Source organism: Haliotis cracherodii, unplaced genomic scaffold, assembly GCF_022045235.1.
Source record: "Haliotis cracherodii isolate W230 unplaced genomic scaffold, xgHalCrac1.p SCAF_6, whole genome shotgun sequence".
NCBI classification, from domain to species: Eukaryota; Metazoa; Mollusca; class Gastropoda; order Lepetellida; family Haliotidae; genus Haliotis; species Haliotis cracherodii.
Window position 1 is genome coordinate 63,577,804 of NW_027266319.1, and position 121,896 is coordinate 63,699,699.

Sequence of the window (121,896 nt, forward strand, 5' to 3'; positions counted from 1 at the left end):
ATAAGCCCTTCGCGCGCAAAGAAAACCTTTGTCATTTGTTTATGTTTTTTGGTTAAAATATTATTTTCATATCACGTCTCTGCGTTGAAATAGTTTTCAGTCAGCGTTTTAACCTTGCCTTCAGCCTTTTGTTGTAAGTGCTTCGTTTCATAAATATTCATGTATTGCCCTCAAACTGACGTTAATGTCGAATCTCTTCCTCCTGTTGGTTGTAATGGCGCGTGAAGAAATACACTTGCATGTTTCCTGTCAAATGAATGTCGAAGTTACACAAAATAGACAAACGGAATTGTTTAAAAGATATGTATTGTAAATGATATATGTGTATGACAATTACAAATAAATAAAGAAGTTTTTTTCTCCATTTTTTCTGTCTTCGTGTATATAATGTTCCATCACTGAGAAGGTGATGAGGTGAAATGGGGTAAAACGTCGTGTGAAGTGATTGCACGTATATAGTGACGCGTGTGTGCGTGTGGTGTGCGTGTGTGTGTGCGCGCGTGTGTGTGTGTGTGTGCACGCGTGCGTGTGAGTGTTTGTCTGCTAGCTCTAGTCCGGACTAATGTCGGTTTATTGTGCTTGTCCACTGAGATGCATTATGCTGATCAGTCTTTGTTTATCCCCTTAATGCCGAGCGCCAGGCAGGGTAACAACAAGTACCATCTTTTAACGTCTTTTGGTATGACGCCCCGGACCGTCCGCTCTCCGGGCAGACGCTTCATCAGTGAGAAGGGTTGCGGTAATGGTTAATGGTATATACACGAGCATCTCATTAATCCGGGTGGGTCGTTTCGAGTTAAATTCCGTGTTAACAATTGGAGGTACCATCATTACAACATCTAATAGACGTTATCAGCAGTTAGCAACCCATGCTTGCCAAAAGAGGCGACTATGCTTGTCGTAGAAGGCGACTAACGGGATCGGGTGGTCAGGCTCGCTGACCAGGTTGATGCATGTCATCGCATCCTAATTGCGTAGATCGATGCTCATGATGTTAATCACTGGATTATCTGGTCCAGACTCGATTATTTACAGATCGCCGTCACATAGCTCAGTGCGGCGTTAAACAAACAAATACAAACATTTAGTATCCGGAAAGCCCGGTTTCGGAATAAATTGGGTCGGTTTAACAAGGTTTGACAAGTGAAATGAAGACTGGTAGAACGTGCCTTTCAGAAAACGTGACCTTATGACCTGCTAACTCTCGAAATAGACATTTTGTACATATGTACCTTAAGATCACAAACTTGATATGTTCGTACGATTGGTTTCTCATCTCAGATGATAGCAACTGCCTGAGGGACAAAGGAAGTACGCTTCCTACACACAGATAGTCATTCCTAACATTTTTGTTGTTGGATCAGTTCATGTCGAATGAAATTTAAAATTTAAATTTTGATTTAAAATTGAATGTTTGTGTATTCATTAATGATTCATTTGTCATCTTGACATTTCGAAGAATAAACAGTTCAAAAGATTTCATTCATTTCGTCTCGTCATTAAATAATGTGGCTATATATTCAGTAGACAGATATAGCAATCACTGGATTGTCTGGTCCAGACTCTATTATTTACAGAACGCTGTCATCTAGCTGGAATATTGTTGAGTGCGGCGTAAAACAACAAAACAAACCAAACAATTCTTCGAGGAAAAACATGCGTATGAGAGGACGGACGCTGAAAAGGGAATAAATATAGAGCTGGGAATGAAATGTGGATGGATGGTTTATTGAATATGTACTTGGGTCTTTGATACCCGTGAAGATTCCGGGGTAGAATAGGTCTTCAGCAACAAATGCTTGCCGTAAAAGGTGACTATGCTTGTCGTAAAAGGCGACTAACGGGATCGGGTGGTCAGGCTCGCTGACTTGGTTGATGCATGTCATCGATCCCAATTGCTTTGATCGATTCTCATGATATTAATCACTGGGTTGTCTTGTCCAGACTCGATTATTTACACACCGCCGTCATGTAGCTGGAATATTGCTGAGTGCGGCGTTAAACAACAAACCAAACCATTCTTCGAGGAAAAACATGGGTATGAGAGGACGGACGCTGAAAGGGGGATTAATATAGAGCTAAGAATGAAATGTGGGTGGATGGTTTATTGAATATGTTCTTGGGTCTTTAAGAAACTTTGTCAGCTTAATGCGTGAGGACAACCCGACGTAACGCAGGTCGGAAACGTTTAAAACTTTGGTGAAACCCTAGCATTAGTCTGTCTTACAGACCCTGATACAAATATATATCAAATACAGCCCATGCAAGTCTATAATGTTTGGCAAGTCTAGATCACTGCAGTATCTGAAAATGAAGAGAGTCACTCGGCTCCTTTTTATTATATTTTTATTAAGATAACTGAAACAACTGTTTTTTTTTATGTTCATTTCAGAGACTAGATGTTAGTCTACCCTAGTATGAACATCAGTATTGAAAGGCGCCGGATCATAATCAGGTCGGTGTCGGACCGAAGACGGGGAAATCAGGATTCAGCAACCCAGCGAACAAAACTGGCCTCTGATCAAGACCTGCATGTGTGAGTGGGTTAGGGTTAACGCCGCTTTAAGCAACATTCAAACAATATGGGGGACATCAGCAATAGGTTCCCATGTACCCATGATGGGGAACCGAACGCTTGCTCCATGACTGAGCTTGTGCTTGCGAACCATGTTCGGTGGACACGAAGACAATCTATGTGTATGAGATTAAGATTTGTTAAGATTATTTTTTATCTCTTTTAATAATCACAAGGCGCCTTTGCTCACGGACGAGGCGTGGTTGACCAGTTCTGAGCCTAACTACGATGGATTGCGTTGATGGAATTGGTTACTAATTCCTTTTTAACATAATTCCCTCCAAGGTCCAAACACTTCTACCAACTTCTGGTGTAAAAGACTTCCGCCACAGCGGAAATGACGTCATCGCCCATTTGCATTATGTTTGGGAGGAGTTGGAACTATGGCGGTGACAAGTCTGGTGAATAGGGAGGCTGCTGAATCAGTTAAAAAGCCATAGTCATGCATAGAAGCCTTGCGTACAAGTGGATTGTGGAACAGCACACCTTCAGTTGTGTAGTCTGTTTAGTCTGACTGACAGTGGTGAACCCAAGAAACATCCATGGTTACAAGTCGCTCAACAAAATCATCTGGGCCTGCTTCAAAACGAGTGAGTGAGTTGGGTTTAACGCCGCTTTTAACATTATTCCAGTCATATCACGGGCGTGTCAGCTTAATGTGGGAGGAAAGCAAGAAGTGATGAAGGTCTCAGACGTTTACCTATTCGGTGGAACCCACGAGCAAGGGTAGGGTGCTGACAAACATAGAAACATAATCGGGGCGAATCGGGATTCGAACCCACAATCATAGGTTTCTGGCGTACCTAAGGGACACAACTTTGCACAGCGAATCGCGGGGCCTTAGACGACTGCCCCCTCTTCAAAACGACGTAACCTGGAGCGTTAATGATCAGGAGTCAGAAGCCATGGAACCAAGCATGCCAAAACCTTTGTCATGTCCAGCTCATTCCTCAGAATTCCAGCTCTCTCATGAGAGATGCACACTGTATCGGATATGTGAGGTGTGGTGAGTCGTCCATCATCTAGAACCATATCGTGTATGCTATCAACATGTTCCTTAGTGGTGGTTGCATCTCCAGCTTCCTTGTCATGCATCATCTTCAAGGCCCCCTCGACTCCCTTGAACGCTGCTCGCCTCTTAGCAGTGGCAGATGAATGAGCATCTTTCCCTGAAGTTGATACCATGTCCGCATAGATGGTTGTGGGAGTTAATCCTTTCTGATGGAAAACTTGATGACAGCGCGGTAGCCAATTATGTCCATTTTTCATCAACTGAAAATACCGAGTCGCTTTGATGTCTGCAGAAATATGCTGTGTGGTTGTCTATTTGGCTCAAATATAGCCTGTGGTGTGAGTGAGTTGGGTTAAACGCCGCTTTTAACAGTATTCCAGTTATATCGCGGCGTGTCAGCTAAATTTGGGAGGAAAGCACGAAGTGATGCCGGTCTCAGACGTTTACCACTTCGGTGAAACCCATGACCACGGGTATGGTGCTGACAAACCTAGTCACATACGAACCGGGATTGAACCCACAATCATAGGTTTCTGGCGTAGTCAAGGGACGCAACTCTGCACAGCGAATCGCGGCGCCTTAGACGACTGGGCCACCTTCCAAGCCCCCCCCCCCCCCCCCCCCCCCCAAAAAAAAAAAATAAAATAAATAAAAAATAAAAATAAATAAAAAATAAATAAATAATAATAATAATTTTTTTACCACACCACCATATTGATAAAAGTGGCGTAAATCCATTTTCACCCAGTCACTCACTCAGAGCTCATGATAAAATGATAAGAATATGAGAAAATGGTGTTTAAATGTAATAAAAATATGCTTTTCAAACATTTGCCGAACATGAGATGTTTATTGACATAATGCATTCATGAAAAACACACACACACACACACACACACACACACACACACACACACACACACACACACACACACACACACACACACACACACACACACACACACACACACACAAACAAACAAACAAACAAACACACACACACACCATACATTTGGCGAAAATACGAAAGAATATTACTCTGTACAGATTTAAGAAAATCAACCCTGTGTTATCATACACATTTGTTAGAAATCTTACGGTAAGTGCGGGTCATACAAAAAAAGCACTGATCATCCAGGTCTGCTAATAACACAATGTCTGTCATCGCCGATAATGCGGCAAGTGTATGTACTGAAGTCACGTTAACAAGGAGTGACGGAGTGAACGGTAAGGCTCCTGGTATCAATATAGCAGTAACGCACAGTTTATCCAGCTTAATTCATCCGTCATTACACATGGACATTGCTAATTAGATCATTAGCGCTGACGCAGCCGATGGTGTGTTTACGTTAGACGAAACACGCCATGTTGACGTTACGCGTTTACGACTGACGTATGTCAGATGGACAATTTCCCTCCTCCCGGTTCCCTTACAGCCTCCCGGGGAGATGAATGTGAGAAAGTTTACTTTAGCCAGTGTAACCCCTCTGGTATTCTTGCCTCGTTTTGTCTGTCACCTAGCCCGTTAATCTCCGGCGGGGAAGTCGCCCGCCGCCGCCAGTGACTCAGGCGGGACGCCACCGACATTCCGCCGTCAAAAGTGACGGCGGGCGTTGTTGTTGCAGAGCTGCCTCTCACCCATGATCCCTGAAGAAGCAAATACTGGAGGGTTGTGGAACGGGAGCCGAGGGTTAGAGAGAGTTTGAAAGATAAGGATAAGCCTCGGGAACATCTCTGGAGGAATTTAATCTGCCGATTGATTGAAGGTAGCGTAAGCAGGGTACTGGAGAGTCACGGAAAACGGCTTCTGCTTGATGGGGGCTGGGGTTGTGATGACGTCATGATGAGCCGTCTTGCTGGGTGTCAGGCTGGCGAAAAGGATTGTCATCCCTGCTGATGCATAGCTACGTTTTCAGCATCTAGGTCAATAAAGTCTATTTTGGAACCGATGTGAAGATAGAGGGCAGTACAATGAGTCTTCAGTCGGGCAAAAACCAAATAGTTTTTGATATGGTGACAGGTCTGGCAGTTATAAATGGTGGCCAGGTGGAGAGAAGCAAGGGCGCCATGACTACCGGTGGGGGAGGCGAGTGTCTACCGGGGAGGGGGGGGGGGGGCGAGATGCAATGAGTACCGTGCACCGGCTACCCCCCTACTGGTGCCTGGGTGGCGGGAGGGGAGAATGAGGGGAGGGCGTGGGGGAACAGTGCACTTTGGATGGGAGGGGAGTGGAGGGGGGTTGGGGGATGGAGGGGGACGGGCTGGTTGTAGTAAGTACCATGCACTAGAGGCATGATTGAGGTACTTGTGACGGGGCAGTTTCATTTTGGGGGGTGGGAGGGGTACCTTTTTTGTTTGGTTCTTGTTGTGTGTAGGTTTTTGGTGTGTGTGTGTGTGTGTGTGTGTGTGTGTGTGTGTGTGTGTGTGTGTGTGTGTGTGTGTGTGTGTGTGTGTGTGTGTGTGTGTGACTATATTTGCGAGAATATGTACACTCATGTGTAAGAGAGCGAGATATTGATTTTCATATTTCTGTCTTACCTGAAATGATGAAAAAACATAATGTTACATTAAAACACTAAAATGCAGTATAACATTTCTTCAATAGCTTAAGAGACAAAAAACAACAACAGAGATACGGGCGTGTTGTTGTCTTTTTCAGTCGACCTCTATGACTAATTTATCGAAAACATCAGACCATATTACAGAATACAAATTTTCGTTGGGGGTGGGGGGGGGGGATACTTAAATAGATTGGTGATCAGATAAATACCTGTTGTAAATAAATGTTTATAAACACGAAAAATGTTTGCAATGAAAGTAGAAATTATACAAATCCATACAGGAATTCTTCAGCATACACCTATGAATAAATTAATACCGACAGAATACCACGATGTGCTATCAGCATATAGCGAAAATCCAGAAAACATCACCTCTTTCCCGAATAAATGCGAGACTGCATATTGATTATGAAAAGGAATGTACTCCGAACTATGAATCGCTTTTCCATACATGTTCAATCCAGCCAATTTAATTCGGAACGATATCGTCCGGATTAAAAGGGTTTCTGTGTTATATTATTTCACAAAGAACACAGCAGCGGGCCATGATTGATGGCTTCGTAAATCAATCCTGGTACTCGCGTCAATCTTTCACATGTATGATAATTTGTCCAGAGCATCTCATTTGTGTCTACCGTATGGTTAGGTTTATTGTTTTATAACTTGTAGACTCGGATCCGAAGTAAATTGTTTCATTGCGTTTCCAAACACAGACAGGTGATGTGTCTCTCTGATGGTATTCCTTAAGTCAATTCACAACAGTGCAACCTTGTTAGTCCGCATCCCGTTAATACGGACACCCCTCGCGGAGATTACTGTCGAGAGTTCTGATAAACATGAAAGTGGAATACCAACCAAAACAGAAACACAGTTTAAGAAACAGTTTAGTCTCTCTTTAGTCTTTCTGTTTTGTGTTTTCTTACTGATTTAAATATTGCATGGATAAATCTTGATAGGTTCTTAAGATCTGTAGCATTTCGACTGGACAATAACCTCTTGAATGTATTCAGATTAGACTATTTATTCTGGTAAGCAATTGGTAAGTATACATGCATGTCTAAACAGAGCCTGGCATCTAAACAGATAATGGGGGGGGGGGGGGGGGGGGGGGCGAACAGGGCAGAACAGTCCGGATTAACGCTGATTGGTTGTTACAAATAAAGAAAATAATTCATTTGGACAAAACGCTGAGGGAATATCGGGAAAAAATATAAACCTAACACGGCAACAAATCTTGCCTTCGTCCGATAATGTGTAAGATTGCTTGTGATTGTACAACACAGGGCAGCTCTTAACAGAAGCTTTTAGAAGTCCATTACGTGTGTACCATTCAATTGTCGTCAAGATCCTTAAGACACTTCATCGTGTAGCGATGTAACAGACAACGATACCACCTTCAAAACACGCGCCTGTCGCCATGTATTACTTATCGTGGGTTCTTGGTTAACAAACACTAGATTGTACATTACCAGATGGGAAACCCCTTTGTCAATACCGTTTCAAGTGGTCCCTAGATTTCTTGATTCGAACGGCAAGAAGGCGTGAGCGTTATCGGGGCGGTGTAATTAACTATCTGCCAGGGATAAACCTAAGTCAATTAATCTGCCCTGCCCACACTCCGTGCTTATTTCCCTCAGAGAAAGTAATGTATCATTAGTGCCTAATTCTTTGTGACGAGTCGTGTCACCAAATATTGGTAGAAACACGATCGACCGACACGGTCACGGTATTAAACTGGTCTTAATTTGTTTCAAGGAATTCTAGAGGCAAATGGCCCTTAAAGAGCCCCAAAAGCACGAATGGCAATATCTAATACTGCCAAAAATGTTTCTCAGGCGCTTAATATTGTCATACAATCGTTCGAAAATCTGTTAACGGCCTGACCGAATATAGACGGCCTGACCGAAATCGGGGCCTAAATTTTAGTCTTGTGAGCACGTGGTCCACGTGAGTGTATTCTGGGGGCAAACAATATAAACACGTGTAGAAAAGATATAAACCAGAATATTTTCTCATCACTGGGTGGGTCACTCGTGAAACTGCCATTATTGTCATAATTGTCATGTTTTTCACTCGATGAGATAGCCATGTTATTTGACACGAAAAGATTTTTTGTGTGTCTTATGATTTCTCTCAAAGCAGTAGTCGTTGGGGCGGATTGAAAGTAGTTTCACCATGAAGAAGTGTTTTATTCAGTTCAAATAATGATTTACAATTTTCAGACAAATTTACTGCACACAGTAACCTACGTTTATAACGAACACGCTTATAACAAACTGACGGATATAACGTACTGTTATTTTGGTCCCGGGCTTTTGCTTTATATGTCTGGTATATATGCTTATATTGAACTACGGTTATAACGAACAAAAAAATAGAGGTCCCTTTCAGTTCGTTATAACCGTAGTTTACTGTAGTTTCATCAGAAAATACATGTGTAAAAATATATGTTTATTCTTCGATCGTTGTTCCGATTTAGTATTTGTTGGTATTGCGAGGAATCTCCGCCTTTTGGTTTTTGATGTAAATAATGCATTTTGTCATTATCTTTATAGGTAGATTATAATCATACGTGATGGTAATCATACCAGCTATCCTGCAATCGTTTAGCTATTGGGAAACCTTACAATCCGGAGAGTCTACTGTCAAATGAAATAAGACATGAACGTTCTGCAATTACAAAGCCATAGATGTTGCTGCAATCTTCTCCTGTCCACATTAACGGGAATCAGATTATCGAGGTTCTTGTAATGAAGTATTCATTTGTGTTATGTAATATTTCACATGGACAGCTGTTTTTGCTTTTCAAATTATGATTTTCCCCGTAAAAGTGACGGAGTTAGTTTAAATGTGTTGCTTTTCAGTATGGTTTAATATAGATTTAATGTTACTCCAAAACTCTTACTGTCAACATTAACGGAAATCGGACAATCCAGAGTTCGCATAATAAAGTATTCAAATGAATAGATTCTATTTCACAGGAACAGCTGTTTCTTTCTTCAAATTATTTGATTTCCAGTAAATGAAACTAAACAAGTTGTGTCTTGACTAATAAAAATAAAAGCTAAAATATAAGTATCCATTTCAGCCATTTCGAAATCAGATACTTTGCAATTTCAACCAAATTGTAATCTGAGCGTCATGTTCCTGTAGAACAAGAGCTGTCAGAAAGTTCTGTCAGCTAAACGAGTGTATTAAGGATATAAACGGATTTCTTTTATAAATGACTGTTTTAAAATAAACATTTATTGCTCATCTGATAGCGAATATGTCGATTTATGCTGTGTTAAATTTATGCATGAAGATAACAAATTGAGTAATGTATAATTTTTCCACAGGAGCCCCATAAATCCAACTGTATGACAATTATAATCTATTGAAGTATAGATTTTCCCTCAACGGGCATATTGCTGCTGTGAAATGTTTTTAATGATTTAATTTTCAATCCTTACGAAATAAACATATAAACATGCTAAAAACAATTGAAGCGTATTTTTTCATACTGCCTGTCATGGTTTATTTAAATCAGATACAAAATAAATCCACAAAAAAAGACATCTAAATTACAGAATCTTAAAGCTGCTTTAAAAACAGAGGTCTATTAATTCGTTTTAAGTAACTTGATTTGAGATGAATGATGTTCAGCTTATTACAAAATCAAGCAATATAATACGGCGAAAGTTAAAAAGGTAGAGCACATGTTACAGTTACCATACCTAATTAGGAGTAATACAAATTGGGCCATGAACCTAGCGTAGCTGTACATATGGTGAGCAGGTAGGGGTTTCAATTTCGCGAAAAAATAAATTATTGAAGCCTAAACTCTCAACGTCGCTGGCACACAACATCAACGGCAACGCGTCAACGTCAACAGCGACGACGGCGATGAATAATGAAATGGGCCGCTCTTTTCCAAATATTCAGCTCCAGTCATAAGATTCCTCTTATCGATTTTTCACTTTTCGTTTTCGGTAGAGAAACATAAATTACTGAAATCTCGATCTGAAATCTTATCAATGTATCTTAATCATTTCAGGAAACAAAGTGGACCCAGTGCCTGCCTTTATTATTTATTGTTACGGCGAAGATGATGTTTTCCTTTCTCGGGGCTGACAAATTGGGGGCGCGAGGGATTGTCTTCTTGGGAAATTAAGCCATAATTTCCACTTTCTTGCTCACGTGAAATCGATAGTATCGCGTCAACAACAAATGTTATATCAGCACAATTGTTCATTGCCCGCCATGTTGTACACAGTATCTCGGGACTATCTTCATTGAACACACCCAACATATTTCCGTATCTCCCATATCTCCACAACGCTCCGTCAATAATGGAAATACTGCATGGTCGTGCACGGTCCAAAACCACACAGAAGCATTGAGTTGCTAGATTCGTCACCTTGGGTCAAAAATGGTATAAGGCTTGGCAAGGCCATTTCTTCTTTGATTCCATGTACGCAATCAGCCTAAACGGAATATGAAATATATTCCATGTCGTGAAATCGTTACATTTGATAAACCACAACTAAATGCACCAAGTTTGCTTCGTAATGTTTTATTCTGAATGGGAAATATATTTTATGATTGCTGTGTTTGTAAATTGTCGCTCTCTGTCAGTGAAATACGTTTAAAATAAACTCGATGTATAATGCACGGTAGATATATTGCTTGATAACTGATAAAAGCAGCTGCAAATTAAACCGTTTTCGGTCCTTTGTCATCTATATATTCAAAGAGATTCCAAAAATGTAATACATTTTCAATTTGGAAAAAAACATAGTTTAGAGCAAATATTTTCCAAACGACATGACGGGGTTTGCCATATTTCATTGCATATTGAATTGGTTTGAAGTATTTGTCAATACCGTTCCGAGTTTAAACTGCTTATGATGGTGACGTCTCATTTGTGGCTGTGGAAAGGCTAATCACTGGCCACAGATGCTTTGGTGTGTGACGTTTACGGGGAGTGAGTGAGTGGCTTTGGTTTAATGCCGCTTTGATGAGTATTGAATGTGGGAGAAACGCACAACGTGAGGCAGGTCTCAGACGTTTCCTCTTCAATGAAACCCAGGAGCACGGGCATGGTGCTGACAAACCAACGATTATAATAAGGGCGGGTCTTGAATTCAAACCAACGGCTGAGGGATTCATAGTGAACTACGTTGAATTACACCACTCACCTCGAGGTTCTGGCTGTCCATAGTTTGTGTGTAGATATAAAGGAGTCGTTTTATTGTGTTGAACGTAGTTTTATTTTATGTTGTACGTCGTTTTATTGTATGTTGTACGTCGTTTTATATGTGTTGAACGTCGTTTTATTTATGTTGAACGTCGTTTTATTTGTGTTGTACGTCGTTTTATTTCATGTTGTACGTCGTTTTATTTGTGTTGTACGTCATTTAATTTGTGTTGAACGTCGTTTTATTTATGTTGTACGTCGTTTTATTTATGTTGTGTGTTTACGTTGTTTTATAAATGCTGTACCCAGTTTTAATTTTAGTGGTACGTTGTTTCATGTAGCATGTGCTCCACGGTGAGGTGAGAAAGCAGTTAATCACATAATGATGTAAATATGAATTTCATTTTTACTTATTAAACAATTGCACCAGATTGCCTGGTATTTTGTACAGTAAACTACGGTTATAACGAACACGCTTATAACGAACTGACGGATATAACGAACTTACTTTTTGGTCCCGACTACTGTATATATACTTGTAACCACGGACCCATATAACCAGGTTATACAAGTCCGTGTTGTAACGAACTACGGTTATAACGAACACGCTTATAACGAACTGACAGATATAACGAACTTACTTTTTGGTATATGTATATGTACTTATAACGAACTACGGTTATAACGAACTAAAATAAGTAGTCCCTTTGAGTTCGTTATAAGCGTAGTTTATATTCAGAGGTATGTTACAAAGGACATATCGTCACCATAGCTTCCGTTCCCCGATTCAGGAAGTCCAACCATTCATCCATCTATCCGTGCTTGTTGAGGACTTGTCATCTGTATCTAATGGTCTGTTTGTCTTTGATTTCACTCTCAAGGAGACCACGTCAGGGCGGTCAGTACGGACAATGGCTTTAACAACCACGGCCTGTCACACGGTGGCCCTGTAGTCAATGAATGAACGGGCGGCATGAACACAACTGGATACTCAAACCAGTCTATCCTTCATGTTCCTTTCTTGAACATCTGTTATAACATCTGAATAACTGTACCTAACTGCATTTGCATGTGTTTGTGACGGGTGCCGCCGTTAGCAGGACAGGCTAACCTGGTATCATCACTATTTAGCAGACCCGTGAAGATTCCAGGGTAGAATAGGTCTTCAGCAACCCACGCTTGCCGTAAAAGGTGACTATGCTTGTCGTAAAAGGGGACTAACGGGATCGGGTGGTCAGGCTCGCTGACTTGATTGATGCATGTCATCGATCCCAATTGCGTGGATCGATGCTTATGATATTAATCACTGGATTGTCTGGTCCAGACTCGATTATTTACAGACCGCCGTCATATAGCTGGAACATTGCTGAGTGCGGCGTTAAACAACAAACCAACAACAACAACTATACAGTAGTGATTCTTAAACACATGCTCATGATGGAGTAAAAAACGTACAATCGACTCATTTTTTTGCAGAGATTTCTTATGAATATGAAAAGGGGTTTGTCGCTTTTATTAAACCAACGAATGATAATTCTGATTACACGCCACCGTGGACATCATAATTCGCGCGACATCAATCTGTCTTCGTGTGGTTTCGATTGAGTGAATAACTATTCTTCACATCAAGGACCTGCCAATATACTGAGAGACATCTTGATGCGGGTGACGGGATGTATTCTTAATCAACTTGTAACACTAACCATTCTGGTTTTTTTATATTTTATTTCCGTTATGAGTAGCACTTCCACAAGGCCTCGACAGAGATTCTGAAGTTTCATTGATTAAAAAGGATGATTTGTGGCATTGTGCCTTTAATCTTAAGTGTTGACAAGGCTTCAAGCTGACCACTTAAGCGGACTTCTGTCTCAAAACGATTCTTTAAAACGATTACGGGTGTGTGCTTTGTTATTCTGATTTAATTCAAATTTGAAAAGTTAGTTAAAAATGCAATTTGAGAAGCTGATTTTTATGCTCACTCACTCACTCACCCACTCACTCACTCATTCACTCACTCACTCACTCACTCACTCACTCAACCACTCACTCAACCACTCACTCACTCAACCACTCACTTACTCAACCACTCACTCACTCAATCACCCACCCGACCATCCAAAAGCCCACCCCATCACTTACTCACTAACTCACTCAGTACCAAACTTATGCAACAACAACAAATGCAGGAACACAGCGACATCCAGTTAATCCTAGTGACATTGCCCGGATTAACAAGTGTCCGGATTGACGAAACATGGGTAAATACTAGTATCGCATTACTTACATCTAAATGTTCCTAACAATTATCGGTTGCAAGACGGGTTTTCAATGTAAACAGTGAGAACGTGTTGCCTTAACGCCGATTTGAACAGTATTTCAGTTATAAATCGGTGTGTCCGTTTAATGTAATACCCAAAGTGATGCAGGTCTAAGACGTTTACCACTTTGGTGGTACCCACGAGCACGGTTATGGTGCTGACAAACCTAGAAACATAATCAGGAGAATCTGGGATACGAACCCATGATCGCTAGTTCCTGGCACGCATAAGGGACGCAACTCTGCATGGCGATCATACAAATACGAAAGTATTCAATAGTTTCACAACATCTAGTCATGTGTATAATATTACATGTCTTCAACATATAGGATGGGGGATCGAGCCCCTCTTGGGACACATGCTTTCTAAAATTTGAAATGATTCAAAACAAAAAAATGAGTTAATTCCAAATGTACACAGCGGACAAAAAAATATCCATTTGTGAAAATTAATTAATCGTTGAAACAATAGAGTGACGTCACTGTGAGTTTTGAATGTGGTTAACATATATTTTGAAAGTTGCTTAAAAACTTGATCTTATGGGACGCAATGAGTCGCAATGGTTCCCTGTCTAATTGACCACAGAGCATAATTTAGTGTAGCTAGTAAACCTCTACTGCTAGTGCTTTTATCCCGCCTTCGCTCCCTGTGATTAAAAGGACCATTTCAAGCCCATTTCTGGTGTCCCCCGCCGTGATATTGCTGGAATATTGCTAAAAGCGGCGTAAAACCATACTCACTTCCACTTCTACGTTCGTAATTCCCATACTCTAACATAAGCTTACGAGAGTCGTAGCGTTAAGATCGTTTTGTGCAAGTAGTCAGCGTGTTATGTCTCGTGAGAGTCAGCACTTTTTTTTATTTTGTCCGGAAGAAAATCGTCATACAAGGTATATATAATCAATCACATGATTGAACAGTTGCATCATGGTCTCTAAAGAATTCGAATACTTGGTCACCTTAAGCCTATGTTAGAGGATGGGAGTCAGATCATGAGGTCGTTTTGTGGAACGGGACCCGATCACTTTTTACGTAAAAATCTCATAACAAACCCATTTACATGCATTTTTCTTAATTACCCGCATTCCGATCGCTCGACTAGGGACATTTCGGTTGCTTTGTGTATTTGTTCAATTTACACCTGTGTTCTTTGGCACCGGGGACTCCTATTTCTCGTGGAATTATAATGCTCCGAATACCTCATTGTATGCAATACCACAGCTAATAGATAACTCATAGGTATGTCTCCATGACGAATAGCTGTAAGGAGTTTATGAATGCCTGTCTGCTAGTACCGACATTCTAGAAAACAACGTTGCAGCAAATTTCATTGAAAATCCAGATTGTTCGAAAAAATCTTCGACTTCATAACACCAAGTTAACATCCAGATGTGGTGGCTCAGGGGTCTGAGACGCCTTGTAACTGTGCAGAGTTGCGTCCCTTAGGTGTTCCAGGATGCTATCATCGTTGTTCGAATCCCACATTCGCCCTGTTTCAAGGTTTGTAAGGACTATGTCCGTGCGCGTAGGTTTTACAAACGTGGTAACCGTCTGAGACCTACATCACTTCAGTATTTCCTCCCGCATAAATCTGACACGCCGTGATATAACTGGAATACTGTTCAAAAGCGGCGTTAAACCAAACTCACTCACTACCAGTTCAGGGAGGAACATACATCGTCAGTGTGCCAACATTTAGATAGATATAAATATAGATACCAATTACTTTAGGGGGCGGTCGGGTAGCCAAGTGGTTAAAGCATTCGCTCGTCCCGCCGAAGACCCGGGTTCGATTCCCGACAAGCGTACAATCTGTGAAGCCCATTTCTGGTGTCCCCCGCAGCGATATTGCTGGAATATTCCTTATTCCAGCGGCGTAAAACCATATTCACTCACTCCCAAATTACTTTAGATGAATAATCAGCTATAGATTATGTTCCACATACAGTTGTCATAACAACGACCTCAAGTTTGGTGCCTTGGTCGACCACTTTCGACATGGAAATGGTAAACATTCAAGAACAATGGAATTCATCGGCTATGATGGCAATGTTAATGTCCCGTATGCCTATACACACACCTGCATCGACCAGGCGGGGGTGAAGTCAATCTATTAACAGCAATGTTTAGCTGATTACTGGTTAACTTCCCAGGGGGATCCGCCACTTCCTACACGGGGGAATGCACAGTCTCAAACCCCGATCTATTTGTATTTCCACATTCGCCAGACTTCCCCAATTCTCAGAGAAAACATTTTCGCGTGGCCGAAACGTAACGGATTATACTGACGGCTGCGGAAGCGCCCAAGGGGTCCCACCCTTTCTGGCCTGGGGCCTGGCGCAACTGAGCGCTGGGCTCTGGCTACGCGATACAGCAATAATATTTGTTTTGAAAATATCCACGAGAGATAGATGTGTTGAACAAACAAAGAGCAGCACCGGCTCGGAGTTTACACTAGCGGAATCGAGGCACCAGTGGGAACCATTGATGTTACGTGAAGAAACGGCCGGGTCGTGCTCCCTCCCCGCGGGTTGTGGCGGCACCGCTCCACATGCCCGACGCCATATAACTGCGGCAGTGACACTACTAGACTGTAGAGCCATGCTTATAGGTGCAATTGCCAGTCGCGGTGATGACCACTTTAGATAACATTGGGAAAATGGGTCATGAGCCATACATTTCAATGAGCATAGTTTGAACATTTAGGAAACGGTGTTGGTAAAGCACAAATGGTCTCATCAGTGGAGAGATTATGGAACAGATATGTGCCAGCAGTCATTCTCATGCAAACATTAAAGGACAAATCTTACCTTGATATTGGTGGGGATGGGGGCCCAGTGCCTACCCCATACCCTCAGATTATGTCGTTTTCCTCACCAATATGCGTATCCAGAAGGGGAGTGCATGGTGCATGCATGTTTGTTTCTTGTTTGCCATACATTTCAGTGAGCACAACTGGTTTGAACATTTAGGAAACAGTGATGGTAAAGCACAAATAGTCTCATCAGTGGAGAGATTATGGAACAGATATGTGCCATCAGCCATTCTCATGCACAAATCTTACCTTGATATTGGCGGGGATGGGGGTCCAGAGCCTACCCCCATACCCCCAGATGTAGAGATCGTTACCCTCACAAAAGGCAGTGCATGGTGCATGCTAGTCTGTCTTACAGACCCTGATACAAATATATATCAAACACAGCCCATGCAAATCTATAATGTTTGGCAAGTCTAAATTACTGCAGTATCAGGATGAAGAGAGTAACTGGGCTCCCTTTTATTATATTTTTATTAAGATAACTGAACAACTGTTTTTTTTGTGTACGATATGTTCATTTCAGAGACTAGATGTTAGTCTAGGTGGATGCATGTTTGTTTGTTTGTTTCTTGTTTAAGTTGCATGCAGCCTTATTCTAGCTATATTACGGCGGCCTGTTAATAATGGATTCTGGACGAGACAACCAATGGTCAATATTGAGAGCATCCTCCACGCTGTCGGGGTTCAATGACAGGGACGTTCAAGTCATTGAGTCTAACCCTCCGAATCATTAAGTTGCCTCTTTCGACAAACCTGGGTTGCTGGGTATTAAGAAAATAAAACAAGGGCCGGTCGGATGGGATTCAGTACACTGTGAGGTATCCATCTTTAGTGGATGAGTGAGTTGGGTTTAACGCCGCTTTTAACAGTATTCCAGTTATATCACGGCGTGTCAGCTTAATGTGGGAGGAAAGCCCGAAGTGATGCAGGTTTCAGAGGTTTACCACTTCGGTGAAACCCAGGAGCACGGGTATGGTGCTGACAAACCTAGAAACATAATCGGGGCGAACCGGGATTCGAACTCAAAATCATAGGTTTCTGGCGTGCCCAAGGGACGCAACTCTGCACAGCGAATCGCGGCGCCTTAGACGACTGGGCCACCCATGTGGTATCTCAGTTTTAACATGAATACCCCACTCAAACACAGTATACCGACTCCGAGCCGACCAGTCCTTGTTTTAGCCCATTAATGCCGAGCGCCGGACAGGGTAACAACAAAACACATCTTTTAACGTCTGTTGGTATGACGCGGCTGGGGATCAAACCCCGGACCTTCCGCTCTCCGGGCGGACGCTCTACCACTAAACCACGGAGGCGTTAAGGGAACAAGGACTTTCTATAATGTTATAATAAAATAGGAAATAGATCTTATATTAGATGGCATCTTCCCGAGGCAAGGGAGTTAACTGACTGTAAAAGCCCAGTTTCCACGTTGAAACCGGACTTTTATAGTCAGTTAACTCCCTTGCCTCGGGAAAATTATTAGATGGAAACTTGACTGGATTGTCAATATATCTCACCCAAACTCACTGTGACTACACACTATAATTAACTGATATATCAGGGGAGATAATCTCGAAAATGTCATTGTTTTCCAGTCCGTAAAGTAACGGCTATATACTACGACTGTCTAGCCAATATTCCATTTGTTATCTACAATGCATTACAAAGTTTTCATTGGCGAACTTGGACATGTATTACATGGTAAGCATATACACGTATACATTTTAACTTATAAAACACACAAATATTTGACAATATTTGACTCCAACTGAACGTATTTCAAATTTCATCTGAATGGATCAAGGATGGATTCTTTATGGAGGTGAACTGGCGGATATAACGAACTGTTTTTGGTCCCGTCATAATGCTCTACATGTGCTTATAGCGAACTACGGATATAACGAACTGAATATAGTGGTCCCTTTGAGTTCGTTATAACCGTAGTTTACTGTAGCTGTTTAAGTAAATTGGAACACAATCCATCATTAAGTTCTAAGTTCTAGTGTGTGTGTGTGTGTGTGTGTGTGTGTGTGTGTGTGTGTGTGTGTGTGTGTAATTCGGGGCGGGGGAGGTGGGAGTGTGTGTGTGGGGTGGGGTGGGGTGGGTGGGCGGGGGGGGGGGGGGGGGGGGGGCGTCTTGACCGCTATCACATACGGCCTTGCTCCCACGTCCCCTTGGTATAACTGAAACACTGTTGAAAGTGGCGTTAAACCAAACTCCCTCGCAAATTACTTAGGAACATCTCTGGATACACGCCTACTGGATAAAATCAACACTAGTCCCACCGATAAAGTACCAAGCACAAAACTAGAGAAAACACATCTCAAAGTATAGTCATAGCAACCCCGTTCAACCGGACATACAGTGACTACATAAACCGGATTAACGAATCATGGATGTGCCATGTTCAATTGTATTTAGGAAATTTCCACAATACCGGTGTGTCACAGTATTCGGATAATTAATGAACAAAACTATTTTCTTATCCCGTGTAATACTAAACCCTTAGCACAAAAAAACTAAGTCGCTCAATACATCAACGAATACACAACAACAAACTAACGGGGCTTCGATTTAATACGAAAACTAATTACTTTCACCCAACAGAAGCTGTCAGAATACATGATCATTTAATTAGAAAATCGAAATCTGATAAAAACGGACACCATCCATACGCAAATGTGCTATGATGTAATGAAAGTGTTTAGCATACATTATCGCGTATCTGACAAGTGTGACACGCCGGTCAGGTGGGTTGAGAACACCGCGTTAATCCTTGGAGCGACTCGGGCAGAGCGGAGCACAGAATCTACCTTCTGGATCAGCTCTGATTGTGTAAGGAGATTTGCATCCTCCCACCCCAGTTGCTGTTTGTTCCGCACCCCCCGGATGGGTGCCACACAGAGAAGACTGATACACTGTGCCACAGATCCCCGACCCACTTGTTCACACCCCCAGGGTAAAGCAGTTTCCCTGCTCACGCCACAACTTCATATCCCAAAACAAAGAGATTAGCCAGCCTCACTTTACGCTTGCCACGGTAATTATGGTGTATTTGATTGAATAATTACGGGGGCGGTAATTCTACTGCGACTGGTGTCACAGGCGCTATAGGTAGTCCAATTGGCCACATCTGTGCAGAGGAAACCTCGCCTGTTCTCGCGCCGTCTCGCTGAGACGAGACTATCATTAACCATTACGAAAAGTGGCGAAAATGACGACTTACAAATTGCCAAGAAGCGCATCTAAGACGCTCGCCCGCCAGCTTGATATCGGGGAAATAATCTTTGCATTAGATATTTGGGTTGTCTTGCCTTTTGACATTTTTGGTAAAGACAGATGTCCAGTATGACGACGCGGAGTGTTTCCTGTACGCCGCTCTGGTTTAAGTTTGATGCTAAAGAAACAAGCGGAGAGGTCAAAGAGCCAGTATGCGTGTCTCCGCTGCAAATACATCCTCGCTTACCTTCATATTAACATTTATCGTGGTGGCGTGCCTCCGATGCTAGTATTCCCACCCCACGCAGACACTCGGTCATTTCCGCGCCCAAGACACTACAGTATATTTTGTTTTCTAATATACAACCTTTGTTTTGAGAATGCCGGGGCGCTGATACGTAATCGTAGGAAACTTTGCTTTTTATAGAGACGCCGAATCTTTACACTTTTATAAGCGACAGATGGAAATGATTGAAGTTTTTTGGCATATCAATAACTATGCTTTATTTCCTACAGTGCGTAATTTGACATAAAAAACATCGTGAATGCACGTGAACGATTTATTATCCAAAAACATTAATATTTTTAACAACTATATATATTCAAGTTGAAGCATAAATACTAACATATATTATATTCAGTGTGATTCATCGTCACATATAATATACAAGTTTCTTCTACTGCTTAAAACAAGAACACTTATAAGCATACGTGCCGTAATTGTTTACAGTGTGCTGTCTATTTCGACTTGTGACTGTCGGTAGAAAGTCCACCATATTGATTGGTACTAGCTTTGGTCAGCATTGTGAGGCTTATTTGTTTAGGGTTTCTAATCTACTTCTATGTATTTAGAGGTTGGTTTTAGCTGTGTTGTTTCTGAAGTGTGAATTGAGTATTTGGAGTATTACAGACAGTAATAAAACCTCTCCTCCTACAGCAGCAGGAGAGTTCCTCAGATTCCAACTACAGCCGACCTCATGATATCTTGGGAACAACAGTGAGTGAGTGAGTTGGGTTTAGCGCCGCGTTTAACAGCATTCCAGTTATATCACGGCGTGTCAGCTTAATGTGGGAGGAAAGCCCGAAGTGATGCAGGTCTCAGACGCTTTCCACTTCGGTGAAACCCACGAGCACGGCAAACCTAGAAACATAATCGGGGCGAACCGGGATTCGAACCCACAATCATAGGTTTCTGGCGTGCCCTAGGGACCCAACTCTGTCACAGCGAATCGCGGCGCCTTAGACGACTGGGGCACCCGTTCCCCCTGGGAACAACAGAAGGACAGCATTAGTTAATGAACGTTAACGTGGCAGCGTTGGAGTAAATTTCCACATTTGCAGATCTTATACAAGTTTATTCTATAAATGACGATATCTAGTTTTATATCTTAGATATTGTGAAGTAGTGAACATTTGTTTTTCAAACTTCTGAAAGCTTTTACATCATTTTCATAGACTCCTTTTAAATTACTGCATATACTGCATAATATGACGTCACATAATATATATTTTTTACCATCGTATATATCGATAATGCCGAACCAGAACTATTCGTTCAAATCAGTTGCAAATTGGGATATTGAGTTATTCTCCACATAACACATGTGTGGAGGTTGAGATTTTACCAACACGTTATATGCGAGAATTTTCCTTTATGAAATCAGAGAGTTTGAGTCATTTTGGGTTTAACGGCGTTTTCAGCAGCATTGATGTCGATTATCGATTTTGTTGCATAGAAATTATGTCTGAAATTTTATACCAGTTAAAAATTCTTCAAAAAAGCAAATAAATTTCAAGCATTCTTAATCACAGCAGCTTGCCGATGAATCCTACGTTTTCAGGTCATCAAATTCCGTTTTAAAAGGCGATTTTATCAAGAAAGGATCGTAAATGTCAATTCCCTCCTAACGTTCCTGATATTCACCACGCTTCGCTGATCATATTTTGCTCCCAATTCTACACTGAAGCAGAATTTATAGCGATTGGGTGAGAGGCGCGGACCTCGGAGAGAACAACCTTGCAGCTATTACGTCCCTTGATGAAGGCGAGCCAATGATTGGTGGCTGAAGAGCTGTATCGCCTCTTCATCGTTATGATGTCTGGGACGTCCAGATCAAAACCAGAGATAATATTGGACACATCTGTACATGGTGCATAAACAAGAGTTTGTGGGGGATCAATTGTCATGCAAGCTACAAGCCACTCATTTCAGCCATCCCGGGCTAACCCTAGCCGGTGCATCAGTGGACTCAATCGCCAAGCTTATCATCAGTATAAGGGTGTCCGGGTTCAAATACAAATTAAAACCGTGAGATATGGAAGATGAATTCGTCTCAGTGTCACTTATCTTCCATTGCAGTCTTAATTGTCACCACAACAAGATGGTCAAACATTTCTCTAGCTAGTCGTTAAACGCACGGCGAGTTATATAGAACGTGAATCCCTAACGAGATGACACGAAGTTTTCATCAGATTGTATCAAACAGAATAATTATATTTCTATGGTTAGAAGCTAAATTAAATGATTTTGAGAATATGTGTGTAAATCAAATCATTTCTAAATTTTTTTTACCTACATTTGAGTTCAGTATTAACTATTCTACGGTTCATAATTTCACTGGTAAACGTGGATTTCCAAATAGGAAATTTCGTGTTTTGAAAATATTTTTTTGACATTTTGAAACTACTTTATGGCCAAAACAGTATATTCTTATTCCACTCTCTGAAATAAATTCCTCTGACACATCACTGTGGTAGTACAATCCCGGGAATTGATATTTGAACTTCTCTAATGCACATAAATGCTCTAATTCTATCTAGAGCTCAGCGTTGATATATGAAAATATAAAGAGAAAGGGTGATCGATAAACCAAGCATCATACTATGTGGCTATCTAGTGTAGGGGGGCACGGGTGGCCCAGTCGTCTAAGGCGCCGCGATTCGCTGTGCAGAGTTGCGTCCCTTGGGCTCCAGAAACCTATGATTGTGGGTTCGAATCCCGGTTCACCCCGATTATGTTTCTAGGTTTGTCAGCACCATACCCGTGCTCGTGGGTTTCACCGAAGTGGTAAACGTCTGAGACCTGCATCACTTCGGGCTTTCGCCCGCATTACCTGACACGCCGTGATTTAACTGGAATACTGTTAAAAGCGGCGTTAAACCCAACCCACTCACTCACTCTAGGGAACTGTGTCAGATGCAAATACATGTACACGTTATTCACAGACACAACATGTAGCAATCACAAGGGAAAACTATCAGTGATACGTTATCAATCTACATTAGTTTAAGGTTTGATTTTGGAAACAATAAGAACTTGTACATTGCTTATCTGAAAGCATCGTTAATCTCAAAGTATCAGAATCCTAAAGTACCGTTAAACTCAATGATTCATGTATCTCAAGTTTTATCCAACACCTGACGAGTGCTACTGGCCTAATATTTGAACGAGCGTGTATCTATGATCCAAACATTTCTTCATTTGTAAACACAGACAGAGCATGCAGTTCGAGCTCTTGTGTTAATTTAATTTTAAATCTCGTTTCATAATTTCAAACTTGTTTTTCTACTTTAACTTTCACGATTCAAAAACAGTTTATATGCCATCTGCTAATGCATGATTCGTTTTAAATTCAGTAATTCAAATTCAGATTTTGTTGTTACCCGCAGATGCGCCCGATCCGACTTTTACAAAATCTGTGACTTTAGTCCGTCAAGGTTTGTGAATGAAACTCACAAAATAACATAAATATCGCCAGCCCTTGGCATGAAAATTGACAATGACGGCCGAGTTGTAATCTTTAAAGTCTTGGGACCAGTTTTGTGATAAATGTAGCAATTCACAAGGGCTACAGATGTGCAGCAGTACTGGATCGGACACTCAGTCGGACGCAGTCATTTGATGAAAAGATATTCAACTCGTACCTTTGGGAATACTCGAACTAACAATATGTGTGCTCTACAACGCTGTACACATGCGTCAGCGAGGGTTAAAAACTATGTCATTAACCAAAACGACTGGTAAAAATCAACGTAAAGCTCTGAGTAAAGTGTTTTCATATATCAACAACCGAATTATATATAATTCGAGTATTTATAAGGCCGAGCTTGTATCATTTTTTCATTTCTTACAAAATATACTGAATAGAAAATTATTCAATATTTTTTAACATATAATTTCAATAAACCTTTATTCTAATTCCACAGTAATTTCAAACTAAGAGTAAGAAAGTTTTGATTCATTTCAATATCCAAACGTTTAACAATTTGTCAAATTTATATAGATTTATAAGATTCGTGATTAGTCAAATGTGAAAGATATTTGTGTATTATAAATTTTGTCAGATAACACACACACACCATTTTTCAATTTAATTATTAAAACGTACATAAGCTAAGAAAAAAATAACAGTGAAATAATAAGTTGTTTGATCATCATTTCCTGTTTGTACGTGTATAATGGTAAAGTGTATATTCTCATAAAGTCAGACATAGCATTAAAAACACACGACATAAACGTTTTATCAATCATTTAAATGGCCAAAATACCTGAAAGAAATTAATTCCCTTTATCGGAAGATCTCCTGGGCATACAAGAAACTGAAAAATATCTTTTTCCCTGCTCTCATGAAAACATGTCCGGGTGAAAGATGTTATCATATACTAAAGCCATTTCAACTTTTCAATTTTACAGAAAACATTTCTCGTATGAACAATTATATTTAATATTTAAAATGATAAAATATGTGATACTGAAACATATTGGAATGTTTTGATAACGAAATGTCTTCAATTATCGTATTTCACAAAAAAAAATTTCAAAAGGAACATTTGAAGCTATATGTTACAACTTACCACGCTCAGTGGTTTATATAATACGAATTCTGTCACATGGAAGGAATTGTGCGATGAAACGAACGAAACGCAGACTAGGAGGATCTCTTCATGTGGTCATGGAGAAACTGGAGTCTTTATATAATGCTGAAACGTTATATTTCGAAAGTTTATAGTTCTGACAAAATCGGATATTTTTTATGTGATCACTTTATTTAACAATATTTGAATCAATTCATCTGATATTCTAATTGGCATCGACACAATACTTCGAGCTTCAAGGTAAATTGTTAATTGAACAGAGGAATTGAAAAAATAGGCACAGAGTTGTTTTACTCAATAAAACAACATTATGCTTGAAATTGACGTGATAATTCAATGACCAATTTCTTATTTAGGAGCGTCTATTTATGAAGCCATCATTCTGTCATGTTTAATAGCAATGTATCATAAATCGTCACTGACACACGCCAATTGTTTATTACACCAACGTTAGCTTAAACTTGACAAGCAACTGCTGCATAGGCATAAACAGTTCTAATTATCCTCCACTGTGCGCAGGCCTAATTACCGCCCTCTGTTGGCCATTTGCACAGCCAATCAAGTGTTGGATTGCTGATTCAAGATGGCGGACTCGAATCATTGCCGTCAGGAGTGATTTCCGGGGGTCATTCGCTTAACTCTCCATGGAAACCTAACCCCCGCGCACCACGGGGCAGTCTCTCCTAAACTTTGGGAAAGTCGGAACAATTAACATATCTTGGTTTGGGCGATTAGATGCGAAATTAAGGGGTATTGGGCCACTTGCTGAGATTGCGCTTCTCCAGCTGTCAATAAAATCATCACATGCACATTACCATCACCAGTGTTTAGTGAGAGCACACTGCGACCGAAAACCAGTTGGTATGGATTGTTCCTCAACAATTAATTGTGTAATTGTTTGATTAGATACTCCATCAGAATTAATCAAATTAGCCATTTGATAACATTTCGAAACGTATACCACAATTTTAGGAAATCGTGACGAAAGGTTATGTACAGTAAAACATATTCTGAAGCATTTTTAGCTGAATAAGGACTTATCTGGAGGGAGGTCCAATTTCAGATCTTGGGATGGCTATTTCTTTCTGCAGAATATGTCACAATGACACATCGTGTCTGTATAATTACGGTCACTATTAACCGTTAAACTGATTTTCATCATTAATTTGAGTTAGCAATTACATAATCACACTTAAAGGGCCTGCCAATTCGACCAAACCCATTGACCGGTAGATTGACATTTAATCCCCAAAATAAAGTGATCTTATTTAAAAAAATATATATCTACAAAATAAAAACAATTAAAAATCCAAATGGAGCCCAGAACTATCCTGAGGCAATCTAGACTTGCCAAATCATTCTAGACTTGAGTTGGAACTCCTTTTTTTGTTTATTTTATAGTCAGAGAGAGCCTTTAACACGCCCTTTACCTGTTCTTACATACTTAGTCTCAAGGAAGATACATTGTAGAGAATGCTTATTCAGATTCTCATCTAAGCAGGTGTGATATGTTTTTTGACTGACAGGATGTTCAGCTATCTTCTTCATCTTCTTCTTCTTGTATCTAGGTTCGTGTGTCCAATGTGGATACAGTGTGGAGTTGTGTCCCTTAGACGTGCCAGTAACCGACGATCAACCAACGCGAATCCCAGTTTCTCCAACTTTCTGTTTCTATATGGTAGTTGACATCCACGACCTGCATCAATTATTATTATTATTACTTTAAGGTTACAATAGAAAATGCAGCAAAGAGGGTTTGGGTGATCCTGGCACAGTCAGTCTGGCTAGACTCATCATCAGCTCAGGGCCCTTGCCCCTTCCACACGCAGCCCAGACAGCGAATGGGACTTCTCCCAGTAAGCGCTGCCAAGTCGAACCCACGGAGAACGTTTTGGAGAATGTGAACACTCCCCAACACTGAAGCCTTCTGCATTACCCAGGTTGTCAGAAGGGCTGTATTCCTGGTAGCAAACCCGGGTACTCTCCCAATGTCAGTCAATAGATTGGGAGGTACCAAACCTAAGGCACCGAGAACAATGGGGAGTTCTTGGGGTGCAAGTGTGACATTTCGAAAGCGAGGTCCGCACATTTGTCATGTTTTTCCTGAATGTTGGCAATCACTTTTGTGTCAAAAGGGTCAGAAAATTCAATGATATAAATGATTTCATTGGGTTTATCAAAAAGGACAAAATCAGGTTTGTTGGCCTGGATACGTCTGAGGCTGTATACGGGCCTATTCCAAAGAATTTTGTATTTGTCATTTTTCATGACGCCCTCTACATATTCCGGGTCGTACCATGGATGGACGGTGATAAAATGACCGAGACACTCCATCATGTCGCTTAAGATACTGTGTTTGTGCCAAATCTGGGCATCCACGGACAATGTGTTGGACAGTCTCATTAAATTCATTACATAATCTACATTTGATATTTACATTTTGATGCAAAATCACACACTGACGGTTGCACACATGCAGTGGTCGTTTCAGATGGCCTCTCCTTGAAAAACTGAGTCTTGGCCGATTTGATATGGCACTTTGCTTGGTTGACACTCATTTCTGTACCTTCCAGCAGTACGGAACCATCAACAAAATCAACACTGACATTGAGATTATGTCCCACATCCTTGGCTCGTTTTAGAAAACTGTGGAATGCCTTGTTTTCATCATGCGTCTAAACATGCTTCAGACAAACAAATGTGTGCAAAAGTGCACAAAACAATTCTATCACGAAGAGCCCCAACTTTAATCAAACCGGTAAATATAATGTTATATCATTCATATTATTGATATTATTATTGATACTATTATTGATATTATTATTGATATTATTATTATTATTGTTGTTGTTGTTGTTGTTGTAGTTGTACATTGTGTTCGTGCCAAGATCTTGTCTCTGGTAAAGTCGCAGGTCGATAAAACGCATCGATTTTAGGAGGTACTATTATATTTGTTTGTTTGTTGTTTAACGCCGCACTCAGCAATATTCCAGCTACATGACGGCGGTCTCTAAGTAATCGAGTCCGGACCAGACAATCCATTGATTGATATCATTAGCATCGATCCACACATTAGGGATACGATGACATGCATCCGGAAAGTCAGAGAGCCTGACCACCTGACCCCGTTTGTCGCCTCTTACGACAAGCATGGGTTGCTGAAGACCTGTTCTAACCCGGATCTTCACGGGTCCCGTTGGTTGTGATACCCTGGGTCACTCGGATCCGTGGATTATTACTCTCAAATTACTCTCACTCACTCAAAGTAATCACTCACTCACTCACTCACTCATTAAAAAATCACCCATGTCACTCACTCACTCTATCAATAATATTCACAATACGTCATAATTCCCGTGATGAGATATAAAGGTTGATAAGCGACGCAATCCAAGGCTTGGCACCAAGGAACAATATTTGAATTGATGAATTGAAAATAATATAGTTTCTCTATCAGTAACACCTTATTTGCATTGCCTGACACCGACACTCGCGGAGAGCATCAGTGGTACGTGACACACCACGTGTGCGTGTGACAGCCATATGTACCACGTTACCTACACCGAAAGCGAATATCCGAGAATGAAACCTGACTCTATTGACATGTCTCACCTGGGTTGTGTGTTTGAAGTGAAACACACATCATTTAGCAGTAGTCACGCCTCGTCACAGGGCGATGCACAGATTTCCTATCTCCCCGTTGTCACTGATAGCACGGCTCTAACAATACACGCTCTCAATATTGTAATAAATAGCTGAAATTATTAACACGATTAATTTGCCTGTAGCCGACACGACCTTCTGACTTTGAAAGCATGGTGTTTTTTCTGACGTGAAGTCGTTCCTATCCCAACCTGAACGCATTATATTAAGAGTGTTGACGTGTTCATGGCGATATTGTCCCTGTCATCAATGGTGTACATTTCAGATGAGATTCCGAGCCACGTGTTAATATCTATCACTCAAATCGCTCAGGTCGGTACAGGTAATCTATGTCATTTAACGGAATTACACTGATTCCTTGCTGCAGGCGATTCTATCAGACACATGACTTATAAAAACACGTGCCTATTATAGTGCCTCCCTCGTTATTCCATACACCTGCGAAGTTGCTTCCATTTAAAATCCTATTTGAACTGCCTTATCAGGTAAACAATTCGTATGATTGATTACAGAAATATATGTATTAAATATAATGCAGTCTCAGTTGGAAGAAATCGGCCATTTTCCCCTAAGGGGACATTGAGTGATGTATTTTGTATGCAGCACTGTAGGATTTGCATAGATAACATTGGAACCAAACAGAAAATATTTTCTTCCCTTCAGAATGGAAAATAATCAAAAAAATGTTTTCGTTCGATCAGCTCATTATAGTGATGGGGAGATGTTTATGTGATTTTTTTATACAAGGATGAGAATGCATTAAAAAAACATTCCGAAACGTTATTCTGATACACATCTTTGAAAACTCAATAATCTTAATCTTAAAAACTCATAAGTTAATTAAAAGAATCTCCACGACATCAGTTTTATATTTGCAAGATTACGTCATGTTTGTTTTTTTATCAAGTGAATGGCAAAAAATATCATCAAAGGCGTGTTATTAAAATGTAATGACATTTGACGCCGTTACTGATTTTATTTTCAAAATACCGATTCTTTTCAAATCCTGATTTCTTTGTTCATCTTAATCGTGGTATTCATGCAGAATATAAAACATTATTAAATAATTCGCAATAGTTTTATTATTCATATTCATGCAGCGTTTTCGCTATATTTATATACAATTTATTTCTACAAATAAAACAATAATTAAAACTTCTTCTTGTTCACCATTCTGTGTATACTTTCATGATTTCATTGGTAACATTTATAAAAAATTCTTATATATAGACGTCCATTTTCATGTTTTTGTTGAATCAATATGCAATCATTTCGGCGAAGAAAAAAACACGTTGGAACCAGGCAATTATGTACTCTTGCCATTACCTATTTAGATGCCAATAGGGTATTGTTCAGACAAAAATGCAACTTTCGTAACAACATTTTTGGAATATTTCCACTCAAATATCAAACAACAGATTTCTTGTTTTAAAATAACTTCCCTCAATATGCTATCTGTGTCCATGTGACAGTACAAATAATAAATATACACATATTTGTGAATTTAAGAGTTAAGAAGTATTCCTGGAAAGAATTCGAGGCAGAATTCTATAACAGATGATGGACTCAATACAAATAACATTGTGGTTGTGATTTCTTCTATGCTCGTGTTTGTAAGGTTATGTTTATTTAAACATTAATTTTCGATTTATATATTCCTATTATGTTAGGGGCGGTCGGGTAGCCTAGTGGTAATATAAAGCGTTAGCTCGTCACGCCGAAGACCCGAGTTCGATTCCCGATTTGGGTACCATGGGTGAAGCCCATTTCTGGTGTCCCCCTGCCGTGATATTGCTGGAATATTGCTACAAGAGGTAAAACCATACTCACACACTCCTATTATGTTATGTTTTATGGCATGTTTTCAATCCTACAATGATGCTCGATTTAATTTGGATTTCCTTGAATCTACATGAGTAAGTTGAGTTTAACGCCGCTTTGAACAGTATCCCAGTCATATCACGACATGTAAGCTTGATGTGGGAGAAAGCCAGGAGTCATGCAGGTCTTAGATGCGTCCGCGTGAACACCACATGTAAATAATTCATGTTATAGAGGAACTTGTTTAAAAAGCTAACATTTACTGTGGAAGGCTAATAACACAATTGGGTAAAACGCCAATTGCCGCTTCTGTTGTTCCTAATTAATGCCGTTAAACGCTTGACTTACAATGACTAGCGATGGTGCAAATCCATCCACCCTTTCAAACGCAATGTTGTTTTTCAAAAAAACTGAGCAGCTGCCGAAGGGGACAATTATCAAAATGGTGATTATACTAATATATTACAAAGGATGAAAAACATTACCGAGGATAAAAATATGAAAATTAGATATCCTGACGGGATGTGTGGTAACAGATTTTATTCAGATGCTATGCAGTGTTAAAATTGAATGTTTCCACATTTTTAAAATACCTGTCGAAATAGTATATTGATGTATATATTGATGAAATATTTTGTGAAGTAAAATAACTTTAACAACACCCTATTGTATTCAGAACATTTTACTTTTATTGATTCTGCAAAACTGTAAACATGATGTCACCGTAAAATATCCCCTGCTGAGTACATCGATGAGTGTCGCGAGTGACAGCTTATTTTATCCCATTGTTCCAGAGTAAAATAACACCCGTGTTATTGTACTTCTAAAACGTCGTAATTTTTACCATGGGATCATGTAAACTGAACTCGGAACTTGGAACCTATACTCAAAACATAAAATACCGCATATGTTGCATCCTGAAACAAAAGCAAAAAACATCAGATGGCGTGTTTGTTGAAATATTGACGGTAATTGAAAGGATTATAATTTAAGCAGTCACGCCTCACGAAGTTTTAAATCAAACAGGCATTGTCCCTACAAATATCCGAGATGTTGAACGTCGGTATTTATTTACCGAGGTTGAACGACTCATTTTTATGTAGTCTGACACTCAGCATATTGTCAGCCTTACAATGAATTGTGGTAACATGTGTTTGACAGACCTCATGATAGCAACGTGCAAGGCCAATTAGATTGCAAGAGAAGAAAAATATTGATGCTATGAAAATACACTGATACAAAATTCACCACTTCGCAGCTTTTATCGCTCTTTGACAACCCCACTGTGATGAATATACATTTGATTATGTAATGCTAAAATTATGTTTCTGAAAAATAAATAGTAGATATCAATATTTGAAAAACATGGTTGATACTTGATACCCAGTATGACGATAATACTGGAAGTCAAACATATGATGAAGCTTGATACGGAAGCTGTGGCTTTCCTGGGTTTTTTTCAGCAATGTTTTGGATACAATGAAAATTCCGTTATCGCTGATATCCTAACGTGTAAGGGTCGAATTTTGATACGTGCATAATGAAACGATATCTATTTTCATTTCCGTTGGAATATCCTGGTATAGCGTTATTGGGTCTGAATGTAGCAAACTGTTCACTGTCAGCAGTTAGCCGCTGTACGTCTACAGTTTGAGCTATTGTACAATGAATAGTATCAGTATCATAGACAATGATTTATTTCTCATGTTACTCTTCAATACCCGCCAATGATATGAAATATAATACTGAGTTTTTACTGAGTGCCATATTTTCGTGTTATTGGTATTTAAAGGATCAGTTTAGATAATGTTAATGACGTAAAAGATTTCGTGTGAATGTGTTGAAGTGAAATGTTAACAATGTTCCTTTGTGTCATTGTGGGTGATGGTAGTCGAGGTTGATAGTGGTGACGATGTACGTTAGTGTCTGTGGGTGGTAGTCGTGGTTGATGGTGGTGACGATGTACGTTAGTGTCTGTGGGCGATGGTGGTCGTGGTTGATGGTGGTGACGATGTACTTTAGTGTCTGTGGGTGATGGTGGTCGTGGTTGATGGTGGTGACGATGTACGTTAGTGTCTGTGGGTGATGGTGGTCGTGGTTGATAGTGGTGACGATGTACGTTAGTGTCTGTGGGTGATGGTGGTCGTGGTTGATGGTGGTGACGATGTACGTTAGTGTCTGTGGGTGGTAGTCGTGGTTGATAGTGGTGACGATGTACGTTAGTGTCTGTGGGTGATGGTGGTCGTGGTTGATGGTGGTGACGATGTACGTTAGTGTCTGTGGGTGATGGTGGTCGTGGTTGATGGTGGTGACGATGTACGTTAGTGTCTGTGGGCGATGGTGGTCGTGGTTGATAGTAGTGACGATGTACGTTAGTGTCTGTGGGCGATGGTGGTCGTGGTTGATAGTAGTGACGATGTACGTTAGTGTCTGTGGGCGATGGTGGTCGTGGTTGATAGTAGTGACGATGTACGTTAGTGTCTGTGGGCGATGGTGGTCGTGGTTGATAGTAGTGACGATGTACGTTAGTGTCTGTGGGCGATGGTGGTCGTGGTTGATAGTGGTGACGATGTACGTTAGTGTCTGTGGTTGATGGTGGTCGAGGTTGATACTGGTGACGATGTACGTTAATGTCTGTGGGTGATGGTAGTCGTGGTTGATAGTGGTGACGATGTACGTTAGTGTCTGTGGGCGATGGTGGTCGTGGTTGATAGTAGTGACGATGTACGTTAGTGTCTGTGGGCGATGGTGGTCGTGGTTGATAGTAGTGACGATGTACGTTAGTGTCTGTGGTTGATGGTGGTCGGGGTTGATAGTGGTGACGATGTACGTTAGTGTCTGTGGGCGATGGTAGTCGTGGTTGATAATGGTGACGATGTACGTTAATGTCTGTGGGTGATGGTGGTCGTGGTTGATGGTGGTGACGATGTACGTTAGTGTCTGTGGGCGATGGTAGTCGTGGTTGATAATGGTGACGATGTACGTTAGTGTCTGTGGGCGATGGTGGTCGTGGTTGATAGTGGTGACGATGTACGTTAGTGTCTGTGGGCGATGGTAGTCGTGGTTGATAATGGTGACGATGTACGTTAGTGTCTGTGGGCGATGGTAGTCGTGGTTGATAGTGGTGACGATGTACGTTAGTGTCTGTGGGTGATGGTGGTCGTGGTTGATAGTGGTGACGATGTACGTTAGTGTCTGTGGGTGATGGTGGTCGTGGTTGATAGAAGTGACGATGTACGTTAGTGTCTGTGGGTGATGGTGGTCGTGGTTGATAGTGGTGACGATGTACGTTAGTGTCTGAAGGTGATGGTGGTCGTGGTTGATAGTGGTGGCGATGTACGTTAGTGTCTCTGGGTGATGGTAGTCGTGGTTGATGGTGGTGACGATGCACGTTAGTGTCTGAAGGTGATGGTGGTCGTGGTTGATTGTAGGGGCGATGTACGTTAGTGTCTGAAGGTGAATTTGACTGCGGATTAAAGGTTGGTGTCTTGTGATGATGTTGTAAGGAAGGGGTGGTTGTGATGTAAGTTATTGATGGCGTCTGGTAGAGGTAATGTAAGGTACTGATGGCGTCTGATGGTAGTTGTTGTAATGCGGTGGTCTGGCGATGGCGATGGTGATGTAAGGTGATGATGACGTGTGGTGATGACGGTGTAAGGTAGTGATGGCGTCTGGTGATGACGGTGTAAGGTAGTGATGGGGTCTGGTGATGACGGTGTAAGGTAGTGATGCGTCTGGTGATGACGATGTAAGGTAGTGATGACGTCTGGTGATTACGATGTAAGGTAATGATGACGTCTGGTGATGACGATGTAAGGTAGTGATGACGTCTGGTGATGACGATGTAAGGTAGTGATGACGTCTGGCGATGACGATGTTAGGTAGTGATGACGTCTGGTGATGACGATGTAAGGTAGTGATGGCGTCTGGTGATGACGATGTAAAGCAGTGATGACGTCTGGTGATGACGATATAAGGTAGTGATGACGTCTGGTGATGACGATGTAAGGTAATGATGGCGTCTGGTGATGACGATGTAAGGTAGTGATGGCCTCTGGTGATGATGTAAGGCAGTGATGACGTCTGGTGATGATGTAAGGCAGTGATGGCGTTGGATGGTGGTAATGAGGGCCATGGCTGTTCCAGGTTATCTCTGATTATGTTGCAAGACATATTTTCATGAAAACCATAATCAGTTTAATGTTTACGGTATCGTTAGATGTACCAGTTGACACCATGAGTTTCTTATCTTACAAGTACAGGCCGTACCTACTTTCATCCATCAACAAATATTTAAAATACACATCATAGTCTAGAATTGAAAACATCAACAATAACACACAAGATATTGTCTTTTATTATCAAATAAAACTTCGAAATAATAAAATATACAACATGAATTGCTATCATTGATAACTTCTACAGAAAATATTAAATCATTTCCGATTCATCTGCATATCAAACTTCCATCCTGGAGACGTGATGTTTATCACGGTCGATTGCTGTCATAATCACACTTCTCACACGCTTTCTCTAATGGGACCCTCCGTTACCGCCTCCATCCCCCTCTTTCTCTACCACTCTGGTTATTTTGAAACTTACCCCACCCGATAATACTTAATTCAGTGTGGTTATCAAGCTATATCACTTGATTGTGTTAGCTGACGCAGATGGACATACGATGTTAATTTCGGAATCATATTTCACTTGTATTGTCAATTTCACCCAACCCGTGTCATATGGTGATGGGTTGAGGAGATAGCTGCACTCCATGGGTCACTCTACAAGTTAGTGTTACACTAAATTGATATTGTATTGTACGAATGTTACCAAAACCCACAAGGGATTGGTTTTGATCAGACAGGGAAGAGCACACGCTCATTAGGACCCCCTTAGAAACGATTGATGTTGTCTATTAACTATCGCATCTGACAGTTTGGGGATACACCAGCAAATTACACGTAGATTCTGAAAGCTCTTTCGTTTATTATGTGCACTCCAAAGTCGAGGTGATTAAAATAAATTCTTGGATCTTTATAACAGAAAGGTTCAAGTTTCGTTGATAACGGAATAGTTTGTATTGTCATTATAAACTTGTATTGCGTTGTTCATGTTGGTTAGGAAATGGTTACAGATTCGTGCTTGTTACGTAAACATGTTGAGATAATCCCCAGCATGCAGGCCATGCATTATGCATGATGTTGAGATGCAGGAAACACCCGTCATTATGTTCAGTTAAGGAAACACCCGCCATCTAAAACACATTATACACGATGTACTTAAAATACATTCATGTTAATAGCATACAATTATTTCAAACAAGGTGATATGATAATAGATAAGAGCTAAGACTAAATACAGTAAACTACGGATATAACGAACTCAAAGGGACAACTAATCATAGTTCGAAATAACCGTAGTTCGTTATAAACATATAAACAGCATAAAAACCGTGCCCCCTACATCTAAAACAAATTATACCCGATGTTCTCACAAAATATATTCATGTTAATAGTATACAATTATTTTGAAACACGGTGATATGATAATAGATAAGATCTAAGACTAAATACAGTAAACTACGGATATAACGAACTCAAAGTGACCACTAATCATAGTTCGTAATAACCGTAGTTCGTTATAAGTATATATACAGCATAAAAACAACAAATGGCAGGGACTAAAAAAATAACTTTGTTATATCGGTCAGTTCGTTATAAGTGTGTTCGTTATAAACGTAGTTTACTGTAGAGCAACTCATTCTATGGTTGTGATTGCATGAAAACAATTTTTAAACTTTTAGTATTTCGAAGAGTTATAGGTGTATTAAGGCACACGTGCATCTCTAAATCCCAATGCCAGAGATGTGTCAATTTAAGTACTGATACCCTCTTTGGCAACACATTTATCTGTATACCAAGTTTGGTGCTTCAATAAATAATCAAAAGATATTTTTTAAAATGTTTCTCAGTTGGATACAGTTTCAACAGGTACACGCAACGTGGCTAGGTGGTTAGACTTATAGATGTAAGTGTACTTGGGGCAGATAACACACTGCTGAGACTCATTAGTTGGTCGCATACCGTCAGAGTATGGTGGAGCAAGCTTTATATTTAGATCATTTCACATAGCTTAGAAATCTAAATCTAAACAAAGGTCTCTTAAACATGTGATAACTTATCCAAAATAGATTATGCTTTCCAAAGTGCTTTAAAAAGTGTCGACTCTTAACTTTAGTGTATGATTTCATGTTTTAACTTTGAAAAAACTTAGATAACATTGAGAATTAATCTATTTTGGGTGATTGTGTAAATAAATATTAGATAAGAGATTTGTTTTTAATAACTTTTGAGCGTATTTCTTCTTTGGGATTATCGGAAGACTTGTCCAAAGATTGAACGCCTAATCGGAACATTAGATTTATGGCTATTGCTGTAATGGTGTAATGCTTTGCAAGATTTATCATCATGAATAACTCATTTTAAATCATCTGTGAGAATATGTCCATCACTGTCTGATTATTTTCATTTCAGCCGGACACCACAGTGACCAGTGGCCAGGCACGAGGTTGAATAACAACGAGCCTGATTCGCATGGCTTTGACAGACCGCGGCCACGAACCAAATTAAAACCATATTTTAAATACTCCACCCGTGACTATTTATATTGTCTCGAGTTGGATGACAACTGTCGGCGATTTGTTCCGACCACAGTGTCTTTGTCTGAGATCGTGTGGGCTTAATCTCTGGTCACTTGAAACTCTCGTTTTTAAATCTCAACACAGAGCCGAGATCAGTTCAAGCATTTTATGACCGCCCGGTCAGTCGGTTCTAACAACAATGATCCCACTCCGGCCCGTACTTAAATCCCCGAATAATAGTGTCCGGCCGGACCAAATCCCCAGTGGGTACAAACGATAGCCTTGACGCCGCCTGCTTACGCCCGCTATTTATCACTTTATAGTCGTATCCACCTGCTACGGAACTTGTTTTATGCGATAGTTTAAAATTTTAGGAAACGGAGTCATAATTCACGTCTTCACAGGCCGAGGGCAGTTACTTACAACTTAACTCCAAAGACTCATTGGACAGGGTTCACTGCAAATTTGGCAAATTTCAGCGGGACTAAAATGAAATAAATTTGAAATAAAATTGGGTGTTTTAAGAAAAAAAATCCTGTTTCGGCATATTAAAATTGTCTTGTGTGGGTTCCTTGATTCGGACCACCCTCTGCTTCACTCGGTCGGAAAGAGAAAAAAGTACGTGTTTTCATGCCCCTCCGTTTCTGGCTGATTTATTTGACAGACATATTGCTTTCACAGACTCGAGCGCCTGGCTTGTTTTTGTAAATACAGTTTCTCTGATTTATATTTGTTTAGTTATATCTGCCCCGGTTAGGGCGTAGAACAATAAACATTGTCTGACCGCGCGAAACGCGAGATTATTCGTGTCGTACTGTCTCCGACGCTAAATAAATTTACAAATTCTTCCAGTTTTTACGGATATATCAGACTCATTATTTAGAAACATTTTCACACAAATGGCACTTTCCCAACACTGCTAGGCTAACTCTGAAATCAAATGTTCGATCAATTTATCTAACAGTTAAATTTATGACCATTTGGGGACTAAGCGTTTGGCGTTTGAATGATGTCTCAAATGTGTCTCAAACCTCGCAGTGTCTCTGCTTTACACCCCCCTCCCCCTCCCCCCCCCCCCACCACCACCATTCCTCAATCCTGAATACTAAACTACTCTTTATTTTTATTTGATAAAAAACAAAACTTTCTTTAAATTGGTAAAAACCTTTATTTTTTGCTTTGTGTGAAATGTTTATAGTTCGTCCGGTATGAGGTTTGTTTGGTTGTTTTTTATACTTTATATTCTTTGTTTGTTTTGCTGTCCGATTTTGTTGTAGCTTGTTATTTTTGTTTTTATTGATGCTTTGTATGCTTTTTGCTTTCCTTCTGTTTTGTTGGTTTATCTTGTTAAAAAATGAATTCTGTGGCGGTGATGGCTATTGTTCAGTCATTTTTGTTATTTTAGTGGACGGGGTCGAGGGGGGTGGGGTTGGGGGGGAGGTCGTTGGCGATGAAAATATACCTATTTCATAAACTTCATGATTTCCAGAGACAACAAATAAGGAAGATTCTTGTCTGCAACCTCACAGAGACATGTTGTAACATTCTCATATAGATGTAAATAATCAACGAATGAAACTACCGAGGGTGGATCACTCTTCATCACTCTTCATCACCCTTCATCATTCTTCATCAATGACATGGATGTACATACCGTATATCTATCATGTGTCAATAGAGGCTTCCTTTGCTGAGGAATATTAATATCTATAGAGTCTACTGACAAGAGGTCCGGACCAGTACAAGCAGCCACACACACACACATACACACACACACACACACACACACACACACACACACACACACACTGTACCTATGATAGGCCACATCTACTAGGTTTTTTAGTTCTTCAGAATCGATGCAATTATCAAATTATCAATGCTCATTCAAACTAATATTTTATTGGTTGTTTTCTGATAAGGAATATAAAACCTTACAAAGTTTCTAGCTTTGTGTCCGTGGCTTCCAAACGCTGCGTGGGTTACAAAATCGAAAATATTTCAAACATCGAAACCAAGTATGAATTAATAATATTTCAATAACATATTAATGTTATAGGCTCTCTAAAACAGTTTAAAATGTCAGTTCCAAAGAAAACAACAATGATCAACCTGGAGGAGCCCTTGATTGAAAAATAGTTAAAAAATAGTTTGCATTTATTATTTTACAATAACATCTTCTCTGCGTATGTTAACAAACAAGCATGATGAATGGTGCTCAGTTGACAAATACTTTAGAATATATCCAATGTGTCGCTTCGAAATACAAGATGAATATCCATGTCATCAACGTCTTTTTGTGATCGTGTTCTTCTTCACTAAAAAGCCACACAAAATCCAGGCTGAAGAGAGATCTATATGTTTTTAAAAGGTGTTTAATTTTTTTCTTTGGAAAAAATTAAACTTTTTAAATATAAATCATACGTTGTGTTGATTGTTGATTGTTGATTGAAATTGAATGAAAAGTATAATTTTATTTTGACTTCATACGTACAAAAAACCCACTTATATCACAATGAACGTCAACAGTAGAATGCAATCTTGTTTTCCAAGTGCACAGATATATATGTGTGTGTGTTGGGGAGGGGGGGGGGGGGGGGATATAACTGTAATTAAACCATTTTACATATTAATGGCCCAGATGTCTTAGTGCGAATGAATATTCTTCATCTTGATATGGAGTCTGGTCAATATTTCTGGTAAACATGGAATACAGCTATGGACATCAACCCTTTTGATGATCGACATTTATAAACACTATTCAGACAGACGGGTTATTTGGTAAACTCGCATCCGTCCGATACTAGAGAAACACAGACGTACAAAAGTTAGCCCGCTGGATACATAAATATACAGTGAAACCCCGATAATCCGGATGGAACCGTTCCCAGAGAAATCAACGAATTAACAAAAATCCGTATTAGCGAGTGAGAGAGAGAGACTGAGAGACAGAGCGAGTGAGAGAGAGATGGAGAGCGAGAGATGGAGAGAGAGAAGATAGGAAAAGTGGAGAGAGAAAAAGAGAGCTAGAGAGAGCGAGAGAGAGAGGCTGATATGAACGTATTGCAAGAGAACGTAGACTTTGTAAGATTTGTAAAACTGATTGTATTGAAAATGAATATCACTTTTATGTGTATGTCCAGTGTATAATGATTTAAGAGCTTGATATCTAAATAACTATTTCTACCACAACCCAAACGGTAAATTTTTTGTCCACACAAAAAGGCTGTCCACTCAACACAATGTCTCCTTCTGCCGCCATATACTGTCTAAAACTCATCCTGATTTGCTGGAATAACAGGGGTATTATAAGCAGAGAGCTATATTTGATTCTTTGTCTTGTTGAAAACAATACAGATATGTCTGTGCTCTAGCAGATCGCGAACGAGAGAAATCTAACACGAGATTCACGAACTCACTGAATCTGGAAATCCCACACCAGGTCCAGTCAATCCTGGTAGTATGTGTCCAGATGCCGAGGTTCTCGGACTAACAGTGTCCGCACTAAAAGGGTTTTACTGTTTGAACAATAAACGCCACACACACAATTACCGATGTCAACAGCCTACTAGCAATAATCTAAAAATCTAAAAGAATCGATTATTACAGCTGATTGTGTGTTTCAATAACGGAACGCATATAAACAACCGTCGTCGTATAATGCTCCTTTCCCTCAAACAATTAACATCCAAATCTTGGTTCAAAGACTCTAAATAATCTCAGCAATAACGGCCTGACATGGGCCCAACCTCGTGTCGATTCGGAACAACCACAATCTATGAACTAAACGTAGTGGTGTACATCAAAGAAAAGCGATATCGAACAAGTCTCCATTCTTTAAGGGACTCCGAAGGCTGACTGGTCCTTTCTTGGCCCAGTGAAAATGCCGGTCTTTATGAAATAATGAATAGAATTTTATCGTGCCATCTTCACAGTAGGGGAGAAATATCGTTCGCTAAAACAATGCCGAACAGGAGGTCGGGCATACGTTGGCTTACAAGGAAATCAGAACAGGAAATGGGTCCAATAACAAAAGATATTTTTTTGTACAGTTAGCCTGTATTTAATCATGTCCATCAAAGTCGACAGATGTGTGGTGATATTTCTCTGACCAAGGACAGAGGTATATGCAGCCTCAATATTATCAATTAAGCTGGATAAAATGAAATATTCTGGCGTCGTATATCTGTGATATAAGCGCGCGCGGTATTTTTTTTGCAAGTGTGTTCTTTCTCAAGATACATCGTGTCTCCTTTAAAACAGAAAGGAGACTAAAGTATTCACGAATTTAAGATCGTTACTATGATTTGACAGATATCTGGGCAGATCTAGACTGGTCTTTGAAAATTTCGAATAAAACTGATCCAGCATTGTTACTAACAACAATAATAAGTAAAATATAGCCAATACATTATATTTGGGAAAAGTAAAATGACGATTTCCTCGACCATTTGATAACTTTATTCTAATGAAGTGTTACAGACGACCCCTTTGGCCACCATGGCTGCCGAATAAAAAACTTCAAAAAGTGCTTTTTTTAAACTCAGATACAGCATCTTTGTCTCTTTCGTTCTTAATACATGCTAGTTATTGTACACACATTCCTATAATTTCATAACAATATCCATCCATATCCTCTTAAACACAACCCGAATAGAGGAATTGTCAAGTTGGCAGCCTGCCTTACTTTAAGTGCTGAGAACACAGTTATATAGATTTCTCATTCAAGCAAGCAGATGAGTTTGTTAAGATAACTGTAAACTGTTTGCGACAAGAGAAGATACCTGGCTCCTGTTCCGTGTGTAAATAGTATTCATCCTGACACATTGTTAATAAAAAATGAAATATAAAGTTAAAGTAGTCTTATTTTGGACTTACTGTCGAAATTATATCTGAAAATTGAATGGGAGCGAGAATGAACATATGGTATCATCATCATCATCATCATCATCGTCGTCGTCGTCGTCGTCGTCGTCATCATCATCATCATCATCGTCGTCGTCGTCGTCGTCATCATCATCATTCATATGGTTCACCATCAAGCACTCTGACTCGTCTATATAATTTAGAATGCATTAATTTCATATTTTCCTTTTTTTTAAAATAAACTTAATTTTAAAACTAAAACATGTTTTTGTTGAATTAGGTGAAAAGAATAGGATGTCAACAGAAACGTGTTCTTCTTTCTTGTCTTTATTACCCCAGCCCAAAAGAGGATAGTTCTTCTCTAAGTATGTTTTTTTAATATTAGGAATAGATAACCAGCGATATTAGTCACAAATACTTATGCATGCATTATTAAGGATAACGGTATAAATATATCATATTTTATAACATTATTATTCAACATAAGATACTGTATACATACATATAGTCGTTCTATCAACATTTTATTTTCGCAATAGTGAATAAGTCAACTCTAAATTGTTTCTGATAATGTTTGAAAAAGATTTTCAATAAAAACAGCATATAAGCCTTTAAGTTTTTTTAAAAAGTAGGCAACATCGTGATAACATTTCACATACAATAGACATACATAGTTATATACAAGGCTACTGAAAGTAATTGCAATCTAATTTCTTCCTATCTAAGATATGAGTTACTGTATGAATACATATTTGAGTGTATTTAACGTCATGTTTTAGCATTATTTTTTCTGTACATATACAGAGCTTTAAGCCAGAAAGAGTTTTTTCCACATGTTTTAAAAAACATAAAACAAGAATACTAATCAATAAAAACTTTGGAACATAGATCGTTCAATTATTAGTATCGCGTATCGCGTATGATTCCCAGGGAGTTGAGAATGTAATTTGCATGCGCATTGATTCTTTGCCGGATCTAAGACTACGTCACATGCTTTAAGTTGCCTTCGTTGTAACTTTGACTATATACTTATTGATGCATCTAAGAATTGTATAGTTAATTAAGGAGCTGTTTATACGATATATAGCGATATTCATATCGGCGACTGTCAAAATGTCGGGAAACAAGGTTCATTCTATCACATGGGTGTGAAACTCATTTTGTGTGTCCCCTCCCTGATATGAATTTTGCCAAAGCGGCGTAAAACTAGACTCACACACTCATGCTATATAGATGCATTGCCAAACATTTTCCAGTATCGCGATACCCGTACCAACATCGTGATACCCGTACCAACATCGAGATACCCGTACCAACATCGAGATACCCGTACCAACATCAAGTTCACTGGTTTATATTAATTTCTGTAATATATACAACATCCTGACGCAAGTTCACTCGGCCATATTAAGCGGTATATGGTTTCGAAAGACAGACCAGATGCCGATGATATATATTGTATGTGTAGGCTGACGACAATAAACAGCCCTGTAATAAACAACGTTTACCGCCTCTCTACACCGTACAATCATTAATATGTTCGCCACGTTATTTAGTATGACGCTCTCTTCACGAATCTTCATCACTTGTAAGGATGTCGTAAGCCAACATTCCCATAAACTGTTTTCTAAATAGCTGAATAGCGCACACGATCTACGGGAATACCACGCTGGGCTTACACGTGTAATACGCTCGGTCTCCACGTGTACGAGATTTGACTAACACGTATACCACTTTCGACCTTAACGTACACTACACTGGACTAACGCCTACACGTACACTACACTCGACTAAGACGTACGCTACACCCGACTAACACGTACACTACATCCGACTACCACGTACACTACACTAGACTAACACGTACACAACACTCGACTAACACGCACACTACACTAGACTAACACCTACACTCGACTCGACTAACACGTACACTACACCCGACTAACGCGTACACTCGACTCGACTAACACGTACACTACATCCGACTAACACGTACACTACATCCAAGTAAAACGTACACTCGACTCGACTAACACGTACACTACATCCGACTAACACGTACACTCGACTCGACTAACACGTACACTACATCCGACTAACACGTACACTCGACTTGGCTAACACGTCCACTACACTCGACTAACAGGTACACTACATCCGACTAACACGTACACTACATCCGACTAACACGTACACTACATCCAAGTAAAACGTACACTCGACTCGACTAACACGTACACTACATCCGACTAACACGTACACTCGACTCGACTAACACGTACACTACATCCGACTAACACGTACACTCGATACGACTAACACGTACACTACATCCGACTAACACGTACACTCGACTTGGCTAACACGTACACTACACCCAACTAACACGTACAATCGACTCGGCTAACACGTCCACTACACTCGACTAACAGGTACACTCGACTCGACTAACACGTACACTCGACTCGGCTAACACGTACACTCGACTCAGCTAACACGTCCACTACATCCGACTAACACGTACACTCGACTCGGCTAACACGTACACTACACCCGACTAACACGTACACTACACCCGACTTACACGTATACTACACTAGACTTACACGTACACTACACCCGACTTACACGCACATTTCACTAGACTTACACGTAAACTACACTAGACTTACACGTACACTACATTCGACTAACACGTACACTTCACCCGACTCACATGTACACTACACTAGACTTACACATACACTACACCCGCCTTACACGCACATTTCACTAGACTTACATGTACACTACACCCGACTAACACGTACGCTACACTAGACTTACATGTAAACTACACTAGACTTACACGTAAACTACACTAGACTTACACGTACACTACACTAGACTTACACGTACACTACACTCGACTAACACGTACACTTCACCCGACTAACACGTACACTACACTCGACTAACACGCACACTACACTAGACTAACACGTACACAACACTCGACTAACACGCACACTACACTAGACTAACACGTACACCACACTCGACTAACACGCACACTACACTAGACTAACACGTACACCACACTCGACTAACACGCACACTACACTAGACTAACATGTACACCACACTCGATTAACATGTACACTATACCCGACTAACAGGTACACTACACTCGACTGACAGTACACTCGACTAACACTACACTCGACTAACACGTACACCCGACTAACACGCACACTACACTAGACTAACATGTACACCACACTCGATTAACATGTACACTATACCCGACTAACAGGTACACTACACTCGACTAACACGTGCACTTCACTCGACTAACGCTACACTCGACTAACACTACACTCGACTAACACGTACACTCGACTAACACGTACACTCGACTAACGCTATGCTCGACTAACACGTACACTCGACTAACACGTGCACTCGACTAACACGTGCACTCGACTAACGCTATGTTCGACTAACACGTACACTCGACTAACACGTACACTCGACTAACACTACAATCGACTAACACGTACAATCGACTTACACGTTGTTATTGCTGATGAATAAACAGTTTTGTAAGTTTTGTATATCACTGAAGTTACAATCTCAGGTCCTTGTATTTCCTGATGTTGATGAGGAGGCAGAGGATGAAAGGCTGTGGAGATGCTGTAACTGTTGTACGGGTTTCTCCATTTTACGCTTGGCTGCCATGAAAATAACACTGATATAACACTTGATGAAAAAAATATTTGCATATGTAAATGTTGGGGTTTTGTTCAAACACGCTTGGATACATACAACCCATCCCACCCCATCCCACCCCACCTCACCCCATACACTCACACCCCTACCCCACCCTCTCCCCTGAATACAAATTACTAAGATTTCATTCTCTGCTCCCCCCTGAATCCCGAGTACTACAGTTAACACAGATCCCAAAGGCACATGTCAGGATTCACTCTACAAAGGCAGCATGTCGACCACAGACGAAACCTTTAGAATACGTTCCTAGGTTTAAAAGAAGGTGCTCCTTGAGGTTAAATGTCTGAAGAAATAAAGAATATATAAACTATATAAACGTAAGTTTCTCACTTTTGCCATTTACAAATACGATACGATGCTACAGAGTCCCGAATGTACCCTCTTCATTTCTTAATTGACCCCCTCCTCCCTCTTCCCGAACCCCACGTACCAAAAGGGGGTTGGCAGTCGAATGCAAAATTTCAGAAAGTTGATCCACTGACCATCTAAAAATATAAATTTTTCGTTAACATTTAAACCAATCTGTTCGAAATGCGGTATGTTGCACAGCGGTCTAAGGGAGCTAACCCATACTACCCGTCACCATTTCTTGCACTGACAACACCCCCATGCAAACGGTCCAAGGGAGATAATCCTTTGCTGCTTGGTATCGATCTGTGCAGCGCGTGGTACACCACTCTGAGCCTTCGAGGTGAAGGTGACGTTTGTCCAACGTGGGCACTGTCATTACATATGCATAACCAATACCCAACGTAGTCCGTAAAGGTTGAGTGAAGATACAATCTCCAACCTTTCTGCTGATGAAGAGAGTATCTTCTCTTTGAGGATAAGAAGATCAAAGCTATAAACACAAATTGCAAATGCCATAGGATTTGTGTATTTATTTCGCCAAATGTGTACGACTTGCCTACAAATTACGCCAAACACATCACACGATCGTCTGTCTCCTAGACGCTGCAGAATATATTACAAAAGGAATCCAACTCAAGTCTAGAATGATTTAGCAAGTCTAGAATACTTCAGCGCTAGGTGAGCACTGTTTTGGGCTCCATTTGAATCATATTGTTTAGTTTGTGGGTATGTGTTTTATATGAGACTAAAATGTTAGTCGAATACCTCGAGTGCGGCGTAGGGCGGGCAGTTAGTGCAATGGTTGTATTATTGTTTTGTTTGTTTGTTGTTTAACGCCGCACAGTAACATGGGGGATTGAATGTTTAATGATTACATTAAAAATAAAAATAAATTTTGACAGTCAATTTGTTTATTGTTTAACGCCGCACGCCCAGCTATATGACGGCGGTCTGTAAATAATCGAGTCGGGAGCAGACAACCCAGTGACATCATGAGCATCAATCCACGCATTTGGGATACGATGACATGCATCAACCAAGTCAGCGAGCCTGACCACCCGATCCCGCTAGTCGCCTCTCACGACAAGCATAGTCGCCTTTTACGGCAAGCATGGGTTGCTGAAAACCTATTCTATCCCGGATCATCACGGGTATATATTTACAGACCGCCAGCATATAGCTAGAATATTGCTGATTGCGGCGTTAAACATCAAACAAACAAACAAACACACAAACTAACCAAACACTGGAAATATTATTCTGAGTGATTTGGGCTTTGAATAGTGTTTATGTTATACTAGTTATGTTTCATGCCGAATCAAATCTCAAGGAGATACATATCTTGGACATTTCTAACAGATTGTTTTCAAGAAGCCACTTCACATTTCTCTGATTTATACTTCCTTATATGGCACAGTTCTCTTATCAAACTTACGCAATGGTTTTAGTCACTAGGATCTCGATCATACAGACATTTGGGGATCTGTCGGGCCGCGACACAGGCAGAAGTCTGATACAGAGGGATATTTCCTTACAGCAACATACCAACGCTTCCGTCAACAGATCTTAAAGGATATATCTTTGCGTGATATATAATCTACAAGCAATAAAGTTACTCACGAGGAAGTTCAAACCTATCAAACGGAAACACAAACCCTGTATACAGAAATACACGATTAAAAGGTGATCTTCGAAGTGGGCCATTAATTTATTATTGTGAGGACGTGTCTCAAGGTTGTTCACGTTAAATGTCAATGAGACAATGATTCGTCACAGCATTCATACCAAGATCGCACAGAAGTTTGTTTGTTTGTTTGTTTGTTTGTTGTTTAACGCCGCACTCAGCAATATTCCAGCTAAATGACTGCGGTCTGTAAATCATCGAGTCTGGACCAGTGATTGACATCATGAGCATTGATCTTATGTCCCTTCTATGTTTCTCCTATTGACCAATCAGATTCCATCTCTCATATCACTTGCATTTTCTTTAAAAAATGCTTTACAATCTATTTTGTAATAAAACGGGTCTTACCCAGCGAAGTGCATCAAAGCACGTGAGCACGCGTTTAGGAAACGGATGTCTTTTTATTGGACAATACATAGACTCGTTAGTCCAGCCAAAATGTAATTCCATAATTGCAGCCTCGTTCGGAAAAGGTGAAACCTGGGCTTTTATAGTCAGTTAACTCCATTGCCTCGGGAAGATGTCTCTTACGACAAGCATAGTCGCCTCTTACGACACGCATGGGTTGCCGAAGACCTATTCTCTCATCGGATCGTCCAAGGTCCGGACAGAATTGCTTTGGACAATTTAGAAGTAGAGTAACGCCGCTCAGAGAGGAAACTGGTCGAAAGAGCAACACCCCACATGGCCAGAGAACCTGTTTTCTCATGTGTGGATGATGAATGAGTTAGTGAGTGAGTATGGTTTCACGCCGCTTTTAGCAATATTCCAGCATTATCACGACGGAGAACACCAGAAATGGGTTTCGCACATTGTACCCATGTAGGGAATCGAACCCGGGTCTTCGGTGTGATGAGCGATCGCTTTAACCACTAGGCTAACCCACCGGCCCGTGTGGAAGATGAGTGTCACGTATGAAGATATTAAAGTTGAGTTAACTGCCTACTATAATACAATGATGGATAATTACGCTGAGCTCCAGGATGCTGAAAAAGTTGGTTTTATGTTGTCAATTAGCCCTGTGATAAGTGGTATAGCTGCCAAAACCTTCCACGTCAGTATAGAACGTAGAAAATCCATCGAATATAATACTCTGTCATTTTTATGTAAGTATAAGTACTATATATATCGTTTCAATGTTTTTTCTAAAGTATGTAAGTTTTATATACGTACAACCTTTATAATAGCTCATTCTATCTTAACTTGATTTTATTGGGTATTCTATGTATGTTTTTTTAATGAGGTGAGACGGAAAATAAATCATCTGTCTGCCTGCCTGCCTGCCTGCCTGCCTCCCTGTCTGCCTGCCTGTCTGTCTGTCTGTCTGTCTGTCTGTCTATCTGTCTGATTTGTCCCAAACCTGATTGTAGTGGACAGAGCGTCTGCCCGGAGAGTGGAAGGTCGGTGGTTCGATTCCCGGCCGCGTCGTAGATATATATACCTACCAAAAGACAGTAGGAGATGGAACGTGTTACTCTGACTGCCGCTCGACATTAAGGGACAAAACAAGTAGAATGAGTCTGAGTTGGGTATCCATGTTAAGTTGTATATCAAGCGGGGGCACGGGTGGCCCAGTCGTCAAAGGCTCCACGATTCGCTGTGCAGATTTGCGTCCCTTGGGCACGCCAGAAACCTGTGATTGTGGGTTCGAATCCCGGTTCGTCCCGATTATGTTTCTAGGTTTGTCAGCACCATACCCGTGCTCGTGGGTTTCACCGAAGTGGTAAACGTCTGAGACCTGCATCACTTCGTGCTTTCCTCCCACATTAAGCTGACATGCCGTGATATGACTGGAATACTGTTAAAAGCGGCGTTAGACCCAACCCACTCACTCACTACCATAACATCAGATACTGATTGAATATATATTAGAAAATAAATCATTCAACCTAAACACTCAAAACGTCAGTATCGTAGGCGGGAAATTGCCTATTGCGACAACTTCATTGATTAAGATACAACATTCATTGACACGTCTCCACTGATACTACAATTGATTTCGTGATTAGCGCGTCATTCCAGCAGTCGTTAAAAGATGGTACTTGTTACCCTCACTTGCGCTCGGCATAGAGGGATAAAACAAGGACTGGTCTGCTCGGCGTCAGTTAAAATTGTATGCATGTTAAACTGTGGCATGGTATCTCATGCCAACACTATAAAATCGGCATAGCCCTGGACACACACACACACACACACACACACACACACACACACACACACGATCGGCCATATAAAGAATGTCGACAAAAGAGTTTCTTTTTTCGCAATTGCTTCTTGATTCAAGAAATAATCGCAACGAAACTAACTAACAAATATCAATTTTTCATTAATATTTAAATCCAGATTCATTGAGCACTGTGTCGCACAGCGGTCTAATGGGAGATAACCCATACTTACCTTCGCCAGTTCGGTTTCGCCCAAGCAATTATTCTTGGTTTCTGTCGTTTGACAACTGCTTACATTAAATAGTACTACATTCCTGACAACTAGTCATTGTCCAAATACAATGTAATGAACTTCTACTGAATCTCACCAGATACACAATGTCATACAGTTGCAATCATTGTTGAACAATAAATCACACTGCCATATATAATAATATGTACAGAGCTTGAAATAACGCTTGTTTAACGCATAGAAATATTTTGCTATAGTCTCTGCACAAAGTCTCAAGTCTCGGGGAGTTGCATGAGAAGAAGCATGAGACATGGTCCCCATCACTTCTACTACGGAGGCTGCCACTGGCCTCGGAAGTGTTACTCCTTCACTACCTACTCCTTGTTACGTATGGGTGTGACCCGTGAAGATCCGGGGTAGAATAAATCTTCAGCAACAAATGCTTGCCGTAAAAGGTGACTATGCTTGTCGTAAGAGGTGACTAACGGGATAAAGTGATCAGGCTCGCTGACTTGGTTGAAGCATGTCATCGTATCCCAATTGCATGGATTGATGCTCATGATGTCAATCACTGGAATGTCTGGTCCAGAGTCGATTATTTACAGACCGCCGTCATGTAGCTGGAATATTGCTGAGTGCGGCGTTAAACAACAAATAAAATAAACAAACTTACGGGTGTATCGCTGGCGAATGATTTTTACCTTTACAGTCGTCGCATGGGCCCCGTGACTCGACTAACATTCCGGTCGTGTCCCCCTTTTCATACCAGCACAAACAGACAGTTTTATATATGATAATGAATTCATTTACAGAAGTACGTACTAAATTCTGATTGGACAATATAAGCAATGAATATTATACAATTTCATTTGAATGGACGTTAATAAATTGACTTTACCTGATTGACATTTATGCTTATCTATCTATAATGAAGTTAAGACTTAACATGAATGACATTGGCATGTCGCTAGGGGAGTCAGCAATCTTTAATAACAAATGATGAAGATGACAAATAACAAATGATGAGAGGCCAAGCTGTGACACTTAATTATCTAAAAGAACTTTTAGTATGTGACGTCAGTTTTTACTTTAGGATATCTGACCCCAACAAGCCCAAATACCAACTAGTGACGTGTATAGCGAACTGAGAAATCTCACTCAGTGTTAAGTGTCACTGACAATTTGCTGTACGCAATCGAAATACATGCAGCGCGGTGACTGGTCAAATTGTTCCTTGCGTAAAAATATCCGCCAACAGCAATCACCTGTACTAAAGTGCTACGCTTATGGTTATTATTATTTTAAATAAACATGGTGAAAGCTGTAACTAAAATAAAACGATATTGGAACATATTATTCTGATAAAATAATAATTTCAGATACAATTTCTACCGACTTTTGCATAAATTCTTATTGAAGTTGTATCATTGGGTACATTTTAACTGAATCACCGGTAGATGCGGGAGGAAACGTGTATAAACGTGTATGTGCATTGTGTTTTGTTTTAGCCAAGATGGCGGACGTTTCCGAGCGAAAACGTATATAACGAACAACGTATATAACGAACTGATTTCTCCAGTCTTTTGTAGTTTGTTATACCCATGTTCTAATGTAGTTGATGGTATTTAGTTGCACAGAGCCTAGTGGTTAAAGCGTTCGCTCGACACGCCGAAGACCTGGGTTCGAATCCCGACATGGGTACAATGTGTGAAGCCCATTTCTGGTGACCCCCGTCGTGATATTGCTGGAATATTGCTAAAAGCGGCGTAAAACCATACTCACTCACTCACTAGTTGCACACAGGTAGTGATCCATGTGCTGTCTATCTCTCGTGTGGATTTCCACAACTGTTTGCGAGATAACCAGGGTTAAATCAGTCTGTTTTGTGAAAGCAGCAGGTTAACCTGAGCAGGTGTTGGCCTCTTGTCCAGGTGGTTGAAAAGGGTAACAATGTAGCAGTGACGCCATTTCCAATGAGTGAGTGAGTGAGTTGGGTTTAACGTCGCTTTTAACAGAATTTCAGTTATATCACGGCGTGTCAGCTTAATGTGGGAGGAAAGCCCGAAGTGATGCAGGTCTCAGACGTTTACCACGAGCACGATATGGTGCTGACAAACCTAAAAACATAATCGGGGCGAACCGGGATTCGAACCCACAATCATAGGTTTCTGGCGTGCCCAAGGGACGCAACGACACCATTTCCAAGTCTTGTTGACAGAATCCAGATCATTATCTTCCTGCATCAATCGTCCCGAAGCAAGAGAGTTAACTGACTGTAAAAGTCCTGTTTCCACCCTTGCCGAACTGGGCCGGAAGTTCTGGGTTCGATCGTAGCACCACCAGTGGTTTTATGGTTTACGTCCCTTCTATGGACCAATCAGATTCCACCTCTGATATCATTTGCTTCAAACAAAATGGCTGCGCCCTGTCAAGACGATCTGATCGATAATCAAAATCTATATTGTAATAAAATGGGTCTTACTTCGCGAAGTGCATAAATCATGCGAGCAACTTGTTTAAAAACAAGAAGTATCTGGAAAATATATGTTGACGCTAAGTTGAGAATACACATGTTTTGCAAATCCAGCAATCGACCGAAATATGCACGGCAGTTTACGAACCGGATGTCGGTTTGTTACGTGATTTTGATTGGACAATTCATAGTCTCGTTGGTCCAGCGAAAATATTACTCCATAATTGCAGCCCATTCGTCATGCACCACTCGCCCCTTTCCGTAACCTGCTTGTCCCGGAATAACACGAGTTGGTCACGAATGAATTGCAGCCTAGTTCGGCTGAAGGTACAAGTCACCGAAGCGGATCCCAACCCAACCCCAGCCCTTTTTTTAAAATCCTTGATCCACCCCTGCGTCGTTGCTACTCTTCCTACCGTCATGACTGGTTTCGGATACACGAGAAGTGACAAATGACAGAACAACGAGAAGCGCGCGTAAAATCTGATTTCTGCCTCGTTTTGCTTGAATATGTATGAGGTCCGCCCAGTGTCGCGTACCATTGTGAAGAAAGGTGTAGCGTGTCTCGTACATGTCCGCGACAAGTACGAGGGCTGGCTGAAAAGTTCTAAGCCTAAGTGGGATATCTCAATCGGATTGAAACAAACTTTTGCCACCAACAAGTACAATCATTTAATGAATCATAGACATTAGAACTGCAACTGTAGTGTTAGTATTGTCTTTGTACCAGACCATCTTGTGAACCTACCCATTGAAATCACCAGAAATGGACAAAACTGGCTATAGGGCAGTCATCAAGTACCTGCAACTGAAAGGGCTACCTCCAACACAGATACATGCTGACATGGTCTCCACTTTAGGGGATGTACCCCTTCCTTTTCCACTGTAAAGAAGTGGGCTGCGGAATTCAAGCGTGGCAGAGAGAGCCTTGACGATGACCCGCGTCCAGGAAGGCCTTCAACAGCAACCATTCCGGAAAACATTACCCGGGTGCATGACATGGTGATGGCTGATCGTATATTACGATGGACATATGCGTGTCCTGTCTCGGCTAACAACGATGCGCTTCAGCGTAGATATAGACAGAGCAGTGGCAATGTTAGCCTTTGACAATGCTTGAGAATTATTTGTTTATTCTTTCTCCATGTAATATATGTCTATATAGGCAAATTATCGAGTCTAAGGATGTATGATTTGGCCATGCTTACCCAGCTCTGACATGTATAGTTGTTTGTAATTAACGACGTGTAGAGAATTCTCGTATAGACTTGTTACACCGATCTCTTAATGTCCTATGAGCAACACGTATGTCCACGGGAGCGTAGTCAATTTTATCGTTATCACATGCGCGTGCAAAACATGCGTGCACCCTCTCTTCCTGTAACAAGCTAAATAGGTTTGCCACAGTTCTATGCACCGCCTGCTTGTCTCAAACACGTTTTGTGTATTGGTTCAACCCATTTATGACAGTTAAAGGTTCTATGAATAAATTAAGATGTGAATAGCACAAGACCACACAAGCCGTGAATTAACTATATTAACAGCTTCGTATCTTGAAAGATTTGTATTCCTAAAATATCGAAAACCTGCTTGCAACAGCGTATATTCCGTTCTTGCACGCAAATAACACAACCCTGTACATCTTGACATATGTACTTGCACACCAATAACACAACAATAACCATCTTGACATTTCTTCTTGTACACCAATAACCCAACATTGTACATCTTCACATCCGTTCTTGTACACCAATGACTCAACGATGGACATCTGGACACCAATAACACACACAACACTGTAAATATTTCTTCTTAAAAAACAATAACACAACCCTGTAACTCTTGACATCAGTTCTTGTACACTAATAGCACAACACTATAATCTGGGCATTCATTCTTGTAACAGTTTAGATATTGATATCCATTCTTGTACACTAATAACACAACCCTGTACATCTTGACATCTGTTCTTGTACACAACAACACAACCCTGTACATCTTGACATCTGTTCTTGTACACTAATAACACAACCCTGTACATCTTGTCATCTGTTCTTGTACACAACAACACAACCCTGTACATCTTGACATCTGTTCTTGTACACAATAACACAACCCTGTACATCTTGACATCTGTTCTTGTACACAACAACACAACCCTGTACATCTTGACATCTGTTCTTGTACACTAATAACACAACCCTGTACATCTTGACATCTGTTCTTGTACACAATAACACAACCCTGTACATCTTGACATCTGTTCTTGTACACAATAACACAACCCTGTACATCTTGACATCTGTTCTTGTACACAATAACACAACCCTGTACATCTTGACATCTGTTCTTGTACACAACAACACAACCCTGTACATCTTGACATCTGTTCTTGTACACAATAACACAACCCTGTACATCTTGACATCTGTTCTTGTACACAACAACACAACCCTGTACATCTTGACATCTGTTCTTGTACACAATAACACAACCCTGTACATCTTGACATCTGTTCTTGTACACAACAACACAACCCTGTACATCTTGACATCTGTTCTTGTACACTAATAACACAACCCTGTACATCTTGACATCTGTTCTTGTACACAACAACACAACCCTGTACATCTTGACATCTGTTCTTGTACACTAATAACACAACCCTGTACATCTTGACATCTGTTCTTGTACACAATAACACAACCCTGTACATCTTGACATCTGTTCTTGTACACAATAACACAACCCTGTACATCTTGACATCTGTTTTTAGTACACTAATAACACAACCCTGTACATCTTGACATCTGTTCTTGTACACAATAACACAACCCTGTACATCTTGACATCTGTTCTTGTACACTAATAACACAACCCTGTACATCTTGACATCTGTTCTTGTACACAATAACACAACCCTGTACATCTTGACATCTGTTCTTGTACACAATAACACAACCCTGTACATCTTGACATCTGTTCTTGTACACAACAACACAACCCTGTACATCTTGACATCTGTTCTTGTACACAATAACACAACCCTGTACATCTTGACATCTGTTCTTGTACACAATAACACAACCCTGTACATCTTGACATCTGTTCTTGTACACTAATAACACAACCCTGTACATCTTGACATGTATTCTTGTACACAATAACACAACCCTGTACATCATGACATCTGTTCTTGTAGACTAATAACACAACCCTGTACATCTTGACATCTGTTCTTGTACACAACAACACAACCCTGTACATCTTGACATCCATTCTTGTACACCAATAACACAACCCTGTACATCTTGACATCCGTTCTTGTACACCAAAAACACAAATTTGTCCATCTTTGCATCTCTTCTTATACAATAATAACACAACCCTGTACATCTTGCGTGTGTTCTTGCTAACCAATAACACAACAATGCACATATTGACATTTCCTCTTGTACACCAATAAAACAACAATGTACATCTTGACATTTCCTCTTATACACCATTAACACAACAGTTTCGATCTTGACATCCATTATTATACACCAATAACACAACACTGTACATCTTGATATCCGTTCTTGTACACCAGTAACTTAACATTGTACATCTTGACATGTATTCTTGTACACCAATAACTTATAATTGTACATCTTGACATATGTACTTGCACACCAATAACACAACAATGCACATCTTGACATTTCTTCTTCTGCTCCAATTACACAATAATTTGTATCTTGACCTCCGTTCTTGTACACCAATAACACAACACTGTACATATTGATATCGTTTCATATACACCAGGGGCGGTCGGGTAGCCTAGTAGCTAAAGCGTTCGCCTGTCACGCCGAAGACCCGGGTTCGATTCCATTTCTGGAACCATGCTTGCCGTGAAAGGCGACTAACGGGATCGGGTTGTCAGGCTCGCTGACTTGGATCGATGCTCATGATATTAATAACTGGATTGTCTGGTCCAGACTCGATTATTTACAGACCGCCGTCATATAGCTGGAATATTGCTGAGTGCGGCGTTAAACAACAAACCAACCAACCAATCTTGCAAGCCAACACAACAGTTTTCATTTTGACCTCCAATTACACAACACTTAACAATGTCATTATATTGGTGTGCGTGGGTCACAATGTCGAGCGGTTTCTGTGCCTCCTTCACACTGCCCATAAACGTATACACTACCCCCTTAAGTAACCACTCACCTATAATGCAGAGGTCGAAGGTCGGCTATGAGTCCTGTATACTGACATCCCAGTTACATTTCTCTAGCTCGCCACAGTTATCTCAAACATCACTCATCACACTCCGTCCCGGTTGGATGAGAGCCTTGCTCTTTACCTCTTTATAAAACTAAGTCTAAAATGCAAATTTGTGATGCAAATTTGTGCTGTGGGACGGTGGGGGTAGTCTTGTGCTTAAAACGTTAGCTCGTCACGCCGAAGGCTTGGGTCCTTCCCCACGTGGGTACAATTTGCGAAGCCCATTTCTGGTGTCCCCCGCAGTGATATTGCCGAAATATTGCTAAAATGGACGTACAAAAACTCACTCTTTCGAGTGAAAACTGTTGTTGTTGTTGTTGTTGTTGTTGTTAACACACATACACTGAGGGGCAAAAGAAAATTGTGTTTTTAATGTAATTGAAAATTGTACGAACCGTGTTAAATTTGATTATGTATATTTAACCATCACTCATTCCTGCAACAGTTCGTAAAATGTAATCTGCAGCTGTGAATCTTATGTAAAAATAAATTGGTTCAATGACGATTGCGGTAAGAAAAGAATTTGCAACCACATGACCCCTACCAATACGGAAGCCTTTTAGGGCCATTTGTTTTTTAAATTTTTTTCGATTCTATCTTGAAATTTCAAGATACTAAGTTGACATTTCAAGGTACAGAAGTTGAAATTTCAAGATACTAAGTTGAAATTTCAAGAAAGTATCGAAACTTTTAAAAAAAAACAAAAGGCCCTAAAAGGCTTCCGTACTACCATGTTTGAAATGTAAATTTGTGCCGAAGATTCTTAGATATCATTCAGCTGTTGTGTATTATGCGAATATCTCTTTTTAATTTTAAAAATCAAATTATTTTTTAAAAATAAAACCATGTAGAAGTTTTCTTTGGGTGCTGACTAAACGCCAGTGTTGTTAATCTTTTGGATATAATATTTTATTTAAGATATTTGCACTTGAGAATCAAACATTATAAAACCAACAGGAAGGTGTAGTTTATTATACGGTTTATAAATCCTCCATTGGTTCACATAACAAACGTCGATTGATTATTAACATATAAGTACTACATATGGATGACATGCAAATTCTACTTTAATTGTCTGGAAAGTGATATCACTAATTCCTTTTTATGTCACTAATTCCATTTATTGATATCTAAAAATACATCGGTTTTACTGATATCTAAAATACATCGGTTTTACTGATATCTAAAAATACATCATTTTTAACAATGTCTAAAAATACATCGGTTTTACTGATATCTAAAAATCGAACTTGAGATATCAATACTTGACTTATTGATTTCAGAGATTAAATAGTATTAAAACGGTACCCATTTTCTTAGACTTGCACAAGTCTCTAAGGTAAAAAATATTAGTTTTAGTCATAATTTCTAGATTATATAAATGACAAGAACAAGTTGCCCCTAAAGGGAACTTGCCTCCTTAGAGTGTACTGTCCGCTTATCTAGACTTGCCTATTATAAGGATCAAATTACTACACACCCATGGACTTATCTTTCAGTACAGCCTAGGAGCAAGTATCTGTGTGTGTATATATATGTGCATTCCATTGACCAAAATGTCTCTCGTTCAACGAGATCGGGAAGCCTATATATTCACTAGACTCGCTGTGTCAACATATACATGTACATTTATTTGCTTGTATGTTTTATCGAAAATAAAGATATGGCGCCTACTCTATTAACAACTAGTCTATTATCACCATAAGGCCATATACTCTTGTCGCCATTCAAACAGAAAAAAACAGTCCTATTTCAACGGAGACTGGATACAGTCTAGAACAGGGTTCGAGAATGTCTATTTTTAGCTTGCCGCTAGATGGCGTTGTGCATTTGTTTCCTCACGTGAGAGTTACTGAGATCCAAAATGGAAGCAGTCGACATGGAACGTCGATTACTTGTTATTGTTTTTGTTTTGATTTGTCTTTGTGTGAATCGTACCTGGTCAGTCCGCGAAAATGAAAATGTTGTTAGTTTTCAATCGTATGCAGTATCCGCAGAGGACGCAGTCAATTCAATATCTAGTAGGGTTAGTTTAGAACGAAGCAAACGAGACGTCTCTGATGATCAGGCGAAATGTTCCAAACAAGAACAGGACTTCCTCTCCTCTTTAAAGACAAACACACATCTTGCAAATAAGGTGAGCATATGAGTATCCTGTAGATGTGTCACTTAGCTGTTCCATCATTCATGTTACCGGTTGTCACAGATCAACTGATTGTAACCAATATACATAAGAAATAGCCTTAGCAGATTGTCCGATACGGCCGCCAAACGGTTGCCAAACGGTTGAACCAGGAAGGTCGTTTAACAGGCCATAAAGTTAGGCCTAACTGAAAATTGTGGATATGGATATGAACATTTCATACTACTGTTAATGGAAGTTGCTAGGTGTTTTCTTGAAAGATGATAATGCCACGTTTGTCAGCATGTAGTGACTAGTGGTTATCAATATTAGCATCTAAAGATGATACAAGTGCAATAATCTTAGACGAAATGTTAAGGCCCATTTCAACTCATCTCACGTCACCTGCATGATGTATTATACTTAACCATTGCTAGTCACGATATGGCTGAAATATTGCTGATGTGACTTAAAACTTAACTCACTCACTCACTCACGTCACCTGCTGTAGGTCTCAAAAGTGTGCCCAATAAAATGTCTGATTGGTTATTATTTTATCGAAGCCTTGGCAAAAGGTATTTAGGTACACATATGAAACAATCTAGTAATGAGTACATCGTAGCTGACAGTAGCTTCATGTTTATACAAACATATACAAGTCAGAAGGAATGCGTTCATAGTCAGAAAGAAATGCGAACATCAGTGACTTGTGTAACCATTGAATTTTAGTTAATTTTTAGGCAATATATCACATGACTAGCCACGGGTCTGGGTAGTCTTTAGGGCACCCAGCTCCTTCTCAGCACCCACTCGAGTACCTGAGTTACCCGTCACAGGCCTATCCTGGGGTACTCTCCTGTAGGACCTGTCCTGTCTTTTGCTGCTGTTTCCCATCATTTGTTCATCATTTGAGGTACATCATGATGTACATAGATAAGTATTCAGCCTTTAGTTCATCTAAATTGTTTTGGTCTTTAGCTAAAAATAAGAATTTAGAGCATTTTTCAGAGTATAAAGATTTGAATGGTTATATTTTGGGTTAAATGTTTCAAACATACTTCTCATGATCTTAGGTCACAGGAACAACATCATAGAAACATCACTGATGTCAACACAAGAAGACAAAATTATACTGAACAGTGTAAGGATCTCCATTTGAGCAGGAAGTCGTATCTCAATCCTTCTCATGCTAAATACATCCAGATCTTTACTAACCACCTCCCTTGGGCACGCCAGAAACCTATGATTGTGGGTTCGAATCCCGGTTCGCCCTGATTATGTTTCTAGGGTTGTCAGCACCATACCCGTGCTCATGGGTTTCACCGAAGTGGTAAACGTCTGAGACCTGCATCACTTCGGGCTTTCCTCCCACATTAAGCTGACACGCCATGATATAACTGGAATACTGTTAAAAGCGGCGTTAAACCTCACTCACTCACTCGCTACTAACCACCTCCAGTACTCTGCTGAGGCAGACATACTTGGTTCCCATTGCTGTCTCTGTCCATGCCAAAAAAATTGAAAGTGCTTTCCTGATCTGCATCATTTTTCGGTAGATTTTCATGTTATGACATAGTGAATTATTAGCTGAGGATGCTCATCTTCCCAAGGCAAGAGTGTCCACTAGCCCATATCAAAGCCTAGTTTCTGCCCTTGTCATTTCAAACCTATTTTTCTTGGCTCGATGGTAGCGTGACCCCATTTAGAACATAAGTTGTGTCCCTTGTGATGAAACCTTGATATCCAATCAGATCGCTGTTCATATTTTGAATGACTTCCTGAAAATGACTACCACGGCAGATGATTTGGTCGATCAGATGACGAAGAGACTTGAGATTTCATCCCTGACAGACAAACAAAATTACAGATTACTACAGTAAACGTTCGTTTTACTGCCACATTCTGCTCTTACATTTACAGAGGCATACATACTATTGAGACTGCACAGTATCTAGTAAACTGTAACACTGCACATCGCAGAAACATGAAATTATCAGATGGTGTTCATTTACAAATGTAAGCTAGTTGTTAAAGCATTCGACCCTGGTTCGAATCCTGACATGGGTACAATGTGTGAAGCCCATTTCTGGTATCCCCTGCCAGGATATTGCTGGAATATTACTAAAAGCGGCGTAAAACCATACTCACTCATTTACAAATAGCACTGCATCTCAGTCCCTGCAAAAGGCATTCAGTAAGTTGCACTTAGGCGAGTTAATTAAAGACTTTGAACCGCTTCAAAAATATTTGTCTCACTTTAGTTTTGGGAGTAATTTCAGAGCAAATTCGTCAGGTGATGGTTCTGGCCATAGCAGCGACAAAGTTTTCAGAACACGGATGTTGATTTTGTAAAAATTTTTTGTTTGAACTATCGATATGGGTGATAGTCCACTCAAGATTGGACCACTTTCTTAATCAGGGATGTATTACTAATACTTTGTGTAATCAATAAAACAACAACTTCTGTAGGCCATAGTCAGTGTAGGCATTTTTCACAGTTGGCAATAGTAGGCTCAGACCTAGCTGATACTTCTAGGCTTTTGGGTGTATGACTATGAAACCTGATCTTGACACCCTCGGTCCACCAACTTAACATACACCTATACTAGTGGTGGGACGATGCATTGATGGATCACACTTTTTAACTACTTGTTACAATTATCGATCACAGTCACACACGAATTAAAAAGTTTCGATTCTTACCTTACGCGTAATCTTTAATAAATGTTACACCAAGCACCAATTACCGTATTCAACATAATAAGCGCCCAGGGCGCTCTCAAAATTGGAGATAGGGGGCTCTTATTAGAATGTTATTTTGGTGAGAGAAAAAACAGAGTTAAAAGATAAATTTCATGCCTGAAATGTTTATATACGAGAGATACATTTTTCCAGAATTTAATTGCCCATAATTAAGGGTGCATATAACACGAGTACGTATTAAACACGATTAGATAAGTGTTGTGTACATTGATCAATCAGAAGAGGTGCTAACTGATATTGTTCACTAGCCAGTATATTAGTAAATATCGCCGTGGGCGCTTATAAGAGCAGGGCGCTTATTACGTCGAATACGGTACTTGTGAAAGTGAGTAGTGAAAATATTTTTATCCATTGCGGCATACTTGACACTGTCAACTTTGAATCGTCAGTGTGCGATATATTTGGCCATTGTCTATTGAAAAGATTGCTCACGCACCACAGATAAGATCACATGTAAGTATCGTGATACATATTGGATCGTGAGCAAGGTATCGTGATATGTATCGGGTTGCACATTTGGTCTATCGATCAGCCCTGACCTATACACACACCTGTATGGTGACTTTTTATGGGTTGTTTCCTGGGTTGATTACATAAGCAATTATCAATCATTGTGATTACCTTGTCATGCTATTTTTGTATTGATTGGCTGTTATATTTTCAATGGAAAATATCTAATTACCAAACAGCAAGCAGACTAGAATGAATAGATGTGAGTCTTAATGATCGTTTATTGGTTGTCATAAAGATGTAGGAAGATGAAACCACTTTCCACTCTGACTTTGAGAAACAACTATAAAAATTTCAGTTCCTGACAAACAGATTGAGACAAATGGATTTTAAGGATATTATGCTTTGTTGCCATGGTAACATCACAAACTTCCTGTCACCTCTCTAATGGTCTATGTAACTAAGCTACCTCCATATTGTTAACATACCTTTTGCATAACATGTGCTCATAGTGTTATTTTTGAAACTGTTTGTATGACCATGATGACACTAAGAACTCCCATCTGCCTTTTGCTATTCTGATGCCACAAATAATTTTTTTCTGTTTCCATGGATACAAATTTGGACTTTCTGGAGCAGAATTCGAAAACTGTAATTTAGGATAGAAACCGTGTTAGTCAGTATACACATTCACCATAAACTAGTTTATTTAAGCATATGGTTGCAATGGGCACAGGTGACCAAGCTGTTTAGGGGGCTGTAACAGCGTTAGAAATTGGTACTAATCTTGTAGTCCTTACCATAAGGTATCCTAAGAAATTGGCCCATTGTTATCATTATAAGGACTAGTGGACAAAAACTGGTAGTTTCTAACCCTGTGTAATAAACTGTGCAGAGTTGCATCCCTTAGGGATCATGGGTTCAAATCCCACTGATAAATGTCTCAGAGCTACGTCACTTCAGGTATTAATTTAATAGGTCTGGGCCCTGGTTCACAAGGCAGTCGTAGCATTAAGACGATTATAACTCCCATACTTTAACATAGACTTACGACAGTCGTAGCCCTACAATTATTTTGTGGAACAGGTTCTGGCCTTATTGTGACTCTGTCGTGCTCAGAATCGAGAGCTGATATTTTGGAAGGAGTTTTATTTGCAAAATCAATTGTATGTTGTGCGTACCTGATGCATAAAAGTGCTACATCTCAGTTATGGTCTTCAGCAACCCATGCTTACTGTAAAAGGCGACTACGCTTGTCGTAAGAGGCGATTAACGGGATTGGGGGGTCAGGCTCGCTGACTTGGTTGATGCATGTAATCGATCCCAGTTGCGTGTGTAGCAGGGCGTGGAGTCATCCCACAGATGACATCCTTACCTTGTCAGCTTGCTGACGGGGTTAACCTCTTTGGTCATGTGGACAAGGCGTCCGACCTCCGATCAGAAGGTCCGTGGTTCGAATCCCATCACGGGACTCGGACGTTTTATGGCCGCTACATTGGCGCCCAACGTGGGGCTGAGCACGTTCATATCAAATTTGAGCAAAATAAGCCTCAGTACCCTACTATGCGGCCCGGGACGTGCCTTCTGTTGACGGGGGAGTATGTAGCAGGGCGTGGAGTCATCCCACAGATGACATCCTTACCTTGTCAGCTTGCTGATGGGGTTAACCTCTTTGGTCATGTGGACAAGGCGTCCGACCTCCGATCAGAAGGTCCGTGGTTCGAATCCCATCACGGGACTCGGACATTTTATGGCCGCTACACGTGGATTGATGCTCATGATATTAATCACTGGATTGTCTGGTCCAGACTCGATTATTTACAGACCGCCGTCATATAGATGGAATATCGCTGAGTGTGGCGTTAAACAACAAACAAACCAACCAACAGTTATGGTCACTGATATACAATATACTTGGGACATCACATGGGAAGAAGTCTACGGTGGGTTTTAAGCAGAATTCTGTTTATAAACTTCTGCTCTTTGGTCTATTAAAACCAGTGTCAGAAACCAACAGGTTTACAGCGTTAGAAATTGGCACTAGACCTATAGCCCTTACCAAACTGTGCAATAGTTAGGTAGGTATATTAAGGACTAGTAGAATTTGTCCTTTTTCGGGGTTTTGCTAACATTTGAGTATGGACACAAGGGCTGAAGAAATTTTTTGGACCCCTGAATGAACTTCACCTTTTATCCTGGCATAAGCATTTAAAAAGTAACACTTTTTCATAATGTTAGTCACCATGACAATGTTCTTGAATAATTTAATAATTACATTGAGATCACATTGTCCTCTCATCAAACAGACCACATGAAATAGCCAAGAAACAGATACAGTTTCCTTGATCATTACTTGATTCACTAGTGTTCCTTTCCTCTAAGTTTGAATGTGGCAGGTGAACTACAGAACTTTTTAGCTGTTTCCTTGTATTTAGGAACATATCCTTTACAGTCAAAATGGTAGATATGTTAATAGTGAGTGAGTGAGTGAGTTGGGTTTAACGTCGCTTTTAACAGTATTCCAGTTATGTCATGGCGTGTCAGCTTAATGTGGGAGGAAAGCCCGAAGTGATGCAGGTATCAGACAAGCACGGGTATGGTGCTGACAAACCTAGAAACATAATTGAGGCGAAGCAGGATTCGAACCCACAATCATAGGTTTCTGGCGTGCCCAAGGGACGCAACTCTGTACAGCGAATCATGGCGCCTTAGATGACTGGGCCCCCCGTGCCCCTAGATTTGTTAATGATTATTGTTTTGTGTGTTTTGTTTGTGTGTTTGCACAAAAGACATAATTACAGATGTTTTGAAAAGCATACTTCTTCAAAATACAGTAAAAATTCCCAAATGTGAATTTACAATTTCTCAATTTGAATCCAATGATTGTCATTGGCAGACAAATTGAGAACAAAATTATGATATTGTTCACAATTTGTTATTTTTTTGTATGTTCTTATTTTTGTAAATCCTGAGGTAATGGGAATTTTTTTTGTTGAAATTTGGAATTCTTACTGTCATTTACTTCAAGCTTGGGCCGAATATCAGCCTCTAAAGCAGGTCCAGACAACTCCCTGTTCAAAACATATTCCTGATATATATGTAAAGAAATCACATTGAAGTCCTCTAGAACAGACCACTGACAAGTGTGACTTTCTATCTTGGTGAAATTGGTCCAGAGATCATGTTCGCCAACACAGCAATGATTTATACACCTTACGTGTCTACCTGTGGCCTTGTGTGAGGATCATTCCCAATCAATACTGATATCCTGCAGCACTGAGCTGCTCAGTGCCCTGTAAGGTGTTAGGTAACAGCACAAGATCTATTTCTCAGGAGTCTACTTAGATAACAAGACTGCTGTGGTCACTAGTCCTTACAGGACTGGGACACGTTCCAGAATCCTGTCAGGGCTGTGTGTATGGATGTCACAATTCACCAATACATTGGTCCATTGATCATCATCTTCCTGAGTTACCTGACTATAAAAGTCCAGTTTCCACCCTTGCCAAACTTAGCTGGTATTATGGTGTTACATATTGGCTGGACTAACGAGTCTATGCATAGTCCAATCACAATCGTGCAACTGAATCGAAATCCGGTTCGTAAACTGTCATGCAGATGTTATGCAATGCATGTGCACCGCCAACTCGTTGTCAACAGATATTTTCCAAATCTTTTCATGTTTTGGCTCAAGGTGCTCATGTGATTTGATGCACTTCACGATGTAAGAACCGTTTTCTTAAAATATAGATCTTGATTATCGATCAGATCGTCTTGACTGGGGGCCGCCATTTTGTTTGAAGCCAATGCAAGTGATATGAGAGGTGGAATCTGATTGGTCTATAGGAGAGGCATAGAAAGGACATAACTCGTAATAGCCACTGGTGGTGCTACAATCGAGCCTAGGAATTCCAACCTAGTTCGGCAAGGGTGGAAACTGGACTTTTAAAGTCAGTTAATTCTCTTGCCTCGGGAAGATGATCGATAATATTCTCAGACTATATCATACACAATGCACATTAACCTGTCTTGATTCATATTTCAATCCTGTATCGATATGTATTTGAACTAGTATGTTATCATGATTATGCATTGTATTCTAAACTTCAAACCGATCAAAAGCCTCTGTTCTAGTCTTTTCTAACTGGTGTTAACACTCCAGTTTTATCTGAAATAAAGAGTTGATTGCAATGAGACATTTTTATTTTCAAATATGAGACCAGATGTTCAGGAATTTTGAAGCTTTTTTATTAGTGCTTATTCCCAATGAAATTACCACAAATTAAGTATTGCGATACCTATTGTATTAACAATGTGTGACTCATGATACAGTCATATCGTGATATCCCAAGCTATAGGTAGTCTGTTGGGTTACCCAAGAGGGTATGTAAGTCCACATCATTCAAAGTCAGTTTATTCCCACTACCATTTAGTCGCAGTATACTTGTTTGTTTTAATTTGGGCTTAACTTGATGAAAATCGCCAGTGGCTAAGGGATTACATAAATCCTGCTGGGGAACCGTGCAGGTAGCTGAAGTATTGTAAGTCCCCACGGTTCCTAGTATGGTGGCCTACCTTTAGTTGCTGGCGATCCCTAGCCCCGTTTTTATAATGTTTTGTTATTTATCGTGATATCTTTTTATGGTTCCATACTAGTCTTAAACTATACATCTCGTTATTTTACTGTTCTTTGACGACGTGTTTTATAATAAAATTGAATGTATTATTACTGTCTAACTTGATTTAGTCACACGATATGGCTGAAATATTGCCGATGTGACTATAAATATTTACTCACTCACTCACTCACTGTTGGGTTACAGTTCTGTAGCTCGCTGTACAGTGTGATACCATAGCCCTTCCAGGACCCATCAGTCATAGGTTCAAATCCCATCCTCATCAGCCATTGGTTCAAATCCCAGGTTTTAGCCAATTATCATCCTTTAAATGTCATCTGATTATCGTATGTAAGTGTGTTTGTTATACCTTCAAAAGAATCTTGCAATTCCAATTGATAATCCATACCACGTTATAAACAATACCTCACGATGTTGACAGTATTGACCTGTCATTTTAAAGGGCAAGTAAAGTGAACACTGCAACTTTGCAGATTTTAATACTTTAAGTTATACTTAATCTCATCTTCCCTAGGCAAGGGATTTTAATGACTATAAAGTCCAGTTTCCAACCTTGCCAATCTTCACTTGAATTTCGTGGCTTGATCGTAGCGCTACCAATGGCCGTTACGAGTTCTGTCCCTTCTATGCCCCTTCTACTGACCAATCAGATTCCACCTCTCGTATCACATGCATTTGCTTCAAACAAAATGGCGGCGCCCAGTCAAAATGATCTGGTAGATAATCAAGATCTTTTTTTTTAATAAAACGGATCTAACCTTGCAAAGTACATCAAATCACTTGAGCACCTAGATTAAAATCATAAAATGGTTTCTAAAATCTCTGTCAACGCCCAGTTGAAGCACACATCCTGCGCAAATCCTGTATTTGACCAACATCTGCACGGCAGTTGCCATGTTAATTTCATTGCACAATTTTTATTGGGCCATGCATAAACTCGTTAGTCCAGCAAGAGTATAACCCCGAAAAATACCTGCCTAGTTCAGCAAGGGTGGAAATTTGACTTTTATAGTCCCATGGAATATGACTTAATCACAAATGCTTGACCAAAATTTAATTTGAAAATCGGTAAAACGCAATTAAAGATGTTAAAAAAGCAATCGGAAACCATCCCCCAAACAAAACAATTCCGCCAGTAAAGGGAATCTAGTAATCTCCCACGTGGGGTTAAGACGGGTTCCCACTGCTTGACGTGCTGCACAATTTCAGCGATCAGGGTGATGCTCAGTCTGCCTGGTGGTTTATTAGGGGTCTTCCTTCTTGTCCACAGCATCTATTGTTATGGGTACAAATTCACATGAGCATGGGTTGGTCGGGTAGCTTAGTGGTTTAAGCGTTTGCTCGTCACGCCGAAGATCCGTGTTGGATTCCCGACATGGGTAAAATGTGTGAAGCCCATTTCTGGTGTCCCCCGCCGTGACATTGCTGGAATATTGCTAAAAGCGGCGTAAAACCGTACTCACGCACTCACTCACTCACATGAGCGTGGTGATGGGTAAGTTTCTTTGTTGTTTAACGCCACATTCAGCAATATTTGAGCAATATGACGGCGGTCTGTTAATAATCGAGTCTGGACAAGACAATCCAGTGATTGACATCATGAGCTTCGATCCACACAATTGGGATTGATGACATGCATCAACCAAGTCAGCAAGCCTGACCACCCGATCCCGTTAGTCGCCTCTTACGACCAGCATAGTCGCCTGTTACAGCAAGCATGGGTTGCTGAAGACCTATTCTACCCTGGATCTTCACGGGTCAGTAATTGTTGAATATCTCACAAAATATATCGACACTAATTGTAAAACTGAACGGGTGTATGTGATGCATTCTGACTGGTGGAGAAATGTTAATAAATGGGATTTGATCCCTTAAATGTTAATATTTGAAACCTCTGGCTCATGCAATCAGTTCCAGATGACTTTTCGAGGCATCGAATACTCAATAACGCCCACAAATCTGAAAACATGTATCTCCTAAATTAGGACCAGAAATGATTCAATCGATACACCCAAGCTAATGGAAGGCTTGAATATTCTCTTATGGTGCCTACTTTAAACAGAATGAAGGAAATTAGCTGGACATAAAGGACTTTAATGCAAAACAATAGAGATCGTTGTGTTGCAGTTCAACTATTTTCTGTGAGACTTTTTGTCGCTTGGTCCTCTTGTCTTTAGGAAGCCTGCACCGCAAGCATGCTTAATGTGACATGCCAGCATCTCTGGGACTTGGGTTGTAATTACAGACTTTGTGGCAATAAGATTTGTATCTCGGTGGTTCAAATGTTTTCAACCCTGATTCATATCATATTAAAGAGATGTATTTTATAATCAAAGGGAATGACGAGAGACCTTCCCAAAACCAATTGAGTCCAACAGTGTGGTTTACATGTGTGAGATGTTGCTTGCATACCAGGAAATATTATTTTACAAATTGTTTTCATACCATATAGCATGTTCCTCATATGCATGCAAAAAGGCAAAAATATATCCTGTTTCAGGTAACCTGACTGACCCCTTGTTTCCAAATGTTTTCATCACTGCAGGAAACAGCTTTCAAGAAATCCATATGTTACATTAGAAAACAGATTGGATGTTTGTGCATATTATTGTTGCTGGGCTATTTTAGCCAACAAATTTGAGAATATTGCAACTGATATCAGTTCTAAAACATGCCATCTTTTGTAAAATATATGTATAATTTTGTCATGTTTGTATTGATCGTAGGCCATGCTAGTATTATGACACATGGTATGATTCACCTCTATTAGTGAATTGGTCAGTGATGGCTAATTCAATTTGAAGACTACGAGGGCGTTCAATAAGTTTTGCAACTTCAATATATAACCAAGTCGCAGAATATCTTTTGCACTTTTAGTTTTCAATATGATCTTCATTCACCTCAATACACTTATTCCATTTGTCCTTCAAGATTTTCATACCACTTCATAGAAATCCGCAGATTGTCCCTCTAAACATGACTTTGTGGCAGCCTTTATGTCCTCGTCATCCTGGAAGCGTCTTCCACGTAGGGTAGATTGCATTTGCCGGAACAGGAAATAGTCACTGGGGGCTAAGTCTGGGCTGTACAGTTAAATCACCCACCCTACAGCTAAGGGTGAAGTTGCAAAACGTATTGAACGCCCCTCGTATCATGTTACGGTTTTAGCTCTTTGAGAATCTCAAGTCTTTCAGCACACAGTCCACTGACCCTTCTGAAGCAGGCTGTCACATATTAGTTGACAAAGTAATGGGAAATAAAGATTGTTTTTTTGCAACAAACAGACATTGCAACAATTTCCTGGGGAGAAATTCTTTGACTATCAGAACATCCATAAGAATGATACATGGGAAAAACACTACATGCATTTATAAAGTTGTTAATATGATGTCCACCGGAGCATCAAGCTTCCCACTTTAAACACAATGTTGCTATCATGTCGATGGAGTTGCTGAACCAGGTTTCTCTGTATTTTGTGTATATTCCAAGAGATCGATGCATTATAATTGTTTTCTTTCCCATTTTTCAGTTCACCTTTGCCAACAAGACCCATTTCAACCTGGCAATGGCCTGGGCTAGTGATCATGACAAAGGGGTAAGTGTCATGTCCTTATGCGTAAAAGGTGCGGCTATTGTTTCTTCTCCGAATCTTTTGATACCTCCAAGTATGTATATACATTTTTCCACCGATTGAGAATGTTTGAATGAGGCTCAAGATCGAGAACGCAGGTTTTGGAAAAGCAAGACAGCAGCTGAAGAAACCATACTATGTTTGTGTCTCTCTGGAATCTTCATTCAAATGTCCAAATGTTGTATGGATTTTGTATAAGAGCAACTTACATGGCTAATGTGAGTCTCACTAGCTCAAGGCCCTGAACAGGACTATTAGCATGATTAAGCACTGAAATGATAAAGGCATTAGTGTCTGTTATATAGTGCTGTAGGCATAGATTTTTTTCCCAATCGTTATATGCACAAGGATAAACCTGCTGGGGCTCTGTTTTCTGTACCTGCTCCATTACACAGATTATAGAAGGTTATGCCCAAAGAAAATGAGTCTCATTGCTCTTAGTCTTAAGGCTCATGTGAATTTTGAAAGGGAGACTGACAGAAGGGAAGCCAGATTCTGACATCTTCCCGAGGCAAGAGAGTTAACTGACTGGTATGTACAGGTACATATTATTTACCACAATCAAGCTGGTTATAGGATTCAGGAACCTAGGATGAAAACCTCGTGAAATCAGCGTTCTTACCCCTGACCTCAGGTTGACTGAAGCTTGAGTAACATGTTCAAGGGATGACATGTTGCCAGAGAGTACCAAACCAACATGTCTGATGGTGTTCGTCCATGGAATGGGTTCACTGTACAGCTTCAGTTCAGATCTGTGTTGAGTCCCCTTGCGGCAAGGGAATGATACAACCTCACTTTTGGAAGATGACAATATGTATCGCCAGTCACAGCTGTAGTCCTCAGCTTTTTTTAACATTAATTTCAATGCTGACACTCTTGATGAAACAAGGGCTACATCATCGGCTTGCGTCGGGGAACAGGTATTCAAATCCATAACCACAGCACCAAGTCTCGACTTCGATAGTTTCTGGAGGAGGGAGCCAATGTACAAGAGGTACAACTTCCCCGACAACACACCACCTTGTCTTATTCCCTGTCTCATGGATACGGATCTAGAGCACATTGAGTCCACACACACACGGCTAACCATCTCTGTGTACAAGTTGTCAAGCACTAGCCATAGAGACCCCTTGATTCCGAACTCGAATATCTTGTACTTAAGACCACCATGCCACACCGTGTCAAATGCCTTACACATATCTAGGAAGGCAACATGGACATCTTCATTCTGCTCATGATAGTGGTGGATGGTCTCTTGTAAGTTGAATGATATGTGAGGGGCAGACAATCCGTTCTGGTACGCCATTTGTTGAGGGTCGGGAAATTTGTCAGACTGATCTAAACCTTTCAACCTTGGTAATAGCAGCATTTCAAAGACCTTGCTCAGTACAGGCGACAGGGATATATCCCGATAGGGAGCCTATAGTGCAGATCGAGAGATATCTGCAGGCTGTGATTGGAGAATATTGTGTAAGATTTTTATGTCTTAAATGTCCATCCATCCAGTTATTAAAACTGACCATGGTTTTCTATATTTAGTTCTGTCTTTTTCAACATGATGACTTATGCTGAATGTGACCACAGCTATTTTCAAGTAGGTGACATTTGGTGTGAAACTGGGGTAGGTGTGTTTAGCTTCCTCTACTGGGAAAAGGAGCTGGCTAAGCTAGTCATTTTTTTGGTTTTTATTGCTGCTCTAACTTCTAAGGCCAACCTGTGCACACACGCACAGGTAATAGCTGTTAAATGCTTAGTTATTTAAAAAAAAAATATAACGTTACTATAGAAGTCTATGGGAAAACATTTGGTTGTGTGTAACATACAGGGGTCTGCTAAGTAAAATGTTTATGGTAACATTTGTCATGCTGACTGCCCCAAAAATTAATAAAATACAACCAGGCTTATCTCTATCACTAAATACACACAGCAATACATAACATATTATATTGTTGCTGACAAAACATATCAGAGAGTGGTGAGTTGAAGGTTTAATAACTGAACACATCAGTTGTGTGAAACTTAGCATAAATACCCAGCATTCATATCACTTAATTAAACAATATTGTCTCCACCTAGATGGAATGGACAGCTTTCCAATGTCCACATAGCCGTTATAGCTATATTAAAATATGTAACATGCCCTGATCAATATACGAAATATACATACAGACAAGGACAGATACTGAGTAACAGCTGTTTGTTGCCATCTAGACTTGCACAAGTCTCTAAGGCAATAATTATTAGTATTAGATAAGTAAATATTAGTTCTAGATTATGTAAATTATAAGGAACAAGTTGTCCCAATAAGAGACTGGAGTCCTTACTACTAGACTTGCCTATTAGGAGGATAGAATTACTACACATCCATGGACTTTTCTTTCAGTACAGCCTTGGAGCATTTCCCCCGAGTCAATGATAGTCACGTGACATAGCTCAAGTTAACCCTAGCTCAATTAAACGGCTATATAATTCTATGAATTTTGAAGAATTTGATTTAATTTTTTTTTTACAATGACATATTAAAACATGTCAGGAAGATAGATTCGTTGGAGCAGTATCACTCGGGGCACATGTGGTTTTATGGGTCCCTGGTTAGGTTTTAAACCTAACGTGGGATTTATATTACAACTTTTATTGTTCCTACAGCTCATAAAGAACAGTTGTCATGGCCGGGGTGTCTGTTATGTCATCCATTAATTATGACCACTCTCTAAAGTAATTATATAAACGTCCCGTACACTACACCATCTCATACCTCTCAGGACCTCACATTGCCTGCAAGGACCCTTAAAATTAAATATTTGAGGTCCCCTAGATCCCCTTTTTGTAGGTCAACTGTGACAGTGCAATAAGGCTCAGCTCTTAAAGGGGGCAAGGGTTTGACAAATCTCTTTTGACAGTCTCTCAATATGTTTCAAGCATTTCAAAACTTGTGAACTGTTTTTTGATATAAGTCAATCTAGCAGTAATGATTACCCTTTTTTCCAAAGAAACAATATCTCAGTTCAGCTTGTTTCAACGACACATGAACAAATATTGATGGATCTGAACCAAATTCTATCTTATGCATTTAGCGGAGGCAAGATATGGCATCCTATGAAAAGGAACATAAAAGACATACCAAGTGCATCCACAGTGCTTTAGAAAATTTGCATACATTTTGAGGAGTGATTGCTGCTGATTCATACCACTTAAGATTAATTTACATACGTAAGCATATAAAAATAGAACACACAGTCAAATGCTTCGCAATATTCTAAATGTAGCAAATTCATTTCAGTTGGAGAACTTTTAGTCCCTTGAACACCCAAAATTTATAACCCAGGTAGATCTTTGGTATATTGTGATAAAAAGTTATTAATGTGATAAATATTATTAACAGTGGTCATATGGGGTCTCCAGTCACACATATTAATACAGATTCTAATTTACCAATAATATCAAGCAATATGCACTGGTTTCCAGATGACGACCTATATAGAACTTGGCAGTTCCTCGTGAAATTATGCCAAGTTTTAAGAGGTAGCCACATCGATCAATATGAAGCCTTGAAGAGCATCAGCATCCACATACATACACACATCATTGATCTGGCAGGGTCTCTAGTGGTTTAATCTAGTGGAATCTGATGAAGTGAGTTTTCTGCTCGCTTTTGTAACAAGTACTAAGAAAACACAGTGTGCTGCGATTCACGTATAATTTTTCACAGAAATGATGAGTCCAGGAATAATTGATTCTCAGACATGTCAGAAGGTAAATTCCTGTGAGATTGAACTAGCCAGTTGGACTACAGCATGTACCATATTTCCTCAGTTAAATGCCAGGCTTGAATAAATGCCAGGCCTTGATTAAACCCTGGGTACTTTTTAGGCACAGAACTCTCCACATTCTTGCATAACGATCTTGTCCTGGCTAAACAGAAGCATTTTAGAGAACTTCTAAACTTAACTACTGTAGAAAAGATGGGTCTGAACTAGGGCTGCAACGAATTCACAATGAGGCAAATACGATACGTATCACGAATGTAAGGTGACAAATATGAATATTTATTCACGACCACAGTAACATGTCATCAGTTGAGGTATTATTTAATATATTCTGTGAAACAATAACAAAATATATTATTTGACATGGTTTGACTATGTTGACAGTGTTAATTATTATTTCTATATTCAGTATATTGTACATTTATTTATATACTGCATTTGCGACAATCTGCTAAAATGCGACAATGTCCAGTGACCTGTCAAATTAAATATATAACAGTGTTGTCTTTGAAGAAATCTATGTATGCATATAATTAGTTCTTATGGGTAGTATTTTTATCTTTATTTTTTTCATAAATATTTGTTTCTTGTGACCATGAATAACAAATTCAATTCATGAAGGGATACAGTCCCATTCACCGAATACACAAGTCAGGCTTCAAAGTTTAAATTTTTTACCAAGTAGCCATATGGCTACAAGCGTTTATTTCCAGGTAGACAGTGGTAAAATCCAGAAGTCTAGCCAATATTGTAGGTAGCCAAAAGCATTTGAAATTATCTTTTATCAAATAAATATTATAATATGTACAAGTTATAGCATTACTCTTGGAATTGTATATTAGTGGAAACTGTACTTGATCTTACCACTTGTGACTCGAACAATGATGCAATATATGTTACTAGAGTATATAGGTATATCCTTGCTTATCGGATGAGCATTGTCAACTGAAATAAGATACTAATTACATTAATATTTATGTATTTCTGTTCATTGTCGACTTAAGCAGGACTTGTACACAAGTACAGTTATTAGCGGACATGTTTTCAACATTTAGCTGTTATTTATTTTTGTGTCTACATATGTGTAGCAATAGGATTTAGTTGCCACAAGATATTTTGAAGGTAGTCATTTGGCTTCCTCTGAATTTTAGACAGTAGACAAATTGAAATTTAGGTTGCATTGGCGACCGTTTTAGTTGCAACTTTGAGTCCTGACGAGTGAATCGTAACAGTCTGAACGTATCATTAGTCCAAAATTGAAATCATACATGCGAGGCTCGAATAGACGCAGGGCCTCAATTAAGTGCCAAGATCAAAGAGTTTTGTTTTGTTGTTTAATGACACACTCAGCAATATTCAAGCTATATGATGGCGGTCTGTAAATAATGGAGTCTGGACCAGATGATCCAGTGATATTGACATCATGGGCATCGATCCATGCAACTGAGATAAGATGGCATGAGTCAACCAAGTCAGTGAACCTGACCTCTTAGGACAAGCATGGGTTATGGAAGACGTATTCTGCCCCGGATCTTCACGGGTCTTGTGGGTAAAGAGTGTCTGAGAGAAATGTACGCCCTGGCATTTCATCGATGAAATACTGTATTGATTGTTCTAGCACTGTCACAAGTTTACCATGTTTATTGGCCATGGACTAGAACAGGAACTACTAGTAGCAGGCTACTATTGAGTTTCAATGCTGCCAGAATTCCCACATGCACACACAGGAGTAGAAGTGACACTATAGGATAACCCTATCCTGGGGCTTGCAGAGCTACAGATAAGCAGCGTATTTGCGTAAAATACCCCCCCAAAATAATCAAAACCCAATTACCATGATTACTTTCAATTAACTTGCGTACAGAAACGCATGCATTAAATAAAGAACTCAAATGTATGAAAACAGCTCGCGTAAATACCCAATGAAGCTTTTTCAGCATGCCTGCAAAGGAGCTAATTTCCGAAACACAGTTACGAGATAATTTACTTTCTGAGTCAAGGCTATTTATCCAGAACAGTTATATACATTTTTTCATTTTTTCAAAACCTTCAAATATTCACTAATTTTGGGAATAAAACAATAGAGTGATGCAAACATGAGTGAAAAAATATTGGTTACCCAATGAAAAATGTAATAACCCAATTAAAATAGAAACCCTAGAGTAAAAACTCAATTGCTCAAAAAGTTATCTGGAGCTCTGGGCTTTTTAGAGGGTGTCCCTATATGTCATCACTTTTTGTACAAGATAAACTAAGGTTAATTTCTGCCACTGATGCATGGATGAGTCAGTGAGATTAGAGACGGGACAACCCACAGTGTAATGTGTTGGTCTACACACTAATAATACCAACAGCACAGTGTCTGTGCTACAATAAATTCTATGGAGACCACAGTCTGGACAATTGATTGTCAAGTTAGCCTAGCGTGTCTAGCCGTCCATTGATCATTCCTACTGATTTATTGATCAAATTCAAAATACAAGGTGATACAGAGCCAGCACGTGTTGCATCCTCATGCTGTTGGTGATGCACTGTGACCCTTTGCTCATGTTCACCTAGGTTTAGGAGAAATGCTCATGTTGATTGCACCTGTTCGAATGAAAAATTTAGAAACTTGTCAAATGTAATATGTGTTGAATAATACGGGTCGTGTTTTTCTTTGGGTAAAAAAATATTAATATAATGCTATAATATTGTGATATGTTGTGAAATTATATACAGTATATACAAAGTTTGATGTGTAGAAATATGAAATATGGATGACAGGTTTCAATTTGATATATCATATTATCGTATTTGACGTAATAAGCGCCCAGGGCACTCTCAAAATTAGAAATAGGGGGCTCTTATTAGAATATAATTTTGGTGAGATAAAAAATAGAGTTGAATGATGGTAAACTTTGTGGTTTATGCTGACAGCCTGAAATGATATAGAAGTAGAATCTGTACGTATTTTACATGATAGATATATTTTCGAGAATTTCAATTGCCCGTAATTTAGGGTGCATATAACACATGAGTGCGTATTATACACGAATATATAAGTCTTGTGTACATTGATCTATTGGAAGTGGTGCTAATTGGTATTGTTCACTAGCCAATATATTAGCAAATATCGCTGTGGGCGCTTATTACGTTGAATATGGTATTTGGAATTCTTGGCCGTTTCACATAGTGATCATTGTATTACGACAATATTAATTCCTATACCGCAACATGGACTTACCAGTTGAGAGCTATGATCGTTTTGTGAAACGATGGTTCTTGGTTCTAGGGGTTAGCTGCAATAGTGTTTGCAACAATGGGTCCGTCTCTCAATCCTTTTACTGTTAGGGTGATTAAACATGTTGGACTTTTTTACTTTCATGCATTATTTTTTAACATTGATATACAATTGAAACTAGGGGTGACTATTGGCCTGGAAATCACTATTGCGATATCTATTGATATTGAAAGAAACTATTGCGATAACTATTGATATTGCAAGCAACTATTGTGATAAATATTGATAGTTTTCAGTGTATCATTATAGATGGATTTTAGAGTTGAATTAAACCTTGGAACTGAAGTTTCCTTTGAATGTGATAACCATAACAACAAATAAAAAGTAACGTTTGAGTTATGACTGATTTGTTTTTTCTTTACCCTAATAATTTAAGAAAAAGAAACTTCCACATTACCATGTGTTAATTACTACCACTCTGTCTCATGATCAAATGAAAAACAAATTTGAACAGCATTGCATGTATTTTATTGATATGGTAAATACAATCGAAATAGCAGATTCCTAACTGAAATTGATACTATTGATCAGAAACTGATTTAACAATCGGTTTATTGACTTTAAGTGCTTACCAATAGCAATATATCGATATTTCGATTTATCGTGACACCCCTAATTGAAACGATTGTCTGGTCCAGATTCGATTATTTACAGACTGCCATCATATAGCTGGAATATTGCTGAGTGCGGCGTTAAACAACAAACAAACAAACCTAATTGAAACTAAACTGTTGACTCAGTACAAATTAAGCCCAGGCAGAACAATGGTACCGTATTCGACATAATAAGCGCCCCGCTCTAATAAGCGCCCAGGGCGATATTTGCTAATATATTGGCTGGTGAACAATCCCAATTAGCAACCCTTCCGACTGATAAATTTACACAAGATTTATATATTCGCGTATGATACGCACTCATGTGTTATAAGCAACCTTAATTATCATATGGGCAATTATATTCTGGAAAAATATATCTGTCGTACATGAACATTTCAGGCTGTCAGCATAAACCACGAAATTTATCTTTCAACTCTGTTTTTTTTCACCAAAATAATGTTCTAATAAGAGCCCCCTATTTTTAATTTTGAGAGCGCCCTGGGCGCTTTTTACGTCGAATACGGTAAATGCAGTCGCGACAATGGTTATGAAATCATTGCTTGTATGGAGTCTGGTGGAATGCCCATCCTGTATACTGACCCAGCAAACACTACCTAGTTCTGTCTACCTTAAGTAACGCCTCAGTAATTACTGTTTGTAGCTCACCTGACCTTAAGGTACATTTACCGACCTTGCCACATAGGTAGATATATAACTCACAAGGAAAAGCAGCTTTTAATGACAGTGTTTCCACATTCCACATGATAATATATTATGATGGTTTAAGCTATTTCAAATCATGCTTATTGAGTTGAGGCTAGACTGATTGTAACAGATCGGACAATCATTGCAGCTCCATGCATTACGAAACATTCCAGAATTTTGTACCACAGACTATACCCCGTTCACATGTGCCTCTATACATATGTGTGTATATGTGCATACAGGTGTAGAAATACATACGTGAGTATACTTGTCATGTGAACACATTACTCATGTGTGTATATTTACACCAGGAGCAAATTTGCATCATGGCTGGAGCAGGTGCAAATGTAAAAGTAAATTTGCACTGTGCGTTTATGTCGCAATGTGAATGTTTATGTCAACGTAAGGGGATGATCTAATTAATATCTGTTCTTTTGCCAACACCAAACAAATTGTCAACAGTTGCCAACTTTTATTCGTTTATAGAGACGAGCGGACAGTGTTTTCTTTTGGTTTCAAGGTGTACAAATTAAATCAAATACATGTTGGTTCACACGAAAATTGTCGTTGAAGTAACTCTCTTCTCATGCAACTTTGATTGGAAAACAAGCTATTCTATGTTGAAAGTCGTAAACAGACTGACGAAGATGTGTGCCTAACACAATTTACATACTTTATTTACACACCTAAGATGCTTTTCATGTAAACACAGAAAATTTACATATACGCACATAATGGGATCGGGTTATAAGACTTGCCGACTTGATTGATGCATGTCATCGTATCCCAAATTGCGTGGATCGATGCTCATGATGTCAATCACTAGGTTGTCTGGTCCAGACTCGATTATTTTGCAGACCGCAGTCATATAGCTGGATTATTGAGTGCAGTGTTAAACAACAAACCAACAAATCATATTGGTCAGTGATAAAAAAAAAAAAAATGAATAAAAATGTTTCAGGATTGTGAAATAATGATTTACGGTATACATTTTTGTTGATCAGGGGAAATTAAAGAAAATGTACTTTGGGTAATAAAATGTAGACCAAGTAATTACGAAAAGATATGTACACTCTCCTGACTTTTATGATTTGCCAAGAATGGTCCCAGAGAGTCAGTGAAACGTTTCCTTTTCTCTGTGTGTCTTAGATTGTGATAGACCCGTGAAGATTCCGGGTTAGAATAGGTCTTCAGCAACCCATGCTTGCTGTAAAAGGTGACTAAGGGGATCGGGTGGTCAGGCTCACTGACTTGGTTGATCCATGTCATCGATCCCAATTGCGTGGATCGATGCTCATGATGTTAATCACTGGATTGTCTGGTCCAGACTTGATTATTTACAGACCGCCATCATATAGCTGGAATATTGCTGAGTGCGGCCTTAAACAACAAACCAACCAACCAACTTAGATTGTGATACAAAGTAGCTCTATTGAACACACCAGGAAACATTATTCAAGTTTATCGGTCTTTGTCACTATGTGGTCTTTCATTTCCGTATGTCAGTGTGACATTCCTCTGGCACACTGTATGTTACCTATTGGGAAGCTCAGAAAATTCTCAATATCCTACTTAGATGACATGTAGTTAAAGCCATAGTAGTTTTTTTCCCCAAAAAGATACTATGTTATCAGTGATGGAATCTAACAATTTTAGTCCACTAGCCCTTACAATGATAACAGCAAAACCTTTTAAAATGGCACGTTACTTCTAGTCCTTATGATAACTTAACAATTGGGCAGGTCTACAGGACCAGTGCCATTTGCTATTGCTGCGTTATACGCCAGTTTCAAGATATGGCAGTACTTTACTCTACAATCTCATTAAAATCAGTTCTTAGTTCTTGCTATCGCTAAACAAAGATCTGAGGACATCCCATTACGGGTCACGTCAGAACGACCTTTCATCCAACCAATCAGAGCGTTGCTTACAAGATCAAGAAAGTGACAGTTGGAATGTGTTTTCTAATCATGCAACCACGGGGTATTCCGAACGACAGTTACAGGTTTTATGATTATATCCATAAAATCTAGGCCATCTATAAGCCATTCCAGAATGTTCTTATCAGTTTTATACGTCATAATATGTTTCGAAGTGTAGTCGCCAGTTTGAAACTAGTGTAGGAAAGCTCGAGAAAGCTGCCTTCTGATTGGCCAATGTTGATTTCTTGTCAGTCATTTCATTGGTCGGTCAAAATTTGCGAAATGTTGTTCTGACGTGACCCGTAATGGGATGTCCTCAGATCTTTGGTTAGCGGTAGCGAAAACTAAGATCTGATTTTAATGAGATTGTTTACTCTATGTCCTGTTAACAATGAGTTAGTTACTAATATGTGTTTTTGTATGTTCACAGACCCTGATTGTGGTGACAACGGATATCATTCTGATGACGTTTGCTGTGTCCAATATCTGGAGGAGGTTTGTTGCTTTTTTGCTTTGGGGTTGTTAGCTCAACTGGTTGATCAGTAAAATAATGCTGTAATGGCTGGCATTAAGTGTTCTAACACATTGTTTTCACATCATACCTCGACTCTTCTGGCACTTAGGTCTTTAGCAAAACGAAAATGCATTTGGGAAAATGGGTTTTATAATGTGGGTGACTTTTCGAGGATCATTATCAGGGTTATTCCAGGGATAGAAACTAACATATTTAGTCCACTAGTCCTTACAATGATAATATATAGCAAAACCCTTAAAAATGGCAAATTTCTACTAGTCTTTATGATACCTTAACTATTGGGCAGTTTGGCAAGGACTACAGGACTGGTGCCAATTTCTAACGCTGTTTTCTAGGTATTCGAACTATTGGCCTGTGGATTCTGGCATGCCTAAGGTGAGTGAGTCAAAATTTGACGTCGCATCGCATTATTTTCGCTATATTGCGACAAGCATGCCTAAGGAAGGGAACTCTGGGCAGCAAAGTGCTGTATAACGAATGGAACAAAATTATGCAGAGTTTTAGCAGATTTAACGTCGCATCGGCAATATACAGACATATAGCGACAAGCATGCCAAAGGGAGGCAACTCTGGGCTGCAAAGTGCTGTATAACGAATAGAACAAAATTATGTGGAGTTTTAGCAGATTTAACGTCGCATCACATTATTTTAGCCACAAGTGATGAGCATGCCTAAGGGAGGCAACTCTGGGCTGCAAAGTGCTGTATAACAAATGGAACAAAATTATGTGGAGTTTTAGCAGATTTAACGTCGCATCACATTATTTTAGCCACAAGGGATGAGCATGCCTAAGGGAGGCAACTCTGGGCTGCAAAGTGCTGTACAACAAATGGAAGAAAATTATGTGGAGTTTTAGCACAACTTGAATACAGTAGTAAGGAGTATTGCTAAAATTGTTTGGAACAATTTCTCAGTCAATTGCCAGTCAAATCAAGCTTTATTCAGCAGGTCATGACAATTAGGAAGTATTAACGTTTATGAATTCACATGGATTTGGATGAGACTGATTAGTTAAAACGTCATTTGTGAAACTGCCAAACTGTCTATATTAATGAGGTGAAAGTTTACAGTGTTATCAAGGCAGCGTTAGAAATTGGCACTAGTCCTGTAGTCCTTGCCAAATTGCCCAATAGATAAGGTATCATAAGGACTAGTAGAAATTTGCCCTTTTTAAGGGTTTTGCTATATGTTATCATTGTAAGGACTAGTGGTTCAAACCTGTTAGTTTCTACCGCTGCAAGGTGAAGGGATACCCTAAAATGAGTGAGTGAGGGAGTATCGTTTTACGCCGCTTTTAGCAATATTACGACGGGGGACACCAGAAATGGGCTTCACACATTGTACCCATGTCAGGAATCAAACCCAGGTCTTCGGCGTGACGAGCGAACACTTTAACCACTAGGCTACCCGACCACCCTGGATCCCCTAAAATGAATTATGTGCCTCTGAAGATCCGGGGCTTCAGCAACCCATGCTTGCTGTAAGAGGCGACTAACGGGATCGGGTGGCCAGGCTTTCCAGGGTTAGAAATTGGCACTAGTCCTATAGTCCTTGCCAAACTGCCCAATAGTTGAGGTATCATGAGGACTAGTAGAAAATTGCCATTTTTAAGGGTTTTGCTATATATTATCATCATAAGGACCAGTGGACCAAAAATGTTAGTTTCTACCTCTGCTTGCTGATTTGATTGATGCATGCATCGTGTCCCAAATTGCGTGAATCGATGCTCATGATGTCATTCACTGGATTGTCTGGTCCAGACTTAATTATTTACAGACCACCGTCATCTAGCTGGAATATTGCTGAGTGCGATGATAACAACAAACAAACAAAATAAACAAATAAATTATGTGCCTTTTGTCAAAATGTCTGCCAATAAGTTCATCCATGTGCTACACTGTTGTTCAATATGCATGGTAACACAGTGAAAAACGATGACGAAATGACAGCTTCTGTTTGACGTAATATTGAAAATAGAATGTTTTCCATGCCTTTCCAAGCACATCCATTTCGTTTTCAGCACTGACTATGGTCGCACATGGACAAATATTGATGATTTGGTAAATAAGGCTGTGATCAGACAGGACCAAGGATTGCAGAGGAATCCACATGAAGCCTCATGGGTAACAATATTACAATCTTTGACCCTTGTCAGTGCTGTGCCCTCAGTACTGTCTTATAAGACCCGTGAAGATTCCGGGATAGAATAGGTCTTCAGCAACCCATGCTTGTCGTAAAAGTAGACTATGCTTGTCGTAAAAGGCGACTAACGGGATCAGGTGGTCAGGCTTGCTGACTTGGTTGATGCATGTCATCGATCCCAATTGCGTGGATGGATGCTCATGATATCAATCACTGGATTGTCTGGTCCAGACTCGATTATTAACAGACCGCCGTCATATAGCTTGAATATTGCTGAGTTAGGCGTTAAACAACAAACCAACCAACCAACCAACCAACTGTCTTATATTATACATGTATAGGATGAGTTTGATATCTTTATCTAGTTGAGAATAGTAGTCCCCAGCAACTTGCGTGTTGTAAAAGGCACCTACATGGATTGGGTGGTCAGGGTGGGTGACTTGGTTGATTGACATCGTATCCCATTAATGCTTGTAATGTCAGCGTCCACCCGGAGAGCGGAAGGTCTGGGGTTCGATCACCGACCGCGTCATACCAAAAGACGTTCAAAGATGGTACTTGTTACCCTGTCTGGTGCTCGGCATTAAGGGGCTTAAACAAGGACTGGTCAGCTCGGAGTCAGTATGCTGAGTCTGAGTGGGGTATTCATGTTAAACTGCAGCGTGGTATCTCAATGAACTAGCACTTTAAATCGGCATCAGTCCGGACTAGTACAAGCAGCCACACACACATAAACGTGCATGCACGTCGCTATATAAGTGCAATAATCTTGGATGCGATGTTAAACCCCATTTCACCTCACCTCAGCTTGCAATGTCAATCACTTGATTGTACAGCCCAGACTGGATTTTCAGACTCAATTATTTACACAACATGCACATATATGTATATAATGTAATATTGCTGTGTGATGTGTTCAACAACAAACAAAAACTTATACATTTAATTTCACAACACAATGAGCTCTAGCACATAACACAAGAAAATAGCATGTCATTAAACATGCTAAGTCCATACTGAAGTATGCAAGTTACTCTCATTATCTCAGTCTGGTTATAAAAAAGTGTTCATTGTATAGCAGGCTTTTTTTAATCTTCCTTATTAATTTGATAAAAAAACTGCATTCAGTATTGTTTCCATTCATTTCAACGAAATCGTTTGTCAGCTGATCAGCAGATCAAGACAACTCTCCATGAAGATCCGGGGTAGAATAGGTCTTCAGCAACCCATGCTTGCCGTAAAAGGCGACTATGCTTGTCGTAAGAGGATACTAACGGGATCGGGTGGTCAGGCTCGCTGACTTGGTTGATGCATGTCATTGATCTCAATTGCGTGGATCGATGCTCATGATATTAATCACTTGATTGTCTGGTCCAGACTCGATTATTTTACAGACCGTCATTAGAAATAATGGTCAGTAAGTCTATTGTTTGAATGACATCACATGGACAATTTATGACATAAAATGCTAGTATTTACTGATATAATTGAAATATCATTCATTCACAATGTTTCATATATCCAAAACAATCAGCATGAAGACCTGACCTATTAGTCCATGTTCCATGGATACTTATTATTTATATACAGAAGATGCTACAGCCAGGAAAAAAAACAAAACTGTACAGATTCTATTCTTGTAAAAGTGGGACACTGGTCAGGTGTCCTGTTAAGTCTTTTAAGACGGGAGCCATGGGTGGCCCAGTCGTCTAAGGCGCCGCGATTCGCTGTGCAGAGTTGCGTCCCTTGGACACGCCAGAAACCTATGATTGTGGGTTCTAATCCCTGTTCGCCCCGATTATGTTTCTAGGTTTCTCAGCACCATACCCGTGCTCATGAGTTCACCGAAGTGGTAAACGTCTGAGACCTGCATCACTTCGGGCTTTCCTCCCACATTAAGCTGACATGCTGTGATATAACTGGAATAATGTTTAAAGCGGCGTTAAACCCAACTCACTCACTCAACTCTTTTAAGATGCCGCTTTTCGCTGTGCAGAGCTGTGTCCCTTAGGTCTGCTAGAAACCTATGACTGTGCCTTCAAGACCTGATTCACCCTGATTATGTTTCGTGATGTTGTCAGTACTTTAGCATTGCTCGTTTATTTTACCAAGTTGTAAAATGTCTTAGGCCTGCGTCATGCAGGATTCTCTCACATATTCTGGCAGATACCTGGAGACAGGTCGATTCCAAGTGAAGAGATCACAACTTCATATATCATTCATTGTGATTGTGAACTTTCTCATTTGTTTTGCAGGTGTACATGTTAACACACAAGGAAACAGTGCATATCACAGAGGATGGGGGACAGAGCTTCACTGCCCGCAAGGTTCCGAAAGAGGGAGCAGCTGTGGCATCACTGATCTTTCACACTGACAATCGCCCCAACTTCATTCTGGCTATAGCAACCAATGGAGACGTAAGTGGGAGGGGCTATTCGTGTTTGTAGACTACACTGAGTGAGGGGGGATGCAGCAGGGAACTGTAGCAACCAATGGAGACGTAAGTGGGAGGAGCTATCCATGGTTGTAGGCTACACTCAGTGAGTGTGTGATGCAGCACAGAACTGCAGCAACCAATGGAGACGTAAGTGGGAGGAGCTATCCATGGTTGTAGACTTCACTGAGTGAGTGTGTGATGCAGCAGGGAACTGTAGCAACCAATGGAGACGTAAGTGGGAGGAGCTATCCATGGTTGTAGACTACACTGAGTGAGTGTGTGATGCAGCACAGAACTGCAGCAACCAATGGAGACGCAAGTGGGTGGAGCTATCCATGGTTGTAGACTTTGCTGAGTGAGTGTGTGATGCAGCAGGGAACTGTAGCAACCAATGGAGACGTAAGTGGGAGGAGCTATCCATGGTTGTAGACTACACTGAGTGAGTGTGTGATGCAGCAGGGAACTGTAGCAACCAATGGAGACGTAAGTGGGAGGAGCTATCCATGGTTGTAGGCTACACTGAGTGAGTGTGTGATGCAGCAGGGAACTGTAGCAAACAATGGAGACGTAAGTGATAGGAGCTATCCATGGTTGTAGACTACACTGAGTGAGTGTGTGATGCAGCAGGGAACTGTAGCAACCAATGGAGACGTAAGTGGGAGGAGCTATCCATGGTTGTAGACTACACTGAGTGAGTGTGTGATGCAGCAGGGAACTGTAGCAAACAATGGAGACGTAAGTGATAGGAGCTATCCATGGTTGTAGACTTCACTGAGTGAGTGTGTGATGCAGCAGGGAATTGTAGCAAACAATGGAGACGTAAGTGGGAGGAGCTATCCATGGTTGTAGGCTACACTGAGTGAGTGTGTGATGCAGCAGGGAACTGTAGCAACCAATGGAGACGTAAGTGATAGGAGCTATCCATGGTTGTAGGCTACACTGAGTGAGTGTGTGATGCAGCACAGAACTGCAGCAACCAATGGAGACGTAAGTGGGAGGAGCTATCCATGGTTGTAGACTTCACTGAGTGAGTGTGTGATGCAGCAGGGAACTGTAGCAACCAATGGAGACGTAAGTGGGAGGAGCTATCCATGGTTGTAGACTACACTGAGTGAGTGTGTGATGCAGCACAGAACTGCAGCAACCAATGGAGACGTAAGTGGGAGGAGCTATCCATGGTTGTAGACTACACTGAGTGAGTGTGTGATGCAGCAGGGAATTGTAGCAAACAATGGAGACGTAAGTGATAGGAGCTATCCATGGTTGTAGACTACACTGAGTGAGTGTGTGATGCAGCAGGGAATTGTAGCAACATAAGAAACAATAAAAAACAATAAAGTTTACAATCTGAAATGTTTTCCATTGAAGGTGACACACTGTTATTTGACTGAAATACTTGTCAATAGGGGTGTTGCACAAAACTTGGTCACTCCCAATAAATTTCAAGAACTGGACCTCATGCATAACACTTTTGTCTTATTGAGCCTTCGATGAGCTTAATACATATTTTACATTTATATTGAAGTTTAAATTGAACTGACCCGTTTATCATTAGGTGCCAAATTATTTGCAGAGATGGTTGTCAACAGAATCGCCTAAACTTCAGGAAACCCCTACATATGATTATTGGGACGGTTTGTCAATAATTTATTGATTAAGCAGACAGTATATGGATGTATGGGGCTTAAAGAAGTTCCGATGCAGATCATGATACCAAGTTTTTCGCGTGGATAACACTATGCATTACATGACTAAGAAAGTAACTCGTACCCTTTTTCTCATTTCAGTTATTTGCTACTAATAATAACTTCAAGGACAACCGTCTGATCACAGAGAAAGTATGGCAGGCCGAATGGTATGTATTTATTCTCCCTTTGGGAATATGGCAACAGCTGTCTCTCAAATTACAGCTATTGATTATTTCAAGCTTTCCAATAAATTGTAGTTCGTCATGTGCAGAAAATATGTTTTAACTGAACAGGTTAAAACAATTGCTATCACTTGAGAAGCCTGTTTGTTTTTCGTATATAGTTCAGCTATATGTCAGCTTGTACATAATCAAATCTGAACCAGACAAACCTGTGACTGATATTATGAGCACCAAGTCTCTGAGTCTGACCACTGATCCACTTAGCTGACCCCAACAACAAGCTAAGGTTGCTGGGGACCATTTGTTATCTGAAATTCCCACGGGCACCTGTGTGGCATGAGGACCTGATTTTACCGTATTTCCTCTAATAGATGCCGGGTCGATCAATTGATACAATTATTGATCCCTTTTTGGGACCTAAATTACATAATGAGGACTCCATTTCGTGATGATTCGGGACATTCATGGTCATAGTGAAATGGGGGTATTGATAGAAGCCGGGCCTCAATAGAAGCCGAGCCTCAATTGACGCCGGGTCAAAGGCTTGTCCGAAATAAATAGAAGCCCGGGCATCTAATAGAGGAAATATGGTAATTGTTACAAGGTGAAATTAAAATGCAAAGGTTAACACAGAAATCACTTCGTTCAGAACTTAGTTGTGAAATCAATAAATGACCAAACAAGATCAATGAATAATCTATAAATTATGTTCAACGGTACAGGATAACAGTTACAAGGGGTCAAATCGTTGCAGCAGCAATATGAGACAGGCCCTAGCATTAATGATTATGCACTCATGGATATCTAGAATTTGTCACTGTCAAATGTTTTTGAATCCGGAATATTGTTGGAAGCTGGCATGCTTTCAGTGTTTTCAGATAGGTATAGTATCCGCCCAAAAAGATAAGATGCAAGTCAGGTTGTAGAAGGCCTAGATTCGCCTTTGGGTTGCTCATATGGGTACCACTAGCCTTCTAGAAACTGTCACATCACGAAACTCCTTGAACGATCAGGTCTCCCATGTTTGTCAACAAGCTCCTTCTCAGTTTGACATCTTCGTTACACTCTCGGTAACATCGCTGGCATCAGTGTGGGAGAATCTTGACATTTGCCCTCTAACCGTAGTAACGTTTTTACTTTTGTTTATGTCTTTGGGAATGCGATCATAGTGAATTTTGAAAAGGTTACAACTGACCATATTTCCCAGATGAATTTAGCTGTGTGTTTGTTTGTTCAGATTGGTTTGAGATTGCAGAACAACGGAAAATCTCCCAACTTCCCCCTTACATTCTTACTATACCAATTACATGATAATTGAAAATAGAAATTATAATTGACAATGAAAGAAAATGATTAAGCTGGGGTAAGAGTATTCGGCGTCACGACTGTCAGCACTTGTTTGTAAACATAACGTTGAGTTGGTTGAAAGTTCAACTCCAAGCATGGTTGTGTCAACCTATCGCAGTGGGCAGCTATGGCTGGTGGCAGCGATAGTATAGAGAGCTCCACGAACGGGCAATCGCTCTGAGGAGCTTGGTTTGTCAACAACCAAGGGAGGTAACTCTAAATCACACCTCCTGTTACAATCTGTAACAAATGTTATATTTGGATAACACTTTCTTTGTAAAGTATAGATTCTCGTACTTTTTTGGGCTGAGTCCCGTCCGGGATTTGAACCCACACTGCCAGAGTGAGGCACCTAATCGTCAGCACCCAAAGTCAGCGATCTAACCCAATCAGCCACCGAGGCTTCCACAAAAATGAAAGTCTTGTAGTCTGGATCACGTACTTCATGTACCCCTCTGACAAGTGTAAATTGGCCGCTACAGCGCACAACATTTTACAAGTGCTTCAATCATCTGCTGCTCCTGACAATCACAAAAAAATCCACTGCCATGTGACATATGAAAGAATATTACTTTTTTTTCGTGCAGGGGAAATGAGGAGATGAAGGAGCCAGATGCTATTTTTGCCATGGTGGGAACTGGTATCCGACATGCGTTTATGTCAAGTAAGTCCAACAGATTCTTTGTATATTTTAAAGGGGGCACGGGTGGCCCAGTCGTCTAAGGCGCCGCGATTGGCTGTGCAGAGTTGCGTCCCTTGGACACGCCAGAAACCTATGATTGTGGGTTCGAATCCCGGTTTCGCTCCGATTATGTTTCTAGGTTTGTCAGCACCATACCCGTGCTCCTGGGTTTCACCGAAGTGGTAAACGTCTGAGACCTGCATCACTTCGGGCTTTCCTCCCACATTAAGCTGACACGCAGTGATATAACTGGAAAACTGTTAATAGCGGCGTAAAACCCAACTCACTCACTCACTCACTCACTTGTATATTCTTTATCTCCTGGGAGGGGAATTTATAAAGCTAAGTGGTGATAGACATAGTACTTAAATTTACAAAGCTAGATAAAGTCAAATCTTCACACGATGATCAAACTTCATTGTTTTGGTGATATTGATTACATTGACCTATATATGCAAGATAAATATTTGATATATTAATTAATTTGATGTCAAGTTTAATCATCTTTTGAATAAGAAAAGGGAGGTGATTCAACTGTCTTGGATGCAATAACTCTGGCAGAGTTGTGTCCCTCATGTGGCAAGACTCAATCAGTCACACGTGTGAGGCCCTTAGTTGTCCAGCACCGCACCAAACTGTCATTGATAGAGACTGGAGAACTTTATTGGTTGATTGATTTCGTATGAGACTTTGTGTTTTACTTCAGATAAAGTCATTACATTCACCCTGACCAAGTTTGCGGATGTTGACGCTTCTTCAAATGAGGTGCTTTACAAGAATGTTATTGGGTTCGGAATACAAGGAGCATTTATCTATGCTTCTGTGTACATGGATGCTAATCCCACTCAGGTAGGTAGTATTATCAGCAGGTATATATGTACAGTCAGAGCTCCAGATAACTTTTTGAGCAATTGAGTTTTTACTTGAAGGTTTCTGAAGGTTTCTTGAAGACGTTAAAAGATGGTACTTGTTGTTACCCTGTCTGGCGCTCGGCATTAAGGGGCTAAAACAAGGACTGGTCGGCTCGGAGTAGTCCTTTGCCAACTGCCCAATAGTTAAGGTATCCTAAGGACTAGTATAAATTTGCCATTTTGAAAGGTTTTACTATATGTTATGATTATAAGGACGAGTGGACAAAAAATGTTAGTTTCTACTGCTGTTATTACATTTTTCATTGGGTAACCAATATTTTTTTCACTCATTTATTCATCACTCTATTGGGTTTTCCCAAAATGAGTAAGCATTTTGAGATTTAAAAGAAAATGAAATAATGTTTTAGATGTAATATAACGGTTCTACATATAGGCTTGACTTGGAAAGTAAATTAGCTTGTAATTGTGTTTCGGAAATCAGCTCCGTTGTACGCATGCTGAAAAAGCTTCATTTGGGTGTTTACGTGTGCTGTTTTCAAACAATTTAGTTTTCCATTTAATGCATGAGTTTCTGTACGCAAGTTAATTGAAAGTTATTGGGTTTTGAATAGTTTTGGGGGGTATTTTACGCAAATACGCAGCTTATCTGTAGCTCTGTACAGTGAAATCTCTTTACTCCGAAACCCGACTCTTGATAATAGATATATTGTCAAAGGACGATTATTCTGTGCCAATGATTCTTTGATATTGGACTTGGTTTAGCCGGACTATTTCACACCGAACATTAATAGGTCATCCCTGTACATATTTAACATATGTACATGATTTAATCGGTTCAGTTAGTGTCAGATAAAGCTGATTGTTAGGTAAACAACACTTGACTCTATCCAGGTGAGCTACTGTCATTGTTGTACTCTTTTTACAGACTTCCAAGAAGGCGATGATGGTGTCCACGAATGGTGGGAAGACGTGGAATGAGGCACAGTTACCAACCCTGGATGGAGATCGGGTCAGTGACGTTGTTGTTGCAAGTGGAAACACTTAACATTTTGGGCATTTTTGTTGGAGTTTTGATTACCATAACTTCCTAAAACTAGATTGACCAGTACACAGAATTTGGAACCCTTAAAGGCCTACTAGTTTCAGTGTCATACTGATTCTAATTAGTATTTTTGCATTCTTGAATGGTGATTTTCCTGTTGTAGTTCTACTCAGTGCTGGACATGTCGGAGCACCTGATCTTCATGCATGTGGACAACCCTGGAGGTGAATCTCTCTCTCTCTCTCTCTCTCTCTCTCTCTCTCTCTCTCTCTCTCTCTCTCTCCCTGGAGGTGAATCTCTCTCTCTCTCTCTCTCTCTCTCTCTCTCTCTCTCTCTCTCTCTCTCTCTCTCTCTCTCTCTCTCTCTCTCTCTCTCTCGGTGCATGTGTATGGCTGCTTGTACTAGTCTAGATCAATGCAAATTTTATTGTGCTAGCCCACTGAGATACCATGCCGCAGTTTAACATGAACACCCTGCTCAAACACAGTATACTGACTCCGAGCTGACCAGTCCTTGTTTTAGCCCTGTAGTGATGATCACTAGACAGGGTAACAACAAGTACCATCTTATGACGTCTCTTGGTATGACGCGGCTGGGGATCAAACCCTGGACCTATCGCTCTCCGGACGGACACTCTACCAGGGAGGCAGTTCTTATTTAAGTGATGTTGATTGTGGGTGTTATGGAACGTTTGATCTGTGCTTATTATAGCATTTGGAACCAACACCAAATCGAATACACAATATTATACATAAATCTGCAAAATATTTATTTGCTTTGTGACATCCTCCATAGTCTGCCTGGAGAGCGGAAGGTCGGTGGTTCTGGTCTCAACATACCAAAAGATATTAAAAGATGGTACTTGTTATTTCTGCATTAGGAGATAAAACAAGGACTGGTCTTCTCAGAGTGTGTATACTGTGTCTGAGGAGGGTGTCCATGTTCAAACTGCAGTAAGGTATCTCAGTATGCTAGCACTATAAAACTGGCATAACTCCTGACTAGTACAAGCAGCCACACACATGCATGCACATCACTATACATGCTATATGAGTACAATAATATTGAATGTGACGTTAAACCCCATTTCACCTCACCTTTCTCTCTAAACACACTCAAACAGCTGTTAGACACTCATGACGTCACTCCTGTTAAGGTTAGGGTATGCGTGTATGGGTTAGGATTAGGGTATGTGTGAACGGGTTAGGGTTAGGGTATGTGTAAATGGGTTAGGGTTAGGGTATGCATGAATGGGTTAGGGTATGCATGAATGGGTTAGGGTATGAGTGAATGGGTTAGGGTATGCGTGAATGGGTTAGGGTATGTGTGAATGGGTTAGGGTTAGGGTATGTGTAAATGGGTTAGGGTTAGGGTATGCAGGAATGGGTTAGGGTATGAGTGAATGGGTTAGGGTATGCGTGAATATAAATCTGAAGTCTTGTAATTCACCCACTCACAAGAGCAGAGTTTTATGTGCCACCTGTTCTACCTCCAGATACTGGGTCCGGCACACTGTACACGTCCGCCCAGGCCGGCGTGGTCTACTCCGAGTCACTGCTCCACCACCTCTACCCCAACTTCAACAGCGTGACCGACTTCTACAAGGTGGAGTCCATGAGGGGGGTGTACCTGGCCAGTCAGATAAATGAAGACAAGAGTATCCACACAATGATCACATACAACAGAGGGGCCAACTGGCAGCCGATCATCCCGCCACAGGGGGACTGCAAGGACCACAGCAAGGTGAGGAAACGAGTTTGGATGAATGTATTTTGAACATAAGAAAGAAATTAATGGATGTCAGCTTCTTTATTATGAGGAACACATTTTTTTGCGACGTATATAACATTGATACCACTTTATTTTGTTTTCCGACATCTTCATTAATCCACCCTAATTATATGCAACAGACTATGTCGGATTAACAGGACTTGACTGTATACAGGAATACCCTGCTGTGTTTCCAGGCTTGTCAGCTGCAGATCCACAACATCTTCAGCATCTCTAAAGGAGTCCGGGCCAAGCCACCAATCAGCACGGCGAATGCTCCTGGTCTTGTTCTAGTACATGGTTAGTGTCACCTATCTATTGTGTTGTCCTAGGAGTGGTGACCGCCTCCGTGGTCTAGAGGTAGAGCGTACTACTGGTCTTGTTCAAGTACATGGTTAGTGTCACCTATCTATTGTGTTGTCCTAGGAGTGGTGACCGCCTCCGTGGTCTAGAGGTAGAGCGTCCTCCTGGTCTTGTTCTAGTACATGGTTAGTGTCACCTATCTATTGTGTGGTCCTAGCAGTGGTGACCGCCTCCGTGGTCTAGAGGTAGAGCGTCCTCCTGGTCTTGTTCTAGTACATGGTTATTGTCACCTTTCTATTGTGTGGTCCTAGGAGTGGTGTCCGGCTCCGTGGTCTAGAGGTAGAGCGTACTCCTGGTCTTGTTCTAGTACATGGTTAGTGTCACCTTTCTATTGTGGGGTCCTAGGAGTGGGGACCGCCTCCATGGTCTAGAGGTAGAGCGTCCTCCTGGTCTTGTTCTAGTACATGGTTAGTGTCACCTTTCTATTGTGGGGTCCTAGGAGTGGTGTCCGCCTCCGTGGTCTAGAGGTAGAGCGTCCTCCTGGTCTTGTTCTAGTACATGGTTAGTGTCACCTTTCTATTGTGGGGACCGCCTCCGTGGTCTAAAGGTAGAGCATCTGCCGGGAGAGCGGAAGGTCTGGGGTTCGATCCCCGACCGCGTCATACCAAAAGACGTTAAAAGATGGTACTTGCTGTTACCCTGTCATGCGCTCAGCATTAAGGTGCTAAAACAAGGACTGGTCGGCTCGGAGTCAGTACACTGTGTCTGAGGGGGGTATTCATGTTAAACTGCGGCATGGTACCTCAGTGAGCTAGCACTATAAATCGGCATCAGTCCGGACTAGTACAAGCAGCCATACACACACGTGCATGCACGTCGCTATATAAGTGCAATAATCTTGGACGCGACGTTAAACCCAATTTCCCCTCAATCCTAGCAGTGGGGAAACCTTCGGGTATTGACACATCTCACCGAAAAACCTAGATTTGATTCGACAAGTTGGTTTGGTGTCTTCTGCCATTATATTCCACAAATGTTTGTTAGGCTACATAAAATGTAATTCAATTGCTTTTGTTTTGATACTTTTTAGTATGAACAGAGTACTAGTGCTGTTGATGTAATTTTAAGGCTAGTTGAAATAAAATTTGTCATCATCCGCTCACCCAAACAATTGTATGTCTAGGGAACTCTTGGTAAACATTATCCACCCAATCAAACAGAAGCATGCATTGTTTTTGAGCCATTTAAATGACTATTTTTGTAATTTTCTCATTGTCAGTCACAATTTCTGCTTGGTAGATTTCTTTTCCCCCTCTGACTGCAAGTAGGAAATGTTGATCTAGGCAAATAAAAACCTACACAAATAAGAAATATTGCCTTCATAATATGTCCTTTGGGTAAAGATGGCTTGGCACTCTGGAACCACTGGTTATGAGATACTGACACGCTGATTGGCTGATTTAGAAGTCCACCACGGATTACAGGGCAAATTGTTGTCCACCATGAGTTGGCCTGGGCCATGATATGGTTGTAATATTACACTGGTATTAGCTCACCGACTCATAGATTGATTGTGTCTCCTTTGGGGAATTGCAGCTCATGCTGCAGATGCTCTCCAGACAACATTGCCGAATATCTACATCACTACTGATGGAGGTTACAACTGGAGGAAGGTCAGTGTATAAGATATTGGAATGTATTATTTCTGATAAAAAAATAGTTTCAGATACAATTTTTGCCGATCCTTGCATTAAAATCCTGTAAAGTTATATCATTGGTTGTGTCTTGACCGAATCACCCATAGATTCCAAGAAAACGTTTGTACAGCTTAGTTTAAGAGAAAATACACAAGATAATCTTATTTCCTGTATTTTTTATCTCATATTTCGAATTTGTACTGACCAAGTTTCTCATCACCCGTTCGTTTGCTGGACTTCGCTTAAGGGGTACGATGTGAAAGAATTTCTATGCTTGGTATTCAAATTTTTAAAAAGATAAAAAAATATTGAATCTGCTAGAGGGGGGTGCGCATTATACATGGGTGCGCACTAAACTCAAGAAAATACGGTATTAGACAAATAAGAGAAAACTGAAATCCGGACCAGACAGGTTTTTTTTGTTTTTTTTGTTTTATGTCCATCAATGATCAGTTGTCCTCTTGGTTTCATATTGGACTAGTTGTCGACAGGGTGACCCATTATCACCCTATATATTTATTCTCAGTGCAGAAATACTAGCCAATATGATCTGTTCTGACAGAGACGTCAAAGGTATCCTGATGTTGATTGTTTTGCCAAAATACCTGGTCTAAGGACCAGATAGTTCGACCTAACACTGGTATTGTGCTCCACAGACACTGGATGGGCCCCACTACTACCAGATTACAGACAGTGGGGGGCTGCTGGTCGCTGTCTCAACCAAGCAGAGTATGCCCAAGCACATCAAGTTCTCAACAGACGAGGGCAACTGCTGGCATGACTACAAGTACACTGACGAGGATATCGTTTTCACGGGGCTCCTGACAGAACCCGGCGGCCGGTCCATGACCGTCTCCATCTGGGGCTATTCTAATGATCAGCAAAGGCAGTGGGTGGTCTACGTCATCAACTTCGCAGATGTCATTACTAAAAAATGTGAGAAGATTGCTGCATTCTGTACTTGCATTTAAGTCTATGATTAACTATGAATTATTGATAATCAAACCAACAACAAATATATTGTTTGTTGGTTTGTTGACAAACCAACCCAATATTCGGCTAAAATGACAAATGCTAAAAAAATGTGCTTGTATTTACTAGAAAATCGCCAATACTAAGATTCCAGACATAATCAAGTGGCCTGTTGGGGTTAACTAGATAGTGGCTCCTTTGATCCAGTCATCAGGGAAGAACTTTTTGTGCAACAAATTCATTTTGTAATTATTCCTAAGTGAACTGACTTTCAGGTACTGACACGGATTATGAGATATGGAAACCTCACAGTGAGATGAGACGCCATGAGAAAGAAGGGGTGGAAGGCTGTCTCCTGGGGCTGAAACAATCCTTCAAGAAGCTCAAAGCAGATTCCTGGTAGGTTCCTCACATCTCCACGTTAACTTGCAGCATGGGATCTCCAGGGATGTATCTAGGATAAGTGGGAAAAACTAATTGGAGAAAAAACATAAACCACGTCACACAACGCCACCCAATGCACCATACATTACGCCACGCACCATACACCACACACCATACGCCATGCCACGCCACGCACCATACACCCTGCCATGCTACGCTATGCACCATACACCACGCCACGCACCATACACCACACCACACACCATACATTACGCAACGCACCATACACCACGCCACACACCATACACCACGCACCATACACCACGCCACACACCATACACCACGCACCATACACCACACAACACCACGCACCATACATTACACCACGCCACGCCACACCACGCCACGCCACACCACGCACCATACACCACGCACCATACACCACGCCATGCACCATACACCACTCAACGCCACGCACCATACACCACGCAACGATCCATACATCACATCACGCACCATACACCACGCAATGCACCATACACCATGCAACGCCACGCCACGCACCATACACCACGCCACGCACCATACATCACGCCACGCCACGCACCATACACCACGCCACGCTACGCCACGCACCATACACCACGCCATGCCCCGCACCATACATCAAGCCACGCCACGCACCATACACCACGCACCATACACCACGCCATGCCACGCACCATACACCACGCACCATACACCACGCCACGCCACGCACCATACACCACGCACCATACACCACGCAACGATCCATACATCACATCACGCACCATACACCACGCAATGCACCATACACCATGCAACGCCACGCCACGCACCATACACCACGCCACGCACCATACATCACGCCACGCCACGCACCATACACCACGCCACGCTACGCCACGCACCATACACCACGCCATGCCCCGCACCATACATCAAGCCACGCCACGCACCATACACCACGCACCATACACCACGCCATGCCACGCACCATACACCACGCACCATACACCACGCCACGCCACGCACCATACACCACGCACCATACACCACGCACCATACACCATGCAACGCCATGCCACGCACCATACATCAAGCCACGCCATGCACCATACACCACGCACCATGCACCACGCCACGCCACGCACCATACACCACGCACCATACACCACGCACCATACACCATGCAACGCCATGCCACGCACCATACATCAAGCCACGCCATGCACCATACACCACGCACCATGCACCACGCCACGCCACGCCACGCACCATACACCACGCACCATACACCACGCACCATACACCACACCACACCACTCACCATACATTACACCACGCCACACCACGCCACGCCACGCCACGCCACACCACGCACCATACACCACGCACCATACACCGCGCACCATACACCACGCCATGCACCATACACCACGCAACGCCACGCACCATACACCACGCCACGCACCATACATCACATCACGAACCATACACCACGCAATGCACCATACACCATGCAACGCCACGCCACGCACCATACACCACGCCACGCACCATACATCACGCCACGCCACGCACCATACACCACACCACGCCACGCCACGCACCATACACCACGCCATGCCACGCACCATACATCAAGCCACGCCACGCACCATACACCACGCACCATACATCAAGCCACGCCACGCACCATACACCACGCACCATACGCCACGCCACGCCACGCACCATACACCACGCACCATACACCACGCCATGCCACGCACCATACACCACGCCATGCCACGCACCATACATCAAGCCACGCCACGCACCATACACCACGCACCATACACCACGCCACGCCACGCACCATACACCACGCCACGCCACGCACCATACACCACGCACCATACATCAAGCCACGCCACGCACCATACACCACGCACCATACATCACGCCACGCCACGCACCATACACCACGCCACACCACGCACCATACATCAAGCCACGCCACGCACCATACACCACGCACCATACACCACGCCACGCCACGCACCATACACCATGCACCATACATCAAGCCACGCCACGCACCATACACCACGCACCATACACCACGCCATGCCACGCACCATACATCAAGCCACGCCACGCACCATACACCACGCCATGCCACGCACCATACATCAAGCCACGCCACGCACCATACACCACGCACCATACGCCATGCCACGCCACGCACCATACACCACGCACCATACATCACGCCACGCCACGCACCATACACCACGCCACACCACGCACCATACATCAAGCCACGCCACGCACCATACACCACGCACCATACACCACGCCACGTCACGCACCATGCACCACGCACCATACATCAAGCCACGCCACGCACCATACACCACGCACCATACACCACGCACCATACACCACGCCATGCCACGCACCATACATCAAGCCACGCCACGCACCATACACCACGCACCATACGCCACGCCACGCCACGCACCATACACCACGCACCATACATCAAGCCACGCCACGCACCATACACCACGCACCATACGCCACGCCACGCCACGCACCATACACCATGCACCATACGCCACGCCACGCCACGCACCATACACCACGCCATGCCACGCACCATACATCAAGCCACGCCACGCACCATACACCACGCACCATACACCACACCACGCCACGCACCATACACCACGCACCATACATCAAGCCACGCCACGCACCATACGCCACGCCACGCCACGCACCATACACCACGCACCATACATCACGCCACGCCACGCACCATACACCACGCCACGCCACGCACCATACACCACGCACCATACATCACGCCACGCCACGCACCATACACCACGCACCATACACCACGCCACGCCACGCACCATACACCACGCCACGCACCATACATCAAGCCACGCCATGCACCATACATCACGCCATGCACCATACACCACGCCACGCCACGCCACGTACCATACACCACGCCACGCACCATACATCAAGCCACGCCACGCACCATACACCACGCACCATACATCACGCCATGCACCATACACCACGCCATGCCACGCACCATACACCACGCAACGCCACGCACCATACACCACGCAACGCACCATACACCACATCACGCACCATACACCACGCAATGCACCATACACCATGCAACGCCACGCCACGCCACGCACCATACACCACGCCACGCACCATACATCACGCCACGCCACGCCACGCCATGCCACGCACCATACGCCACGCCCCGCACCATACACCACGCCACGCACCATACACCACGCAACGCACCATACACCACATCACGCACCATACACCACGCAATGCACCATACACCATGCAACGCCACGCCACGCACCATACACCACGCCACGCACCATACATCACGCCACGCCACGCCACGCCACGCCACGCCACGCCACGCACCATACACCACGCCACGCCACGCACTATACACCATGCCACGCACCATACACCACACCACGCACCATACACCACGCACCATACACCACGCCATGCCACGCCACGCACCATACACCACGCCATGCCACGCCACGCACTATACACCACGCCACGCACCATACACCACGCACCATACACCACGCCACGTACCAAGCCACGGACAAGACTCAACCCAAAAGAGTACGAGAATCTGGACTTTACTCAGAAAGTGTTATTCCAAATATAACATTTGTTACATTTGACCACTTTCTAAATGGCATTGTGTGTTTATAGCTTTCAACCATGGGAGCCGTGCCAATTTAGACTTGTCAGAGGGGTACACAAAGTACGTGATCTAGACTACCAGTTGTCAGACTTTCATTTTTGTGGAAGCCTCTGTGGCTGAGTGGGTTAGATCGCTGACTTTGTGTGCTGACGATTAGGTGCCTCACTCTGGCAGTGTGGGTTCGAATCCCGGACAGAACTCAACCCAAAAGAGTATGAGATTCTGTACTTTACTCAGAAAGTGTTATCCCAAATATAACATTCGTTACGTTCTTTCAGGTGTCAAAATGGATATGAACATGATGTAGAGAAAACTGAAATGTCCTGCCGCTGTACAAGGGAGGATTATGAATGGTGAGTATCTCCCTTTGAAGCTAAAGTACCACTATCAGCTAACCACATCACTTTATGCTTACTGTGGTGGTCGGGTAGTCTAGTGGTTAAAGCGTTCGCTTGTCACGCCGAAGACCCAGGTTCGATTCCCGACATGGTTACAATGTGTGAAGTCCATTTCTGCTGATATTGCTGGAATATTGCTAAAAGCGGTCACTCACTCACTCACTCACTCACAACTGTATCATAATGATACTGTAAAAGTCCAGTTTCCACCCTTGCCGAACTAGGCTGCAAGATTCGGGGTCGAATAGGTCTTCAGCAACCAATGCTTGCCGTAAAAGGCGACTATGCTTGTCGTAAGAGGCGACTAACGATATTGGGTGGTCAGGCTCACTGACTTGGTTGAAGCATGTCATCGTATCCCAATTGCATGGATCGATGCTCATGATATCAATCACTGGATTGTCTGGTCCCGACTCGATTATTTACGAAGTGTCGCCATATGGCTGGAATATTGCTGAGTGCAGCGTTAAACAACAAACAAACAAACAACCACACACCGAAGCGCTTCTTGCACACCTGCCATGTTGGTGTTCCAGTGACTACAGTTTCTACCGGCCACCCTCAACTGATGACTGTGTGCGAGAACCAGGCTTCACGGGGAAGGAAGTTGATGTTTGTCTTCGGGGACATGAAGAAGTAATAATTACTGAAGGGTGAGATGTCATTCAATACTTTAAGGGAAATTCAAGAGAAGTTTTTAGTCACCACACGAAACAGATGGTGAATAACTCATGCAGCTGATGTATGTTTTTGATGTGGCTTCGATAGTGCTTTTACCGTATTCGACGTAATAAGCGCCCCGCTCTAATAAGCGCCCACGGCGATATTTGCTGATATATTGGCTAGTAAACAATCCCAATTAGCATCCCTTCCGATTGATCAATGTACACAAGACTTATTTATTCAGGTTTAATACGCACTCATGTGTTATATGCACCCTTGATTATGGGCAATTAAATTCTGGAAAAATATATCTGTCGTATATAAACATTTCAGGCTGTCAGCATAAACCATGAAATTTATCCTTTAACTCTGTTTTTTTCACCAAAATAATATTCTAATAAGAGCCCCCTATTTCCAAATTTGAGAGCGCCCTGGACGCTTATTACGTCGAATACGGTATACTGTAATATTGCACATACTGTAAATCTTGATATTAACGCGAGCATGAATTAAATGCAAAAAATGCCAGTGGTCTTTGCTCGCATTGTTAAACATCGCATTTATATCAACAATAAGTCATTTTGGATAGCAGAAATACCAACTTAGACATACGCTGAAAACAAACAACTATGTATTCCACATCACTGTTTATTGAGCAGCACTTGTAACAAGTATATATACAATGTCATTTAAAGACTAATTATATCCTGTGAATTGTCACTGCTGGGTTCAAGACAAGCATTCTACTCACTCATTTCATCACTGATCACACCTGCAAGTCCAGACAGACGCCACCCAACATGGTGTCTTTGCTCTTTGCGACTGCATCAAAGGCCGACACGAGCCAGCGCTCACGTATTGTTTTAGCTGAATACAAAACTATGGTATATGACTTGATTGACATTTGCTATAAAGTTTTTTCCATCGCCAGTGTTTCCCGACTGCAATTGAACTCTTATATCCTCCTCACTCATCGTCTGTGTCAATGAACATGTCGATAGTTCCATGCATTGTGTATGGCAAATATGATTTCAAGACTATTGTGTTGACTTGTACATATGATCATGATAATATCAGGAATTTTATTAAATTTCTTTTGGAAGATAATTTTAAATGTTAATGGCTACCTACAATATTGGCTTTACTTCTTGAGTTTACCATTGGTGACCTAGAAAATGGATTTGTAGCCATATGGCACTTTAGTGAAAAATTAAACTTTGAGGCATGCTGATGTGATACAGTTGTGATGTTGCTGGTATACAAACCTAGTGTATATCTTTCATACAGCTTTGATTCAGCTGTGATATTGCTGCTATATTGCAGCAATAAGTTTGATGACATAGCTACATGTATGATATGGATATGATATTGATGACTTAGCTATGATATGGATATGATATTGATGACATAGCTACATGTATGATATGGATATGATATTGATGACTTAGCTATGATACAGCTATGATATGGATATGATATTGATGACATAGCTACATGTATGATATGGATATGATATTGATGACTTAGCTACATGTATGATATGGATATGATATTGATGACATAGCTACATGTATGATATGGATATGATATTGATGACTTAGCTACATGTATGATATGGATATGATGTTGATGACTTATCTATGATATGGATGTGATATTGATGACATAGCTACATGTATGATATGGATATGATATTGATGACTTAGCTACATGTATGATATGGATATGATATTGATGACTTAGCTACATGTATGATATGGATATGATGTTGATGACTTATCTATGATATGGATGTGATATTGATGACTTAGCTACATGTATGATATGGATATGATATTGATGACTTAGCTACATGTATGATATGGATATGATATTGATGACTTAGCTATGATATGGATGTGATATTGATGACATAGCTTTGATATAGATATGATATTGATGACAAAGCTACGAGGGGTGTTCATTAAAGATTTCCCCTGACCCACTTCCGATGGACCTAGTGGTATGAAACTTGGCATAGGTATTAGTCTTTCTCCACATAGGAACCGCCAAGAGTTACACACTTCTCCCATCGTTTAATGCAACTATGAAGACCTCGCTTGTAAAAGCCCTCATTTTGTGTCTCAAACCAGGACTTGACTTCAGAAATCAGTGTTTCATCATCTGTGAAACGTTTTCCCTTCAAAAATGACTTCATGGTTGGAAAGAGGTGGAAGTCAGATGGTGCAAGGTCAGGAGAGTAAGGAGGATGTGGAAGGATTTCATAGCCACAGGACCGCGCTTCTGTCTGGGCAACATGAGAGTTGTGTACTGGAGCATTGTCTTGCAGGAGACGGACACCCTTGGTCAGCATGCCAAGCTCCTGTAATTGTGGTACCCTTTGCCAAGAAATCCATCATCACTACTCCGTGCTGGTCCCCAAACACCGTGAGCATGACCTTGCCTGCAGAGGGTTGGACACGTGCCTTCTTTGGGGGTGGTGACTCCACATGCTTCCATTGCATTGACTGAACTTTAGTCTCAGGATCATAGTGATGGACCCATGTTTCATCCTGTGTGATAAGTCTTTTAAAAAGGTTTGCCTCGTTTTTTTTGGCACATGTCCAAAAGATTCTTTGAGCAATTGACTGATTCCTGCTTTTGGAAAGGTGTGAGCAACCTGGGAATCCATCGTGCAGACACCTTATGCATGTTCAAATTGTCATGGAACATTTTTTCCACAGACCCTACACTGATCTTAAAATATAAATACCTAATCACTGCTTGGTATTCTACTGGCTCCATTGTCACACCCTACTCGATCATAACACCTGTAAAAGTGGTAAGATTAATAGTCCGGTGCTGCAAATTCAGACATAACCCATAGATACATGTGTCATTACACATGTGAAATTTCAACCAAATATGATAACCCTAAGTGGGTCAGGGGAAATCTTTAATGAACACCCCTCGAATGATATAGATGTGATATTGATGACATAGCTATGATATAGATGTGATATTAATGACATAGCTATGATACAGCTGTGATATGGATGTGACATTGATACAATGATAGTATAGCTATACAGGTGTGATATGGTTATTGTGTGGCTGCATTATAGGTGACTAGCAATGACTACTATATAAACCTCTCTGAATCCTCCCCTTTCCTCCATGCCAGATACCGGAAGATCCCTGGAGACGTATGTACAGGTGGTGTGACATTCATTGGAAAGAAAATTAACATGACAGCCATGTGCAGTGTTGGATCCAAGATGTTAGTCATGGAGATGGAAGCACCTGTACAAGTAAGCCTGAATATACTATACCCTGGCTCACTGACACATGGGGCAGGAACTAGGGCTGGGACGGGTACCTCGGGTACTCGGGTCGGGTGGGTACTAAGTAGGACCCGGGTACCCACAGGACCACCCGGACCGGTGGTTAGTCACGTGATATGTTGTTTCAGGACAAAAATTCACAATATAACTACATGGAGACACGACAATTTTAAGTCTCTAATGTTCACATTTCTTCATGACTATGAACGCGTTCCTTCTGACTTTTATATGTTTGAACAAAGCTGAAACGTCAGTCAACTTCAGTGTATGCATGACCACATCGTTTTATACGTGTATCTAAATACATTCTGCCAGAGCTACTGTCAAACTATTCCCAATCGGACATTGTGTACCTATCTCTTGACGCCAACAGCGAGTACCCGGGTAGGGTCGGGTAATAGGGGTGTGGGTACCCGGGTAGTAAAATTGGAATCGTCCCAGCCCTATGAGGAATTTAACATTTTCAATGTGGCATTTTTTATGCAACATATAATTAGTCATTTCTAGCTTCTGCTATAACACCCGACCCATGAAGATCCGGGGTAGAATTGGTCTTCAGCAACCAATGCTTGCCGTAAAAGGTGAATATGCTTGTCGTAAGAGGCGACTAACAGGAGCGGGTGGTCAGGCTCACTGACTTGGTTGATGCATGTGATCGATCCCAATTGCGTGGATCGAGGCTCATGATATCAATCACTGGATTGTCTGGTCAAGACTTGATTATTTACAGACCGCCGTCATATAGCTGGAATATTGCTGAGTGCGGTGTAAACAACAAACAATCAATCTATAAGAGCCAACAAAGATGAGGATCAGGGGAATACAGTGTCTGACCAAGCTGATAGGGCAGCATTGTACAGTGGCACCTTGGTCCGTACAGGTTACAGATTTTTAAAATGGTGTACACCTTAGATAACAACATGTATGGAACAATTTGCATTTGTTAACCAAAGATTAGTCAATTAGTTGTTATTTGTCATTAAAGACGTTGGATACCATGGTTCATGCGCATACCGGACACGCATGGAAAGGCGAGTATTTGTAATGCGGTTATGTCCCTTGACTCGCGGCTAATTGCATAAGAACTCATAGAAATGTAAATTTGGGCAAGAATTACCTCCCCTGATTCATTATTTTAGGGGCATGCTGTGTTGATTGAAAATAATTTGAATATCCTCTGGTAACATGTTGTTTTTATGTTATAATTTTCTTTTACAATGAATAAACATTAGAAATAAGCCAGTTTGAAAAATACCTTGATTTTGTCAAATGCTTTTTTGACTGATGAATCATTTTTTTTTTTAAAATGTGTTTTTTTAAAGTCAAATGATGTGTGAAATTAAAAATGTTTTGACTTGAATTTTCATTTTTCTGTTTTGTGTCATATCAATACTGTAATATGTCTATTTAAAAACACTCATTTAATAATCAAACTTTAAAATGACCATTTTATTGGCAAAATGATTTTATCATCCGGTGCCTCTAGATGGCGTAATTTGATTCAGGACAAATTTTCCTACAAAATGATACCAAATATACTATATACTATTATATATAATTTTTTGTTTTTTTGTATGCAACCTCTTTAAGACATGTCGCACTGCCCTGAATCTATGTTTTAACTATCCAAGCGTTTTTATTTACAGGCTTCAGTGAAAACTAAAATAAACTCCTCCACTGTTGTGTTGCAGAAAGCAGATCACTCAGTTGTCTTTGGGGCTATAATCACCGTGGTAGTCATCCTCATTGCTGCTGTCTCAGGCTACTTCTTATACAAAATGTACCTTCTTCAAAAACAGTAAGTGGCAGAACTTTCTTGCAATTATATTCTTCTGGTATCTTGCCAATGTTGAAATGTTGTATGTAAGATCCCAGCAATGATATATAAAAAGAGTGCTTTGCAGCACACTCACATGTAGGATTTGGAAATCCTTTTGAACAAGGGAAGTGTTAACCTCAGAGTGTGAGTGAGTGAGTTTGGTTTTAGGCCGCCTTTAGCAATATTGCAGCAATATCACGGCGGGGGACACCAGAAATGGGCTTCACACATTGTACCCATGTCGGGAATCAAACCCGGGTCTTCGGCGTGACGAGCGAACGCTTTAACCACTGGGCTACCCGACTGCCCCTTTAACCTCAGAAGTTGAATCATGTACAGATATGTATTATAGTGTTGAGGATGAGGATGTCTGTTTAAGAACTTACTTTGCTTTTCATGTGTTGTCTTGTGTACCCTCCTTTGTCCTTTTTGAACTATTATTCCAGAAAAACACATTTTAACTTTTTTTTTTGCTGTATATAAAATCATTCACAGATGTTACTTAATATTGCTGAAAGAAATTCAGTACAATTTCAACATCGCCAGCAGGGCAAAATGATTATTCGGACAGACTATCAGAGTGAGTGAGTGAGTATGGTTTTACGCCGCTTTTAGCATTATTCCAGCAATATCACAGCGGGGGGGACACCAGAAATGGGCTTCACACATTGTACCCATGTTGGGAATCGAACCCGGGTCTTCTGCGTGACGAGCGAACGCTTTAACCACTAGCTACCCGACTACCCCCAAACTATCAGAAGTTAATGTATGTAGTGATTAATTTTGTATGCTGCAAGGGGCTGACCTTTTAACATTCTTGCGGATGCAGCTGCGATTGTTTAGAAAAAGGTCATCTGTTCCTGAAAATGTTGGGGAATAATATTTTTTCCACAGGTTTGTAAAAATGCTCTGTGTTTTTTTTTGTTACAAAAAAATGGTTTGGCTGCTCCTTTCAAAGAAAAACATTGTTGTCTTGAAGCGCTGAATTGAAAACTATTCTGTCTCAGACTGAATTCACAGGCCCCAACACAAGAATAATTAAATGGTTAATTTCTAGAAATATGATATGTGTAAAACTGAAGTGTATTCATCATCTTGGACTTGCTAGCAAAGATTTTGTTTGTTTGTTTGTTGTTTAACGCCACACTCAGCAATATTCCAGCTATATGACAATGGTCTGTAAATTATCAAGTCTGGACTAGACAATCAAGTGATTGACATTATGAGCATCGATCTACGCAATTGGGATACGATGCCATGACTACCCGATCCCTCTAGTCACCTTTTTTGCAAGGATGCTGAAGGCCTATTCTAACCCAAATCTGCACGTTTTCTAGCAGAGGTGTAGACTTTAGATTGAGGTGAAACTTTGGATGGATGTTACCTTGTTTGTCTTGCAGCTGCAGCATCTACAGATTCCTTGAGTTTTATTTCTGCTACATTGATTCCAGTTGCTTGTGAGCACTGAAAACTTCTGTTGACCCTCCGTTTAATCCCCTGGCGGTACATGTCTGTCCCTGTGGTGATCCCAGATTAGAATTGGTCCCCAGCAACATGCTTGTCGTGAGAGGCGATGCATCTTCCCGAGGCAAGAGAGTTAACTGACTATAAAAGTCCAGTTTCCACCTTTGCCGAACTAGGCTGGTATTGTGGAGTTACATTTTGGCTGGACTAATGAGTCTATGCATAGTCCAAAATCGAAATCCGGTTCGTGAACTGTCGTGCAGATTTCGGTTGATTGCAGGATTTGCAAAGCATGTGCACTGCCAACTCGTTGTCAGCAGATATTTTCCAAATCTTTTCATGTTTTTAATCAAGGTGCTCAAGTGATTTGATGCATTTCTCAATGTAAGACCCGTTTTATCACAATATAGATCTTGATTATCGATCAGATTGTCCTGACTGGGCGCCACCATTTTGTGTGAAGCAAACGCAAGTGATACGCGATGTGGAATCTCATTGGTCCATTGGAGAGGCTTAGAAGGGACATAACTGGTAATAGCCACTGGTGGCGCTACAATCGAGCCCAGTAATTCCAGCCTAGTTCGGCAAGGGTGGAAACTGGACTTTTAAAGTCAGTTAACTCTCTTGCCTCGGGAAGATGTCAGAATCTGGCTTCCCTTCTGTCAGTCTCAGGAAGATGGAGGCGATGTTAAGGATCCAGGGATGTAGTCACAATTTTATACTTCCCCAGACAGGCAAATTGGGAAAAAAATTGTTATTTTGTTCAACATTGGGAATTTTAAAAGTACTTATTATTTTTTTATGTTATATGTATATTAATATAAATTGGGAAACTTTTAATTCCATTTTGGGAATTTTTAATGACATGTACTGCTGACTTGGGTCCGAATATCAGGTCTAGATAAATCCCTGGCATCAGATGGTGAGGCTCAGCGACTTGGTTCACTGCATGAATCCAGACTGCTTGGATCGATTCTCATAATATCTATCACTGGATTGTCTGGATCAGACCTGATTATTTGCAGGCTGCCGTCATATGGATGAAATATTGCTCAGTGCAGCATTAAACAGCAAACAAAACTAACAAACATAAAATCAAACCTATTAATCCCTGGCCCATTATTTGCACAGGCAATGTATGACTTGACACACAAGTGTGGAGCGCTGATGTTCTGTGACTGCAAGGTAATAATCTTGTTTGTGTTACAGTAAAGTGGTGTATCGCTACTCTATGCTGAATCAGACGGAAGGTGATGACTACGCCAATGAGCTGGAGAATGCTCTCACACAACAAACATTATATGAAGATTCTGATGATGAGGTATGTCACTCACAAGTCTGTGAAGAGTTAACTTATTATCTTGAATGTACTATAGAACTCTAGGCAGAGCTCCAGATAAGCTGTGTATCTGTGTAAAATACGCATCAGAAATGCAGAAATATGCAGTAAAATTAAATCCAAGCGTATCAAATACGCAACGAACATTACAGATATGCTACAAGAATAAAACTTGTGCGTATCATCAAAATATTGTGAAGTAATCCTGCGTATTCGATTAGCAAATCAGCAACTTATTTTGAAATTATAAACGGGCATTCCGTCAACCTTGCCAAACTCCACGATGACAGTTACATCATGATCATTTGCCATCACACTTTCTTGTGGAAGTATCGTGGTATATTTGAGTACTATAAAGCTCTCAAACCCACACGACACCAGTTTGCAGGGACTAGATGAATAGTGTTTTTAAATATTTAACTTAAATACCCATATGTGTAAAAACTAGTGGTTAACAGAAATTTGAATACCCAGATAGAATTACTGATACCCAATGATTTTAAAATGCATGGGTAAAATACCCACAACACCAAAAGCTTATCAGGAGCTCTGTCTAGGTATGCATACAATCTGCAACTTTAGCCACTTAAGCCTGAAACCTGAATCAAGTAAAATTCAGTCTAGTAAGCAAAGAGTAGAGGCAATTTATGGATAACAACTTCTTTATTTACTGAAAAGGTGACGTTTTGGTATAGATGCTTATACCGTTGTCAAGCAAGGATGGTATAAGGATCTATACCAAGACGTCGCCTTTACAGTAAATAAAGAAGTTGTTATCCATAAACTGTCTCTTCTTCGTCATCTGTCAACTTCAAAGTAATGCCTATCAAACAATAGTAAGCACAGCTATAACAGTTCAGGTTAGTAGAACCATGTGATAGTTCTGGCACTTTTTAGCTCACCTGACTGAAAGCCAAGTGAGCATATGCCATGGCCTGTTTGTCTGGCGTCTGGCAAAATGTCATGAGTGTGAGTGAGTGAGTTGGGTTTAACGCCACTTTTAACACTATTCCAGTTATATCGCGGCGTGTCAGCTTAATGTGGGAGGAAAGACTGAAGTGATGCAGGTGTCAGGCTTTTACCACTTCGGTGAAACCCACGAGCATGGGTATGGTGCTAACAAACCTAGAAACATAATCAGGGTGAACCGGGATTCGAACCCACAATCCTAGGTTTCTGGCGTGCCCAAGGGACGCAACTCTGCAACGAATCACAGTGCCTAGACGACTGGGCCACCCAAGCCCCCCCAAATATCATGAAATTTGGTACAGGAGTAGTTAGTTACGGGGCTCAACATATATCATCTATATGTTCCAGGGTTGTTCTGTTTTGTGATATTTTAAATTTTGACCTTGATTTGGACCTTTGAAACTTAAGGTCCTTGTTACTCGGCCTTTTTTGTTCAAAATGTAATAAACGTTGAAATATGTGTATAGTGGAGCTCAATACACATGTTCCATTTTTATGCGATATTTTCAAATTTGACCTCTATCTGACCTTTGCACTTTGACCATACTCCAGGGTTCTCTCAAAATGCATTGTAACCATCGTCTCTTCACAAACCACTTGACAAATAAATCTGAAACTGCACTTGCTTGTTTCCACCAGTCATGACATTGGAACTTGTTCAAAATGTTTAAATCTGATTTACAGCGTTTACCCATATTGTAAATGCTATATAGGCTGTTTTAAGCTGTTGGCTATATGTCAAGGTGAGGTACAGCTTGGTGCAGTTGATGTAATTCTCACGCATCTCGGTTTTCTAGGCCCTTCCTCATGGGTCAGCTATGCAGAAGGGGTCAGCCAACAGGACCACGACCAGAACAAAGTCTAAAGTGAAGTCCTTCCATGATGATTCTGATGATGTAAGTAAAGCAGTTTGCCTGCACTAAAGGGAAAATCATACACTGTACTTTATATATGTACAGTTTGCCTGCTCTAAAAGTAAATCATACACTGTACATATTATATGTACAGTTTGCCTGCTCTAAAAGAATATGATACACTGTACATAATATATGTACAGTTTGCCTGCTCTAAAAGAATATGATACACAATACATAATATATGTACAGTTTGCCTGCTCTAAAAGAATATGATACACTGTACATAATATATGTACAGTTTGCCTGCTCTAAAAGAATATGATACACAATACATAATATATGTACAGTTTGCCTGCTCTAAAAGAATATGATACTCTGTACATAATATATGTACAGTTTGCCTGCTCTAAAAGTAAATCATACACTGTACATAATATATGTACAGTTTGCCTGCTCTAAACATGCTAAAAGTAAATCATACACTGTACATAATATATGTACAGTTTGCCTGCACTAAAAGAAAATCATACACTGTGAATAATATATGTACAGTTTGCCTGCTCTAAAAGAAGATTGATACACTGTACATATTATATGTACAGTTGCCTGCTCTAAAAGAAGATTAATACACTGTACATATTATATATATACAGTTTGCCTGCTCTAAAAGAAGCTTGATACACAATACATAATATATGCACAGTTTGCCAGCACTGACAGAAACTTGATACACAATACATGATATATGTACAGTTTGCCTGCTCTAAAAGAAACTTGATACACTTCACGTAATATATGCACAGTTTGCCTGCACTGAGAGAAACTTGATACACAATTGAGAATTGAGAGAAACTTGGATCATGATATCATTCACTGGATTGTCTGGCCCAGGCTGCACATATCTGGAATGTTGCGTAGTGCATTGTAAACAACAAACAAGCAAATGTTGCTGAGAGCCTATGTGTCTGTTTCAGGATATGCTAGAGTAGAGGCAAGAGACAGCTGCTGACATTCCGTGTCTGAAAGAACCACGGCTCAATCCCCCGTACGGGCACCTCTCAGTTCCAGTATAACAGACTTTGTCATGCAAATTTTGTAACCATTCATTTTATACTTGTTTATGGCTCATGTAAATACCTTGTACAGAAAAACTTTGTCTGAACAGGTTTTGTGTTCAGGAGGGTTAAAAATCTTTTGCTTTGAGTATGGTTATAACAATTTTTTCATATTGAATGCATCAAATAGTTTCAGGATCCATGTTTTTTGTGATATAAGTTTTGGGATGGATCAGAAGACTGATGCAGATATTTTGGGGGTCGAAGGTTGTTGTTTTTTGCCAATCGTTAATGTTCACATGATCTTGTAAGTGTTTCAAAGTGTTTTGTGTTCAAATGTTCTCCGGTCAAGTCCTGATGACTATGACATGGTAAACATCATTGACCAATGCTTTGAGGTTTTGAAAGGATGTTGACAGCTTTGATATTTTTGTGTTTTCTGTCAATATTTATGAAATGAATTGGAAGAAATGACATTATGAAAACTCAAAAAAATGTTCAGTGCGATTGTCTGTTTTAACTGTATGGTGACAACATGAAAAATGAGTTTCCATTGCTTTGAAGCTCTATGTTAATTGCAATTGCATTGTGTTTGCTAATATGTCTTGTACAACTATCTGTCCCACTGCTTTCTATCAGAAACTAACACGTTTCACAGACAAGATGGAGTACACACTAGTATGTCTGCTTAGTTTACCATATTTTCTTGAGTATAGTGCGCACCCGTGTATAATGCGCACCCCCCTCTAGCGGGTTCAATATTTTGAAAAAAAAAGAAATTTGAATACTATGCGCAGAAAAAAATTACACCGTACCCTTTCAGCGAAGTCCGGCAAATGAACGGGTGATGAGAAACTTCGTCAGTAAAAATTCGAAATTTGAGATAAAAAATCACCAGACATGTTTATTTACCGATTACAGCTGTGTTTTTTGGAAAAAATGTGTGCACTATGCTCAAGAAAATACGGTATGTATTCGAAATAACTATAGTTAGTCGTAATACACTGTAGGACAATAGTGTATCCCCTTCTGTTGATCTGTCATTTTCAGCTGTGAAACCACCCATTTTAAGTTTTTCTTCAAGCGCAGGGAATGGGACACGAAGCACCAAATTTTCACCATTTATTGTATGCTTATGAATTTGTTTACATGTTACCATAGTTACTATTTAAATGTTCACTGTACAGTAAAGATTAAAAAACGGCCCCTGGTTCTTCCAAGATGACTGTGAGAAACAGTTGTAGTGTACATAGTTATGGTTATGTTTTGCAAGCAATTTCAAATTCAGTTTGTTTATTTCCGCAATTCCTTCATGTATACTTTGACAACAAACTGCAGTGTTTGAAATTAAGATGGGATGGTTCCTTCAGGTCTTCTCATGTGGTATTTGACTTTAGAGGACCCAAAATCTTCCTTAGGACTTTCATGGTTGATTTTCATCACTGAAGTAATACTTCTCAACTGTTTCTAATTATATTCACTGAATGTCATTCTGAATAGGGGGCACGGGTGGCCCAGTCATCTAAGGCGCAGAGTGCAGAGTTGTGTCCCTTAGGCACGCCAGAAACCTATGATTGTGGGTTCGAATCCCGGTTCACCCCGATTATGTTTCTAGGTTTGTCAGCACCATACCCGTGCTCGTGGGTTTCACCGAAGTGGTAAACGTCTTAGACCTGCAACACTTCGGGCTTTCCTCCCACATTAAACTGACACGCCGCGATATAACTGGAATACTGTTAAAAGCGGCGTTAAACCCGACTCACTCACTCACTCATTCTGAATATAAGCAACAAAGCCATTTCAATAATCGTAAGGAATCTCTATAAAAAGCAAAGTCCATTGTGTGATTCTGACTAGGTCATAAGCATGTGGCAATGACCCAGTTTCAGTCCAGTCATTAGTGGCTTCATGGAGTAGGTTAGCAACACTTTCTGTTTTTGTGGTAAACATCTTTTGCAAACCAAAAGTAACAAGCGAAGGTTGATATACAAATATATGTGTAATTAGGATGTTTTGCTTGGTTTACTTAGAGGTATAAATGCGGTTTCTGTATATACAGTGCAGATTGTTACATATTTTGTCTCAAATACCTATTTCTGTCAGAGAAGCTTTCTTTTCTTTGTAAGATGTTAGCAGTGGTCAGTAGCTGTTATATTTTGTTCTATTTTTGTGTTTGTATTTTTATGTGGGGCGTAACTAAAGAATCGATCATTACAGTTGAAATACCTAAAAACCACACCAATACCATGTTTTAAGTGCTCAAAGACAACTTCTCTTGATTGTCTATATAAATATTTCTGCATTGAGTCTTGACTGACAAAGAAAAAAGCAGTGTCATGAAGCGCTAAGTACTTTTTAGAACCCATTGTCTTTGACTATTCTTAGCAACAGTTGAGTAGTTATGATGTACTTTATATACTGATGGAAAAATATAGGGAACAAATATCAAAGAAAGCTTTGTGTTGCTATGTGTTCTGTTATTTCTTTCTGTCAGTATATGGGGCATTGGATACTGTGGTGTTTGATGTTAAAGTGTATCAGTTTTAGTTGGCCTTATAAGATGGATTTTGTGTATTTCACCAGGTGGTGAAAGTTTAGGTGACTTATTTGATGCTTTTTTGCCAGACTTTGCCTTTGTTATCTTCATCTTTGAAACATCACACATGTGTGACCAACCATGGGATAGGGGACCTAAGGGTGAAAAGTTCACATTTTCATTTCTCATTATATTTGAAAAGTGCAGTACCTTAGGAACAAAAATACAAACCACAAGCTTTAATTCATATTTATTACAGACGTACGTGACATCAGACATTTGGACTGATTTTAGTCCCATTTTCAGACTTATAACTGTTTATGTAATAATTTAAGTTCTTAGATATGATGTCAGAATAATTGAATATAGACATGTATGCTGAAATGTTTTGAAATAATGTTTTTATTTCATAACAATCTAACGGGAGAAAAATAAGATAATTTTTAAGGCAATTTTTATTGAAGTAAGTTGAAGTCAAACGTCTTTCTATATGACTTCACAGCACAATTGTGTCCTAGCACCCATGAGGTCCCTTTTCTCCTGGTGATTCACACTTCTTAATGTTATTCCCACAACATGAGATCATCATTTGGCATATTGTAAGTGTGTGTTTCTGTATCTTAATTCCTTAACCATGTCACATGATGGTTGTTTTGAATTAATGTCGTTATCTTGTAGAACGGTCTGGAAATGCTGTGTTAATTCAATGCAAATGGTAATGAAGAAAATAAGTCAAGCATGATATACAGAAATATGTGTACATTTTGAACGCCCATACATCATTTTACGCCATTGAACAGTAATAAGTTACCAGAATGTTTTAAGCAGACTCATTGATAAAAAGAGAATCTCACCCGAGTGCCTTTTGATATTAAATATATCAACACGAGTTGATAAAAGTGGAAAAATTCCGAGGCTTGCCGAGGATTTTTGCCACTTTTATCAACGAGTGTTGATATATTTGATATCAAAAGACACAAGGGTGAGATTTTATTTATCATCCAACATCATTCTTCCAACTTTTTCAATTTGTAGACAGTAATTAGCAGGGTCTTCAGTGTAAAAAGTACTGCTATCAGCTTCAGTAGCAGAGCCATTAGTGATGTCATTTGATTGTGATGTCATGGTAACCAGTGACGTCACAATGGTCTGCAAAGCATTGTGATGTAATTTCATTGCAGCGATATCTACACTGTAGATATCGCTTGATCTAATCCAAGCGATATCTCCTGTGGGAGCCAGTTTTGGATGATAAAAATAATTTCACAAAGCGAACCTGAATTTGATTGTCATGAATTGAAATTTTCTTGAACCAGCCCTCCAATAGAAACCGTCACCATCTCCACATGAATGACCTACTTATTGGGGTCAAATTATGTACAATATCAATCAGATTGTTGTCCCTCTCTGAGTGGGTAATATTGGTGTTGGCAATTTGTGTGTTGTGTAAAATTTGTGTAGCATATGCTAGGTGGCCAGTCATTGGCCAGTTTGGTTTTTAATTTACAATCTTGGCCTGTCCACTCACAACTTACAACAATTGGCTTGATGGTGAAACATTGCATGATACTACTGTAGCAAGCAGTCATTGTCTGCCTTTCTGTTATAATTCTGTAAGACAGACAACACTGTTGAGAGTTTAGAAATGTAATACTGTAGTCATATCCAGTTTTTTTCAGCATACAGGATAAAAGAAATGGTTTATACCAGCCTGGCCACACTTCTGTCATGTCATGGTTTAAATGTCACTATTTAAAATATGTTTTTTCTGAAACTTTATCTATTCATGATAAAATGGATTATCAGGTCAAATGAACAGACTTGTTAATTATTGAAATTATATTGGCAGAAAAAACCTTGAAAACTGACGAACTAATATAGTGTATTATTTTGAATACAGTGATCCCTCGCTACAATGCTACCTTCGGGGTCCAAATAATTGTTGAGCGTTATAGATGATCAGCGGTTTAACGAAGGTCGAGTCGTAGGTGGTAGATGACCAACAAAACAGTATACATGCTCTGCAGTATACACGTTCTACGTTGCATGTTTCAGAAGTTATTTATGATTCATGAAAACATCGCGTCATTGGAAAACTTTTGGGAGCCATGCTTTAATGCGCGCAATAACCGAGTTAGCGCTATATTGAAGGGCGCAATAACGAGGGAACACTGTAACATTTTATTTCTCACAATGCCTGCTCACTTACTTGGTTACCTGCTATCAGATTAACACTTCACATCTTGTGGCTGCTTTCCCTGTTGCCTAAATATGCGCGAACAATGATCGAGACTGATCATAGGGGATGTGTTTCCGTGTATAGTGATTATCAGTGTGTACATAATGTATGCTGTTATTTATACATAGTGTTCCTTACAGATTGTACTAACCTTATCAATGTTATCAGGCTGGTTGTGTCTGAATTGAGTGTATGGGAGAGTTATGAGGTTGTAGAGGTTCAAGTCAGCACATCATGCTTTCAGTACTACATTCTGAATTATTTTCGTTATAAAGGACTTTGGTTTGATGTGATTTGAAATTACCTATATTCTGGTTGGTTTAATTACTGAAAGCTTGACTGCATTTAAACCCTATATTCCTGTTGGTCCATTTCAATCATTTTGGGTCGGAGGGTAGGCTAGTGGTTAAGGTGTTAGCTTGTCATACTGCAGACCTGGGTTTGATTCCCATCATGGGTTTGGTGTGTGGAGCCTGTTCTTGGTGTCTTGGTATGGTAGCCTAGTGGTGTGTGTTTTCTCATGATGCCAACGTCAGGTTTCAGTTGCCTACAAGGTACACAATGTGCAAAGCCATCTGAATGTTTCCTTCTAAAATACTGCAACAAACTTGCTCACCTCCTTAATCATCAAGTAGGCACGGGTGGCCCAGTCGTCTGAGGCACTACGATTCACTGTGCAGAGTTGCATCCCTTGGGCACGCCAAAACCTATGGTAGTGGGTTCGAATCCAGGTTCGCCCCGATTATGTTTCTAGGTTTGTCAGCACACAGCTCGTGGGTTTCACCGAAGTGGTAAACGTCTGAGATCTGCATCACTTTGGGCTTTCCTCCCACATTAAGCTGATACGCCACGATATAACTGGAATACTGTTAAAAGCGATGTTAAACCCAAATCACCCACCCACCCTTTAAAGTTATATGATTCAGATTAAACTCACCCACTTTTTATGGACTTGAATCTTGTCACATGATTCATACAAAGATGTCCCGATTAGTATTCAGTTTCCAGAATTTATTTTTGATATGCCTTTCTCATATTTTTTTAATTATTTTTATTATTATTTGTATTTTTTTGTTATTTTTCATCTTTTGTATGCCTGTACCCAGTAATTATGTTTTATTGTTTATTATTAAGGTCATTATTAGGGTCACTGTGAGGTGAATACGATTTGTTTCATGAATATAGGGTAACGAATACGAATAATAATTCACAAATACAATAACAAGTCAGCAGTTGATGTATCATTTGTCATATTCAGCATGTTCAGTGAGGCAACAACAACATGAATTATTTGAGCTGGTTTGTTAATACGAATACGCGAGTGAATATTGTATGACTACAGTGTGGGTGCTGTACTTGAGCCTGGTGTGTGGCAGTATGCTGATATCTGCCTTGTCTGTATATATGTCCCTTCACTCAACTTTTGTAATAAAATACTTGATCTGTGGACCGTGGAACTCAAGTTTCACACCTACTGATTGCATACACTGGATTCATTTGCATAATATTAGTCTAATACTTAGTTCCAGCTAATCAGATTATGTTGCAAGATATCATTCCTGTAGTTCCGCATTTGCAGTTTTCTTTGCTGAATCGGAAAAATATATGTACACAAATGTAGTTTAACTGTCATTGTGTCAATTATTGGGGACTTAGGTTAACCATTTTGCAGTCCCAGAAAGGTTTATTCAAGTCAGAGTTACGAGGCGACTTCAAAATTGAAACAAAAATTCAATCAAGAAATCGATACGTTCAAAACGAAATTGTGAAATCAATAAATGACCACATAAGATCCATGAATAATCAATAAATTCTATTGAAATACTTGTCTTGATTCAGTGTCTTCTTGAATCACTGAAGAATGCCCTTCACTGATCATCCTCACCTGTCAGTGTTTCATTTATTTGTTGATAAGAATGAAATCCATGAGTTATGATTAGAAGTCTTTGCTTTGGACATTTCTTCCTCAGCAAAACCATTTGTAGCTTGTCTTGAAACCAGTAAGGTGTTCGATTGATCCCTTGTAGCAGTCCTAGGTCCCATTCCTCAAAGTGATCTTACCGCTAAGGTGATCGTAAGTCCCATACTTAAACATAGGCTTACAATCATAGTAGCGATTAGATCGCTTTGAGGAACAGGGCCCTGGATTTAAAGAATTGCAATATTTGAAAGATCTATCACATGCTAGTGATGTTATTAATGGATCTGAGTACTGCTTCTGATTTCAAGTGGCGTATACTTTGTTGTGCGACATATTTTAAAAGGGAATGGTTGTTAACACTGCAGCATTGTTGGAAAACTTCATTCTGTTTGTATGCAGTGATATAACACAAAACATGTTACTGGTCAGATCAGATTGGAAACAGAACTCAATAGCACTACCCTGCTGCCGAGATATACTACTCAAAAGAATTAAAGAAAATCCAGTTTACATATGACTATAGTTAATCTATCATGGCTGGTGGGTCTTGCAACACACAATTGTGGGTGATCTTTAACTTGTTTTGAGTGATATATCTGGGACATTCAAAGACACTGTGAACATTTACCGGTAGTCTTGACAGATATGCAACAGGAAAGTTTTTGTATGGCCTGATGTGACCATACAGATAACCGGTAGGAAATATGACTCTTCTACTGACCTGTTAGATGCATATTCAAATCATGTGGTGAAAGAGAATATCTGAAATCAGATGGTTCAGAAATTGCCCAAACACCAAAGAGTCCAGTTTATGTAACGTTACATCCTGGAGGGTGCACGTGTGACCCAGTCGTCTAAGGCACCACGATTCACTGTGCAGAGTTGCATCCCTTGGGCACAGAAACCTATGATTGTGGGTTCAAATCCCGGTTTGCCCCGATTATGTTTCTAGGTTTGTCAGCACCATACCCGTGCTTGTGGGTTTCACCGAAGTGGTAAACCTCTGAGACCTGCATCACTTCGGGCTTTCCTCCCACATTAAGCTGACACGCCGTGATATAACTGGAATACTGTTAAAAGCGGCGTTAAACCCAACTCACTCACTACTACATCCTGAGAGAAACTTCCTGTTCCTCTCCATTAGACCACTGCACTGTGTCAAACCCTGCAATACCATCTATATCAAAGAAGCCTCTTATTCCTTAATGTATGCCATCTACAACAGCCAATATGTCTTGCCTGAACAAGATTCTACACACTTCTCATGAACACACAGGTCTTGATATTGGTGTACTGGCAAGTACAGCTTTGACAAGAGCATTTGTAAAGCATGCATAGGCCAAAGAAACAAAATTGATTTCTTTATTGACAAAGGGCCCATGGCCTGAATATGTTAAAAACCATGCAATGTGACTTTCTATTTGCTTTTATGTTTTATGCAAGAATCACACGTTTTTAGGGTTGAGATGTATTGAAATACAACAGCTCAGACAAAACCTGAAATGTTTATTTAATGTGTGCAAGGTCATCATACTTTTTATCATATTTTTCTCTTCTAGGCATCATTTCAATTAAACTCTTGAGCCACCATGGCTGTATCAGTATTGTCAAGAGAACAGGACTGTACTGATGAAATATGAACAAACTTGACATGAATAACATTTATACTAGAACCCAATAGCCTACTGGTTAAAGCGTTTGTTCGTCACGCCGAAGACCCGGGTTCGATTCCCGACATGGGTACAATGTGTGAAGCCCATTTCTGGTGTCCCCTGCCAATATTGCTGGAATATTGCTAAAAGCGGAGTAAAACCATACTCTCTCACTAGAACCCAATATTCTTCCCAGATAATACCAAAAGCTACGGATTGCTGTGAAAAAAATGTTCATGTGGCATTTCTTAAATAGCCAACACTATGATGAGAAACATTTTTGTGTTATGGTTACTATCGCCTGCTTGCTTGGTGTTATTTACCTTTTCTACAAACACTTTGAGATGGATGCATGTGTTTGTGGTGGACCGTTGCTGTCATCTAACATCAACGGGATGAATGTTAACTTTTAATGAACCTGTTTGTGTGACTTGTTTGAATAGCTATGTACTAAAAATGCTTCTAAAACACCAGTTTGGTCTACTGATGTATGTATGTGGGTTTAAGTTATGACTTCATTTTAAGGGTGTAAGGCCTGTCATGATAACAGAAATGTGTGAATTATGTTTTCTTTGACGAATGCTTACCAACATTGGGTCTCTTTTTTTCCTTGATGATTTGTATGCTACGTTTCACTGGTTCAGATCAGAATAAAACTTTGAATAACAGCAATGTCTTTGTTTTGATTGGATATTATTGTGTTGTTCATATTAAATACTTCAGAAATTGAGTTGATAGATTAAGCCTCCTATAGATGAAATTGAACGTCATTCTTGATTGTTTGAATAGATCAATCCAGTGCCATCCTGCTCGCATTCACTTATGTCCTGAAAATAATGTCAACAAGCATATATTAAGGTTCAGCTCATCTGACTGACATTACTTGTGCCAAGTGCCAGCAGGTTATGCTCAGCTTTTCGTGAACACCCCACATCACCACTATCTGATAGTCATTCATAAACACGTTCTCATGATATTGTCAATAGTACCATGGACTTATGGACTTTTTATGTTTTGTTTGTTTGTTTGTTGTTTAACACCACACTCAGCAATATCCCAGCTGTATGACGGTGGTCTGTAAATAATCGAGTCTGGACCAGACCATCCAGTGATTGACAGCATGCACATCGATCCATGCAATTGGGATCGATGACATGTATCAACCAAGTCAGCGAGCCTGACCACCCGATCCTGTTAGTCGCCTTTTACGACAAGCACAGTCGCCCTTTACAGCAAGTATGGGTTGCTGAAGACCTATTCTACCCCTGATCTTCACTTTTTATGACTATGGAAAGGGTTTTAGGGCTTTTGGTATTATTTTTTGGCCATGTTGTCCATCATGGCTCATGTTAAAACCTGGATCAGTGCAGTTGAAACATGGCATTCTTGTTTCCTGGAAAAGTAGATTAAGGGTCATTACTAAGACATCCTATTATCAAAT

The 121,896-nt window shown here is 40.5% G+C and overlaps 1 protein-coding gene across 2 annotated transcripts; it reads left to right on the forward strand.

Annotated features, from left to right (window-relative positions):
* The first annotated feature begins 58,360 nt into the window (after positions 1–58,360).
* On the forward strand, positions 58,361–121,113 carry LOC139446013 (sortilin-like). 2 transcript variants are annotated; one of them, XM_071227279.1, is made up of 22 exons: positions 58,361–58,641; positions 70,006–70,071; positions 80,811–80,875; positions 82,936–83,038; positions 85,313–85,474; positions 87,282–87,349; positions 89,299–89,375; positions 90,100–90,242; positions 91,191–91,274; positions 91,471–91,531; positions 92,803–93,050; positions 93,275–93,377; positions 94,977–95,053; positions 95,734–96,013; positions 96,325–96,448; positions 100,499–100,573; positions 101,155–101,271; positions 104,445–104,571; positions 106,296–106,402; positions 109,097–109,208; positions 110,993–111,091; positions 112,027–121,113. In XM_071227279.1, the coding sequence occupies exons 1-22, from the start codon at positions 58,369–58,371 to the stop codon at positions 112,039–112,041; spliced, it is 2,586 nt and encodes an 861-aa protein (XP_071083380.1). In that variant the 5' UTR covers positions 58,361–58,368; the 3' UTR covers positions 112,042–121,113. The 2 variants fall into 2 exon arrangements, with proteins under 2 accessions (XP_071083380.1, XP_071083381.1); XM_071227280.1 differs by lacking the exons at positions 58,361–58,641; positions 70,006–70,071; positions 80,811–80,875; positions 82,936–83,038; positions 85,313–85,474 and adding an exon at positions 86,640–86,649.
* The last annotated feature ends 783 nt before the right edge of the window (positions 121,114–121,896 follow it).

What these genes read in the sequence shown, in the direction of transcription:
- LOC139446013 (XM_071227279.1), top strand. Translation starts at nt 58,369, where the DNA reads ATGGAAGCAGTCGACATGGAACGTCGATTACTTGTTATTGTTTTTGTT. An exon ending in GAGGTTACAACTGGAGGAAG is followed by an intron (nt 95,054 to 95,733) that starts GTCAGTGTATAA and finishes TGTGCTCCACAG; the next exon opens with ACACTGGATGGGCCCCACTA. An exon ending in GAAGTAATAATTACTGAAGG is followed by an intron (nt 101,272 to 104,444) that starts GTGAGATGTCAT and finishes CCTCCATGCCAG; the next exon opens with ATACCGGAAGATCCCTGGAG.